Below are 144,179 nucleotides of genomic sequence, written 5' to 3' on the forward strand. Positions count from 1 at the left end.
TTTCTGGAATATTTCCATTTGCTTATCCTCATTGATTCTTTAAACTTCTACCCTGTTCTGTGCCCTAGGAGCTGACCTTCACTGACTGTGCCAACAAGCTCCCTTGTCCTCTTCTGGCTGGGTTTTGTCATAGACTGCATGGGCAGTGAATGAGAAGGTGGAAGGGAGGAAGTTTGGTGCATTTATCCACCTGGCTCCCTCGCTATGAATTACCATAGCTAAGATGCCTCTCTTTACACAAGGCCACAGATCCTGTTGGTTGGCCTCCAGAGCTATAGCTATCTTTCAGGATTCCATTAATTGCTCCTTCTCCTAGGACTGATGTTGGTTCCCCACAGTTACTAGTCCTATAGTGTTTCACCACCCTCTCATTGGTTTCCCTTAACCCAGTAAATAGTCCTTAACCATTGGAAATACCCCAATACTAAAGTTTTCTGTGGAGAGTGCCATTTATTTCCTCCAGAACTCTGACTGATGCAGTAACTATCTGACTAACCAACTGACTAACAGCAAGCAGTTGATATTTAACAGCCAGGTATAAGGCTGCAGACAGACTTAATCTCTTTCATAAGCTACAAATACTTGCAAAATTACTTATGACCATTACAAAAAGTATCATGTCTTTAGTATTCTTTTGAAGATCTCTCCATGTACACAATGCCAATTTACAATTCAATTCCTTCTTGTAAACAATGTTGTAATTAATAGGGGTACTACTACCACAATGAATTGAAATCTCCAGTCCAATAACCAGTGCCCAAAGTCCTCCCAATGAAACTTCTGAATACTGTTGGTTGAGTGCCTGAAATTTTGAGATCTTGAAATCGAACACTTACATAGCTACCCTAACATGCCCTGCCTGACTGAACCATCAATGTCAGTTTAGCTCTCCTTAAGATTTTCTTTTCTCCTTAAGATTTTCTTCCAGCGCTACTTACACTACATAATACACAGGATGTATGAGTTTCTAAAAATCATTTTGCATTGTTAATACATATTAACATATAGTGATTCAGTGCTCATATTGCAAAATTTAAAAAAATGGGTGAAATGCCTGCTCCCCCACTTACTAACTGTCTTAAAAAGTCACTCTCTCTAAGCCTTGATTTTTTGAAATTAAAGAGAATGGGAATAGTACCTACCTCACAGGATGCTGTGAGACACAAATGAATTTATATATCTGTGTTTAGCACAGTAACTGATAGAAAGTACTAAATGAATGTTAGTTAACACCTATGCTAGTATTTGTTTCTTTTTCCATCTGTAATAAATTGTTATGTAGCAATGTTCCCAAATTGAAAATTTTCTTTTGTGGCCTTCAGCCTCCAGGCTGCAATGTCTGTTCCCACATAATCACTCTATTTATTTATGCTAGTGGCATTCCATCTGGGAGGGTCCCAGAAATTTCCAATAGGAAGGGACTTTGGACCTGATGTGTTCCCACCTGCTCATCTCAATAAGCAGAATACAAGGACCCAGAGGAGCGAAGTGACCTATCAGCTCGCTGATGTTCAGTGGTCAAGCAGAGGCTAGAAGCAGTGCTGCCATCTCCGCTGCAGGTATCCTGTCCACCACACTATCGAGACACTTACTGAAGTGGTTTCTAAGGTCATAACTCCTGCTCTGAGTCCCTAATCTCTCTCTGTATCACTGCCAGTTTCCACCATGGCCTAGGAAAGGCTTTAGTCCTATTCTCACCACCACTAACTCAACTGGACTTCATCACATTTTAGTACAGGTGCTGAAAGCTTTGCTTCCAACTCTCCAAGATGTGACCTCAATCTGAGCTCCTAACTCAGGCTTAAACTCACTGGATGACATTTAAAAATAAATCATTTCTCCTGCCTTCAGGGCTAAGGAATCAGATGCATGGAAGGTGAAGATCCTGGTCAAAATTGCGAAACATAAATGGTCACATATTGTATGATTCCCCTTATATGAAGCATCCAGAATAGGTAAATCCACAGAGGCAGAAAGCAGATTAGTGGTTGTTAGGGGCTCAAGAGAGGGCAAATGGGGAGTAACTGCATAATGGATATAGGGTTTCCTTTCAGGATGATGAAAATGTTGTAGAACTAACAGAGGTGATGGTTGCACAATATGTGAATGTACTAACTGTCATTGAATGGCGCATTTTAAAATTAATTTTATGTTATATACATTTTATTTCAATTTTTTAAAAAATTACATGAAATCAAGTATATTATTGTTTGCAAATGATATGGGTATAATTCCAAGAAAGCAAACAATCACCTAGTCTGACCACTCTTACACTGTGTTTGCTTTTGGGTTCTTTTCTAGTCCTTGTCCATATACCAAGATTTATTTTTACCATGCTGTGCTCAAAGCTCTATGCAGATTTTCTGAAAGTGCCTTCAAGGAGTCAACAGTTTCTATATGCAAATAATTCCTTTAAGGCATCAAGTGTTTCATTCAACTAATATATTTAAGAGAGCTGTTAGCCCTTAATTTTCCTGTAATATCCTTGTCTGGTTTACTTATCAGGATTATGCTGGTTCCATAAAATGACATGATAATCCCTCTTTCTCTTTTTCTAAAAGAGTTTGTGTAGATTTATATTATTTCTTTCTTAGATATTTCATAAAATTTCACCAGTGAAGCAATTTGGGCCTGAAGTTTTCTTTGTTGGAAGATTTTTAGTTATGAATTCAATCTTTTTAGTAAATATAGGCTTTCTGTTAAACAGATCAAGATTTTCTTTTACTTCTTTTGTCAAATTTACTAACATGTAACTTTGTTTTAATTCCTATTCATTTTGAAAAATTTTAATAATTTCCTTATACTTTCTTCTTGATTATTTTTAAATGTGTCTTAATTTCTAAATATTCTGAGATTTTTTTCAGATTTTTTGTTATCGATTTCTATTTTAACTTTTATGTGGCCAAAGAACACATTTGTATTATTTCAATCTTTTATGAGGAGGAAACAACCATCGAAACCAGGAAAATAATATTTATGTATTACTACCATTGAATACTCAGGCCCAATTTCCAATTGTTCCAGTAATGTCTTTTCAGAATGAGATTCAGTGCAGAAATAGTCCTTACATTTTTTGGTCACGTTTCTTCAATTTCCTTCATTCTAGACAAGGTCCTCAACAGTTCCTTGAATTTTATTACCTTGATGTTTGGAAGTTTACAGGCCGTTTGCTTTGTAGAATGCCTCATGATTTGGAGTCGTCTGATGTTTCCTGATGATTACATTTGGGTGATGCATCTTTGGTGGGAATATCACCAAAGTGATGCCACGTTCTCATTGCTTTCCATCAGATGGTGCACAATATCAATTTTTTCTCTCTTATCATGTGCACTTTGATCACTTGATTAGAGTCCTGTCTGCCATGAAATTATTAGTCTCATTTATAACCATTTCCTGAGAAGCTACTTTGAAACTTTGTAAATATCCCATTCTTCATCAAAAAAAATTTTTTTATAAAGATTAGCATCTGAGCTAACATCTGTTGCCAATCTTCTTTTTTTAAATTCTTCTTCTCCCCAAAACCCCCAGTAGATAGTTGTATATTCTAGTTGTAGGTCCTTCTGGTTCTGCTATGTAGGATATCACCTCAGCATGGCTTGATGAGCAGTACTAGGTCCACGCCCAGGATCCAAACTGGGAAAACCCTGGGCCGCCAAAGTAGAATGTGCAAACTTAACCTCTAGGCCACAGGGCTGGCCCCCTTCATCAAATTTTTAATGTACTCATTCATTTATTCATACCTTTGTGGTGTCAAGATTTCTTATTTTATTCAATGAGTTAAAATTTGTTACTATAGATATTTATTTTCATGCTCAAATTATCCTTGCTTTGGCCTGTAAGAGATTTTGCGCTCTTTAACAGATCTCAACATTCCTTGAGCATTTTCTTACTTTTTGGTGTAATGAGATACCCTGGGCTTGTCTTCTACTTTCCTTGACTCAGCCCTGCAATTAGCCATTTCTCCAAGAGCAATAGTTCTTTTTAGAGGAAAGTGGTATTTGGAAGCTAAGTCTTGGGCTCTAGTTCTGCTGATTGCTATTGGGATGTTACTGCACTCAAGACCTTTCAGGAAATAGTGCTAAGAAATACATGTGAGTGTACATGCACATACTTATATCTGCATTTATTTCTTTATCTTTATTTATTATAAACCATGAATTCACATTAATCCCTCAATTCTAACCCAACACTTCAGAATTCATTCTAGTTTTTTCCCTTTCTGAACTGCAATCTCTGCCACATCAGCTCAGTGAGATCTCCATGTTCTGCTTGGACTCCATATTCTGCACCTGGGTCCAAAAAGTGCTTCCAGGCAGACAGTTAGGATGATTATCCAGCTCACTTATGTGTTCCTCCTTTTTTAGGGATCATGATCCTGTGCTGCCTGTTGTCTAATATCTGAAAAGTTTGCTTCATATATTTTGTCCAGCTCTATTGTTGTTTACAGTGGGAGGATGAGTCTGATATCAGCTACTCCCTCATTGCTGGATGGGAAAATGTATTGCATTAACTCTTCATCTCAATTGTGTTTATATAGCAAACACCACTCACACAGGCTCTTATAACAAATCCATATAATCTACAAAAGCATCTGATAGAGGAAAGAATAAGGGCTTTGGACACAAACTCTTTGTTCTACTGTGTGACCTTACTCAATAGACAGCTTATCTTAGCCTCATTTTCATCATCCCTAAGTGGGGAGTTTGGAGAAAGGTTAAAGGATATAATGTGTGTGAAGTGTCCGCTGGAGATCACAACACAGAAGTCTTCAATAGGTGGATGTTTATTCTTCAAATACATCTATAAAATTTATTAGAATTTATTTTGAGAGTATAAAGTTTATCCAATGAGAGATGCTGAAATTCTCCACAAACATTTTCTCATGATTTTTATAACCTCAAATTTTAATAGTTTTAATTATTTTTTAAATTGAACATCAGCATTTATCATATCAACCACAGCCGAAAATGCAGAGTCTCTGTGGTAGAATATGTAAATTTTAAACAGATGCAGCTTGGTTCAACTTTGAATAGGAAGTAAAAATACTTCGGTCACCTGAGTCTATAAGATACATTCAAAATTCAGGCAGGATGTGAGCAGTAAACATTCACTGTACTTGTTAACTCTTGTACTTGAGCTTGTTGCAACTGGCTACTCACAACTATTTATCATGGATGAAACTTGAAAAGATGTGGAACGATTTCAACTTTGGAAATTGTTTTCTCACCTTTATGGAAATGGAAAAAGTCCTTTATGTAACAATTAATGATATGTAATTATATGTAACATTTTCTCTCTCTCTCTCTGCCCACCTCCCTCCCTCCCTTTTTCTCTGTCCCTCCTTCCCTGTTTTCCTTTGTCCATTGCCCTCTTTCTCTCCTTTCTTCTTTGCTTTCTTTCTTCTTTGCTTCCTCCACAAATATTCATCAAGCACCTATTTTGTGCCAAGGATATTGGGCACTAGATATACATAATACATAAGGCATCATTCATGAGCCCAAAAGGTTCACAGTATATTAGGGACAATGATAAAAATACATGAGATTAGAGCACAGACCAAGGCCAGTCAGCTCAGTTTGTGGAATCAGGCAAGCTTCTCTGCAATAAGTAAGTCCTGAGGTGAAGCCTTGCCTTGCTCCTATCCATTTTTCTTCAATTCTGGAATACATTTAGCCTTTATAACTTTGAACATTGCCTGTATCCCTTCCTCTTTATATTCACCTTTGGAAATCTTCCTACTAATGCTTACGTTGAAGTTTTTAATAACTTTCTCTGTGTCTTATACTTTTATATTTTCCATTTCTTTTTCCCACTATGTTTCATTCTGAGTGATTGCCTCAGATCTAATTTATAATTCACAAATACTTCCTTCAGCTGGATCTAGGCTACTGATTAATTTATTAATTATTTTAAATTTCAATTATCATATTTTCTATTTCTAGAGTTACTATTTTGTTCATAATAAATCCAATTGTCCTTTTCCCCAAAGCCTTAAATTTATTTTATAGATTCCATTCACTCTTTTATCTCTTTAATTATTTTAAATATTCATGTAATTCCACAATGTATAGATGCTGCCTGTGAATTGTCAACAGTTGTTTTGTGTTCTGAACCTCTGCTGATGAGTTTTCTTGTGTGTTTTACAACATTTGACTGAGCTCATTTCTGGTGGAAGTTGTGGAAATGCTTTCTGTGCTTTGGATTGTGGGTGCGGAGGGGAGTTGCTGTCCAGGGCAGTTTGGGATTTGCCTCTACCAAAATCTTGAGTTTCATTGGTTCCATACAAGTTTTAACATTAGCATCTCATCTAGATTTTTGCCCTGTGAAGGTAGTGCGTGTTCACATGCTACCTATAGGCTTGGTGTTCATATTTCTTGTGGGTGCCTATGTCTTATAGCCAGTACAGTGATTGGGCATCCAAATGTGCCCAAGTACTGCTGCCAATGGACAGAGCGAATCTACTCATAACTCATAGACTGGAAAACTTCTTCATGGTTTCATTGTTCAGGGAGTCCAACACCAAATTCCTACCACCTTGTAAGTGTTGGAAGAACAGCAGATAGCACATGATGCCAAGCATCACATGGCTCCAACTCTCTGTTCATCCTAATGATTTTATTTTCTCATTGTATCAGACTTCTAATTAGCTCCTGTTCTTTCTTTTCAATTTATCTAAGGTATAATATTTGTAATAAATACTTTATCCAGCATTTCTTTCTTTATTTCTTTATGTGTAAACCTGGGAAGGGGAGAGGAGTCGGGTGATGCTATCCACATCTGCTCTGTCCACCATGTTTTCTCCATAATTATCAGGCAGAGTTCTAAAGGTTGAGAAGAATGTGCAGTTGCTGTGCTAGCTCCATGTCCATGCCAACTATATTAGTTTTACCCCTTATCTGAATTATCTTGTACTGTGTCAGTTTTTGTTCCCTTCATCACAAACTTCCCTGAATTTACGTATTTTTACTTATCCATATCCTACATTCTCCCAATCTTTGGTTTTACCTCAAGACATAGTGACTGGATACAGGAAACTAGGGCCCTATACCTTGATTGAAGTATGATCTGAGTGTGGAGGGGCATACTTAGGAATCCAACGACTGGCAACCTGCAGCACCTCCACTGTGCAGGTCTGGCAAGAGAATGATGTGACAGTGAGGGTTGCATGAGTTGCAAGGGCATTCTTGGCAAGGGTGCCTGACACCTCTCTCACCTTCTCTACTAGCTTCCTCTCATTTATTTATTTAGTAATCATTGACTAAGCACCTAATATGTGCATCTAATATATACACTGTGCATGGGACTGTATTTTATTTATCTATATACTGTGCTAAGGGGTGAAGTGTCTAATAACCTATAGCACAGGGAGGTTAGAGGTTGTAGGATGCAGGTGGCCCATCCATAAGGTGATGGCACAGCAGATATGTGGCTGGGACCACATATGCCTAAGTACAACTTTGGATCTTAGATTATGTGTCAAAAACTTGTGAAAAGCTAGACCTTACAGGTGTAATTCCCCATTACCCAGAATATAGTCCACTTTCAATTCAGGATATATTCTAATAATGATAAGCTACTAAATATTGTCTAATTTGATCCTTACCACAACCCCATTAGATAAAAATTATTATTGATGTTATAGGTGTCATTCATTCATTCATTCAACAAACACTACTTGCCTTCCTTCTGTGTGCCAGGCTCTGTTCTAGGCACAAGGCTTTGGAGTGGAGCCAGGCGGGAAGATTGAGAAAATTGGCCAAGGGCCACACTGCCACCAGGCTCCAGAGTCTGAATTTAAATCCAGATCTATTTAACTACAAAACTGTTAGCCACTACCCAGTACTTCCTCCCAAATATTGCAAACGAACCTTTATAACTGTGGTATAGTGACCTTTTTGTTTTTTATTATTGCCTCTATTTTCTATTTGTCTTCCTTCTAGTCATTTCCTTTCCTGGGGCTGCTTTCTCTTCGTGAAGAGCTTTTTATTCAGGTACTGGCTCAAATTTTCAACAGAAATTTAAAATGATGCAATAAAAATAAATCCAGTCAAATCTCAAGTATGACATTATATATTTTAGAAAATAAATTTTAAACAAAATAAAAATTCAGAATCTTTATAGCTTAATATTATTTTGATGGCTTTTTTCCCTAAAGACTTTTCTAACTTCCTCTTCTTTCTTTTCTTCCTTTCACTTCTTTTCACAATGTCCAGATTTGCACTTTATTCCACATCTAAAAAGGAAAAGCTTTAATGTTCAACTTCTTTGTTCTTATCTTTTCTAGTTGTTCACATCTATTTTTTGCTTTGCTTTAAGTTAAATCTTCACATTTCTTCCACTATTAGTCTTTTCTCATCCTTAAAACATGGTTTCTTTATACTTCTTCAGTTTTTAAAATTCTTTCCTCACAGACAGCTTGCCTTTTTTCTAAAATTTTTTGAAGATTTTCCTATGGTAAGAGAACCAAGATATAAGAGAAAGCTTTAAAACTTATGTTCCAGTAGTTTACAAAAGCTTCCTGCTATACTGAAAAGGAAAATAAAAAACATCAAAGAGATTTTGTTTCTGCTTCCAGCTTATGTTGACACGTAGTTCTAAGAGGAAAACAGAACATTTTTGCTCACCAATGTTTTGCTGTAAGAACCCTAACATTCAGTGTGTACTGCTGGAAGGTTTTATGCAGTAACAGAGGCCGTGCCAGCATGCCCTCAGCCCAAATATCCCTCTTTCCATCACTTGACATTGGGTAGGGCACTAACTCCTGGTTTACCTTTCAGAATGAAGCAGTAATGCTTTTAGTTGATTAATTTGCTCTCAGCTGCCTTGGAGTGAATATGTTTACCAGATGGGTCTTTTGGTGGGGGGGGAGGCGGGGGTAGTTCAAAAAGAGGATATGACAAGAATGGGAGGAGATGGACAACGCATGTTGAGGGAGTAAAGAGTGAGGTGATGGGTGCAAGGAAAAGCTGTACATTTAGGTAATCTGGAGGCCCCATAAGGCCCTGGTACCTGGAGTGTGGAGAGGGGAAGAAGTGAAAGGCCAATGCTGAAAGGAGAGTGCTGGCCTGAATAGAAACCTCCAAACTAGAGTGCAAGGATTAGGAGAAAGCACAGGATGGTGATCTTCGGAGCACTGAGTTTGCGTAATAAGGGGGATTGCTGGTGCTGAAGATTCTGAACCACATTGCCCCATTAGTGCGTCATAGCCTCTGGGGCAATCACTCAGGGAAATTACCACCAAAGAGTGAAATTTCCCTTGGTTGCTAAAAGAAAAGCACATGCATTACCTCAACTCTATACACAAAGCCCCCTCTGGTACCCAGGATATTTTTACAGGGTTTCATATCTCCCTGAGTTTACTAACTCGTTGGGGGAAAGAAGTGCATTCCACCTACTTTGCTGAGACTTTAGGATTTAATGTGCAATGAACTGTAAGATCTCTGAGGAAAAAATAAATTGTCCATGTACACTTTTTTTTTTTAATTTAAAAATTTTTTTTTTTATTAATGTTATGATAGATTACAACCTTGTGAGATTTCAGTTGTACATTTTTGTTAGTCATGTTGTGGGTACACCACTTCCCCCTCTGTGCCCTCCCCCCACCCCCCCTTTTCCCTGGTAACCACCGATCAGATCTCCTTATCAATATACTAACTTCCACCTATGAGTGGAGTCATATAGAGTTCGTCTTTCTCTGACTGGCTTATTTCGCTTAACATAATACCCTCGAGGTCCATCCACGTTGTTGTGAATGGGCCAATTTTGTCTTTTTTTATGGCTGAGTAGTATTCCATTGTGTATATATACCACATCTTCTTTATCCAATCATCAGTTTCTGGGCATGTAGGCTGGTTCCACATCTTGGCTATTGTAAATAATGCTGCGATGAACATAGGGGTGCAAGGGACTCTTGAGATTTCTGATATCAGGTTCTTAGGATAGATACCCAGTAAGGGGATGGCTGGGTCATAGGGTATTTCTATTTTTAACTTTTTGAGAAATCTCCATACTGTTTTCCATAGTGGCTGTACCAGTTTGCATTCCCACCAACAGTGTATGAGGGTTCCTTTTTCTCCACAACCTCTCCAACATTTGTCACTCTTGGTTTTGGATGTTTTTGCCAATCTAACGGGTGTAAGGTGATATCTTAGTGTAGTTTTGATTTGCATTTCCCTGATGATTAGCGATGATGAACATCTTTTCATGTGTCTATTGGCCATATTCATATCTTCTTTTGAGAAATGTCTGTTCATGTCCTCTGCCCATTTTTTGATCGGGTTGTTTGTTTTTTTGTTGTTAAGCAGTGTGAGTTCTTTGTATATTATGGAGATTAACCCTTTGTCGGATAAGTGGCTTGTAAATATTTTTTCCCAATTAGTGAGCTGTTTTTTTGTTTCAATCCTGTTTTCCCTTGCCTTGAAGAAGCTCTTTAGTCTGATGAAGTCCCATTTGTTTATTCTTTCTATTGTTTCCCTCAACTGAGGAGTTACAGTGTCCGAAAAGATTCTTTTGAAACTGATGTCAAAGAGTGTACTGCCTATATTCTCTTCCAAAAGACTTATTGTCTCAGGCCTAATCTTTAGGTCTTTGATCCATTTTGAGTTTATTTTGGTGTGTGGTGAAAAAGACTGGTCAATTTTCAATCTTTTGCATGTGGCTGTCCAGTTTTCCCAGCACCATTTGTTGAAGAGACTTTTTCTCCATTGTAGGCCCTCTGCTCCTTTGTCAAAGATTAGCTGTCCATAGATGTGTGGTTTTATCTCTGGGCTTTCAATTCTGTTCCATTGATCTGTGGACCTGTTTTTGTACCAGTACCATGCTGTTTTGATCACTGTAGCTTTGTAGTATGTTTTGAAATCGGGGATTGTGATTCCGCCGGCTTTGTTTTTCTTGCTCAGGATTGCTTTAGCAATTCGCGGTCTTTTGTTGCCCCATATGAATTTTAGGATTGTTTGTTCAATTTCTGTGAAGAATGTTCTTGGGATTCTGATTGGGATAGCATTGAATCTGTATATTGCTTTAGGTAGTATGGACATTTTAACTATGTTTATTCTTCCAATCCATGTGCAAGGAATGTCTTTCCATGTCCATGTACACTTTTAAAACAAACTTTTCAAATTGTGCTTCAAATTCATTCATGTCAAAAAAGCTCCGCTGAGCTTCTTCTGGGCAAGGTTGGCAAATGCATAAACATTCTCTCTCCCCTCTTTCCAAGCAGACACTGCCAGTGGTCCCCCTCTTTCCCACACATATGGCTAAACTCTTGAAACTCTTTATTTCTTTCATATTGTGTTCCAGGAAGCCACGAAAACTTACTTGGAATTGGTACCCCAGATGAAGCCCATATGAACCTGGTGACTTAATCCGTGTCATGTACTGGTAGGATCCAGTGTGGTTAAGTCAGGAAGTGGTGTAAGTTTGTCTTCTCTTTCCTGGTCACTGGCAATTTTACCTCCCACCCGACGTGTCACACACCTCTAGATATTCAGGGCTTTCCTTTGCTCTAAGGTCACACTCTTCGACCAAATAAGAAAGAATTCATGTTTTCTGTTGATTAGGTGACAAACTATAGGTACCTATAGGTAGTTTTTAGAAGGGTCAGTGGTGATATTGCCATCTTTTCCTTCCTCCCAAAGGTCCCTTTGATTTCCCTGGGGAAGAACTAGCTACACCTTCCTGTCTTGACAGGAAACCTAGGTGTGTTTCTCCTCAAAGTAAATCTTCCACGTACAGTGAGTCGTGGCATTGCAGGCTGCTAGTCCCTGTCCATACATGATCCTGTTAGAGAAGGGTGGCAGTGTCAGATTAAGCCTGGGATAAATTCCTTGATTACTTATTTAACTTTCTTACTTAGATTTCCTCTCTGTATCATTTTCACCTAGTATTTGGTTGGCAAGTGTATTCTCTTGTTGAGATCCCAAGTCAAGCTAATTTAGAGAAGAACATTTTGGGCCTGAACATTTTGAAAGAGTCAGAAATTCTCCAGGATCTGATCCTGGTGTCTTCTGTTTCTCTTTAAGGACTAGAAAGCATACTTGCTTTTATTTATTCTAGTTGAATGCCTCAGATTCCCAAATGAGAATTCTGAGAATTCTATACAACTTTAGGATGCTGTCTGGGAGACCTAGCAAAGCTAGAAGAACCCTTGTCCCTGTGCGATGCTTGCAGGGTTACTTGACAACAAAAGTTGGCTCTACTGCTCAAAATACCCTACACTTTTCTGACTCAGCCTGTGATTCACACTATTCACTCCCAACACACATACTCTTGGGAACTTTCTTTTCCTGTTCTCTGCTAACAAAATTCTCCCATCCCCCCAGACTTAAAGTTTCCACACCAACCAGAAATGCTCTGTGTCCTCTGATCCCCAAGCTGTATGCTCATCCTGTCTTATACGGTTACTTTTCATTTGGTATAAAGCACATGACTCCCCAATCTCCTTTCTGAAATCTGGTACAAATTTCCAGCTTCCTGCCGGTGCTCCCACTCTCATGACCTACAGGCACTCCATCACACAGAGCTTTAGGAGGACAGGGGCTGCCCTCCTGAAGCCAAAGGGAAGGATGAAGTTCATGCAGCAAGCATCTTTATTCTGATCTTGAAAATATTGACCACAGTGGAGATCAAATGCTTCCTGCCAAGGCTGCTGCAGAATCAGTGATACATGAAGCTTTACCAGAGAATTTAAATTTTTCCTCTAGTGTGTAATTCATTCAACAGCACTTATTGAGCACCTAAATGTTCCAGGCACTCTAACAGATGCTGAGGATTCAGCAGTGACAAGAGCAAACAAAATCTCCACGAGCTGGAGACCTTGGTAAGCACCTATAGTACTTGATTGGTAAAAGGATTCACTTGTTGAGATTTCAAGGCAGATAGTGAGCTAGTGAACAAATAAATAAGTTATCACCTAGTAATACATGCCCTGGCGGAAAAATAAGCATGGGAAGAAGACAGGGACTGTTGCGGTAGGTGAGAGTGGTGATTTTAAATACAGTGCTCAGGGAAGGCCTCACTGGAGCGAAATGTTTGGGCAAGAACTTGAAGGAGGTAAGGGAATGAGGATATCTTGGGGAACAATTATTTCCCAGAGACCCTAGGTAATGCAAAGGCCCTGAGGCAGACCTGAGTCTTTTGAATTCAGGAATGGCAGGAAGGCCTAGGTGGCCGGAGTGAATTACCAGGAGGAGATGAGGACATAGAAATAAAGGGGACCAAGTCTCATAGGAAGTTGCAAGGATTTTGGCTTTTTATCTGAAATTGAAAGCCAATGGAAATTTTTGAGCAGAGAATTGACATAATTTGGCTTAGGTCTCAAAGTCTCACTCTGTCTGGTGTGTTGAAAATAGAGTGAAAGGACCAAAGGCAGAATTGGGAGGATCAATCAAGAGATTATTGCAGTAATTTAAGTGAGAGGTGGTGGTTCCAACCAGGATTTAGTAGTGGAGGTGCCAACAGAATTTGCTGATAGATGGAATGTGGAGTGTGAAACAAAGAGAGGAGTCGAGGGTGCACCTCTCTATCATGAGGCATTTACAAGGGCAGGGTGTCCGCAGGGTCCTCTGAGAAGAGAAATAGAATAGACAGGATGAAAGCAGAAGCACATAGCTTTTTCTTTCGTTTCTCCTTCCTCTTCTGCTATGTGGCTCACTCCTCCTCCAAGGAAGAGTGACCCTGGGCAGGCCCATCACCTTGAGGTCTTATCAAAACAATGGACCATGAGTTTGAACAACTGATTTTCATTTCCCAGAGATACTTGTTTCCCCAATGAAAAGCCTGCTGACCCACCATAATCTTCTAATGGAGGGATGTGCCTGGGAGAGATGTTTGAATGGAGTTGGCAGAGTAGGTAATGGGCAATGGGGACTGCCTAGTTCTCTAGGTCTTGGAAGTAAAGTGCTGTATCAGTAAAAGGAAGTAATCAGTCTCATCCAATACTAACTGGTTGCAAACCATTTATTAAAAAAATATCTGGGAGACATCTAAGTTCCAGTTACTATATTGGGCCCTGGGGACATAATGGTGAACAAAACGGATATGGTCTTGGCGTCATGGATCTTACAATTAAGTAAGGGGACAGAAGGACACACAGTTAAATATATTGGTCTATCATACGGAAAGTGACTGAAGGAACAAGTGCAGGGTGTCTAAGAGTAAGCAACAGGTAGATACACTCACTCCTCCCCCACTTTTGTAGAATAGCTCCATATCCAAGGACAGCCACAAAAATACTCAAAAGTAAAGGGAAAGGATCAGGAAATATAAAGGCTTTTAATATTTTCAAATCATTGCATCATACATAACATCAGTCATGTGATGGGGGTAAGAGAATGAAATTTACTCCATAGTTCAAAAATCGAAGACAAATATAAGGAAGAGCATTGCATTTTTAAAGAGCAATGTCTTAAAAATGTGAAATAAACATTTCCAGAAGTTTGTTTTCCCCTTTAGACACTAGCTTTCTTTTTAAAATGAATAGATGAGTGAAATACATGTTCTCTTTGGGTACATAAAAAGACATAACCAGAAAACTTCAGATTCACTACATGTGACAAAAACTTTCAACACTCAACACACGTATTATAATACATACATGACAATATCAAATCATATATTTACTCTGCATAACTACATAAATATAAATAACGTACACTAAATGTAAAAATATAAAACCTGTTAACGAATTTTTGAAAGATTTCATTTATTCACACGAACTTAATGAGCTTCTTTCTCTTTTTTTGGTCTCTGCTTGGTTGTTTTGGGTACTATTTCCAGGAAGAATTATAAAAGTCATACTACTTTTTCACTTTCCTGACTTAAAAGCCTACAAATAAAGAAATTAGACTTGTGTTAGCTTACATGTCTTTCAGAGAGAAAACAAATTATTTCAATAATTAAAAACTGGCGTTTATTTATTTGTTTAAAGATCACTAAATAGAAGAAATCAAATTTAAAATAAAACTTCAAAGTTCACTTTAGAAAAATTCAATGACAAAAAGAAAGTTTTATAATGTTACCATGTCCACATAATTTAGGTTTTCACACTCTACTATTTTATCCAAATATTTTTCTAAACTGAGCTTTCTCTTTTCAAGTATTTAATCATAATTAGTGACTATTTAATAATTAATTAGTGCTAAGCATAAAAACTAAGAAAACTCTAACCCAATGTAAAAGAGATAGTCACAGACATTGATTCACACTTAATTCTAGTTTTACCCAGGATTTTCTAATGTCCTGTTTAAACTCAAGCTTATCTAAGCTTTTTCATCCTGAGCTTTGGAAAGTCCAGTTGAGATACTTATTTCTGACATCCAAATGTCTCACTTTCTGAGTCTCAATCAATTCAGTAGCATAGAATTAGCCATATTTTTTCTGTACATCTTTTGGAAATGAAAATAGTGCAAATTTCACTCTCTTCCTTAGGGAAGCACTAAAATTTAGGGGCAATAAACAGGTTTCTTGCTCCTTCTACTTTACCTGATAAATGGAGCTATATCCTCCACTAATTGACTGACACACAAATGACTCACAATAAGTCAGCCTTTAGGATTTTAGGAAAAGAATCTATTTGGTCTAGAAATGCATAAATCTTTTATAAATTATCATTAGCTATCTTGACTGTTAAGAATGTATTTCCTCAAATAAACAATTTGATTGACATTACACTTATCCATTTATCGTATATGTAGAAGTAAAATTGTATATACACATACATGTATATGTCTGATACTCATATATGTGTATCTGATATTCATATATGTGTATCTATCTATCTGTCTATCTATCTATCGAGAGAGAAAGTTAGTCTTTTAAACACTCCGCCATCCAATGGCATCGTCCCGAAAAAGATTGTGAAGACAGTTTCCAAAGATAAAGCAAGGTTTAGTGAAACACTGACTCATGAGTGTTGGCATCCTGCCATCCTGTGGTTATGTGCAGTACTACAGCTTCATCTTATTTGGAATTTCCAAATGTGTATCCCAAAGTACTATCAGAAATGTGGTTAGGACCAAGAATGAAGTAATTTTAAAAAGAAATAAGAACACAGGAAGCCTCCTAAAGGATCTACAAATTCATTTCATCCTAAAATGGAAACTTCCCATTGAGTTAGTTCCCTGAAAACACAATGTTGTCTTTAGACAGAAGATGTGTTTTAATTTTAAATTTGGTGGATACTTCTGCAGTCAATAGAATCTAAGAAAGACAAGGTGAGGGGCTGGCCCCTCAGTGTAGTGGTTAAGTTCACATGCCCCACTTCAGTGGCCCAGGGTTTGCAGGCCAGGATCTGGGGCACAGACCTACACAATGCTGCTCATCAAGCCATGCTGTGGCAGTGTCCCACATACAAAATAGAGGAAGATTGCCACAGACATTAGCTCAGGGACAATCTTCCTCACAAAAAAAGAAAGAAAGAAAGAAAGAAAGACAAGGTGAGATCTTAATTAGATTAATATTTTCTATTTTAATAAATAGAAAATGTCTTGTCAGACCAGATAGAAAGAAATCTGAGTTTAATATTCTAAGCATTGCACTAACCTTTAACTGAAAATGGGTAAGAATCTGGAAGACTTTGGGAATAGCTCTTGGGCTCAAGGAGGAGTAGAACCTCTTATCACCTCAGTCCTCCATTCTCTGCCTCAGCCTTAGTCCAAATGCAATTAACAAATTTCAAGCTAGGATCTCACATTTCATCAGACCTATCAAATAAAATGTCTATAAAAGACTGAAGGGCCAGAATGGTTACTCTAAATTTTATTTACTACTACTTCCCTCCCCACACCTTCTCCAAATATAGCAACAAGCTGCCTTCAATGCCAAGCAATTAGAATGGCCCGCTGTAATTACCACCAATAAACATTACAAAAACCAGAGCACCCATCTATGATGATCTTTATACTCCCACTCACACTGTTAGAGAAGTAACGACTCTGGAAAATCCTGGCACTTTGTTTCAACAACTATCAAATATTGGATGTTTGGGAATATTTTAAGAGCTTACTGCAGTTTATTCTCACTCAGCTTTAAGCAAGCCATAGCATACAATATGTGCATTTATAAGAGTGGCTGGTGAACTTAATTGGCAAATAAATGGCTACTTAAAATTTATATCAAGTTATAGTTCACTTCAAATTTAAATAAAGATTGCTTTTGTGATTTCATTATGCGCATGGTTACTCTTATTCTGGCTTTTGTGTTTATTTTGTGGCTGTCTCCTTCCCTCTGTTGTAGCTTTATTTTCCACTTTCCATTGGAGCTTTTCTTCCCAGGCGCGTCTTAGGGCATTGCTCACTTCGACTCTATCCCAACTTGACCTATGTCTTCTATGACATACTCAATAAAAATAGAAGATCCCAATGTGAGGTGTGGGTCAGTTTGCCACAGGTTGGCAGAGATCAGCTCAGGTCTCCAAGCTGTTTCCCTCAATATTTGCTCTCTGGTAGGAATGGGCTGGTTGTATCAATCTGAATTTTTGAAGCTAAATTGTCAGACTGGTTTACTGAGGGCAAGGGCCTTGGGAAGAATCACGTCCAGGGATTAGAAGCAATGCTGGTAAAGCCAGATATTTAATGTCTTCAACTCAGAAAGGCTGCAAACATTTTCATTTAAGAGTTGGAGAAAGAAGATTCTTAAAAGCAAGAATGAAAGAAGGGAGAGAGGGAGGCCAGGAGGCAGGGGATAGAGAGAAGGAGAGAGAAAGATTTACACCTCGGTCCTTCTAGTGATGCTCAGTGTTAAGGAGACTCTGATTTTCATATAACAATGTGAATATTTATTGACATTCTGGGCATTTTACATATGGCCTTTTAATCTTCACAATGACCCTGTGAGCTGAGTACTAATTTACAAATGAAAAATCTGAGATACTGAGAAACGTGAAACAACTTGCTACAAAGCTGGGGTGTGAAACCCTCATCTCTCACATGAGACCCCCTCTTCCTGGTCACAAGAAAACAAACTCAGGATATTAAATAACATACCCCAGGCAGACACTTTGAAGAGAGGGGCTAAATTTGAATGCAGACCTCCCTGTTGTTCCAACAGCACGCCCGTGCTATACATGCACTGCCCAAAGGCATATAGCCTCTGTTTCCCTTTCTGCCCATACACCCCTCCTCTTGGTCCTCTGTGGCCTCTTTTCTTAGGAGAAGCAATTTAGTCCTCAGTCCATCTTTCTTCCTGTCACATCATCTTTCTCTTCTCTTCTTCTGTTTCTAGATGACTTTTCTGTATCTGTCACAATATCCTACTTCCCTTTTTCTTTCACCTAAAGAGAATGAAAAGTAGGAACACTCAGTGAAGTGCAGTGGTTAAGTGCATACGGGCCTGATTTAACCCTTGCTTTGCTCTTCAACTGTGTGACTTTGAGCAAGAATTTAATCCTAAATCTCAGGTTCCTCATCTGGAGATTAAGACAATAGGACAAACCTGATGAGGTTAATCTGAAGATTTAAAATCACGACTCCTGTAAGTAGTCTTTTATAGTAGCTGGCTTCTAGCAAGAATGCAGTCAATGTTAGCTGATCCTTCTTGTCATCTTCATCATCACCATCATCATAAATAAATGTTATTCATTTAAAAATCTCTTTTGAGTATAAATGTTGAAATGCCTTTCCTGTTTAAACTTTCCTTTTCTCTGTTAGACGGCAAATCGCTCCAGGGAGGTGACCTCTCTTTTTGAATGCTGGAGATTAACAGAAGTTAAATAGTTGCTATTATAACCCAATCCCTGGTCTCCAGTGTAAAGTTGGGGAAGTCTAAATTTAGAGTAAATTGTTACATTAAAGGTCAATTCCTCAGTGAGAACAAGGGTTATATTGCTTTTTGCTTTAAACTGGAGCATGAGCTAAAGAAGGATTGATTTAAGAGGCATCCTGCAGCCACAGTTCTTGGTACTTATTGATGACATCAAGCTTCAGGAGAGGGTGAGCGCCGATCTGAGAGAGCTGAGTTTTGTATCTCTCATCCCTGACTTTCAGTTACCCATTGCCTTTCAATCAACTGTTGGTTTTCCTAAAACACTCCCCCACTTGGACCTCTCCAAAAGGAACAGAGGAAATTGAGGGCCACATGAATTCACCTTTTGAAAAAGCATTTGCTACTCAGCCAAGGTTCAAGTGAAGAGAGTTTAGGAATAAAGAAAAGTAACAGTAATTGCTCACAACGAGGCTCCCTCAACTAGTGAAGACAATTCTCTCTGCGTTTTTGAAAAACAAAAACATTATGTTCTTGACTTGACTTATTAAGAAATATCAACATGAGTTTAAATATTAAATTCCACTTATGCCTGGATTAATAGACTTAAAAGCGAATTCTGATTTCTAATTTCCAGGCCATGTTATCCTAGTGATTTCTAAATTGCTTCTCCTAAGCAAATTGAATTTGTCCAGTGTTATAAAACCCTTTTGATTTTCCAGTCTGTTCCCAGCATATCCCTCTTAGTGCTATTTTCACACTGCCTGTCTCCTTACACCCCTTCTCTCCATTTAGTGATTAAAAAAATAGCATAAGTAGATTTGTGAAAGTTATCTTGATTCTTAGAACACAGTTCACACACCAAAATGTTTAATGAATGTTGCACACTCCTGTGGAGGATATTAATCTCAGCAACTGCACTAATGGCATACACAAGAATCTGTCTCATTCTTTGGAATTCATGAGGAGAAAGTCATTCTGATAAAATCTACAAACTCCCTGTTAAGACATCCTCAGACTTGCCATGTAGATGTCTAATGGAAAGGACAGTGGGGCCCCCAGATTTTATTGTTGTGGTACTTTATGAATTCAACACCTATGTTGCTTGTGACATTTCCGCATTACTGCTTTTGAATGACTAAATAATTTTCGGATTTTTACCTACTTGACATTCAAAATGCAATCAAGGATCATTTACATGTCTTAGCCTTACTTATGCTTTCAGTATTTTCCATTAAAAGCTAGTCCATTTGCCTTAAGCAAAATGATACAATCTCAAAAATTCTTTTGATCAGGAAACTGATTTGCATGGAGTGAAGTACTCCTGGTCAACACAGATGCACACTTGTCAGGCGAGTCGATTCTGTATTAGGTTAACAATTAACTCATCTAATCTGAACATCAGTAACATTTCAATCAGCCTCCACTGTTTGGACAAAACATATCAAAAGAATCTGGAAATTTTAGTCCCAAGACAAAGAACCACGGTTGCTCCTTGTTCTTAAAGAAATCTGTTGAGCTCACGAAGACAAGGCCTTCTAATCAGCGTTCACCTCTTCCTTTGCTGGGCTTATGTCATTTCAGAGGGACATTTTTTAACAAAATCATTCAACACATAGACACAGTGGCCTCTCTGGGGTCAGGAATGAGGATAGGATTAGCCAACCAGAGCTACTATGGCTGTTTTTAATCTGTAGCTGCTATTCCTGATGAGTTGAACTGAGGAAGGGAATGCAGGTAAGGATGGAGCCACCCTGGCTGATTCTCACCTGTCTGACACACAGCTCCTAAAGGCATCTTACAGCACTCCAAGTGCATCTTTGACTTTCCTAAGTTGTGAGGATTTTACTGTGATCTTCCAGTGCTGCTAATTGAAAAGCTTGCTCTTAATGTTAACATGGGAAAAGTCTTTTAAAGTAGTAAAAGAGTCTGAGCACAGACAACATAGAACTCAATGATGTATAACTGTTGGAAACAGAAACTCTGATAGGTCCCCAAATCTTTGCCATACTATATGCATGTTACTAAGGACAAGCAGAAAGATACAATCTGCTATAGTTTGTTCTTTTCCTCCAAATAGGTGTCATGAAGAAAAACTGAACTACTTAGGATTAAACCACTGTAGTTTACTCCCGCTACTTGGAGGTCTAATACTGATTTGACGTTTTATATGGGCCTTAAAGGATTTTGTTAAATCTAAGCCATGGCTTTGGTGTCAAACAATTAATAAGTAAGAGTGCCTCCCTTTGCTGTCTTTCCACATTGCCTAGGCCCTGCCCCCTGCTGACACTGTCTTTGCCTTCATCAAGACCCCCAATCCCTTGGGGCCAGCCCAGTGGCACAGCGGTTAAGTTTGCATGTTCCGCTTCTTGGCACTTGGGATCCCAGGTGCAGACACGGGACCGCTTGGCACACCATGCTGAGGTAGGCGTCCCACATATAAAGTAGAGGAAGATGGGCACCATGTTAGCTCAGGGCCAGGCTTCCTCAGCAAAAAGAGGAGGACTGGCAGTAGTTAGCTCAGGGCTAATCTTCCTCAAAAAAAAAAAAAAGACCCCAATCCCTCCACTGCCTCTTGGTCTTATAAACCATCAGAGTCTTTCTGAGCACACTCAGCTCACTTGTTACTGATCAGCTGTGTGTCTTAGGTAAACTGTTTACCACTCCGAGGTTCAGGCTCCAAATCTCTAAAACAGGGATAATATGACATAGTTAGAGGGATTGTGAGAATCACTTCAGCCTGTGCAGTAAAAGGCCACCTACAGGGCCTTGCGCAGCACCTTAGAATCCTTCACCTCATTGGCCAACAGCCCTAACAATCTCAGGGAGAAACCCACCCTCTGCTTTCTCTGTTCCTGCTCCCGTTGTCTACGCTTTTGGGTAGAGCAGCACCGTAGCATCTCAAACTTTTTCATAGACATTCCTCCAAGGGCAGAAGAAAATGAACAGACACATGCTGTAGTCCAGGGAGTATTGGGGGTCATAGTCAAGAGCAACTTACCACAAGCAATAATTTATTTGAAGTTCCTCATTTACCTTAAAAAGTTTGCCCTACTACGAGGCCAACATCACCCTGATCCCAAAACCAGACAAGGACAACACAAAGAAGGAAAACTATAGGCCAATATCACTGATGAACATGGGTGCAAAAATCCTCAACAAAATATTGGCAAACCAAATACAGCAATACATTTAAAAGATCACACATCATGATCAAGTGGGATTTATACCAGAGACACAGGGATGGTTCAACATCCACAAGCCAATCAACATGATACACCACATCAACAAAATGAGGAACAAAAACAACATGATCATCTCAATAGACGCAGAGAAAGCATTTGACAAGATCCAACATTCATTTATGATAAAAACTCTCAATAAAATGGGTATAGAAGGAAAGTACCTCAACATAATAAAGGTCATATTTGACAAACCCATGGCCAACATCATACTCAATGGGGAAAAACTGAAAGCCATCCCTCTGAGAACAGGAACAAGACAAGGGTGCCCACTTTCACCACTCTTATTCAACGTAGTACTGGAGGTTTTGGCCAGAGCAATTAGGCAGGAAAAAGAAATAACAGGAATCCAAATAGGCAATGAAGAAGTGAAACACTCACTGTTTGCAGACAACATGATCTTATATATAAAAACCCCTAAAAAGTCCATCAGAAAGCAACTAGAAGAAGTAGTCAACAATTGCAGCCAAGTTGCAGAGTACAAAATCAACTTACATAAATCGGCAGCATTTCTATACTCCAATATTAAACAAAATAACAGAAAAAGAACTCAATCCCGTTCACAATTGCAACAAAAAGAATAAAATATCTTGGAATAAATTTAACCAAGGAAGTGAAAGACCTATACAATGAAAACTACAAAACTTTCCTGAAAGAAATTGATGACAACATAAAGAGATGGAAAGACATTCCTTGCACAGGGATTGGAAAAATAAACATAGTTAAAATGTCCATAGTACCTAAAGCAATCTACAGATTCAACCCAATCCCAATCAGAATCCCAATGACATTCTTCACAGAAATAGAACAAAGAATCCTAAAATTCATATAGGGCAGCAAGAGACCCTGAATTGCTAAAGCAATCCTGAGAAAAAAGAACAAAGCTGGAGGTATCACAATCCCTGACTTCACAATATACTACAAAGCTACAGTAATCAAAACAGCATGGTACTGGTACAAAAACAGGTATACAGATCAATGGAACAGAATTGAAAGCCCAGGAATAAAACCACACATCTGTGGACAGCATATCTTCGACAGAGGAGCTGAGAACATACAACGGAGAAAAGAAAGTCTCTTCAAGAAATGGTGTTGGGAAAACTGGACAGCCATATGTAAAAGAATGAAAATCTACCATTCTTTTACACCATTCACAAAAATAAGCTCGAAATGGATCAAAGACTTAAAGATAAGACCTGAAACCATAAGATTTCTAGAGGAAAATATAAGGAGTACACTCTTTGACATCAGTCTTAAAAGGATATTTTTGGACACCATGTCTTCTCAGACAACAGAAACAATAGAAAGAATAAACAAATGGGACTTCATCAGACTAAAGAGCTTCTACAAAGCAAGGGAAAACAGGATTGAAACAAAAACACAACCCACCAGGGGGCTGGCCCCGTGGCCGAGTAGTTAAGTTCGTGCCCTCCGCTACAGGCAGCCCAGTGTTTCATTGGTTCGAATCCTGGGCGTGGATATGGCACTGCTCATCAAGCCATGCTGAGGCAGTGTCCCACATGCCACAACTAGAAGGACCCACAATGAAGAATATACAACTACGTACAGGGGGAGAAAGGGAAAAAAAATCTTTAAAAAAAAAAACACAACCCACCAATTGGGAAAAAAATATTTGCAAATCATATATTTGACAAAAGGTTAATCTCCATAATATATAAAAACTCACACAACTCAACAATGAAAAATCAAGCAACCCAATCGAAAACTGGACAGGGGAGATGAACAGACATTTCTCCAAAGAAGATATACAGATGGCCAATAGGCACAGGAAAAGACACTCATCATCACTGACCATCAGGGAAATGCAAATCAAAACTACACTAAGATATCACCTTACATCTGTTAGAATGGCTAAAATAACCAAAACAAAAAATAACAAATGTTGGAGAGGTTGTGGAGAAAAAGGAACCCTCATACACTGCTGGTGGGAATGTAAACTGGTGCAGCCACTATGGAAAACAGAATGCAGATTTCTCAAAACATTAAAAATAGAAATACCATATGACCCAGCCATCCCACTACTGGGTATTTATCCAAAGAACATGAAATCAGCAATTCAAAGAGACTTAAGCACCCCTATGTTCATTGCAGCTTTATTCACAATAGCCAAGACGTGGAAGCAACCTAGGTGCCCATCGACTGATGATTGGATAAAGAAGATATGGTGTATATATATGCGATGGAATACTATTCAGCCATGAAAAAGGATAAAATCATTCTATTCACAACATGGATGGACCTTGAGAGAATTATGTAAGCAGAATAAACTAGATAAAGAACGACAAGCTCTGTATGATTCAACTCATATGTGGAAGATAAATAAACACATGGGCAAAGAGGACAGATTAGTGGTTACCAGAGGAAAGGGGGTTGGGGGGTGGGCACAAACAGTGAAGTGGTACACCTACAATATGACTGACAAATAATAATGTAAAACTGAAATTTCACAAGGTTGTAAACTATCATAACCTCAATAAAAAATAAAATAGAAAAAAAATGTGCCCTAATTTTTATTCCATCTATATTAAAATATTTTTTAAATATTTTATTTCATTCCAAATGTTTCAAGTAAATTAACCCTAGAGGAAGACATACTCTCTTCCTATGCTGTTGTGTATCCTAGGCACACTGCTGATAAACCCAAGGGTGCAGACACCTGAATTTAGAAAGCACAGCCCAGCTGATTGTTCTGAAACAGATGTGATATGCAATCTCACCCCAGCCCTCATTCACCTCAACAATTTTTTTCACTCATCTTTAGTTGACTTTCCATCACATTGTTCACATATATCATCCTGCACATTTCCCCTCTTCAAACTCTAGTCTCACTTGCATCTTACTGAAACAGTAGATGCCATCTGACATCCCTCAACTTCCCTCGCAAAACTGAACAAATCAATACTGATTCTCACCTTTCCCCTTTCTTTTCTAGTTCCACGAACGTATCCCTCCTCTAGTACAAGTTTAACCTCCCTTGAGCCCTCTTGCCTCTTCCAACCTTGTGCTTCTGTCCCCCTTTTTTCTTTTATATTTTCAGTTTCTTCTCTGAATTGCACCCCTCCTTCTAGCCCGCAAGCATTTACCCCCTGTAACCTAAGTTTGCCCAAATGCTCTGTCCACTAGCCAAGCCTCTTGTCTTCCTTTTACTCTGTAGTAGTTCTAGATTTCCACTGAGATTTTAAGTGCATACAATGAATTATGAAACGGCTCACCACCAGCTCAGGACATGCAACTTCCTCTCTGAAGTCAGTAATTGTTTTTCAATTTGCACAATAAAAACAATGCCCAAGCGTCTAAGAACTATAAAGCAGTAATCTTTAACTGATAGTTTCAAACATGACCAAAATTCCGTTTGACTCCAATGTTCCTATTAGGAAGTTTTAGATAACAACAAATCTTCACCTAATCATTATTGAGAAAAAACCTTTAAAGGATTTTCAATCGTTAATTTCTGAATTACAATAAGCAATTCCTGGTCAAAATTGGAAGACTGTCTGGAGTCTTTAACAATAGCTTTACAAAATATAAAGGATTATTTAAACAGAACATTTTTCGTATCAACACTCTGAAGACATAGAGAAATATATTTAATACTTAATATTTAATTAAGATTGAAGATCTTTCTGTGAAGGACCATGTACTAGTTTCCTAAGGCTGCCGTAACAAACTACCACAACCTTAGGTTGCTCAAACAACAGAAATTTATTGTCAGAAGTCTAAGATCAAGATGTTGGCAGAACTGGTTCCTTCTGAAGGCTGTGAGGGATAATCTGCTCCATCCTGCTCCGCTAGCTTCTGGTGGTTTGCTAACAATCTAGAATTTCTTGGTTTTAGAGGTGACACATCACTTCCGTCTCTGTCTTCATGTTCACCTGGTGTTCTCCCACTGTGCGTGTCTGTGTGTCCAAATTTCTCCTTTTTATAACACAAGTCATGTTTGATTATGCCTTCCTGCAACATGACCTCATCTTAACTAATTACATCTGTAATCCTCTGTTTCAAAATAAGTTCACATGCTGAGGTTACTGGAGGTTAGAACTTCAACACATGAATTTGTAGGGACACAATTCAACCCATAAAAGGCCGGGATGATGTGGATAAATTTTTTAGTTGCTAATGAGCTATCCCAACACAGATTCAGACATTGGTTATCTTGTTGAATAGACTGTAGCATTGTCCAACATCTTAAGCAAGCTTTTGCCAAATCCTGGATCATAATTAATTTCTGACAAAGCTCTCTATCATCTACTTGTGTGCAGAAAGTCTTTGCTGTTGAAAACCTAATGAATGAGATTCTAAGTATGAGGGACACTCTGAAGTCTTTTTCCAGTAGTGAAGATTGTGAGGGTACATCTGTACTCTTTCTACTAAAGCTATAGCTCAACACTCCAAGATCATTTACAAGCTTCTCTAACCTATTGAATCTTCCCAGATGTCCCAAGAATATATGTCACCAGGGCAAGTGAAAGAATAGGACTACACCTAAGTGTAGTCACCACCACTAGCAGGAAAAGTAACTCCATTTTGTGACCTACTGACACTGTCTTCATATAGAAGACAGGATTATTACTGTGGGGGAAGAAAGACATCCAGTCCCTCCAGGGATTCTAGGATTTGGAGAAGACCACATATTTCCTCTCCAAATGTGAGAAGTTGAAAAAAAAAAAAAAGTAATATCTGATTCTGGGACACTTCTAAAACTAGAAAACAAGTAATCAGGTAATAAATAATAAATAACCAGGTAATAAATAATTAAGTAATGGGTAGATAGACAAAACAAGAAAAAAAATTCTTCTGGTGAACTACTCAGAGTCCTGGGAAATACTGCAGTGTAGTGATTAAAAGCAGGGTTGTTGCCAGATTCTAACATTATTATTTTCACATTACTGCCACTATCTTAGTCATAACAACTATCATATCAACATAGTATTCTAATTTTCATATTAAAAAGATACATCTTTTGAAGAACATGTTCATGGGAAGCCAAATATTCCCTCTGCTCCTCTGTAGCTATATGTCTGGCTAAATCTTCAGGCTCTAAATTTAAATAGACCTGGACTGAATCCTGTCCCCACCACTTAGTTTTGTGACCTTGCACAACTACAGGTTTCTTAGCTGCCCATTTCTCTGTGCTATTAGGTTTTTAGTATAGTTCCTGCTACATAGTAAATGCCAATATATTTCAGGAATAATTATTCTGACCAACTTCTTCTTTTCAACCATAAAGAAAAACCCTGTAATTAAATGTTAATTGATACAGAGGCTGCTTGCCATATTTCATTGGTGGAGAAATATAGGGAGTATGTGTTCAAATCAAAATTAATGTTTAAAACCTTTTATGGTACATTTCCAACATCACTCACACTCAAGCAACCTGAAGCATCCTTGGTAAGATTAATTATACGCAAAAAGTGATACTAAGAAACCAAACCTTTGGAGAATTCTCTACTGGTAACAAGGGAATATGCCATTCTGACTCTTTATGGTAATATCTTACTTTTTAACCAAGTAAACAGCAAACAACTCACAGAAATAAGTGAGACTACTACACAGATGCTAGAATATTACATAGAAAGACTTGTGATTGGCCCTGAGCTAACATGTTGCCAATCTTCCTCTTTTTGCTTGAGGAAGACTGTCACTGAGCCAACATCTGTGCCAATCTTCCCCTACTTTGTATGTGGGATGCCACCACAGCATGGCTTGATGAGTGATGTATAGGTCCACACCTAGGACCTGAACCAGTGAACCCTGGCTGCCAAAGTGGAGCACATGAACTTAACCACTATGCTAATGGGCCAGCCCCTATACTCAGAATATTTTAATCTTAAGAATTTGGAAGAAAAGATTGATTCCTTTGACTCAGCCATCAATAGAACATCCACTGGAATTCCTTGAAAATAAAAATAGACTATTATAGATACACTTAATCCATTAATATTCTGCCATCTTTTATCCTAGCCCCTTTCCACCAGGGAAGAGGATATTTGGGAGAAGAAAAATAATATTGAAGAAGTTCTACAGCATCACAATTGTTTAAAAAGTGATAGTTATGGAAAGTTCAGAAATGCTTTTAAAAATATTCTAGATTCTGAAACTCACAAAAATGTCAAATCCTTATGAACATCAAATAGTCATACCAATGAGAAGGTAGAGAGCTCATTGAATTTAGGATTGTAAAAACTGAAAATTTTCTTTTGGAATTATGTTGCAATTGATTATAGTATAGGACACAATTGCTGGGCATAAAGTCAATGGATATCAACAATAAACCAAATACATTGGAGGAATTTAGTGAAATCTTTCATTGGCCATGGCAGAAAAGCAATATTCAGACTTGCATGGTGAAGCATTTTGGTATGCCCATGCAATGTTAGTGTTTGATAGGGGTGCACAACCATGCCGTCAAAGATTAAAGACAAGACAGTCAGGATATTTCCTATCTCATTTTATAATATGCTGGATGTTTTGGGAGGCAGCAGTAAGGATTCCAATGCAAATTTGCATAAGCCTCAGCGGAATTGCATCTACTTAAGAGTTTACCATTTAAGAGTTATATGTATTTGGACAACTCATTTAACTTCATTAAACTTCAGCTTCTTCACTGGGAAAGCAAAGATAACATAGAGCCTCATTTTCCATCTCACAGGATCTTTATGAGGATTAAATGACCTCACATATATAAAAGAGCAATATAAACTATAACGCTCTGTAAAATTTTAATGGTTACTGCTGCTACAGGAAATATTTGTTGGAGTTTACATATAAAAGGTCTTGATATTTTTCACCTTTTAATGTAATCCCATTGCTATATGTTTATTGATTCAAGTTGGTCGTCAATCAATTTTTTAAAATTCCACCTCAATAAAGTGCTGAATCATTGTGCAAACATTTCAAACCAATGCCTTCTGAAACAATCATTCATAATAGCTTTCTTCAGAACTTTAAATTGAGTGCTGCTGTCCCTTTGAGAATGCATGCCAACATCCTAATTTATTTTTAATTAGTAGTTAATTTGCTTTATAATTTATGTTATCAACACTACCTAGTCCTGAGAGTTTCCAGAGTATTGGGAGCCCACCTCATTTCCCTTTTGTGGAGCATTAATAGGTCACATAAAACTATAGCCTACTCTGAGCGAGCGAACTTTCAGAGAGAACCACGAGGCTGCCAAACCTCAGCGTCCTTCTGTGGCAACTGAACTCACTGATCATTTTCTTCTCAACATCCTATAAGACAAAGAACTGAAATCACCAGCTTAGAAATAATTATGTTAGATAAGATAGTCCGCCAAAAGATTCTATAAATAACAATAGCTCTCCTATATGACAACCGTATCTAAGCAATAAAATGTTATAAAAAATATCTCACTCACCTGCAACTCCAATTATAAAATACCTTGGAATCAACTCTAAAACTTTTTCAAATAACATTGTAGAAATCCTGGATTAATAGTAATACATAATATATTACTGAATCAGAAAACTCACTATGTCAAATTAATTTAAAATGTAGCTAGGGAGTAAATACTCCAGCATAGTCAAGAAATATTTTTAAAAGAATAATGAAAAAGGAGCTCCCTACTGGATATAAAAGTGCAGTAGAATACTACAGACCTTTACAGATCTGGTACTGCTAACTAGAATAGATAAATATATCAATGGCGCAGCATAGAGAGGCCAAAAATAAACTCGGATATGTATGGGAAATCGTATACAACAAAGGTGACACTTCAAAACATTTGAGGGAAAACTGTTAGATCTCCACCCCAATCATTTAGAAAAGTTAATTTCATATGAATTAAATATCTAAAGTCAATATAGTAGTATATAATATATGTATATATAAACATATATACCAGAAAAATATAGGTGAATAATTTTATAATCTTGAAGAGAAAATGGCCTTTCCAAGCATGACCTAGACTCAGAAGCCACATAGGAAATATTTGGTGATTTGCTGATTTGATTATATAAAAAATTAAAATTTCCATACAGTGAAAAACAACCCAAAGATAAACTACATAAACTATAGCCTAAAGCAAACAGGATGGGAGAAAATATTAAACTCCTACAATCAGTAACCAAGACAAACAACCTAGTGGGCAAATGAGCAAAAGCCGTGAGCAAGCAATTTATTGAAGAATACAAATGGCCCATTAGCATTGGGAAAGATGCTCAACCTCACCAATAAAAAATAATCAAATACAACTTTTTTACTCAGACTAAGAAAATTGTTTAAGATTATACTCGGTATTTACAAGAGTCGAGAAAGCTACCGCTCTCTTACAATCTAAGTATCTTGGGAGTACTATTCAGAAGTATCTATTAAAACTTCAAATGCTCATACATGCCTTTGGACCCATCTGGTAACATCACATCATAAAATCTATGTTAGCAGAAGAGTATGAAGATATGTCCGTAAGGGTGTCCATTTATTGGCAATTGTAATGAAAAACGGAAATAATCTGTTTCTCTTAAGAGGAGATAAATAGGTAATTTAATCATGTAAGCCTAACAATGAAAAACTCTGAGGGGAGGAAGAAGAAGGAAGAGATGGAGGAGAGAGCATCTACATATGCTGGCATATAAAATGTCCTCAATCTATTGTTAACTTCAAAAAAGCAATTTATAGGGGGTGGCCTAGTGGCCTGGTGGTTAAAGTTCAGCACACTCCAGGTGAGGACCTACACCACTTGTTAGCATGGGGCCATGTTGTTGGTGACCCACATACAAAGTAGAGGAAGACTGGCAACACAGGTTAGCTCAGGGATAGTCTTCCTCAGGCGAAAAAAAGGAACATTGGTGACAGATGTTAGCTCAGGGCAAATCTTCCTCTGAAAAAAAGAAAAAGTAATTTATAGAATAAGAGACTTGACATGTTTCTCGAGACATACATCAAATTGTTAGCCATGCATATCTTTAGGGAATGAGGCTAAAGGGCAGAAAGACTTTGACCTCTTTACTGCATATCAGAGACTACAAACTGGTGACCTACAGGCTAGATTCAACCAGCTGATATATTCTGTACGCAACAGAGAGAGAATGAGAAAGAGAGAATTAGAGAATTAATGTTTTCAAAGTCAAAAGAATTCCTGAGAAAACCTGTATTTCCTGCTGTCTTTAAAAAAATGAGAATATTTGGAAACCAAGGGCCTGTATTCTTGCTTGGCAACAACTGGCTGGAGCTGGGAAATGCTGTCCCTTTTAAAAAGTATGTGACCTGCTCAGTGTCAAACTTGGCTCATGATATTAACTGCCAGGTTTCCAGGGGCCTTGGAATTTGATTCACTTATTCTGTATGCATTTATATTCTGTGAATTTGTTACAAGTACATATTACTTTTGTAAATAAAAGGTAAGGATTAATATTAACGATGGCATACTCTAAAATTTGGAATAAATTACAAAAGAATCAAAATGACAACATATCAAAAGTATTGTAATACAGTTCAATTCCAAGTAGTTATAAATCTAATATTTTCAACTAGCTGCAACAAAGTTGGCTCCAGCTTACCCAGAAACATCTTGAATAGTGAAATCAGATACTAAAAAGTGCAGGCACTCGGGCCTGTGCACTTTCTTCAGCATATAGCTCTTGGCCTGTCATTTAGAACCTCTTGAATGCATATATATAGAACACCTACCATGTACAAAGCAAAATGATAGATGCTGCATAGGGTACAAAAAAAGGAGTAAGAGCTCATTCCTTTTCTTTCTGAGTCATCTATCAGGTTGATTAATACCTAGCTGTTGCCTTACATTGATACTATTTTTTCATAGTTTTTCTCACATCACTTATTTTCCACTCTCTTATTATTACACTCACTTATTTTACATTCCTGCTTATAACACTATAAAAGAGCTTTACTACTATTTCAATAATCTTTTTACTATTTTTCCATCCTTCCTAACCAATCAATTCTGTATTCCACTATCAAATTACTCGCTAAAGCATTGTTTCAATCCTGACAGTTCTCTTTTATTGCAGATTAGATCAATTCCTTAATTTAGGAAAGCAAAGCATGCCACAGTTTGACCCCAAAATGTCTTTCCAGCCTTAACCTACATAGATTATGTTTCCTATACTCTATTTTTCAGTCAAAACTGGACTGCTGGTGGTTTTCTGAACAATACAATTTCATATCTTCTTACATTTACTTGAATATTTCTTCTGTCTGAAATGCCAACCCTCCTTCTTCTAATTGTGGTGCAAAAATCTAGCCAGCTTTCAAATCTTAGCTGCCACCTCCATAGACACCGCTTCCTCCATGAAGTTTTCTACCATTCCAGTCAGAGGTCTTTTCTTCTGAACATCTATTGCAGTTTGCTTGGACTCCTATACAGCATACAAGTAACTGATTTGTATCATGGTAATTTAGGCATATGTGTTTTTTTCCCTAAATATAAGTTCATTAAGGGCAAGGATCATTGACTGCAAGCATAGAGCTTTAACATGTTGTTAAAGTTCAAAAATTTCATTTGAAAAGTCAAGGCATCCAAACTGATGTTAGGCAGAAATGAGGAAGCAGACGGAACTGTTATGGGGAAGATAACAAAGCAGACCTGGTAAAGACATCTTATAGGAACTTGGGCTGCATTAGGGTGCCTGTGCGGATAATGAGAAGAGTCATCATTGCATGGAGTGTAACACGTCCATCTCCTACTTCCTTGAGAGGATGACAGTAATGGAACTTCTTTTCAATAAAAACAGGGGTTCCAGCTGATGTCAACTAAGGCTTTGGGGCTAGCTGGTCTGGTACAGCCTATGTTGGGAGCTTCGAAATTCTCAAGTGGAGAATTGCTTGAGGAACATTAAGGAACAATATTCCTAGGAAAATCAGTTAAAACTTTTAGGACAGAGCATCAGCCTGGCTGTTGGAGGACTTCTGATAGTTTTCTGTTATTTAAAGAGCTATTGGTGGTTTGGAAATTAATCATGTTAAAGTAATCAACCTTAACTGTCATGAGTCCTCAAGAGGAAGTGACACCAAGCCTTGATAAAACTTAATAGTCATCAGAACTTCTTATGGCTGTGACAGATGCCATGTAAATCAGGTAGCTAAAGATCTAAAAGGAAACTAGGTCAAACCCACCCACTGAGGCCACTAACTATGCAGTTTATATCAGCCAGGACTAGATTTTCATAATAAGCCAGTACACATGGCATGTGGCGAAGAATGGGTACCTGATTACCAAAGCTAAGAAGGGTACTTAAAAGCAAAAGAAAAAAATGTTCAAATAGGCATCACTAGAAAAGTTTGGAGGATGAATGCTTGGCGGAAGAAGGGTGAACAGGCTGAAAAGCAGCCAGGAATCACTTCATTCATTACCCTTTTCCCACAGGGAAAAATCTGTATTTTGAGATTAAGGCACATGGGAATAAAGCCTGGCTTTGGAATTCTCTTAAATAAATCAGAGCAATTAGAACACGTGCCTCTAAAACTCTGCAGATGGATAAGGCCGCTGAGAGTTTCTGTCACAGCCTAGCAAAGTAGTATCCAGTTTCTACAGTGAACCGGAGCTAGACACATTAAGGATGAGGGTTGCAAAAAACATAGGGCAGTTCCAAAAATAATTGAACAGGAAGGAAGTTCAATCTTTGTTTCTAGAGGCAGGATGTCATTTAGCAGCTCAAGCTGTATCTGGGAGGTCATTAAGAAATGCCTGGAGCTGATCGGGGAGGTAACAAAAGTTGTAGCTGAGAGCAATGCATTGTGAATCAGATAAACAGCCAGAAGAAAGCAGAAAGTGGGAAACTCTCAGGGCAATTTTCTTTTTCTTCTTTCTTTTCTCTTTCCTCTTCTTCTCCTCTCCTTTTCCTCCTCCTCCTCTTCTTCCTTCTCCTCCTCCTCCTTCCACTTCTCCTTCTCCCTCCCCTCATCCCCTGCCCCAGTCCTTCTTTTTCCTCTCTCTCTCCCTCTCCTCTCTCCCTCTGTTTCTTCTCCCTCCTCTCTCTCTCTATTCTCTCTCTCTCTTTTCCTTCTCCTGTCTCCCTCTATCTCTTTCTTCTCCCTCGCCTCTCTTTCTCTCCCTCTCCTCAAAGTCCTCCTTAATGAGATATCCCAGTGCATGCCAGCTCATGTCCAATTGCTCCTTAAAGGGACCACTGGATACCTAACTAGAACTTGAAAACCACCAGTTGGAATCCGCTATGGATGTAAACATCTCCTTATATCTCATTAGGCCCTTAGTAATTCATTGCATAATTAATACTGATAGAAATCTTGAATCACTAAGGTTAAATCATGTTTGCTTTTTCTGTAAATAGATAAAATTAGTCATCTTCAAAGGCTTATGAGTGTATTTTTCACATTATATTCAGTCGTATTTTTATAATTCCACTTTTGATAGCTAACATATACACATGGTTCAAAATGGGCATTCCTGTCCTCAGCCACAGAGCAACCAATGATACCAATTTCTTGTATATGATTCCAGAAATTGTTTATGCACACACAAACAATTACATTTACAGGCATCTCACATGCCTATATAATTAATATTAACACCTGTAATGTATTATTAACATTAATAATGCAGTCCTGAAAATCTGCAGGAAAATGCTAAGCAGGTGCCTATTTTTCATCATTCTAATGCAGAAGTTATAATGCGTCATGTCAACCTCCAATTCCCCAAGTTCATAAATCATATATAAACCACAGCAGAATGCCTACATATATGTAGAAAGCTATCATATAAGGATATAAATTGCTTAAAACATTGCTTCATAATCATTAATTAATAGAATTATTTAAAAACTTTTACTTTTTATAAATGAATAAGGCATCTTCAGGTACCAACCTCAAGGAAGCAGATGACCTTTGTTGACACAAGTGATCTTCCCAAAACATGTACATTTGATTCTTAACTATCGATTGTGCCCATACTATAATGTGAGGCTTTCCCAAGCATTGTTTTGTTAAAATTGTTGTATTAAGTTTGCTGGGTGTAAATATATATTTCTTTCTGTATTAAAAACTGACCATGAAGTGTTGACTTGAGATATGTATTTTTTTCCATAAGATTTCTGTATTAAAAATCAGGAAGTGTTCTATCAAAAAACAAAAACAACCACCACAACCTAAGGAGACTTTGTCTTTTTCTATCATTTTCCACAAATAGGTATTCAATGCACACTATTTGTACACTATTATTTTCACTTAGTTTTATACACATACAAAAAGTATGACAAAAATGATTAATATTAAAATATTAACAGTAGTTGTCTCTGGATAATTAGATTATGGGTGATTATGTTCTTTTCGTTTATCTGTATTTTCTAGATTCTCTACATCTTGCTCTACATACACATGATCTTCCAATCAATCATTTGTACTTTTCATTGGACTGTATCATTGACAATTACTATGATAATGTAGGGGAGGAAGACATTTCCTCTACCCTCTCTGGGTTCTTCTGGCTGGAGAATGAATTAAATTCACATGAGACAGAATAACAGGAGAAAATTAAACAAAGCTTTATAACATGTATACATGGGAGAGGCTCAGGCTGAGCAACTCTCCAAAATGGCTGAAGCCACCACCTTAAATATCATATCCAGCTAAAGACAAAGGAGGATGTTGGGGGTGGGGAGAGTCAGTTACAGGAGGTTACCAAACAAGCACAATAAACAAATGCAGATTTAAGTCCTTGCCTTCCCCATTGATTAAGAGCTTCTAGAGATAAGGTCATTCCCCCCTTCTTCTTGGTACAGAGAGTGAGACATCTTTACAGATGGAGATTTCCTTTACAATGTAAATGTCTCTTACAAAAGGTAAGTAAATTCTACTTTTCAGTTGCTTTCCTGTCTGCAAAGTAACCAGCCCCAAATAATCATCATGTCAAAGAGACATATCTTGGGGTGGCCAATTCCAGGCCCCCACAATAACTCTAATAAATGTGAAACTTAGAATGTTTACTTCACCATATATTCAACCATTAAAAGACAAATAATGACTTTAAATAAGAATTTCACCCTTTAACTTCTGGCTAGTTAAAATAATTTTCCCTGTTTGTTAAAGATATAAAGAAAACTTTGGACACTAAGAAATTGACAAATTAAGTAAATTAATTTGCTGTGCTTTGCAAGGCACAATCTTGAGAAGATATTAAAGCCAACAATACCACTAGAGGCAATAGAAAATTATTGTAAAAATAACTCTTGAGAATGGTGCCTATTTTAAGATCATCTGTCTGTTGGGTTTAAGTTAGCTCTGGGAGAGAGGGTAGAGCAAATCTGCAATTCAGATTCACAAAAGAAATATTCAACACAATGGAAACTTAAATAAAACACTTTTCAAATCAACTAACAGGAGAATAACATAAATCTGAATTCATGATCCAGAAAAATGGCTGAGGAGTGGTTATAATATACCATCTATTGCAATTAAATAAAGTCAAGGTCATATTTGAATTAGGACATAAACAAAATAGAATTTCAAATGATTCTGCAATGCTTTTGCCTTTATAATCAAATACAACTTTGCTGACAGCATAATTTCTAACATCCTTGCCCAAGAGTCAAGTGGAAATAAAGATAGAGAAAATGCATTTCTTGATTAAAAATAAAACATTAGGAATTGAGAAAGAAGAGTCTAATTCTTTTCCCCAAATTAGGGAAAATTTACATTAAAAGACTAATTGTGGGTCAAGGGTCAAATATCCTACTAAATCTTGTCTCATCTGAAATCAGCTTGATCCTTTCCATGCTGTAGTGCATTCTCTTGCCTTCTGCTCAGCAGCATTTCTCAGCTGGCCATTCTCTGGATCAGTGCATAAGTTTTTCCCAACACTACCTAGAAGACCAATGTTAATTTCCCATAGACTGTAGGTATATGGAGAAAAACTAGAAATATTAGCAGGGCTAACATGTCAGTCTAACAAACAGAAGAAAGAAGAGAAGACAAGAAGGAGAAAAGCAAAAGAAAAAAAAGAGTGGGGAAGTAATTGATTTAAGTGAAGATATCAAAGCCGCTAATAATCAGTCCCCAAAGTACAAACCAGCTGATGAGGGTACGTGTGCAGTGTCATTTAAGGTCCAGAGAAACTTCTGCCTCACCCAAGTAGGAAGGCTTCAGTCACGCCCCATTATTTCTCCATCCAGACCTGGGTCCAGGGAATTGTGATCGGATAGTCCAATATGCCAGAAATGTGAGGTGAGTATTACAAATTTAGGGTTGCAAGACAGATATCTAAATATGCAATGTCATAAATGTTAAAGGATAGAAGAGTACAGGATGCCTCGGAGCACACAGCAGAAGCAACTAATATGAACTTTGGAGAAGGAAAAATATTCTAGCTGAGACTGAAAGGGTGGGAAGAGGTCAGCCAGGCAAAAGACAGGGAAGGGATTTTCTCTCATGAAAAGGAAAAGGATCCTGCAAATGTCCAAAGGCAGGAAAATTGTTAAGAGAAGTGAACGTAGCACAGACTTGGAGGAGAGTTGGGGAGAGCGATGAGGTAGGATTGGATACCATCAGAATACTAGAAAATCTTGTAGGTCACATCAGGACAAATGGAGCCACTGAAAGTGTAGGCAACCAACTTGAAAAAGAATAATTTACCAATAACTGGCACTATATATTATCTTACTTTTAGACAAGAGGCAATTAAGACAGTTTAGGCTAGAGGATAAAAATTTTGCAAAGCCCCAAGGATGCTATTATGGCTTTTAATCGTCATATACATTAATGTAGATGAACCTGGTATATCCTACAAGTGGGCTTTTAACTTTATCATCTGATATATTTATTTATGGTTTAGCTCTTTCTTATGGAAATACTGTATCTTTCAAAAATTTCTGGTTGTTTGGATTACAAAAAAAAAAAGCTTATTTTATTTTAGAAAGCTTGAAGTTTAAGTCTCAAATTCACGAGAATTCCTAATATTTTATAATTCAAGAGATCTCTCAGCCATGCTCTCCAGGCTTTTTATGATCATTCATTTCATTCAATAAAATGTTTTGAACATGTACTTCTTATTTATGTGTGTGTGAGTGTATATATATATATATATATATAACATATTATAATGGACATAGAACATGATTTCAAATATAAATTATGTTATGTATATTTTAAAACATTTATATACATTATAAAGTATATAAAAAATAAAAATTAAAAAATAATGAACTAAAAAACATAGAAGTCAAAATTCCAATAGAAGAAATAGAACCTTCCCAAGACACTCCCTTGTGGACCCACTCTGGTGACAGCTGCTATCACCCACATGAAATCTGATCAGTGATTGCTGATTTTTTTTCATATAGACAATAAATTCTACAAATGGACTCTATATTTCTTACTTAAAGAAATAAAATATTGTGCATATTTGGGCATTCATAATTCTTAATTTACAGGCACAGCTTCACAGAAAATTAATCAAATATTCTTACTATTTTGATTATAAAAGAAAAATTCCAACCACAGGAATCACTGAGCTCGCCATTTACCCTTGAAGGGATTCAGCCTGTTGTGCTGCCACGCCCTTGACGGGGAATTTCTGACATGTGCGGTGTGCGGCCCTCTCGAAGCCTTATGTTTCTCACTGCAAGCAACAGAGAACAGATGGATTTTAGTATTAAAAAAGTTAAACCTGAGGACCTCAATAAAAGAAAAACAAAGAGGACAAGAGGGGAACAAAAAGTGCAGTAAAAAGGACAAGCATTTCAAGCCCTCCAGAGGCTTCCCGATTTGGGGGGTACGCAGTACTGTCTTTCCCGTACCGAGGAACTGCATTTGAACACACCACTGAACACCCCGGCATGGCGGCCAGACTGGGTTCTCAGGCAGGCCTGTTTTTCATTCAGTTCTGTCAGTCATTGTGTGAAGTTAGGCAAATTACTTACCCCTTCTAGGCCTTGGTTTCCTTACCTATAAAATAGGTATGAGTGGCACCTATCTCCTAGTATTGCTGGGTAGATTAATTGAAATAATATATGCGAGATGCTTAGCACCAGGGCCTGGGCTGTAGCAAGCACTCAAAAAATACTAGCATAATTGTTTAAAGAAATAGAAGTATATGCTGAACGTAACATCACCTTTTCTGACAAAAAGCCCAGGGTTAATGTAAAATATAAACACTTTTTTCGCTTTTGTTTCAGCAGAATCTTTGCCTCTCTTGGTTATCACAGTGTCCTTTCAAATGTCTGTCTGAGTCAATGTCATTTCATTTAATGCTTAAAAGCTAGAGATAGGAGGCTATCAAACTTGCTCTGCAAAGCAGCAGGCAGAGTCCTGAGGGCCAAGAGTCTGGATGAGATGAAGATAATTAAATCCCTAGAGCAGTGATTCCCAGCCTGCAGTCTTAGGTTTTGCTAGGCAGAGGCCTTGCTAGCAGAAGGGCAAATGACGTGGAAATTTCAGGTCCCAAATACTGGAGCAAGACTCTGTGATGGTTGTTGGGAGAGAAATGAAAAATAGTCTCAAGGAGAAAAAGGACTGGAAAACTACAACATATCCTCCCATGTGGCTTTCCTACATCTAATACGTACCTATGGGCCTTACTATATGCTACACACTGTGCTGGGCATTTTCACAAGCTGTCTAAATCTGCCTGTTTTACAGATGAAACAGCCCAGGTTCAGAGATAATTGCTTGCCCAAGATTGTAGAAAGAAAGCAGAAGAAGTGGCATATACACTAGCAATTACTGTAATCTGGGTCATGGACTGCAGAAAGATAGGGTGCAAAGGAGCTGAGCTGAAGAGAAACAGTCTGCTCCCAGATTTTCAAGCAGCAGTTTTAGGACGTTCCATTTGATGGATGCAGCCACATTTGCATTGAAAAGAGTTGCATTGTAGTAAAGAGGTAAAAACCATAAGAGATTTTGTGTGGGTGATTTGTTGCTACAGAAACAACTTGCTTGGTACTTGTTACACACTTAACCATTCTTGCTTTTTATCCAGGAATTGGCATTATTATGCAGAACTGAAGGAATGTAGACTTGCCAGGCAGGGCAGTAGCTCATTGAGCTCACATACATGATAAAAAGAAATAGGTTGCATAATTGCCACAAATCTGTGAGAGAACTTTTTAAAAATAGAACTTTTTCTGAATAATTAATCTTACCTCTTGATTTAGGCCTTCGTCATTTTTTAATAATAAATATTTATGGCTTGTTTCCGTCTATTTTGCTGACTGTATAACTTACTTTGGGAGAGGAGTCGTGAGGCTGATCACTAAGGAGCTGCGATTCTCAAGCTGAAAACTGTTGACGCAAATAATCCATAATCACTCTATAAATGAAAATTTAGGTGAGTTTATTCTGAGCCAAAATGTGAGGACCATAGCGTGGGGCCTTCCTTCCCCAAAGAAAGAAGGGCACCAAAGCAGTGAGGTGTACAGAGTGGTTATATACCCTCAAAGAGGATGTTTCACATATGATTGAAATGTCCCTTTTACAATAGTCACGAGACTGCTCTGTCGGCACAGCTATTGATGGACACAGCAGGTAGTAGGTCTGCTGTCTCAGTGGACATGCAGGGTGGCTGATCTTTTGTCTAGAGCCAGGTGGTCACAGGTGAGCACAGCAATCAGTTCCTAGCCTAAGGAGAGATGCTTATCCTTAAGGAAATGCCAATGTCGGGGGAAGTTGCATCTTTATCCTAAGTGCATTTGTTCTTGCCATAGGACATGCTTAATGCAGATATACAATGCCTGCTCAATGCCATGTCAGGCCCTTTTGGAAAAACCAAGTCTGGCTGAATTAGGTTTACACCAAATGGCTTCCTCATATACTCCAATATATCCTATTGCTCACCATTTCTATTTGTCAAAACTGTATCCTCATACACCATGAAAGCACCGAAGTATTTAAGGGCTACCTTTCAGAAATATTTTCAGATTTTATAGTCCCTAAGAAAAATTTTGCTTCTGTGATGCTCGTGGACACAAATTGGACATCTACAGCATGCACAGTGGAGACTATTTTTCTCCAAGTGAGATTGTACCTGTAATTAGTAGATACTAGCAAGAAGATGATGGAATTTAGGGATATTTATTAGGGCCCATGTAATACAGGAACCTCAGGAATCAATGACTAAAACATATGGATTTAGCTTTTGTAACTAAAAAAAATTTTTTAATAAGCCAGACACGAAAGGACAAATGTATAATTCCATTTACATGAGGTACCTAGAATAGGCAAACTCATGGAGACAGAAAGTAGGACGGTGGTTATCAGGGTATTGGAGGAAGAGAGAAATGGGGAGATAGTGTTTAATGGGTACAGTTTCAGTTTGGGAAGATGAAAATGTTTTGGAGATGGATGGTGGTGATAGTTGCACAACAATGTGAATGTACTTACTGCCACTTAAAGGCACACCTTACAACGGTTAAAATGGTAAGTTTCATGTTATGTATATTTTACCATAATAAAACAATTCTTAAACCACAACAATAATGCCAATAATACCTACCAGTATTGACTGTTGCACTGGACAATGTTCCAAATGCTTTTCCTTTAACCCCTAAGGTAAGTACCTGAGAGAATGAGACACAAAAGCTTAAGTCATCTGTCTCAGCTTCACGCAGATTGCAAATGGTAGAGCAGGCTTTGAACCTGGATCTATTTACAAAGCCCATGCTGTACTGATATCATTTTATATATGACATTAGAGAACTTTATGAAGTTTGCATAAAGTTTTCATATATTTTATTTTCATATCAAACCAAAAGCAAGGTTTGAAAAGATGAAAATACTGAGGCTAAATATTCTAATGCTGACAAGTGGGTTTATTGACAGCTGATGATTTTTCAACTCTCCTTCATCTATGGAACCTCAAACAGACAACAGAGACAATCCTGGGACCCAGAATCCTTCCTCCTGACAGCAGATTGTAATTTTGACAGTAAGATGGAGAAGAGGCAGATTGAATTTACTCCTTTTCTCCTTCTGCTCCTTACTATTATTTCAGGTCGCTATGCCACTTGATGGCTTCTTTTATGATTTCTAGAATGGACTTGTTACTTTTTGGTTTTGCCCCCATATCATTCTCTGCTTTCAAAACTGTCCCCATCTCTCTCCTGGGTAGTCCCATAAGAGGCCTCTCCTCCCCTAGTTTCACAGAGGTAGGCAAGTGACCTCAGCAGAGACAGAATCATTTTTGTGGAGTGAATGTTGACTTTGCTGCCATTTAGAGAAAGCCTGCCTGAAGATGAAGCCAGTACTTAGAAAATCTGAGCCCAAAATGGAGAGAGTCCTGTTGACATTGTTTAAAAATGTCTGGTCTTTGTTCCAGGAAGGCCTGACACACAATGGGCATCCTTGAAATAAGATGTCATCTGACCAATTTATGAGAACTCCAAGATGTTGATTTCTGAAATGTGATGCTGAGCACAATCTCTTTTCATTCCACTTCTGCCATTCATTCGTTCAATGAATATGTATTGTGTAGCAGGTCAGACAAGAACCTAAACAGGTAAGTGTCATACTCTATGGTGAATGTAGCATCAGAAACATAGAGTATAATGGGAGCACAAAGGACACCTCTAACTCTGTGGGAAGAACATTCCAGAGTGAAGATGGAAGGTACAAGCCCTGAGGGGGCTATGTTTGGTGGGTTCAGGAACATCAAGGAGGTCAGGATGGCTATCTTCTTTGTTGCCCAGCTTTCTCCTCCTGTGATGGTAGTTATCCTGGTAATGTGATCAGGCCTTTTAGTTTATCTTTCTTTTTTCCTTGGAGAGATGGTCTTTCTCACCCCTACGGCTGTGAGTAGATGACTTCCAATTTAAAACCTCCAGTTCTAATCTCTCCACATGACTCCAGGCAAGTATTTCCAAATACATTCATGAAATCTCCACTTGGATCTCCTAGCTCCTTTAGAGCTACATGTTCCCCAAAGAATTCATCATCCTTACCACTCCAATCAGCTCCTCTTCGAGGAAATACTTTCAGTGACAATGGCCCATTATTATTGAGTCAGTGAAGCTTACAACATCAGAGTCACCTTTGCTGTCCCCTCCCTGGTATTTCTTGTGTAATCACATATTCAGACCAGTCAACAGATAGTCAAAGCTCCAAAAATGGTGCCACCAAAGTACTAAAACAGATCGAACAAGTGGGCAATCATTCTCTGACTGTTGCAATCAAGAGGAAATGAATTTCTTCCTCTTTGGCTTATCTGTAACATGTTTATCTCTAGCTGAAAACTTCTATTGAGGTAAAATATGGAAAACCACAAACCACACTTCCAGATGAGCATCCATGATTAATGCACTGTGAAAATTCATTTTAAACTCAATGAAAACATTTGAGTGCAAGTGTTTATGCGTGACTACTGTTTTATTTAAACCAGTTGAGATTATCAATTGGGTTCCCCTGAGCTGTTCTAAGGTTCCCAGGGATTCTAAACTATTTTGTCTTTCTTTCATTCTGGCACTGAAGTGATGTGAAGTCTCCAAAGTCATTTCAGCGCTGCGCAAGCTCTCCTTAACAACCCACAGCTTTCCTCATCAACAAGCATACCTATTCCATCATGTTTTTTAAACTTGCAAGCATTACTTCTTCCAAAAGCGTTCCCTTATTAACCTTGTGCACCCCCCATGTGCTTTGTACTACCTCAGCATTCAAACCTAAACATTTTCCAATTCTGATTAACTAATAAGTAGGCAGTTTACATAAACAGTAAAAATGATTTATCAAGAATAATTAAATAAATTCAGTTTTAATGATGTAAAGACTTCATGATAACTCTAGCTAGGGTAAATGTTGCCTAATGTAAAGTTATGAACATTAATATGAATCATAACAAAATATCAATAAGAAATTATTACCCTTTGCTCTCAAACCTTTCGTCATATGTAATACTTGGACAAGAAGCAACGTAAAGTAGAATTAAATAAGGTACACAAATTATCCCTTGCCAGAGCATTGCTGAATCTGAAAATTTATTTGTCAGTTGCAAATTAGGAAACACAGCTAGTATATTTATCTCTAAATATTTTCTTTGCTCTAGGGCAGTGTGCTTGTTGAACTTTTTCACATCATGGCACATGTAGAAAACAATCATCTTTGTGTAGCACACTGGCAGAAATGGATAAAGCTGCTCACAGCATTAGGAACAGACTGGATGTGCTGGGCTCCCGGTCCTGCCCAGCATCTCCAAAGGCTGAGGGGACCCATATCTGAGCACACTTGTAACCCATTCATGATTGAGGAGCTCTAGTCTAGAAAATGAGAAGGCAGCATTGCATAGAGGTCCTAAGCTCAGCTCTGGAATCAAACTGTGTTCTCAAGTACTTCCCAGCAACGGGAGCTCTCTGCTCTTCAGTTTCCTCATCTGGAAATGGGGTTAATACATTCTACTTTATAGAGTTAGATTATCCCTGTAAAGTGCCTGGAATTATACCTGACATGCAGTAGGAGGTCCAAAAAGTTAGCTGTTACATTGTACTCAAGCCCTGGGACGTTCCAACATAAGTAAGCCAGAACATACAGAATAGAGAGGTACAAAAATTTCCCAGGAGATAAGTGGGTGGGTCACTAGAGAAAAATGCTACATTGTTGCTATGAAAATCTCCCTGCTCTGCTCATAAAAGCAGTGTCACAGCTAAACCAGATTGTGGCATACATTTTTCCAAAGAGTAATTCAGATATACAATAGAATTCAATAGGCAAACAGGTTCTAATTTACGGGATTTACAGCACAGATCTCTATTTCAGAAATGAACCTATTTTCTACATTAAAGAAAATATCACTTAAATTATTTATTTTGACTATACCACTAGTTCCTCACTAAGAATCTAAGATAATATGGGCTTTGCAATGCAATAACTTAATGTGAAAATTTTATAAATTTGAATGTGAATTTCATGAAGTCAAGAAGAAATTTTACTTACCTTGAAAAGAGCTATAATATATGAATTAAACAGAATACTTGTTAATATCAAAGGAGTGATACTTAAATATTAAATAGAATTTAATTCCCAAAGTTTCTATCTCTACCTTATTCATGTAATTAACATCACATGCAGTCAATTACATGTAGAACCATATTTCTGTGGCAGAAGGGCCAATTTAATTAATACTTCAATTCCCACTAGATAAAATCAGAACACATAATCCATATCTGAAATCTGTTAGAACTATTTTGAGTTGTCTATATTTTTACCTATGGAGAATTTGCTACAAAAGAATCTCTTTACAAAAGTTACATAATAATTCTACTCTTGGATAATATAAATTTCAAGCATAAAAAGAGAATAAAATCCAAGACGAACAAATATTCAACATTAATATTAAAAGCACTTGGGTCAAAATACCAGAAGGATACATTTATTGTCACTATTTCTAGTGACAGAAATAAGCCCATTTATCTGAAGCAAGAGATATCACATAACATGTTAAATAGGATTTGTCCAAATGTGCTCTGAGTCACAAACATTTCAGTGACTTTTTTGGGAGGTATGTGTGTTAATATTAGCTAGACTGTCAGTATACCTTCCCAGTTACATGTTTAATGATGACAATAATTTTCAGTTCATATATGCAACATTTTTTACCTGGAAACATAAATGCCTTTGTTGTAATTTTTATCACAACTTAAAGACAACAAGCCATAGTAAACATGAAATAGTATTTTTAAGTTTAGTAACAAAGAATTTATTTTTAACTGAGTAATGTTAAGCCAATCACATAATTTGCTTCCTCCTTGGATTAATATATATATCACAAAGTTTTAAAACTGGAAAAGAAATAAGAACACTATTAGAACAGAGCAAATAAACTATAATGACAAAAGCTCAATGAAAAAGAGATACTTTTTGCCTTTTGCTAAATTATTTCTATCATTAGAGGAAAAATTAGCAAATAAAATAGCTTTTATTTTATTACAAAGGTAGACACAATATTTAAATTGTTAACATAATCTATATAAATTATTAGTAGGTGCCATTTACACACTTAGAAATCATGAACATAACACTTTTGATTGTTTGGAACCCATTTAGTTAATGTGGATTTCTAGTTCCATAAAAAATGCTTGAAACACTTTGGGGGATGATATTTTCAGGGTGGTTCACTTATTGTATCCTCATTTCTAAAAATCTGTGTCTATACATCAATAATAATCCCTTTTTAAAAATAAGCCATATAAACTTAGTTTTATTGTAGATGCCCCATATATTTTAGAATTTGAGAAATACACTAAGATGTTAATACATTTTACTTTATAGTACATTTTATTACATTAAATATTAATAGTCATGATTTCAGAGGTTTTGGAAACAACCAAAAAGGAAAAATATTTTTAAAATTATAGATAATATACAAATTACTTATTTAAAATTTGTAGTAGTGATAGTAATACTAATTTTTATTGGTTGCTATGGCACTGTAGGATATAGGAGATGACGTGGAGCATTGAAATAACTATGATGCTAGAATATTTACTTGCTACCTTAAGAGAGCACCATTTTAACTGTGTACAAATCAATTTTTGATGCTACAAATAATGCATACCTGTTATTAAAAAAAATTAGCTAGGAGGGGCTGGCCTGGTGGCATAGCGGTCAAGTCAGCATGCTCCGCTTCAGCAGCCCAGGGTTCACCAGTTTGGATCCTGGGTGCGGACCTATGCACCACTTATCAAGCCATGCTGTGGCAGGCATCCCACATATAAAGTAGAGGAAGATAGGCATGGATGTTAGCCCAGGGCCAGTCTTCCTCAGCAAAAAGAGGAGGATTTGTGGCAGATTTTAGCTCAGGGCTGATCTCCCTAAAAAAAAAAAAAAAAAAAATTAGCTAGAAAATAAATGTTTGAGTCTTGGCTCTGCCATTTACTAGTTCCATGACCTTGGGAAATTACTTTAACCTCGCCATGCTTGGTTTGCTCATCTATAAAATGGAGATAATAATGACATTACTTCACAGGCTTGTTGTGAGGATTAGATAACTTAATATAGGTAAAATGCTTAGAACTTTGCCTGGCATGTAAATAGGCAATCAATATTGACCATTATTGTTGTTTTTATGAAAGTGTACATTTCCCTATAATGTTACATTTGTTGTATGTTATCCTTTTTCTGTGTTAGTTTAAGCTTTGGTAGTTTAACAAAATAGTATCATCATCATCTTCATTTACATTTCCTTAATTACTAGTAAGATTGAATTCTTTTCAAATTATTTACAATCTGGATGAATCTCCAGAGAATTATGCTGAGTGAAAAAAACCAATTCCTAAAAGATTACATATTGTATATTTCCATTTATACATTTTCAAAATGACAAAATTATAGTAATGGAGACCAGATTAATGGTTGCCAGGGTTAAGCAGGGAGTAGGGGCAAGAGAGAAGTGTTGTTGTTATAAAAGGGCAGAATGAGGGATCCTTGTGGTCATAGAACTATTCTATGCATTAACTGTATCAATATTAGTACCCTGGTTGTGAAACTATACTATAGTTATGCAAGATGCTACCACTGTGAGAAACTGGGTAAAAAGCACATGGAATCTCTGTTATTTCTTACAGCTACATGAGAATCTACAATTATGTCAAAATAAAAAGCTTAATTAAAACCTTTTAGATATCTATAAAACTCTAATAAAATTAAAACAAATCATGAAAAATACTTATTCAAATATCAAAGGGTTAGGATATTGCAATTGCATATGAATGAGAAAAAGATAAGCACCATATTAGAAAACCTGAGCAAAGGACACAAATGGTGCATTCACTCATTTTCTTATGCACACACACACATACACAAATACAATTAATCAATAAATTACCTCATTTTTATGAAAGTTTATAACATAAAAGTAGATTTTAAAAATATAAACATTTGAACTATTGAAAGTAAAGTAATAAAACTAATTTCTAAACTTTAATAACCATATTCATTACACTGAGCTATCTGATATCTCTTAATGAACTCATAAAAATATTCAGGAAGTTTCTAATAAATTCATAAGAAATCAAATGTTCTTGTTTTCAGTGATTCAGAAACAGAAAGTTCCTTTGGTATAACATAATTATGTTAAATTATATTCCCTGGCATTTATATCACACATAAGAAGTGAAAAATGATTTGAAGTCAGTATTTTGATTATTTATTAAATTCACTAAAGTAAGCCAGTCACATTCAACAAATATTTATAATGTATCTATTAGGTGCTAAGCACTGTTCTAGGTGCTGGCAACACCATGATGAACAAGACAGAGAAAAAGATAAATGCATCTGAGAGAGCAAGGGTGTTGAAGTCAGAGAATGAAATGTACGTTAGCAGGAATCTATGACTGTGAAACATTTTATTTCCATATATCTGCTTCAGCCGAGCCCTCATCTGGGTCCCCATTCTACTCTGGGAAAGAGAAGAAAAGCAATGGGGAACAGGCTAGAGACAAGGAAGAGAGACTCTCCAGTTGGCCCCTTTTGCACTCTGTGACATGGTGAATACCATTCAAGCAACTCAATACTCTACAACTACTAATTTCACTCTTAGCATTTCGGAGGGTTAGGAGCCAAGAATGCTAGCTATGCTCATAAAATGTGAGCAAAGAGAAGGAGAATCTAGGGAAAAGTCAAGGCCAAAGTCCATTCAGTGAAGCCTCTCCCAGTGAATGACAAAGCTGAGATATAACTCTTTCTGTTAAACAGACATCAAGTAAGATTCTTCAAGTCTTTCAGCATCAGCTTTCTCAAGAGCGACGGTACAAGACAATCTTGAGTAGGGATATACAAAGTACATGATCTACGGGACACTGGAATAGATTCCTTGGAGTCACCATAAATATTTGTGACATCTAGAAATCTCCCCGCTGAAATGTCATCAAGATCACCCATTTTTTCTGATCCCAGGAAGAATTGTTCTTATGTCCATTTAGTTTTGTTTTTGCTTTCTGACTCACCTGCTACTGGGGTACCCAAAAGGGCCTGCCTTTTCTCTTTATCTCTCTTTGTCTACAGAAAGTTAGCTATTTTTATTGAACTGTGTAACAGCAAACATGTAAAATATATAAAATCAATTCATGTAAGTTTTGTATCTTTCAGAGATAGATCAGAGCTAAAAATCTTAAAAATGTTTTGTGAAAGAATAATTAAGCAGCCTCAAACTAAATGTATTTCTTAAGAAAACTCTCATCCACAATTCCCTTTGATGATTACACTCATAGTGAACTGAAAATGAGAGTAGTCTTCTCCCTCTTATGTATGCAGTGGAAATGGTTGCTTACCTGTTTGTTAACTCTAGGAAGCTTCTAATGAGCCCCAGGAGAAACAGAGTAATTCCCAAAGTTTTATAAGGAGTGAGTCTATTGCATGTGCAAATTTAAAAGCAGATGTAGAGCTCATCATATCTTAAGCCGCTATGACTAGGGAGGATGATGCTGAAAGGGAGGAATAGTCAGCTCACATAGCCTGAGGGAAAATTAGAGTATAAACACTACCTGAGAGAGGAGCTGACAAACAGCACTCTGGCTTGCCTTGCTCTTGGAGAAACACGCAGAATCTTACCTACAATCCATTTTAGAAGTCTGAGATAGATGAGTAATTATTTAAATTTGTTCCATCAGAATTGGTCTCCTTAGCTGCTCTTCCTCTTCTCATTGATGTGTAAATGTAATACTAGGCTTCTCAGTTACAACATGCCTAAAACAGAAGTCTTGAATTTCTTTCCAAAGTTATTATCCCCTCAGTCTTCCTTGCTACATTGAACGGTTAGCCTCCACTCAGTTGCTAAAGCCAGAAACAAAAAATCCTTTAATAACCCCTTTTCTTATCTCCCATATCCAATTCATTAGTGAGTCCTATTAATTCTATGACTTAAATTTACCTTGAATCTATCTTTGCTTGCCAAACCTGCTGGCCCACTCTTTCCTATTTGGACACCTGCTATAGCCTTCCAACTTGTCTACAGACTTTTCTTCTTGGCCTCTTCCAATCCATTCTCCGTATTCCATCAGGTTTATTTTTTGAAAAGTAAGAATTTCAAATTTACAGGAAAATTGCAGGAATGGTGCAAAGAACTTTATCTTTCTGAACCCAGTTTCGGACAGGATGATTCATTCATTATCCCTGAATTCTTCAATGAGTATTTTCTCTCCTGCCATCACGACTGTTATTACCATCTAATACAAAGAATCAGTTCAAGTTCTCCAACTATCTTAATAATGTCCTTTGTGACCAAAAGATTCAATCCAGGATGACAGACTGCATTTAGTTGTCTTGTCCCTTTAGACTCCTTCAACCTGGAACAGTTTTTCAGTTTTTATTATCATAATCTTGATACTTTTGAAGACTACAGGGCAGTTGTTTTGTATGAGGTGCCTCGGTTTGGGTTTGTCTGGTGTTTCCCCATGAAGAGATTCAGATTACACATTTTTGGCAGAAGTATCACAGAAGCGATGCTTTTTTTTTTTCCTCATTGCATCATATCAGATTGTGCCGGTTCAGGTCTTCCAAGATACAGATGCCAAGTTGGATTAAACAACAAAAGACATTTATTGGGAGAAACGCCTGTGAAGAATAAAGGGGAAGAAGCAGGACTTGGCAGAGAGAGCCTTTAGACCTGTCAAAGGAGAGAATGAAGGAAGAACCTCAGACTGCAGTGTCATTCTGAGAAACCTCAGACAGACTGATAGGGTGCCCCCAATAAAATGTTTCCTGTAAAAGAATACCATATCAAGCAGGAATTACAGGCACAAGTACCCTCACCATGCTCAGTTATTGGTTAAGAGCAGCCTAGGAGAAGTGTGACCTCAGCATTCTTGGGGACAGCATCTGGAAGTGTCAGCCAAGCATGGTCTCCACAGCACGTTCTCTCCAAGGAGATCTCAGCAGGGGACCGCCATGGCCACCACACAGGTGGAATACAATTTTGATGGTACCATTTCTGGTGACGTGCACTTGATTAAAGGTGGTGCCAGCCAGATTTCTCCACTATAAGTATGGCAGTTGCTGAATAGTGATTTTCTATTTCCATCATTTCTTCTAGATTTATTAGTTGGCGCTACGCTATAAAGTAGAGCTTTCTCTTTTTCCATTTATTTACTAATTTTTTTTTCAGGATGGACTCATATATTCCTATTTTATCGATGGGTTATGACATTATCATCATTACGTTGGTGCTCAAATTGTCCCACATTTGGCCAGCAAGAGTCCCTTCAAGGTGGCTTCTGGTTTTAGTTTAGTGTTGTTTTTTTTAAGGTGTTCTATCAGTCTTTGAGCACCTTCTTTCCTTTAATACAAAAAACCCAGGCTCAGCTTGTATTTTCCTTGCCCCAGCTTTACAATTAGCCATTTCTCCAAGGAGCACTGGTTCCTTTTAGCAGAGAATGGCATTTTGAAACCAAGATTTGAGCACTAGATGTTTGCATTATTATTGAGTGTCATTACTCCCAAGCCCTCTCAGTGAACAGAGACACACACAAAAATCTACATGCATATACAACATATGTGTACACACACACACGTGTGTATATATATTTATATAAATATATATTTTCGTATTTATATCTCTATCTAGAAAAATCAAGAAACCAAAATTCTAATCCAGTGTCAAAGGATTCATTCTAGCTTTCTTGCTTTCCATATTTGCAACTCCTTTCTATTGCAGTGAGAAACATGGCTTCCATGATACACAACGGGTTTGTTTATTTCTAGTCTTCATGTACAAAACCAAACTCATGACTTCATTAGGTCACCACTAGACTTTGTGCTCCTTCCTTGGCCTTCCTCTGGGACACTGTTGCACTCCATCTTAAAATACTTTAGAAACACCAAGGTCTTTGAAACAAGTTATCATCATCATTGGAATACATAGTCCAATCTATCAAAATGAATTTAACAAAATAGTATATAAACCTAAGGGAGAAATATAAAATACAGGGGAAAATAACAGAGAAGGAAAATGCCGGATAATCTGGGAAACGTGAAAGATATTCATTTATTTAATCATTTAGCAAGCAATCATACAGCACCTACCATGTGCCAGGTGTTGTTCTAGGAGCAGGATATGCAGCAATGAAAAGAAAAGATATAGACATAAACCTATGAATAACAGAAGTGCTAAAAAATTCATAAAAAATAGAAAGATGCCTTTCAATATATTAGGGAATATGATTGGAGTTGAAAACTCATCCTGTCAGGGAGAAAATAAAGAAGAAAATCAACAAGCAGAAACCAAGATAAAAACATGTCTTGGGAAATAATTAGATGTCAAGGATGAATCACTGACTTTAACCATAAAACTATAAAACTTTTAGGGAAAAAACACAGAAGAAACTTGATATATCCAACATTCTGGATGTATCTCTAGAGAAGTACACTGAGTGAAAAAAGCCAATCTCCAAAGGTTACATCTTGTGTGATACATTTTCATAACACTCTTGAAAGGACAAAAATGAAGAACAGATTAGTGGTTACCAGGGGTAAAGGAGGAGGTGAGAGCAGGAGGGAAGTGAGTGTAGCTACAAAAGGACAACATGAGGGGTCCTTCCTTGAGGTATGGAAATGTTCCGTATCTCAACTGTGTCAGTGTCTACATCCTGGCTGTGATACTGTGCTTTAGTTTTGCAAGATATTACCGTTGGGAGAAACTAGTAAAGAGTACACGAGATCTCTCTGTATTATTTCTTACAACTACATGTGAATGTTCAATTATTTCAAAATAAAAAGGTGAATTAAAAAAGAAAAGTATGTAGTCAAAGATTACTTTGTTTAATCTAGCTATCAGGTGTGCATAAAAGTACAGAAAAAACATTTTTAGATCTGCAATATTTAGTACCCAAGTATAAGCTTTCCTAAAGATCTCCAGAAGACTCAAGAGAACTCTGTGGACAGGGATAAATAGAGGTGGTTCAGTATTTTGGATAAGTATTGTGAAGTTGAATAATGAATAAAAACTTCATGATTACTAGAAATTTATATAATTACTGATAGAACAGTAGTAATTATGAATACTCTAGAAAGACAAGGATACTACTAATTATTATGAGTACTAAAACAGTTAAAATAAAATAAAACAAACAAAGACAAAAAAAAGACTTTCTGATTTAACTAATGATGAAGAATGAGGGAACAGAAAACATGACCAAACAGCATAAAACTATTTTTCTTGCCTTAACAGGAAACAAAACTACAGGATGTTTGATTAGATGGTCATAAACTGAATCTTGCGGTATTCTGAGTGTTTGTGAATTGCCTTAACTCATTTATAAACAATGTTATAAATAGGATATTTACCTTCAAACTTTATTAAAATATTATTGAAAACATAATGCATATCATACAAGTGACACCATAACAGAAAAAGGAGAGAAGTATAAAATTTTAAATTACAAGGCAAAATTATAACAATACTTGCAAATGGCATAAATTAAGCAATCAAAGTAAGTAGAATCTCAGGTAAAAATAAAAATATGCAACAGTATATTCTTTAAAAAAATAACGTAAAATAGAAAGGTTTTTAAATGCAGCCGAGAAATTAATTTACTAAAAATGATTTCTTTACAATTTGACTTCCTAATAAAAAATTGTAGCAGGCCTTTTGTTTGAATTTCACAATAAGACAATGTGATTCTAAAGGTCATTTTCTTTCCAAAATACATTGTGTACAGAAAAATAAATTAGGAAGAATCATAGTATATAGAGAATGTCTGCATTTTTGTCTGTGAGGCAAATACAAACAAACACATATTTAGATACATATTTGTAAATAAAGGGAAAAAACTCCAAAAGGCTTTACACTAAACTGTTAGCAGTGAATTGTGTATACCTGCAAAAAAGATGTGTTAAAATAACCATTAAAATTATAACTAGAAATACTACATAGGCCTAAGAAAGATCATAACAATATTAAACAAAATGGAACATAAAATATAATGAACACACATTTCTTTATTAAACAATATGTATAGGATAATAGTTGAATAAAAAGTATTTCAGGGAGATGGAACTAAGGCTTGGGTTATTTTTGAAGTTAAAAATTTTAAATTTATCCTTCATTCTTGGGGGAGCCACCTTGTAATTCAATTTTTGCACTTGAAATCTTTAATTCACCTTTAACTTTTCAAAAGATAGCTTGTTTTCCCATTGCTATTTAGTGATATCACCTTCTTTACACAATATATTCTTATGCACACATGGGTCTGATTGTACACTTTGTCTTCTGTTCCATTAATCTCTTTCTTCTGATTTCAATGACTTTACCCATTAAATTTTGGTACAGAAAGTCCTCCTTTATTACATTTTTTTTCCAAAACTTTCATGGACATTTTCACAAATTTCCAATTGCAGATAATCTTTGCATCATTTTGTTAAATTAAAAAACAAGAACAATACTTTGGAATAATTATTGTAAGGAGATGAAATTGATAGGATAATTTGAGAGAATTCGATGTGCGATTTGACAGTGGGACGAACTGCCTCTTTCATCTTACGAGAAGGGTACAGTCCTGCTCACTCCTTCCCTGCTGAAGTTAGAACAGGTGAAAGGATAAATGCATTACTATTTCTGTAAGAAAAACAGTAGAACATTCTTTTTTTTATTTTGAACGGTAACATGAAACAGAGTATGTCATAATGAGAAAGGTGTTTCTCATTTGATTACAAAATGACAAAGTTTTATCAATCCTGAGGTTAAACTTTCACTTCGACTTAAATCAACATGGACAGTTTTCAGCTCATCTGTCTGAAGTATCGAGCCAAGAAATTCAGTGTACTCATGTGGTATTAAGTGGAAACAGCTGCATCTAAATAGGCTAATTCTTAACTTATAAGCCAAGAGTAACTCTGACACCCGACAGAGACATACTGTAATTTTAAATTATTTGGCCTCTCATACCTCAGTGAGAATATCTGGGCCTCCCTTTTTCCCCTGGACCCTCCATACAGTGTGGCCTGCAGAAATGGTAATTAAATCTGTCACTGAAAGAAAGGCGAACAATGAGGGAAGGAATTCACATCTTGTGTCTATTATGGGTTACGTGCTTTGCATATATCCCCATTTATCATAACTTTTTCGGGGGATAAAGTACAAAAATTGAATCAGAAGTCAACTAAGCTTCACTCTCCTTCCTTCACAGTCAACTCATTAAACACATAATTCAGAATTTCAGGTTAAATGACTTGCAAAGTAGTTTCTATAAACATTTCAATTTTTCTATAACTAAAATTGTTCTTCTTGACCATTTTCAATAAATCCTATTTGGCTCTAATTTTGTCTATCAAATTAGTAAGTACAAAAGTTCCACAGGCTAAGTCTGAAATGTTCAGTTGACAATATCTGCTCCTAACGGTTTACTGCGTATATTAAACCATAAAAGCGTTTTATGAACATATGCATCTCTAGACTTTCATTCTCATTTCTTAAGCTTGAGACTAATGCTGGAGCAGAAATTATCTTATACCTGACCTAATGCCCTACACACAGACAGGAGGAGATATGACAATGCTTGCAACTGCTACTTAGGAATAATTTTCCTCTTTCCTTCAATTATTTTTCACACGTGTCTCTGTATTTCTAAAGATTTTGATTCTTTTGCTGGGTTGAAACTATATCTACTTTGACACGTAACAAACTTTCTTCTGAGTGTCCCTATCTAAACTAAATACCCTAAAATTCATTCTTCTTGATCTCAATGGCCAAGATTTGAAACTAAGGGATTGGGAGATACATATTTCCTATAAGCTTCAATCTATCTATTTATTTATCATTATATATGCAATTTTCTATGCTTTGATATTTTCAAAGTTAGTTTAAAATTCAGTCTTAATCAAATTCTGTCAAGTTTTGGTGGATGTGGAGTCAAACTTTCACTGACTCAGGGTGATGGTTCCCAGACCTCGTGTTCTGAGGCCTCCCGTATCACGAAGGCAAGCTGGATGCTTTTGTGGCACAATTTATGTAGGCCTCCCATCTGCCATAGAGTTGGCTAGTATAGAAGGCACAGGATGGGGAAGTAAGATGTTCTGCTGCTAACTTTCTCCGATTCTAAGGAAATGCCCTCCTCTTTCAACATGGTGAGGCTGAATTAGATGGTTCTTCATTCCTTCTAGCTTTAAAACATGTTTTTCCAAAATTGAACAAACTAATTTTAAAATCTGGAGTATAAATATCGAGGATAGAGGATAACACAGTATGAGTCTCTTCTAAGCACTGCAGTTCTCTAAGAATGTGCTTCATCCTGGGAACCTTTTGATATTCTTATTTCAGAGATGGAAGAAAAAAAAGTTAAGGAATCATCCTAAGATTAGTTAGGGTTGAAATTATATTTAACTGCAGGTACAAATTAGATATTTATTCTAGAGAGCCATGATTCTGCTCAAGAAGGAGATGAAAACATACGAAATTGAGACTGAAATAGTCCTTAGGGAAAGGATCACAGTCCTCATACTTACACATGTGGAAACTCTTCGACTTGCACAAAATTGTATAGCTAATTGGCAACATTCAGAAATAAAATGCATTAGGTCTCAACTCCCAGGCTAGTCATTTATTTACTTTTATAATATCAGTATCTTCGGATACAAGCTAAGCCTATCTCATATCAATAAGTTATACTAAATATAAATTATAGCTGGCTCATTTTCCCCAGTATTTAAGTAGGCTTCAGACACATGCATCTTTCCTCAGTTTTCAACCCTCTGTGAGCATCAGAATTACCTGGAGCTCTTACATAAATGTCAGTGCCTAGGCCCAACCTGCAGAGATTATGATTAGGTGGTAAGGTTGCCCAGGTGACTTTAATGTGAGAGAACCACAGTCCTACCTCCTCCTTTACTTTTGCCCATTCACTCCCCAGCTCCTGCATTCTCCTCTTTAATTCATAGCCTGACTTTTTAAAAATGTTAAATAACAATTAATGTAAAAAACTATAAAAGTGATGCAAAATTTAAAGTAAAGGGTAAAGAAATGTGAATCTCTTTGAAAAGCAGGTCCTTTTCTAACTATTTTCAATGGTTATTTTAATCTTCCATGCTCCCACTGCCAAGTTTTCTTCTTTTTTTTTTTTTTGAGGAAGAGTAACCCTGAGCTAACACCTGCTGCCAATTCTGCAGTGTTTGCTGAGGAAGACTGGCCCTGAGCTAACATCTGTGCCCATCCTCCTCTACTTTATATGTGGGATGCCCGCCACAGCATGGCTTGACAAGTGGTGCAAGGTCCACATCGGGGATCCGAACCGGCGAACCCAGGCCGCCAAAGCGGAACGAGCAAACAGCCGCTGCACCACCAGGATGGCCCCCAACTGCCTAGGTTTTTTGAGGGTGGTCTTCATTTCAGTCTCTATTTCCTAGTCTCTCATTCACCTCTCAATACACTCCCATAAGGCTTGCATGCCCCCTACTTGCTTGTAATTACTGCCACCAAGCTACCAATGATAGCCTAATTGACAAACTCAATGAACACTTTTAAGTCTTGAACCTGTTTGGCTTCTCCGTAGTATTTAACAGCATCCCATTTCTCGAAACTTTCCCCTTCCACTGCTTATAACTCTCCCTCTCCTAGATGCTCTTCTCTCTGGCTGCTTTTGATCAGTCTCCTCTGAAGGATCCTCTTCTCGTACCTGTCCTATTCTTAGCCACCATCTACTCACTTGGTACCAAATCCACACCAAAAGCTTCAAATACCACCTATGTAGGTTGATAATTTACAAACCTCTATCCTCAGCCCATAATTCTTCTTGAGTTTCAGATCCATATATCCACTTGAGCAGTGTCTTCTGATCTCCATGCCTCATAGACATTTAAAACTCAGTATCATCTGCTCTGCCTCCAAACTGTTCATTCTTACGTCACCACCACCACCAGAACCTGAGGGGCCACCACAGCCTCTTCCCTCTTTTTGACATCCTCATCCTATGCTCACCAAACTTGTTTTCTGTGTCTCTCAAAGATAACCCTTTCCCACTTTTATTTTTATATCTTATTAATGGCCTTCATTATTTCACCCCACATCAGTCTTCGAACTGGTAGTCTTGACTCTTCAACTCCTCCAAACTGGTATGAACGTCATGTAAAATGCAGACTTAACTACCACTTCAATATCTCCTCATTCACAAATATAAAATCCCAATTTCTTAATATTCTATAGAAATCTATTCATGTGATATATATGCGGGTATAACAACACACACACACACCTATATGTAAATCTCCAGCCTTAATTCAATATTCCCCACTTGCTCTTTACGTTCTAGCTGCACTGAACTATTTGCCATGCTCTCTTGTGCTTCTGTCTTTGGAATGCCCTTCTTTCTCCGCCTCCTTTGGACAATTTGCATTTATCCTTTCAAACTCAATTCAGTTATCAGTAACTGGAATACTTTCCCACCTTGGTTCATCTCTCCCACCCCCTAGTCCTCTCTGTCCCTGACCCAACTCCTAACCTATCCCTCTGCTTCTATAACCTTTACCATGGACCTGATCACATTTTATTGCCATTGTTCCTTCACTTTTCTCCCTTTCCCACTAGATGAGTTCTTCTAGTATTATTCCTGTCTCTGTAACTTCAAAGCCTAGCAAAGTCTGATATCTAGTTACATTTCTTTAAATATTTCCTGAAAAAATGACTGACTGAACGGAAATTCAGAAAATTCAAATCTTACTTTCTAACTAATATAAGGGATGAATTATTTTGGCATCACAAACCACAATGCAATAAACTTAAAATCAATTGTTCATGAAGGAAATAACTTGGATAATTCATAAGATATGAATTCAAAAATAACAAGTCTAAGTTATGTGTTGGCTTAAAAAATTAAAAGAGCCACTGGTGGAGGAAGTAGTCAACTGGGGGAAAATTTACTAGACTGCAGAATCCTTCGTGTTTCAAAAGAAAGCCCCTCAAATAGTATAAAGTAGGATAAGTTACAGCATTTCTTGGATAAATTTGCTTTCCCAGCATTTAGAAGGCCACAAGGTTCATAGATATGAACAGAGTATATGAGATGTGGAGTAGAGGCACAAATCTACCAATGCACCAATTCAAATGACATAAGGAAAGGGATAAGGTTCCTATTTGCTTGCACAGCTTTCATCTTTTATCTCAATGTTTCTTAGTCTTTTTCAGTCAGAGACCCCTTTGAGTACCATGCACTTTAGAGTCCCTACCTGCAAAACACAAGTTAAAAATGTATCTTCTTCAGAAAACTTCCCCAACCTCCACCCAAATTCAAGGATCTAAGTACTCCTTTCACTACTCAGTTTGTGCTATAGTAATTTTTACATTGGGATTTTACCCTGTACATATTGTGTAGTTGTCATTTTGTATATATGTTGCCTCTCCAACTTCACGGTGTACTCTGTAAAGATAGGAGTTGGGTAAGAATTTTAATACTCTGTCCTACCCTGGACCATAAATGATCGACTCAATGTAGTCTGCCAAATACCCATTCAAATACTGAAAGTGTTTCTCAACTCCTAAGAGGTTGGTTTCTGGTAATAATAGCTAATGTTGATTGTGTACTTACTACCTACCAGGTATTACTCTCAGCACTTAACATGTATTAACTTCTTTAATTCTCGCAATTACCCGACAAGGTAGGCTATTATCCAGGTGAGGAAACTGAAGCACAGAAAGAAGTAACTCCTCGAGATCATGTATCCCAGAAGCGGTGGCAATAGGATTTGAATGCTGGCAGTTGGCCTTAAGAGATGGCACTCTTCAACACTGCACTATATTACTTCAAGTCTTGAGCAGAATGACTATCAACTGGGATGTTTTAAGAAGAGGATGACTTCTACCATGCCAAACAATGGAACATAGGTCCCTTTCACCTTTTTTTAAAAAAAAAGAGTCCATATTTTCCCTTTCCTTGTTGGCTTTAATACCTTCAATCTCTCTCTCTCCCTTTCATTCCATCTCCATTAGTCTCCTACCCCAGCTTTCCACCACCACCAAAGTAATCCACCTTAAACTAGTAGGTTTCCTTCCACATTTTTCTCCCTATTTATTTAATCCTACATGGGGGGATGCATGTATTCACATGAACACAAACTCACATATAGAAACTCACTTAAACTCATGCGTAGAAAAGAGAGAGAGGATGTTTTTTCAAAAATGCAGTATTTGTACTTAGTTTTACGCGTCTCGTTTTCTTCACAAAATACTTCCTGGAAATCCCTCTAATTTACTGGATACATCTAATTTACTGGATACATCTACTTCTCCCTTTCTGATGGCTACTCATCCTCCCATGTTATAGATGTACCATAATTTATTCAGCCACTCCCTATGAACTGTGCTCACTTCGTTTCCAGTTGACACTAAGAACAATGCTACATTTAATACAAGATATCACAAATGCCAGTGGTGGAATGTGAAGCAGACAGACTGTGAATTCCTTGGAGGAAGGTTGGGGAAAACTTCTCTGTATATGGTCTTCTTGAATTCCGACCTCCTCAGGCTGCAGGGAACACTCAGACCAGTCAGCTCCTTTCAGCCTCTTGGAGGTGAGGGAGAAATGACGTATTTTGGTGGGGCCAATAGCAAACTTCCGTTGAGAAGCCCACAGATTTCAAAGTTAAAGTCTCCCCAAATCTGCAGCTCTCTAGCGTTTCCTCCCAGCATTTGCTAGTCCATGTAGGAGAAACCCCTGCTCTGGTATTCTCTGCCAAGACCCCCACTAGAAAGCAAGGCCTCGTCTGCACCCAGCAGTCTGTAGATCCCAGCAGCCAAGTAGAGGGCAGGAAAGTGCTCTCAGGTTTGACATTCCCAGACTCTGTTCCAAGTCCATCTAACAACTTAATACCAAGCAAAGTTGTTCTACTGTATATTTAAAGTAGAAATGTGATGACACAAAAACAGTTAATTAACTTAAAATCAGAGTAATGAACTGAAAAACCTTAGTGAAAAACTCTTCAGTTCCCTGTCCTGCCTGCTGAGCTCAACTTAGTGCAGGACTGTAAGAGATGATGAGTATGAGACAGGGCATGCTTCAAAACATTTCTACTGAAAACGGCTTTAAAACTAACAAAGACAGAATCAAAGAAGGCCCTCTTGGCTTCTGTTACTTTAAAGCAGTCAAGAATTTTATACACCCTAGGATATGCATACTTACATTAAAACATACCACTGTAATTGTATACCTACTCTAAGAATTTTGCAATTTTCAAATTATCCTTTTTGGATTCAATACATATTCTACTCTCTCTTGTCTATTCAACTTCTCTGCATATTTTCTGAGTTTTAAGCCTTTCATCTAGAGGTTTCCCTACAGAATATCAGTCACAAAAAAGACAGTAATATCAGTAATTAGTCAATTTGGACAATCAACTTTGTTGAAACATGGCAAAAAGATTAAATTTGCCACAACACATACCTTAACACCACCATGCTACTCCTAAAAACGCTACTCCTAAAAATGTTCAATATTTAATTAAAACATTATACTATTAAAATATGTTTCCCCCTACACCAGATTGCCAACAGGCACCCTCATCTAAGCAGGGCAAGCATGCAGAAATTACTATGCAATCTTGGGTAATGAGTACACCGCACCGCCAACACCCTTATCCAGTGAGTGCACCACTGCACCACCCTAGCTGAAAGCAGTCTGCAACATGCGTTTGCCCCCTTTGGCCTATTTCATGTTCTGGCAAACAATTTTGACCCAAAATGGCTAAAAAAGGTATACACATGACAGTATTGGATCTTCTATAAATAAACAAGGACAAACATTATTCTAGGTGTTAAAATGAAATTTTATGGCAGCTGGAATGTGCTCTCAAGGAAACAGAGTAGAGACCAACAGGAAATTAGAATGGTTAAGTCTTTTGACATTATGAACGGCATCATACACATTACTGCAGCTTGGGACAAATGACCAACAATTGTTTGAGTGGTAATTCATGACTTAGGGGTATTAGGAAAAAACAAAAAAAAAAACTGAAGAGTAACTGCCAACATAAGACAGAATCACTTTCCCATAGGGCCTCTGCTATAACCATAACCACCCCCTTCTAGGGTCAATTACCAGCATTCCCATTTTTAGGAGCATGTCCTCCCTTCTTCCAGAATCACTTCCTCCCATGGAACATGTCTCTCTATCCAGTACATTATAGAAAGAAAGAAAGAGAAGGGAAATAAAACATTACCTTTTATTTTCTCAGGCACACAAGTGATCTAGGATACCAATTATCAAGAGATTTTACTGATTCACCTTTAGAATTATCTATTTTTAATCTGCAGTTACCTTAGAAAATAGTTAGCAGCAATCACTTTGCAATTCAGAATTACCAAATCGTAATTTAGTTGTGGAGTAAGTTAACAGTTTTCTGTTCAGTATGTGAGGTTACTGGAAGTCTGGAGTTTTAAATATCCTGTGGTGATTCCTCTCCCTTCTTTAAAGGCCGTTCAGCTTAAAGAGATGACCTTTAAGAAAATTATATGTTAAATAGTTTATTATAACAGAAATCAGCAATGTAAAATCTAAAGACCAGATAGTGTCATTCTGACCATCATTATGATTCAGTGAGTGGCCTCTGTCTGAAATAAAATTCCATCACCGAGGTCATCAACCTAGGTCAGTATCGTTCTTCCTGAGGTCCACATAAACCTCTCTTTTTCTCTGCAAATGTCGCTCGTTTTGAATGGCATAGATTTATCATGCATCTAAGGATTTACCTGCATCAACCTGGCACATACCTAGTGACTTTCTAAAGAAATACCTAGTGACTCTAAAGAAAGTCCCACAGCCAACAAATATTGACATATGTAAGCCATAGCACCTTTCCCAAGAATACTCCAAATCAGCACTGCATATTAAAAACGCAGAAATGCTGGGATATGCTTGTAGCTAAACCACGTAGCTCAGTTACAGCAAAGGTAAATAACAGTAACTACTGAACTTAATAATAGCTTCTCAAGGAGGAAATGTTTTCTAGTCATATACTTGACCCTATCAGGGAAAAGCCATTTTAGAAAGGTTTGCCGCTGGTTACAAAGTGATAACATGAAAGTACGGCTGACTCTGAACAAACCCACACGGTCAATTCTGAACATAAACTCAAATCACACATTCTAATAACAGAGATGTTGTTCTACTATTTTCACAAACCAAAGAGTACAGATTTCAAGTTATTTCACAAATCAGATGATCAAATAAGAACAGAGATGAAAACACTTACTAAATTATTATGTATATGTTTTTAAAAAGATGTTTAAAATAATTTACATGACAAAATTTGGCAAAGAGTAAACAAAATCAATCACAATAAACCACAAACTGTGGAAAACTTAGGGAAAGGCCCAAAGAATTAAAAATAGAACATATTTTTCCTCATATTTGGAAATTAGGTATATTGTATGCCTTTTAAACTGTGCATAAAGCTACTTTACATTGCACCTAAACAGTCTGAGAAATCCAAAACATCTATTTTATAAATATATACTTTATGACTGGAGGCAATATCTGGGCAACATGAAAGGATTCTGTAGAAATGTATTGCTGCCATAAATCTGGGATACAGGGTTGAAGATGAAGTGAACAAGGCATGGCAATGCTTTATACAATTTACAGTTAGCACATCTAAAGACCCAGCAACTCAACTGAGCTATCAAATAGCACGGATTGTTGTTTACTTGGAGGCTGGAAATGATGAAGAAAAGGAAAACTGCAGCTTCAGTATCTTAGAAATAGTAAATCCATACTATTTTAAGTAAAAATGGATGATTTTATTATATAAAATTATGATTGGCAGAATACAGAAAAATTATTTCTCTTTTAGCTTTACATATTTATTTTAAGTACCAAGCAAAATGCAACAATTGGAAGAACTCATTACAAACTACCAAAAGGTATTCATTTGGTGAAATTATTCAAGTTATAAAATGCTAAGTAAATAAATGCACTTCAAAATACATGAAGTATAACACAAGTATGAAAGTAGCGATCTTAAATTAATGACTCCTTTAACAAAAACTAACCAACAAACAAGAAGCGCAAGAAAAATATTGTCAACTTAGACAGAAAAGAATAAATCAAACGTATTATTCATTGGGATTATGAAACGAAAATCATTCTAAAAAAACAGCTAAACAAGTAATCAGGATTCAAAAAAGAACAAGAACATTCCAATACTATATTTTTTCCTACCAATAACAGGAAGGATTTGGAGGCCAATTAAGTGCTATAAACCCAGGTACCTCTCATCATTTGCACTGAGGTCTTCTTGGTATGGACATATAAATGAACTTCACTGTTACTCAAAGGTAAGAAAACTTATGTATTATGAAAGAAAGGAAAACAATTATACCTCCAACAGGGCAAAAAAGTATCCATTAAAATGATCAAATGCATCTCCAGCATAAGACTAGAATAATCTGCTTCCAAAGAATTCTTTCACACTTTATGAAATCAGGGCTAAGGTTTTACCCTAATGAAAAGGCAAATGGAAGGTCTCTGATAAGGTGGGATCTTCATAGCCAAAAAAGATATACCTACCAGAAAATCTGCATTCCTATCTATAATCTAAATTGTAAAAAAACTAATCACTAAGTACAATTAAACTATTTTAAAATTATAAGGTGATAAATGAATAATACCTATGTCATATGAATCATATGCCGAATTACTGTATGCTATACTCATAAGTGCTATTTATAAATACACTCAATTCATGCCATGAGAGAGAGAGTTGAGAGACTTAATTTCACATTTCAGAATTCCTGAGTCTTATCAGAGAAAAACAAGTACGGAAAAACAAACAAAATAAATCTACTCTATAGTAGGGCAAATAATACAGATTTGGGTATTAAGTTAACATTATATTTATAGTCTTAAAGCTGAAGACTATGGGGACAAATACATATATACTTCAATGGAATTATAAACATGATTTTAAAGCTCGGATTTTTAAAAAGGCTTTTTGATCAAGCAAGGCCACCTGAGTGACATCTTCAATGATGGTAAACCCATCATTTTAAAGTAACAGCATCTTTATTTCAAAGCCTAATTATAAATATAAAAGGAAAAAATTTTATTTCAATAAAATATTTTAGTAAGACTGCAATGCGACAGCCCTTTGATGAAAGATCTAACGAGGATAAAGCTAATGTAATGGAATTAGAACAGAAGTTCTAATTTGAGCCACTACTCATTAATTTCCCTTTTGCATATTACACAGTGAAAATAAAAAGGTATCTTAAGAGCACTTCAGTCCCACAATGTAGGATTTAAGCTTGTGTGAACAGGTGTAAATGGCCCTGCAACAATGTGATGCTTACAAAAATACATTCAACCAAAAGTTAACGTCTATTTTCTAACTAGTAAGGAAAAGGGAAGCAAAGTGGTCCCACTTAAAACAATAAAACAAAACAAAACACACTGTTTATCCTTTCTGGAAAGACTACCAAAGCAAAGAACATAGAGTAATATTATACATTTCAGATTGCATACTTTTACCCATCTTTCTAAGTAGGAAAAATGCAACTATCCATAGACTTTATAAATAAAGACACTAAGCAGAAAAATATTTAGGTTATTTCTCTGTTCATAAGTACCCAGAAAGAAAACAAAGAAAAAACACTAAAGTGCAAACCTATAGGCCATTATGGGCATAATAAATGATAAAGAGGTGCAGCCAAAATTGCATCTACATTTGCACTTACATACCCAGAAAATGATTCTTGCTTTAAAAAAACTGTGCAATTTAAAAACTAGTCAGTTTTGTTTGTGCCGTAATACAATTAAAACTTGTCTCTGTCCCCTAGTGAGGTGACCACTAGACCTCGGACAGCACACTTGGCTCTTGACAGTCACACATTTTGTTAGAATCATACAATATTGATTCCACCTCCAGAAAACGTTAGGGTCCTCTTGTTGTAGAACGAAGAGCCACTCGTATTTGGTTGATTGCCTTTAACCAGAGAGGTTTTCAGTTCCATTTCACAAGCTACAATAGCTGCATTCAATTCCACTTGAGCTCGATGAACTACATAAAACATGAGGCCTATACTTACAATAATCTGTGAATAAAAGTAAAACATTACAGTTAACAATAGTTTACAAAGAGAAAAGGGAGAAATAAATTCAACAAATACTTGGCTCAGAAATTTTTCAAATAGGATGCTTCTCAAATACAGTCAGGTCAGATTTTTAAATGATTTACACACAGTTGTCATTTATTCTTCCTTGGCTGCTTCTACTGGGAGTGGAGAGTCAAATCTGTAGGTAACCATTATATGATATCAGGTTAACACAAGGCCAGCATACATCCCTTTTAGTCCATATAAATGATGTTAGTTTGAGATAAGTCAAACTTGTCTCTTTTACCAAAAAGCTTCGTTCAAGGAATAAAAAATGTTTACCATAGAGGTAACAGCTAGCTAAATTTTAACATAATTAAACATTAATGTAATTAATGTAGCATTTTATCTTTGCATGACTATAAATGTCCACAGGTATTTCTAAGCCCACTTAGGGAAAAGTACTACCATTTGCAAATGAACTACCTGATGCAGCCAAAATTAAAAATATTAAGAACCACTTTAAAAAAATGAAATGCCAATAAACTTCCAAAGAAATCAACAAGGTTATGAACATGAAATTGTCTGTACTTAGGGAAAAACAAAGGAAACTATGATGATGAGGGAAAAAGTGCCAGTCAAAGGGATATTAGAAAAAGCACCAAACTGAAAGTCAGGTTCCAGTCTCGGTTTAGCCACTCACTAGTGATGGGATTTCAGTTAAGTCCCTTAAACCATGTGGGCTTCTCCCACTGTCCAACGGGAAGCTGTAGTCCTCTGTGCTTTAACATGCTACATATAATTCAAAAGAATGTCTAAGCAGTCCACATCTTTTAAATGGTATTTATTCCAAGGTTCATTTGTAAATCAGTTCTTTCGAGTTTGGAGCAAATATTCTCAGCAAAACAAGGTTAGAGCAGGTGTTCAATGTACCAGCAAGTTTCAAACGCTGCTCTAACCAGAGCTATCCTAAAACATACCATTGTTTCAATTAAGCCTATTCATAATTTCAACAGTTTTATGGGAAATATATTCTAAATCCAAGTGTTGAGGTGGTGGGGAAAGGGCAGAGGCAGAGCATCCTAGGGGTGAGTGTAGACAGGGAACTCTGAACTTGTGCAAGGGGGCACCATTAAGTGAGTACCCATTACTCAACACAATTCTAAGCAAATTAGGTATTTTAAACGGGGCTCTTTAAATCTTGTGTTTGTTCTCTGACATGTCAGCTCTTAAAAAAAAACAAAACTAACTTATTGAAAACCCTAAGTTTGATACTTAATCAGTGGATGGTGACACCATGTAAAGAGACGGGAAAAGTTAGAGAACTAACTGGAGAGGATGTGGATGAGACACTAAGTTGTTTAAGAAATGGTGAATTTGAGGTGCCTGTTAAGTATCCAAAGCTGTTCAGTGAATGTGTCTAACGCTATGGAAATAAGGCTGAGCTGAAGATGTGTTTAGGGGTCCTTACATAAATAAGCATAATAGCAGCCAACACAGTAACTGAATTTGCTAAGAAGAAAAATTCTGAGTGAGACTAGAAAGCTTAGGCTAGAATCTTAAGGACCACCAATTTGGAGATGAAAAGATGAGGAGGGGCTGATAATAAATGAGCAGCCAAGAACAAAAAAACATTCAAGATAGTGGCATCAAGGAAGCTAAGGGAAGAAAATGTTTTAAAAAGGCATGGTCAACAGAATCTTAGGTTGCTAAGAGGTCAAGCTAGATGAGAAACGGAAAGTGCATCTGATTCTAGACAAGGTTAGTGATGACGGTTTGAGGGAAGGATGCAGCAAGGCAACAGAAAGTAAGGTTAGACCAGTGAAAAACTCTTTCAGGCTCCCAGCAAGAGCGAACTGGCTACATCTTTACATGGGCTCTTCCCCAGATGCCCTTGTGGACCCCAGGGCCTGGCAATTTGTATTAACTCTTCCCAACACGCCCTCCTTCTCAGCCCAGTGAAGCATTAAAAAAAAAAGAAGAAGAAGAAAAAAAAGACAACTGTTTAAAAAAGTTTCCTTATTAAAATGAAAGAATCAAACACAAGTAGAAGGACAAGCCTTATACAGAAAGGCATCTCTTCCACTGTTAGCTGTCAAGCAGGATGAGAGTATGAGCAGAACAAAAGAGGGTTAGCAGATTTCTTACATGGAAATTGAGGGGTTTCCCATTTGAAGAGTTCTGTTAAGCAAGAGAGATAATCTGTTGAGAATGAAGAGGGAAGTAGGGAAAGGAGTGGAAATTGCAAGGAGAGTGAAGATAAGTTTGAAGGAGTCACTGAGGAAAATGGGGGAGTGGGAAAACAAAAGAAAGAGTTATAATATGTGGCAGTGTTGAGAAACCAGCTGGAAGTTTGTAACCATGAATTAAATATTACCAATCTTTGGCTGTATGACTTCCCCAAAAGAACAGGTGCAACGCAGATCAAAACTGGGATTTACCAGGATTGGGGTTCTGGCTGGTGGGTACACAGAAAAATATAGGGAATGGAAAAGAGTAACTGAATTCACAGACACAGAATCTAAGTTGGATTTCCATACAAGAAATAGTTGTGGCTTCCTCTGAACATCTATTTTGTATTATTTTAATTTTACAGACACTGTGGATTCTCTTTAGGTGGCTATAAAGCTGAAAGGCAAATCTGTGCCTCATTTCTAGCAAAAATGATGAACCTCATGAATACACTTACTATACTAACTTTAACCTAAGCTGCATCCTTTTTTCCTATGCTAATTTTCCCCTTCAAGATAACTTCCTTTCTCTCTCTTTTTATTCTCCCACATATCTTTTGTGAACTGCATTAAATCTTTTCTGAAATAAACTAAACTTTAAGTAACATCAATAAATCAAACTGAGGCATAAATATGCCTTCACTTTTTTTTGTTGTGGTTGTTACTGTTTTCATAAATGCCTGGGCTAAGAAATATCTGCCTTTTTCCCTTGTCTTGTATCCTAAGCTTAAATTTGTCAGCTCAAACAAAAGGCTAAGAAATTATTGGAAAAAAAGAAGACTCTATATTTTTAAAAGCACCACTGATAAATACATCAATTATCTTGTTCTACTGTAACTCCCCTGATTATAGTTGAGTAATTTACTAGGATGTATAGAAATATAAAGTATCAAATAGAGAAAATCCTGTGAAAGCTACTAATATGACAAATTCTAATTACTCAAACATAACATAAGGAAACAAAGATGTTTCAAATGGATTACTCATTTGAAGGAAACTGGAAAAACATAAAATATATACTAAGAAAACTCTATCTGAGAATGCATGGTATGTCAGAATCTTATAGTACTTAGGGATTATTATAAACATAAATTATTACATAGATATAACAGAAAGCTTAATGTGTGATTAGTATACTACATTAGTAACAATAAGCCAACTATTATAATAAAAACTCTAAACCTAGATTCAGGTTATCTAAAAAAATATAGCTCTGAAGATAAAATAGTGAAGAAAAATAAAAATTGACTCCCAAATATCAAAAATATTCCAAATTTTTCTTAAAGCAAGCCATTTTATTGACGAGCTTTATTTATAATCCAATGTAAATATTCCTGGCCTTAGTTTGTTTACTAAACTTGTACTGCATAAACACAAAGAAAATTAACTCTGGCTTTATTTACCATAGTATTTTTAATACAATATAGTACTTCAAAACTCAAGAATAATGCCACTAACAGTAAATTTGAAATATGATACCATATATTCAATAACAGTATAAATTAAAACTAGCAAGTTAAGGGACCAATAAGTTAAATCAGCTATCTCAGTATTATCTGCTCAGTCGACTACAGTCTATTGGTTATGAGCATGGTTTCTAGAGCTGACTGCCCTGGTTCAAATCCTTGTTCTATGCCTTTCAGCTGTGACTTAGACAAATTACTATCCACTGGTGTGGTGATAAACTAGCTCTTAGAGATCAGAGGTGGGAGCCCTGATTTGGAGCTCTTGCTATTTTCCATGGTCTAAATACTCCCCACACCAGGATCAATTTCAAGCTACCAATGTTGACATCTCTGGACACAGAACTGGAAAGATATGTACACAATTGGCTTGAGATAATAAAAGTATGTACCTCCTAGGGTTTCGGTAGTGATTAAATGAGCTTAAATTATCTACATAAAGCACTTAATAAAGGTTAGCTATCATCATTGTCATCATCTTACTAAATCATCAAAAATTACAGTGATTTTATATTTTGGTAAATCTCAGGAATGAAATATATCATAACTAAAGAAATGAATTTTTAACTCTTCCTGTACACAATTGAAAGACACTGAATAAATCTGCCTATGTAGCAAGGTTTTCCTCTTTTATCAATCTCCAATATGGAACGTACTCCAAACTATATTACAATTTGCATGGTATTAATAATCCATTACACAAATCTTATTTGGATTTATAATGGAATAGACACTTTTTATACAACACTTTCTTTTTTTTTTTTTTTTTTTTTTTTTTTAAAGATTTTATTTTTTCCTTTTTCTCCCCAAAGCCCCCCAGTACATAGTTGTGTATTCTTCGTTGTGGGTTCTTCTAGTTGTGGCATGTGGGACGCTGCCTCAGCGTGGTCTGATGAGCAGTGCCATGTCCGCGCCCAGGATTCGAACCGACGAAACACTGGGCCGCCTGCAGCGGAGCGCGCGAACTTAACCACTCGGCCACGGGGCCAGCCCCTATACAACACTTTCTAAACAAAGTATTTTGTTCTACACCAAATGATCCTAGAAAAAAATTTACATTCCCAGTATAATACCCTTAAAAAATATCAATAGAAGAGTTCAATAATTTGAAGACACAGTAACTAAGATGAAAACCCAATCCCACAAAATCTTATTAAAATTATCTTCAGAAACATTTTTAACAACATGTCACATTAACTCAAAATAGAGTATTTGATTTAGTGATGACTTTGAAAATAATCAATGCAAAAAGAACTCTATTTATGTCATTCCCTTGTTTGTTTAAAGAGAATTTTCAGTAAGTGTCAATTCAGTTCTATAGACTTCTATTCACCTCTCTAATCACACAATTAAAAATGTAAATATTGTCAAAATATCAAGTATAATTGAAATAACAGGAAAAATCTTCTTATATTATTTTCAGTGAAATCTGTTAGGTTTAAATGAGCAATGCCATACAAAAAGAAAATTAAAAAAAAAGACAACCCTTGGTCTTAAACTCACCTGTAAACAAAAAACAAAATATCCACTAACACTCTGTTCTGCAATGACATCTTCCATTGTCCGCAGGGTGGTACCCAAGTAAGAATTCAGAAGCTGGGTAGGAAGCAGTCCAACTGATGATGCCATCAGATAGTTGGGTAAAGAGAGATCAGTAATCTAGAAGAGCAGATTAAAGGGAATGAATCATTACCAAGTAAAATTTCAGTTTCACATACAACTGTGCACAAGTCTTGCCAGTGATTTTTCCTCAGAAGTAGAGAGAGCTGAAATACTTTATAAAGCATACTGATTTTTAAAAAATGATTATAAAGGGAATACATGGAAAATGTAGAAGATTTAGAATGAAATAAAAGTTTTTAAAAAATTAATATTTTATTATTCTACCACTGAAAAACAACACTTGTGACTTTTTTCCCCTAGACGTAAATAAAATGTGCACACACATGGATCACTTTGTAAAGACAGTTTTGTAGCATTCCTCATGTCATTAAATATTCTTCATAAGCACACTTAAATGGCAGTGTGGTCATAGTGCTTTGAAGCCAGATAACCCTATAAAGACATTCCAGTGCTGAGAATTCAATGAGCTACTCTGTCTCTGGCATCTGTTTTTCTCATCTGTAAAATGAGGATCACCACCACCACCTTACATAGTTGTTGTCAGGGTCAGAAATATTTATACACTATCTAGCAAAGGCCTAGCAAATGACTGACACTCAAAAAAGGTGGAAATTATCATTATTATGCAATTATACTACCACTATGTGGATGTAGCACAATTTAAAAACAACTTCTGCTGTGGAACATTTAAATTGCTTCTTTGTTTCTTTGTGTATATGTGATTATCCATTTTTTTCTATTATAAATTAAAAAAAAAACTATGACAAAAACCTTTGTATATTAACCTGTGTGGGAGGCAGTGTCTAAAATATTCTAAAAAACCTCATCTGATATTCATGCCCTTGTGTGATCCTTTCCCCTGGAATGTGGGCTGGACCCAGTGCTTACTTCTGGCAAACAGACTACAGCAGAAGTGAGGAGATGTTACTTTCAAGATTAGGTTACAAAAAGAATAGAACTTCAGCTCTCTCAAACAGGCAAGCTGCCATGTTTGAAGTAGCTCTGTGGAGAGGGTCACGTGGTGAGGAACTGATGTCTTCAGCCTACAGCTAGCAAATACCTGAGGCCTGCCAACAGCCACATGAGTGTTCCTGGAAGTGGATTCTCTCCCAGTCAAGCCTTAAGATGAGTGCAGCCCTGGCCAACATCTGGATTACTGGGCTGTGAAAAAACCTGAGTCAGAGGCACCCAGCTATGCTGCACTGGAACTCCTGACCCACAGAAACTGATAGATAATAAATGTTTACTGTTTAAGTCACTCAGTTTTGAAGTGGTTTGGTACACAGCAAGAAACGACTAATACATTACGTATCTCCATTATTTTAGGATAGATCACCAGGAGTGGAATTACTGTATCAAACAGTAAAAATGTCTGCTTCCTCAAAAAGTTCACACTGATTTACATACCTATCAATAAGTAACACATAAGTGTGTCCATTGTATCATACACTTACCAACTTTAAGTAAGCAATAAATTTCAATCTTTCTTAGTTTGATAAAGGTAAAAATGATGTTTCATCATGGTTTAACCTATACTATTTTAATTTATATTGATATTAGTTTTAAATATTCATTTTCTTATTTGTATTTCTTTATGGCTTTCTTTGTTCACATTTGCCCATTAATTTATTGGAATGTTAAGTACTTATTTTATTCCTATGGGCTCTTTATATACTAAGAGTAACCTTTTGCTTATTATATTTGGCAAATATTTTCCTCTAAAGTGTCCCTTATCTTTTAATTTTATGTTTTGATATACAAATGTTTCTAAATTTTTACATAATCAAATATTATCAATCTTTTCCTCTGATTTTTCCATTTCTTTTAGCTTTACAAAGGCTTTTTACATCCCATTATTAGTTTTACCTGTATTTCTTTTCTGATGATATTTACCACTTATTCTTTCTGGAATTTACTAGGATTAAAGGTGAGGATATAGCCTTGCTTCTCCCCTTCACCAGGAGCCAATTTTCCTAGCATTACTTATTGAACAATCAATAATTTCTCCAGTGACTTGTGATGCTTACTTTATAATAGATGAAGTAATTATATATAAAAGCTCTATTTGGGGTTCTAATACTGTCCCCAACAATATCTTAAATCTTGTACTGAAACCAAATTGCTGTAAGACTATCAGTTAGTATCTGATAAAGAACTTCTCATCCTTCAAACCTCTTAATTCTTCTTCTTTTTAAAACTGCCATAACTATTCTTACCTATCCATTTTTACAGATGAATTTTAGTATCATTCAGTTATTCAAAAAAAGAATCTTAGATTTTATATTAGGATTAAGGTAAATTTAGAAATTAATCTGGATAGAGCTGAAATCTGCACAATATTCAGTATTCTTATCCAGTAATGTTTCTATAATTACTCAAAATCTTTTACATCTCATACTAAAGTTTGGTAGTCTTATTCATCTATACCATGCATTTCTTATTCATTTATTTCTGAGCATTGTGTTATTGCTGCTACTGCTATTAATTGTGAGAATAACTTTTCTATATCTCCATCAAGGTATTAATAGTATGTAAGAAAGCCACTGGCCACTTTACTAAACTATTTTTCACTAATTTTAAAATCTGGTATTTTAATAGAGCAACCTATAGTTACTCTTTAACTACAATCTAATAGTTATGTAAATCATATTTTCAATAAAGTTACATTCATCTCTACTCATAGACAATTAACTGGAGCGGCATCACTGCTGGTGTGGAAAGAATACTGCAGTGCTGGTTAACAATTCACCTCAACAATTACTAACTCAGTGACTGCCCCAAGCAAGACGATCTTGTAGGTGCCTGCAAGAGACAGAAAGACACAACTCCTACCTCAAAAGATTTCACACTGACAAGAACACACCGACCACCTCAGAAACAGGCAGAAAGGGAGCCCTGAGAAGGACTATGTGCAGAGCATTAAAGAGTAAACAGGGATTAAAATTAGCTGGAGGAATGGGGACCAAAGGGTAACCTTGTGCCTTCAAAAGAGGTATCCGAAATTGACTCTGAAAGCTACATATGGGTTTGGCAGGCAGAGACAGGCGGAAAGAGGAAGGTAAGTTGTTCTGGGAAGAGCATGAATGAGGACAATGGGGCAGGGGAAGTATAGCATGTATTAGTGGGGCTGGCAGTCCTGTTCAGATTGTTTATAGGACACATGCATGGAAATCCTGTAAAATAAAATGAGGACAAGTACTTGGAGGTGATACTTGTTAGGGGCCTTGAGTGAAAGGGGAACGAGTCTGTACTCAGTAGAAAAGCACTGAGGCATCGGCCTGGTGGCATAGCAGTTAAGTTCACGCTCTAGGCTTCAGAGGCCCAGGGTTCGCCAGTTCGGATCCCAGGTGCAGACTTACACACTGCTTATCAAGCCATGCTGTGGCAGGTGTCCCACATATAAAGTAGAGGAAGATGGGTAAGGATGTTAGCTCAGGGCCAATCATCCTCAGCAAAACAAGGAGGACTGGTGGTGGATGTAAGCTCAGGGCTTATCTTCCTTAAAAAGAAAAGAAAAGAAATAAGAAAAGAGAAGAAAAGCACTGGGGACTCTAGTCAAGGAATGATCGGAATGGGGCTAAGTTTTAGGAAGGTTCCCCTGCCAGTTTGGAACACTTACAGAAATGGAGAACTTTCTTTAGAATAAACATGTCAAAGGTATAAAATAAGTAAATAAGACAAAAATGAATCTTATAAAAATTACTATATTGCAGTTGTTAATAAATCATTACACATTACAGAAGTTTTCTTTTAAATAAATATTTAAGTTCCAAAATGTGAGAATGCAAAGCTTATGTCCATAGTCTTTAAATGTAATGAAGTTTCTCTAAACAGAACACATAATTGACATTCACGGATGACATCGATTATATCCATCTTCCCATGCGTTTAAAACTCTAGAACCACCATGAAAGTACATACATTTTTATTCCAAGCGGTACTGTGATTTACGTGGAGATGTAATTCACTTGCCTGGGCCACGAAGGGTTAATGTAGAGTATTACTTTACCACATACCAAATAGATCCTAAAAACAAAGAAGTGCCCATCTGAAAAAAACCTTAGTTCTGAAGGTGAAGCTGATTCACCTCTGAACATGGTATTTTGGGAGCTGACAATAGGAGAACTTCTGTCTTTAGATGGATCACTCAGATGCTCACTGAACCTGGAGCCTACTGTCCTCTCAGGCATAGCACAAAGCACAGCTCCCCAGTAACCCTGCCTCCAGCTCCTCCACTTTCTCAGTTACAGCTGTTTACAGGAAAGCGTTACTGGCTTTAACCGGCTAAGGAACTTTATTGTTTTTGCGTAGATTAACCTGACAAGGATCAAATGAAGACTATAACGGCGACCTATCTGTTAAGCAGATGTGTTTCTTGGTTTATATAATAGGGATGCTGTTTATTGATGAAGTTACTACTAAATTCCAATAAAAAATATATTTAGAAATATTATACAGAAAAAATCATTAACCTCTACAATAATTTTTAAGAAAGGAATGGTCAAAAAAATTAAAAGACTAATGTTTTCATCTAATTATTATTTATTGATAAATTACATATTTTATTATATATATCCTCAAAATAATTACTATCAGTATTTCAGAAACAGCTAGAGAGGATGGAGAAAGAGTTAACAGATGGCAACTAGTTTTCACTTCCAGAAATACGAAATTTTTAAAACAGGTTTAAGGAAAAACATTAACCGCCCATTCCCTTCCCTTCCCTCCTCAAAATACCTTTGTGTTCCCAATCTCAGTTACCTTAGCTAGATAGCTCAGAAGTCAGTCGCATAGCTCAATTCTCACTCATTCCCACATCCAATCATCTACCCTGTCTTGTTGATTCCAATTTCTAAATATCTAAGAAATCTACCCACTGTCTGTTCCTATTCCTATTCCATCTTCCCCATCTAGTCTTGACACCCACTCACCACCTATGCTAAAACCTGCAGAAATCTTTTAAAAATGCAAATCTAATCCTGCTTCAACTCTTTCCTATTGCCATCAAAATGAGGTTCACATTCTTCAGTATGCAGAGCGCTTCACGACCTGGCCTCTGATTGCCTCACGCTTCACATCACACACTGTTCCAGCCACATCAAAATTCTCTTGTTCTTAGAACACTTCTTGCTCTCTTTTCCTTCTGGGCCTTTGTACCTTGTTCCTTCTGGCAAGGACACTCACACCCTTCCTCCCACTCCTTTTACTTGGGCAAAAGTCCTAAACTGTCTTTCCCTATTCAGTCATCAATTTCTCCAGAAGACCTTCCCCGATTCCCAAGTTTGCATAAACAACTGCTTTCAAGTTCTCTGACAGAAAACCACCTGCCCGTCACCATACCTGTCCGTCCTCTTCACGCTAGAGAGCAACTGAAGCTTTCATCAATCTTTCTGCCTTTCACCTCCTCCCCAGACTATAAATTCTGTGAAGGAAGGGACCTATCCGTCTTTTCTTCATGTGTCTCTAGTCTTTAGCACAATGCCTACTATATATTAGGTGCTAAATATATGTTGATTGGATATTGAATCCATCAACATTAAAACTGTTTCGTTTATAAATGTGGAGACTTATAACATTCACCCGTTTATAAACAGGGTAGGAAGCAAAGTCCATTTGTAATAGACTGTTCAGAAATTGAGAACACCTTCCCGCTCCCCGTCCCACACAGAGGAATGTTCTAAGTATTAGAAATTACTTCATTATCAGTAAAATACACACCTTGATATATCTAGAATGCTATTTCTCCACCAGACCGCAAGCATCTTGAGGGGTCTAGGATGGACTTTGCTTTATTCACTGCTATATCTCTGGCATCTAGAACAGCAGTGGGCACAGAGTAGGTACCTACCAGTTACTTGTTGAGTGATTATTAAATGAATATTAAAAGCATTTCCAGTAACTTCTGAAGTCAACCTGATGTCAAAGCTAAGACCCTCTGGTCAGGCAGCAACCCTGAAAGTACTGGGAAAAGTCTTGCTACTGGGAAAAAAAAGCAAGGCAGGGGCGCTGAGAAACCTCACTCTAACAGCTGGAGAGGGCTTCACTGTAAAGCTTCTACGGACAGAGATGGTTAGATCAGTAAGTTTGTCTACAATATAGAAGCCATCTTCATATATACTGACTTCTTCATTTGTTCGATGTCCCTAAATTAGGAACTTCTTTTAGTGGTTCCTAAGTATTTTGGGAGTCACTGATCCATTGAAAATCTGATTAATACACACACGCACTGAAACTTATCCCCAGAAAAAATATATACCTTATTACATGTAATTTCTGGAACATAAGTTAAAAAGATCTTCTTTACAGAGTTATGACAAACCACAGGTTTATAATTTTTATTCATTCAACAAAAATTGACCAAATGCCTCTATACATAAGGTTCAGCTCTACAGAAGGATAACGATGACTGTGTGGTTGTTTTAAGTCCCTTTGTAGTATACTTAATGACAAAAATGCTCACTGCATTCAGTGAAAGTTCACGAAAATCATTTATAACATTTACTCACAATGTTATATAGGAAAAGTACATGCATTAATAAATGCAAAGACTAGAAAAAGTAACACTAAAATGTTAATTTTTTCTTTTAGTTGCTATACTTTTCAAAGTTTTTATAATAAATACTTATTCTGTAGACAGAAAAATTACTGTTAAAATAAGTTTAATAAGACCTTTCTGACTTTAAAGAAGTTTTTTTTATCCAGGAAGGGGTAAAGGACACACTGTATGTGTTATTATGACACAATAGGCTAGAGACACAGATTTGTGAATTGTAAGCTCATACATAACACACAAAAACCACAGAAGCTGATGAGATAATTGAAGAGGCACAAACAGCGGAAACAGTGTCCAGGAGTAACAGCCAGCACACAAAAACCACAGAAGCTGATGAGATATTTGAAGAGGCACAAACAGCGGAAACAGTGTCCAGGAGTAACAGCCAGCCATCCTCTGTGGTACTGTGAGGTCTAAGGGTATGGCTGAGGTGGAATCACATTTGCCAACCTTGGCGACCATATCTGACCCTTCAGAATTAGAGTCCAAACTCCTTCAAAACAGAGTGCGTCTCCGTCTTTATTCCATCTGAACTGTACCACTGATGGCAAATCAGTATACTTTATTGTTAGAAGAAATAATCATTAGATACACTGGTACAGTGACAAGTATTACCACCCATCATCTATATCTGAATTTATGGCTATATCTATAGCACACAATAAGAATTTAAGAAGATGAGAAAACAAATATTTTCAATAAAACATACTCTCACTAGACTGTTACAAAATAAAAGGTAACATTAAATTGTTGCTTAGAACATGTCTTTTTTTTCTTTTAAAGATTTTATTTTTCCTTCTTCTCCCCAAAGCCCCCTGGTACACAGTTGTACATATTTTTAGTTGTGGGTCCTTCTAGTTGTGGCATGTGGGACGCTCCCTCAGCATGGCTCGATGAGTGGTGCTAGGTCCATGCCCAGGATCCAAACCTGTGACATCCTGGGCTGCCAAAGCAGAGCACGCGAACACAACCACTCGGCCACAGGGCTGGCCCCAGAACATTTGTCTTCTTAAGAGCAAACTCTGAGACTTTGTCTAACCTCTCTCATTTTACAAATAAGAAAATTGTAGGCCAGATCATTAAATAACTTCACCAAAGTCACACAGGAGCTGAGACAGACTGAAAGTCCCCAAAGAGTACATGAGGCTAAGACTTTACCCTATTTGTGGTGACTAGCCAGTCAAAAACTTCTATTTAATAAATTTCAGTTTGTGAACTAAATTACCAAAAGTAACTTGCAAACGCTAGGAAAATTCATTATAGTTATATTTGCTTCTAGTTCATCTTTAATCATCTTTCACTATCATTATTTTAGTCTGTAAACCAGTTTCACAGGTCCCTGCGCCTCCCAAAACAAAACAAAAAAATCTTTTTGTTGCTGCTTCTAACCTACCGTGGGCTCATAAAAATAGCCAAAGTAATTAACAGTTTAACATATAATTCTTTAAAGTGGTTCCCCTGAGAAGTGAGCCAGGGTGATAGGTAAGGCCTTAGGCTTTTTTTTTTTTAAGATTGGCACCTGAGCTAACCACTGTTGCCAATCTTCTTATTTATTTTTTCTTCTTCTCCCCAAAGCCCCCCAGTACATAGTTATATTCTAGTTGTGAGTGCCTCTGGTTGTGCTATGTGGGACGCCACCTCAGCATGGCCTGATGAGCGGTGCCACGTCCGTGTCCGGGATCACAACCAGCGAAACCCTGGGCCACCGAAGCAGAGCACACGAACTTAACCACTTGGCTAAGGGGCCAGCCTGGCCTTGGGCTTTTAAATTTACTCATTTCTATTTTGTTTGCATTGTACTCACAGTACTCATATATTGCTTTTGTTTAGAAAAGCAAAATAATTTTGTTAAATATAAAGGTAAATAAGATACACGTGAGAGTGTAGGGCCTCTTCTTACAGTTGCAGGGCTCTGGCTTCGTAGTTATTTTATTACAGTGACTGCTATAGCTCTAATGCAAACTTCTTCTGTCAAGTGCCAAATAAGAAATATTTTAGGCTTTGCAGGCAGTAGGGTCTCTGCCACAACTAGTCAACTCTGCCGTTTTACCTTAAAAAGGAACCACAAGCAATAAATACATGAATGAGCATTAACACTATTTACAGACACTGAAATCTGAATTCAGGTAATTCTCACATGCATGAAATACTCTTTTGGTACTTTTTCCAATCATTCAAAAATGGAAAAACAATTTTTAGTTTATGTGCTGTACAAATCAGACAGTGGGCCTGGCCCAAAGGCCATGGCTTGCTGACTCCTGCTCTGATGTCCTAGGATGATGTCTAATTCAGTAGTGCAGAACCCTGCCCAGTGCCTGACGCACGGGAGATCCTCCCTAACATTTGCTATGCCATGCGCTGTAGGGCAAGTGCTCTGCAACTGGAACAAGAAGAGTTCTGAGAAACCCAGCTCTTCTCGGACCAACAACAGAACCTGAGGTAAGTTCATGACTCTACCATTTATTTACTAACTGTGTGCTCTTGGGCTAGTTACTTCACCACTCTGTGCCTCAACTGCCTTACCTCTAAGATGGGGATTAGGATTGGGGCATTAAATAAGCAATGTGTGCATGTTATAAAAACAGTGCCTGGGGGCCGGCCCGGTGGTACAGCTGTTAAGTTCGCATGTTCTGCTTCAGCAGCCTGGGGTTCACTGGTTCGGATCCCGGATGTGGACATGGCACTGCTTGTCAAGCCATGCTTTGGCAGGCGTCCCACATATAAAGTAGAGGAAGATGGGCACGGATGTTAGCTCATCCCTCAGTCTTCCTCAGAAAAAAGAGGACTGGCAGATGTTAGCTCAGGCTAATCTTCCTTGAAAAAGAAAAAAAAAAAAACCAGTGCCTGGCACTTCAAATATTTGTTAAATTACAAAAAGAAATCTGAATTTCACTGTCCTCATTTTGGAATGCAGAGGAAGAACATAAGGAAATAGTAAATAAACTATTTTATCATAGCTATGCAGCAGGTATTATTAAACATGTTTTATAACAAAAAGTATGGCTCACACTAGCTCAAGATGTCACAGCAAATGTTAGAACCAACTCTGATTTCAAGTGTGTGACATGTGTCCTCAAGATAACTGCCTCTTAGTCACTGATACCTCCTCAAAGGACTGTGCTGATTAAGGGATATCATGTATGTAAATTTGCTCTGCAGGCTGTAAAATGGTATACAACATGAATAAGAGGATCTTTCATGCTATGCTTTATGTTTTTACTTTAGGTTTCAAATATTTAATGATGGTAACAAAATTTCCCATTTGGAATTGTTTAAGAGAAGAAACCTACAAACTGACTTTTTAAGTTTTTCTATGACCAAAGTGAAAAGAGACAGAATGATTTTTAGGATCTCCTGTAGAACAGCAACAACTTCATCAAACCCCTTTGGAAGTTGCAAGCACCAACATCAATACTGTTATCCATAACAACCATCACGTAATATTTTTTGGATTAATGTTGACATTTCACAGAAAGTAACTTCGAACTGTAAAAGTCCAGATGTTCCTACGGGGCATCTTACAGCAGAACTTATAAGAATATTTTAACAATTACTAAAAACAGAATGGGATGTTATTCTTGCAAACGTCAGTTTTCAACCTTATTAACAAGTTTCTTCCAGATGGCTTTACTCTTAGGAGTGCATCCTGTTCTACACCTACAGCAACAGGCCTTTCTTACAGAACCAGTTTCCTTTTCCAGCAATTGATAAAAAAGTTAAGCCAGAAGTTTCAAGGCTACAGACAAGATTTGCTATGTTTGAATCACAAATATATCTACCTCTTAGAGAGCTGAAGATTATATAAATTAACACATCAAAGGGCATTTAGTAATTGTGGAATGGCAAGAGAGAGGGTATAGAGGTAAGTTATGAGGTTTTCGAATTTATCCTAAGGGGAAAAGAAAACCCAGTTGAGGGTTTCCTGCAGGAGAGTACCAAGATCAGATTGGCATTTTAGAAAGATCTTTCTGGACATTGAAAAGCTTTGGCCCAGCGGCAAGGAGGCCAGCTGGGAGGCTGAGATGCCTGAACCAGGGTAGTGGCACTACGCCAGACTGAAACATTCAGTAGGCAGAATCCATAGGACTTAGCCAGTGATTAGACGTGGGGAGAGGAGGTAGTCAAGTGCCAGAGTCATGAAGATGCTACCAAACAAACACTCCATTTCTTTTCCCTTTGTGGTACACGCATTGCCCCTTTGAAGTTAGCTGTGGTCATGTAACTTGTTCAGACCAATAAAAAGTGAGATTACTTCTAGGTGGAATCTTTAAAAGCCAGTTTGCAATTCACCATGTCACAGTAACCAAGTGCAAGAGGGTGGCTCTGTCAGCCTGGATCCCAAAGTAAAAATGACATAAGGTAGAGATTCTCTGCTCCTTCTTCAAACCAAAGTGAACCTGGACCAGAGTCAACTGGATAAACAAACCTTTGCTTTTTACTCCACTGAGATCCAGGGGTTGTTACTGCAGCATAATTTAGTCTATCCTGACTGATACAGTGAGAAAGCAACAATGGTCATCCTGGATATATGTGTCCGAATAAGAACAGTACTTAGAAATACACACAAATTACATATTTAGAAATCTGTCTTAAAGGGCAGTAATAGCCACAGACACAAGATTACATTAAAAACATTTAAAAAAAAAAAAAACCTTGACTATGTCCCAGCAGAAACGATGGCTGCATTTTTAAAAGAGGAAAAAATTTCAATATGTACTTAAGAAATTACATTTCTTATGATCTAAGAATCGATACTATAAAGCGTTATATACTTATTTTCTATTTCAAGAGTTTGAAAAGTGGAGTGTCAGTGTGCTTATCCCAAGAATAGATAAGAAGCAAGGGAAAGCCCCTTTCCTTCTTCCATATATTCACCTTTCACAATCAGCTCCTGCCTCCAAATTGTAAGTACCACTACCTCCACCACTAATAATAATAATAACTAACAATTATTGAAAACTATGTGCCAGGCAAAACAGTTAAGGCCCTTACTGCATTAACTCATTTAACCTTCATAACTTGACTCCCCTTTACAGATGAGAAAACCTGGAGAAGGCCAAACAGCATGCCACTAGTCAAGGATTGTCTATTTCCAAAGCTTGCGCCTCTCATGAACGATACACCTCAGTTCCTCTTTGAGGTAAGCCCAGAAAATTTCTTTAATCATGGGCACTGAGAAAATGACTTTTAACTGGAATAGGCGGGAAAAAGACAACATAATTTAAAAGGTAGGAAGGGAAGAAGACAAGAAGAGAAATATGCCTCGAAAGGGGATAGCTGTGGGTAGCCAGAGAGGTATGGGGGTGATGAGAGCAGAGGAAGAATGAAGTTCTAGAAAGCAGAAGGGAAAGTCAGAACAAAACCAACGTCAGCCTAAACTAAGCTTTCTTTTCACTCACTCACCCTGGATAAATTCAGTAAACTGTTTTGGTTGAAAAGGCTACTTCTATAAGCAAATAATTCAGAATAATAGAAATGAACTAGCTGTATACAACAGACTATATTCAATGGCTTCCCAACCCAACCGGCTTACGGCTACAAGTAAGAATTTTACAGAACGATGCACCATACCCACGGATCCTGGGTTCAAACCTCAGCTCTGCCACTTGGTAGGCAGGTGACCCTGAAACAAGTTTCTGAACAGTTGAGCCTCCGTTTCCTCCTCAGTAAAACTGTGCCAATAATGCCTATTTCAAGAGGCTATTTTTCTTTTTTTCTGGTTTTTACTCTTGACTGCACAACGCCAAACTGAGAGCTGCCCTGTCAAGTTCGGTTTCAACTACATAATTACCTTAAATTATTTCCAAGTACAAAGTATAACTTCTTACTCACATATTTAACCTGTTAAAAAAGGCATTATCAAAAGAAAAGCCTTATTTTTAATTAATAAATACATAATGAGTCCTTGTTATACATCCAGGACTCTACTAGGTGCTAAATCTACACTGAAGAAATAGAGCCATGGATTGAGACTCTATTGTCAGATCATAATGCAAAGTTTGACTCCACCATTTATTTACGACCTAGGTGACCTCGGGAAATAACAGTAATGGCAACAAAAGCCAATACATGAGTGTCTGTTAAATCAGGCTCTGTTGCATGTATTTTCTTATGTAATCGTCTCAATAATCCTATGATGTAGGTACTGCTACTCTCCCTATTTTACAAGTATGAAACTGAACCACAGAGAGAATAAGCACTTGACCAAGGTTAACAGATTCTAAAAGAGACAGCAGGACTCCAGAGCACGAGCCCTGTGCTTTCAACTATTAGACAACAGTCTATAGTGTATGCATAATCATCTTCTGCAGGGCTGGGTGAAACATTAGAAATAGGATGTGGAAAGAAACAGTATGTGGATAGTAGGCACATAGTAGGTCGACGAGGGAGAAGACTACAAGCTATCCTAGAGGACAAAGCATGAATGAATGAATGAAACTATTCAGGTTCCTTAGTCCCAACCCTCTTTCAAAGTCTTAGGACACTTGATCAATTATTACGCAAGGTTGGGTAAAAGTTCATGTTTATGTTTCATACTACAGGAGGCTGTAAAAAGGGAAAAATTTAAGGTTGTGACCATACCAAATTACCATAAACACCAAACTTTACCTCTACAGAAAACCCCTTATTTATTTCTATGCCTCCACCAAACATCATTCTACAGTCACTGTTGCTGTTGGTTAGAATCAACACGAGATTTGCAAAAGGCATTTTAAAAGAAAAGATGAAAAAAGAAAACTATCTTAATTTCTTCACAAAGAAGTAAGGGTGGTTAGAATTATTCTTAATACAAAGTAAAATGAGAAAGTTTCTAGAGACTAACAATAATTTACTTTTTAAACAAAACACAATATGTCAGAATCACTAACATAATACAAAATGCATCAATTCCTATGGTTTTGAATACTATATTCCTTTATTTCCATACACAGATTTCTTTACGTCTAACTGAGGCTAGCTGAGTTCTGGGAATCTCTATATGAACTCTGTAGTTTAGAAACATGGAATTTGGGGAACCCAGTCATCTAGTACAACCCCTTCATCCTAGAAAAAAGGAAAGCAAGGCTAGATAAGGTTAATAATTTGTTCCAAAATCACTAAGTTTCTAAAGATCCATTCCTTTCTTCCAATAGGATGGTCTCCCTGCCAGCAGTGTTTCTATTCCTATATCAGTCGCATGAAGATGGATACTAGGTAGAGAAACCTAAGTTGGATAAGCAGCACATAAGAATACAACGGCAGAAAAGAGTCTAGGTGTGTATAAAGAAAGGTACATGCTCACTGGGCAAAAGGCTATCTGTCCTATTTTGTTTTATTCACTACCTAGTAATTTCAAAATGAAGTTCCTCCAAAGAAAGATAAACAGGAGGATTTGCCTCTTTACAATGCATTAAAGCTAATTACTTGAAGAAGAGAAGGTCTATTACAAATTTTAGGGACCTCCAAAGTAGTCTATAGCTACCCCCTCCATTGTTTACCCAAACTCTTCTTTTAGTCCCATGTTGTTAAAAACTTAAGTCAAAACCCTGGCTGCTTCTACGCAGGCAAGAGAAAAAGCCAGAAATGTGACGCCGTTACTCCGTTGCCAAAGCTGCTACAGATATAAGATGAAAAATGCTTAAAATGGACACTTCCATTCATCTCCTCTCATAATGAAAAGGATTCTTCATTTTTAGTCAAACTCACATGCCAAATAAGGCGTTCTTTCTCTGTCAGATCTCCTATTGAGGGCCCGACTTAGATGTGCTTTATTTGTATGAGATCTCTCAGGGTGCGATATAAAGTAACTGTAACTCCTGTTGTCAATGTCACTTCTCTGCTGGCATTTATCTGATGGACAGCCCTTTCAGGGCCGTCACAAGACCGCTCAAAAACAGACTTGGAGAGGGATGGGCCAGCGGGACAGCACTTACCGAGAACACTGCATTCTGAAGCCCAAAAGGTATGGGGGTCAGTCTGGCCAGCGCCACCACTTTCAGGCCGCTTCCACCCTCCACGACGCGAATAACGGCGCTCAGCTTCTCGCTGCTCTGGATCCTGGCGGCCACCCAGGCGGTGAGCAGCCGCTTGCAGACCACATGGGCGATGAAGGTGCCGATGAGGATGCCCACCACCATCAGTCCCATGCCCAGCACGAAGCCGTACAGGTAGCCAGCGGCCACGTTGAGCACGATGTAGCCCCAGCCGCAGGGGAACGAGACCACGATGAAGCCCACTATGAAAAGCAGGACCCCCAGCAGCGAGTCGAGACTCTCTACCCAGAGCAGGAGGTGCTGCAGATAGCGGCGGACCAGGGCCAGGGAAGCGAAGCACAGCGCGGCCAGCAAGCAGACCAGCACGAGGCTCCGGCACCAACAGGTGCTGCCAAGGCAGCAGCAGCGCCAGTTTCTCACCTCCGCCACGCCGACCACCACCCCGCCGCCGCTGCCGCTCCCGGGGCCGCCCGCCAAGGCCCCGCCCAGCGCCGGCAGCTCCGAGGCCGCAGGCGGACCGTGGCGCTCCAGACAGGCGCCGAGCAGGGCGCCCGAGGCCGCCGCCGCCGCCGCCGCCGCGCTCGCCCCGCCCCCGCGGGAAGGGCGATCCGCCCGGTCGTCCCCGTCCGCCGCCCTCGGCAGGGCCCAGCGGGCCGGCAGCTCGGCACAGCCCGGGAGGGCGGCGTGCTGCAGGAGCCGGGGGAGCGCCTGGAGCAGGCTCCCACCGGGGCTCCACATGCCTTGGCCCGACTCGGGCCCTCAGCCGGCCAACCCTTCCGCCGCGGCGCCCGTCAGGCAGCGGCCCTTCATGGCGCTGCGCACGCCCGACCTCGACTCTCTGCGTCCGCTCAGCGGGTAGGAGACGGCCGGAGGAAAGGGCGAAGACTCGGCAGCGGAGGAACGGCCCCGCGGAGAGTGCGAAAACTCCGGGCGCCGCACCGGCCGAGCCCGCCCCCTTTCGGCCAGCGGGGCGGGGCCTCAGGCGCGCTGGGGCGGGGCCTGGAGCGAGCGGTATCCTGGCCACGCCCCCGTGACGTACAATTCTCCCCTTCCCCCACCCCTCCCCGGCTGCGAGGGAGCTGTGCGGGAGGGGGGTGGCGGCAGCCGCGTCGAAGGCCGGGGCTGTGGGCTGCTGAATGGAGCGGCTAGGAGGGGAGAAGAAGCCGAGGGAATGGGGGCGCCGGAGAGAAAGGGGCACCAGAGTCGATGACGGGCGGGGCGCCCGGCGCCCTCCCTGCCTTCCCAAACGGGCGCGCGCTCTTCCCCTCGGACTCGGTCCCAGTCCGCAAGCTGCTTGGACCCTAGCCCAATACCAATTTGTCGTTTCTGTAGTAACCTCTAATCAGAGCGGGCAGCTGTCGGGGTCGCTCACATCCACAGCTTCTTTGGGACACTGGAGGAAGAAGAGTTCTTTATCTGCTTTGAGGAGGATTTGCTAATTATTTACCTCCCCAGGTAGTGAAGTCTCCATGCCGGTTTTAGGTCATCACTAGGTTCTTAAGGAGCTGGAGAAATTACGTACAAAGGTCCACTCCTGACAGAACTCCTCTGACCCCAGAGGCCCTTTAGAGAGTGCTAGACACTTGGACTAGGGACTTCTCAAAAAGATTCACAAAAGGACGTTTCTTAAGGATTCGCGCTATCATATGGCTCCTTCGCAAACTCTTTTGCTGGTTTCTTTTCCTCTTTTTGCTCCTTTGAGGTTAGTGTTCCCCAGGTCGTCTTTTCTTCCTTTTTAGAGTTCACCGAGCCATCTCATGCAAGCTCATAGCTTTGACCCCACTGTGTCCCCCATATGCTGATGTCCCCCAAGTCTGTGTCTTTTTGCCGCTTCTTCCCTTTCGCTCCAGCCTGTGGACACACCCAGGTGGAGTTCCTGTGGCCCCTTAAACTCAGCGCTCAGCATAGCTTGGTGGATAGATATTAACCAGGGCTCTAGTGCAAAACAAATTTAGTAACTGTGTGGCTGGCACATCATTAATCCCTAAATCCACCTTTGTTTTTAAATTGCAAAGTGAAGATACTAGTACAACTTAACCTCGTAAAATTGTTGTGAAGATTATTAAATAAGACAATAAAGTAAGATGCTGGAATCAATGTTCAACTGTGTGAAGGTATCCATAATTAAAAGAATCATTTCCCATAGACCTGCTCTTCCTTTTGAGTTTCTTACCTCAGTGCATGAACTTCCACCCACTTACCTACCAAATAACTGGCCACGATGCTTTGGGTCCTTACTGATCAGGTGCCTGCTTGCTTATTCGTGTCTTTCTTTTCAATTCACCCTGGTTTGGCTGAGTCAGGAAAAATCCTTCAAAGGTGCCAGGCACATGCTGCTTTCTTCACCTTTTCCAATTCCTGTGGTTCACATAAGGGAGCAGCTCTTACTAGCCCCTCAATTAGGTGCAGTCTTACTTCCTCTCTAGAAGCTTCCAATACTACCTTCCTATCATCACCACTCCCAATTTAATGTTTCCTTTCCATTCTCACTCTCCTTTCTACGTAGCTATTATCACGTTTGTCCATTCTGTTGAAATTTTTTGTTTACATCACTATCTCCCTCTTTAGACGGAATTTCTTCAAGGTGGGTCCATTACTTATTTAATTTAAAAAACAGTAAGCACTCTTTAAATGTTTGTTGAATGAATAAATGATCACAATTTATAGGGGAAGATATGAAGGCAGAAAAAACAGGAGGCTAACAAAATTGTCTGGGCAAGAATCTATGAGGGGCTGAAGTAGGGTAATGATCATGGAGTTAGTAGGGTGGGGATAAATTAGAAAGAAGCATCTATAGGCTTGGTGACTGATTGGGTATTGGAAGAGAGGGAGAAGGAGGCAAAGATAACCCCTGGGTTTCTTATTTGAAGTAGTAGATAGATAAAGGGGCCACTAACCAAGACAAAGAATACAGAAAACTTGTGGAAAAGATGAAGCGTTCAGTCTTGGTACGTGAGACTTGAAGTGTCTATGTTAAGATCCAACTGTAGCATTCTAGTAAATGGTTGAAAATATGGATAAGGAGTGAAAATGGAGCATCTCACCTAGAAATTTTGACATTGGTGTATAGGCAGCAGTTAAAACCATGGTTATGGATGAGTGAATGCTGGTGGGTGTGCCAAATACTCCCTGTTCCCTTTCAGGTACGTGGTGGGCTGGCATGCCCTGGCCTCTTTGTGGTTGAGATGAGCTACATGACGCATTCTGCCAATGAATTGTGAGCATAGCATTTAATTGCTGATGCAAGATCTTCCAGAATTCTTTTTCTCTTTGCTATGGCAATCAACAATGTTCCACAGAATATATGCTCTATCAGTCTCGGTCTTGGAGAGAAGATGATGCCGAATAGTGTCCCATCCACCTCATGATGGATATTTAAAGTGAGAAGTAAACCTTCATTGTTTTAAGTAACTGAGATTTGAGGGTTTTATTTGTTACCAGAGCTGATCTTTGTCTCTTCTGACTGATGTGAATGAGAAGAGAATAAGAATGAAAGCTTGGGGACACCAGTATACTCATTATACTATTTTGCACCCAAGAAAGAGAGACCCAGAGACCACCTAACTAAAAAGGTGAAAGCAGGAGTATTTATATGGGTATATCAGAAGTTGCTAGGAAGCAAGTCATCTCTAGAGAGAAGTTACTCTCTTTTCTTTTCCATTTTATCTCTCTTCTTCTCTACCTCTTCGATCTGTTCTCATATTGCCAACTGCTAATTAATCCTCTTCTTATCCCATAATCCACATTTCGGAGGAGTACAATCCAGTTGCAAGCGCCTTTAGCTTTAGGCCACTTTATGAGCTGCCAGGCAGCCCGTCGTCAGGCCATTCTTGTGTCTGGTGCCCATCCTAATCCAAACGGTGCCCCCCCTCTGCAAAACAGCAACCACAACACTCTCCTGAGCATGGGGGCTTTGGTCAGGGCAATGCAAACTATAATAGGACATTTCCATTCTTGTCCCACTACAATTTATTTTTCACAGAATTGTGAAAGTTATATTTTAGTTATGTCTTAACCTACAAGCACTGCAACCTCCAACCCCCAGGCTAAAATCTTTCTGTTGCCTAAGCAAAAACACCCAACTCCTTGCCTGGCCTACAAAGTCCTTTATGATCTAGCCTCTGTCTACCATTCCTACCTCATCTCCTGCCACCCTCTCTCCAGCCACACTGGCCTCCTGTCTCTCCCTCGGATAAGCCAAACTGGTTTCCATCTCAAGATGTTTGCACTCTGCCGTTTCTGATCTCTCTTCTTTGAATACTCTTCCCATAGTGCTTAGAACACCAGCCCTGGTGGCCTAGTGGTTAAGATTTGGCACCCTCACTGCCATGGCCCAGCTTCTTTTGCTGGTCAGGGAACCGCACCATCTCTCTGTCAGTGATCATACTGTAGTGGCAGCTACATGTTGTGATGATGCCAAAAGCTTTGCCACTGGTATTTCAAATACCAGCAAGGTCACCTATGGTGGTTTCAGCAGAGCTTCCAGACCGAAACAGACTAGGAAGAAGGACCTGGCCACCTATTTCCAAAAAAATTGGCCATGAAAATCCTATGAATAGCAGTGGAGCATTGTCTGATATAGCGCTAGAAGTGGGGAGGATGGTGCAAAAAGACTGGGCAGGATTCTGCTCTTCTGTACACAGGTTGGCTAGGAGTCAGAAACCACTTAAGGGCCAGCCCCAGTGGCCTAGTAGTTAAATTTGGTGCTCTCCACTTTGGCAGCCCAGGTTTGGTTCCCAGGTGTGGACCTACACTGCTCTGTTAGTGGCCATGCTGTGCTAGTGGCCCACATACTGAAAATAAAAGTAGAGGAAGATTGGCATGGATGTTAGCTCAGGACAAATCTTCCTCAGCAAAAAAAAAAAGAAAAGAGAAAAGAATCCACTAGACAGCACTAAAAAAAATCCCTTAGAAAACTTTCTTATTGTTTCTCATTATTATTTCTTTTAAGCTCTACTATCATCTCAAAGAGGACTGCTCTGATTACCCTCATCTAAAGGACTGACCTCCCTGTGTTGGAGTCATGTACTCTTTTTCTTCGTTGCACCTACCATCTGAAGTTGTCCTGTATTGTTATTGTCTTCTCTAAGGAGAATGAAAGCACCATGAAAATGATCATCTTTTCTGTCTTGTGATCCCCTATATTCTCTAGAATAGTCCCTGGCACACTAAATGCTTTTTAAGTGACTGAAGGAAATGGGAGGTAGTGTGCTCATGTGCTGGCTGTTCTCTTCTGGTCCTCCCTCTGGGTTCATTCCATACTCTTCCCAGCATTGCTGTGCATATCACCAGGTTGACCTCTAGAGTTTGCATCACCCAGCCTCCATTGTGCTTGGGGTTTCCAGTTAAGTTTGACCAATGAGATGCACCAGAAGACTGAAGGATAGTAGGAGTTAGTGGTCAGGGTATTTATTTATTCCCAACCCAGCTTCAATATGTTTTTGTCGGTGACTTAATTCTTCCATGAATAAAAGTTCCTGTTGAGTGTCCCCTTTGCCAAGTTTTTAGCTCTTTCTCGGCTCTGGTAATGGTTTCCTGATGTTTCACCATCCTTTACAATACTCCCTTCACTAGACTCTCTCTACTATGGCTTCTGTTGCCTGCTGGTACCCTGACCAACACAGCTGGACAGGTCAGAGGCTAATGAGTTCAGTGAAACTAACATTTGAGTTTCACATAACTCAGGTTCACATAACTTACCCAAGGCCCCACAAAGAAAGTGATGAAACCAGATTTCAACTTCAAAGCAAGTTCAGGAATTATGAGGAGATCAGGAGAAGCTGTTATACTAGAAGTCCAAGGAAGACAGAATGTTAAGAAGGAAGGGTCAGTCAACAGTGCCCAATGTAGCAAAGGGTTCAAGGTGAGAGAAGGACCGATAAGGGTCCCTTCGAAATCTATTTTTTTTTAAAAGATTGGCACCTGTGCTAACATCTGTTGCCAATCTTTTGTTTTTCTTCTCCCCAAAGTCCCCCCTGACCCCAGTACATAGATGTATATTTTAGCTGTGGGTTCTTCTAGTTGTAGCATGTGGGATGCCACCTCAACATGACCTGACGAGCAGTGCCATATCCACGCCCAGGATCCGCACAGGTGAAACCCTGGGCTGCTAAAGCGGAGCACACAAACTTAACCACTTGGTCACGAGGTCAGCCCCTCAAAATCTATTTTAAAAGTAGCCGCTAGGGCCTTAGGGAAAATACTTTCAGTGAAAAGTAAATTGCAGAAGTTTGAGAGCAGGGGCCGGCCCCATGGTTGAGTTCCCGCGCTGCGCTGCCGCGGCCCAGGGTTTGGATCCTGGGCGCGGACATGGCACCGCTCATTGGGCCACGTTGAGGTGGCGTCCCACATCCCACAACTAGAAGGACCTGCAACTAAGATATACAACTATGTACGGGGGGCTGGGGGTTGGGGAGATAAAAAGCAGGAAAAAAAAAAAGATTGGCAACAGTTGTTAGCTCAGATGCCAATCTTTAAAAAAAAAGAGAACTTTGAGAGCAAATGAAAAGTGAGTGTAAAAGAGTGAGTTTTAATGGCTTTTTTGATGATCCTGAACAGAAAGGAAGGAAAGAGAGGGTGAGAGCTAGAAGGTAATGCAGGGTGAAGAAGATGGGAATACTATAAGTGAGATGTCACAGTGTGTATATAAGTCGAGACAAAGAAGCCTAGGGAGAGAAAAGGGTTAAGGAACAGAAGGAGAAAAAAAATTGAAGCCAGGTTCTGAGAGGGGATGGGATTAAGATCTGGGGAAAGGATTAGAGGCAGAGAAGATGATGCTTTCTCTGAGGTTCACAGGAAAGACATGGAAATGAATGCAAATTTTCCAGTGCTTATTTCTAATTGTAATGGAGTCTGTCATTTGAGGGTTTATTTGAATATGTTTGGGGTGAGACAGATAGTTTTTGTCTCCCCTTTGATAGCCTGGGGCATGATTTCCATGCGATTCTCTGATCAAATATAAGGACTGACTTACCTTCTCAGCTCTTAGTCCTACAATGGGGAGATTTTTCCAGGCTCCTTGTTATAGACTTTCCACTGTGCCTGTCATTTGGATACCTTACTTTGTTAGTATCTGTGAGGACTGGGGATGGGATAGAAGAGGGAATCCAGTCAAACATTATTAACTAATCATATTTAAATGCAAAATGGGAATATGCTATTAAAAACTAATTCAATGGTAAATTACTCTGCAAATTCCAGATTATCTATTTTATAGCTATGGATTTCCATGTACTGTATAATATTATCTTCCACTTAAATTTAAGCACATCCATAATGATAGATACATTTTGGTATGTGGATATTGAAGCTAACAGTTGAAATTAGTTTGCTGTGATTTATTGTGATTCATGCAAATTGTTTCTCATGCACAATTAGGAGTCTCTTTTTCTTCTGGGTTTGGTGGCCTGTGGTGTCTTTGCCTTTCTTTGACTCCTATTTACGCCTTTGATTGGTGTGTTTTGGGGCGATTTTAGAGGGCTGGGATCAAAATTAGAATCTGACTTTTTTCGATAATAGTGTTCCAGAAGCCTTGAATTCTTCATGAAACTCTGTGCCAAATAAACACACATGCCAGGCATCCTTCAAAAACTACTCCTGCAGCTGAAGGACATGGAAGTGTGAGTACTGCATCTGCATCAGACGGCGGCACCAGGACCGCAGTGCTGTTCTTCAACAGGCCCTCCAGCTAGCAAGGCCAATACTTTGAAAAACCTTTTGGAGCCCTTCACAGAAGACAAATATCTTCTCTTTTCAGACTTGCTTAAGATATACAATTTAAATGAATATATCTGGCCCCTGAATGAAGTTGCTATTTCAGTGTTAGCAACTAATTCTTTCTGAATGATGTATATTTAACTTATTTGTTCAACAAAAGTATGTTGAGGATAATACTTTGTTAGACTCCCTTGAGAAGATAAAGATGAATTAAAGGCATTTCCTGACTTCAGGAAATACAGTGTAATTGTGAAGAAAGAACAATACTCTATTAGAAAGCATGTGTGAAGGGTACATCACAGTAGTACCAAGAGGTTTGGGATGGCACGGGCAAAGGAAATGATTCCTGATGGGGTGGGCATTTCCAAGTAATGCTCTTAGTTCTGTTCCTGGGTTGTATTTAACCAGACACTTTGAACCGAAGGCTTCCTTAATACCCTGAGCTAATTGTGACTATAACCAATCTTCTACAACTCCCTCTGTCCAGCATTACTGTTGTGATGGGAAATGCTGTAATCTCCTCCAGCCTTGACCTACCATCATCATGCTTACACGCATGTCCATCTTTTACCAAGTACACATCTTCCTGAGGAATCTCTCCAGCCTTCCTCTCCTTTTTCACTGCTCTTCTCTACATATCTGACCCCGAAGAAGTGGGTCTTGATGGAGATGGCAGGAAAAGATTAGTGGAAAAAGGGGAAGCACCCACTCACATCACCTAAGTAATTGTTTAGTTAATTAGTACTCACAGTAAGAAAATGAAAACTTATAGGTGGACTCTACAGATATAACTGCCAGTTCAGGATAGTCAGAAGATTTGTATTTCTAATTTCAAATAGTTTCAATTCTGTGGAAAATAGTATCTCAGGGTTCAATTAGAAAACTGTTGTACATTCATGGTAGTGGATGAAAATGCCAAACCTTGCTGTTATTATAATTCTGTTACTATACAAGTTGATGTACACAAAGTGGTGCTCAAGTTAGCCACTATATCAATTACCACTATGTAGGATATTAGGGAGAAAAATGAGTATAAAAAATCCCCTTTAAATTGTTGTTTAGAAGGTAAGAAAAAGGAAAATTCGGAATATCCTACCGCCAATGAGCCCTATTTCCCCCAGTATAGAAAATATCATCAGAGTCTGATATTGATTATTTCCACAGAACAAATCCATTACTTTTTAGCCATACATACCCAGAAGTATATATTTCCCAACATTTATTCAGTACTTATAGCTTTTCAACTGTTCTCATAAACCAACTGAAAGAAAATCTGTGATTAGGGAACATTTAAAAAATGTGAATTTGGATTGATATCAAGAGTATTTGTTTTATTTATTAGGTGTGAGTTAGGGAGGAAAGGCATAATCTGCTATCTCCAGGCATAAAGTGACCCATCTGCTCAATACTCTTTAATCTCATCTCTTCATGTCATTTACTCTAATTTTGTGCTCTCAGTTGAAGAAGAAGAGGAGGGGAATCTTCCCAGAAAGAAAAGTCATCTTCAGTTAAAAGAAAAGAGTTTAAAAAGAAAAAAAAGCACATCAGGAGTAGACCAGCTTGCTTGTTAAACTGCCAAATTAGCTCTTACTCAGTAATTACTTATTGGGAACATCTATGATCCCAGCATTTTAAAGGGCGCATTGAGAGTGAGACTTTGCCCACAAGTATCCACCTTCCAGTGTGAGAGGCATAAACAATTGTAGCATGGTGTGTTACACACAATGACAGCACAGGGGAAGGAATGACTAAATCTGTTTGGGAGTCAGAGAAAGTTTTGCAGCAAAGGTGATATTTGAGCTTTGTATTGAAGGATGTGTACATACTTATTTATATCCTGCTCATTCCAAAAGGATTTAAGGTGCTTTGTAGCAGTTGACTAGGTGGTGGAGGCATAGAGTAGCATTTTGGACACAGAAAATGACAAAGCATAGAAGTGTGAAAGGGCAGGATATACTTGGGAAGTGGTGACAAACTCTGAGGGCAAATGCATAGAGTACACATGTGAGCCTGGGGGAAGCTAGGCAGGTATCATAACCATGTGCCATTCTCTAGCAGTGAGTTTCAAACTTGAGCATGCCTCAGAATCCTCTGGAAGGCTCAAATCACAGATTGCTGGGCCCATGCAAAAATTTGCTTTTCTACTAAATTCCATAGTGATGCTGATGTGGCTGATCTTGGGACCACACTTTCAGAACCACTTCTCTAGAGCTAGATTTTATCCTACAGTCAATTGAGAGTACCTGGAACTTTTATAACTTGAGAAAGGGAGACTCAGATCTGGATTTAGAAAGTTTACCGTGAGCTATGAAGAGAATTGGGGAAAGAGGAAACCACTTGGTAGATTATTTCACATGTCCAAGAGACAAAGTAAATGGGCCTCAATCCATTTATGGAAAGATGAAATAGACTTGAGAATGTCTAGAGGCATAGTCAAGATTACTTGGAATGATAGTATACAGAGAGTGAGGGAGAAAGAAGGAATCTTAGGATGTTAAAATTTTGTTCCATAATATAAATGAAATACTATAATATTTATGTATTCAAAGAATTTTACGCTACCAAAATCTTACAAATAGGTTCCAACAAATCACACAAAGTTTCACTTCACTTTCTTGCCAGTGTTGTGGGTTGGGCTTTTGCAGCTAAAGAAAGAGATGTCGACGAAAATAATCCATAACCAATCTATAAATGAAAATTTGGGTGAGTTTATTCTGAGCTGAAATCTGAGGACCATGGCCCAGGGCCTTTCTTCCTGAAGGAAGAAAGGGCACCAAGGAAGTGGGGTGCACAGAGTGGTTATATACCCCCAAACAGGATGTTTCACATAGGATTGAAATGGCCCCTTTACAATAGTCGCGAGACTGCTCTGTCGGCACAGTGACCGATGGAAATAGCAGGTAGGTCTGCTGTCTAGGTGAACACAGCAGGATGGCAGGTCTGTTGTCTCCGGCTGAGTGGTCACAGGTGAGCGCCACAATCAGTTCCTAGCCTAAGGGAAGATGCTTAATCTTTAAGGAAATGCCAACTTTGGGAGGGGGAGGTAAGTTGCACCTTTATCTCAAGGGCCTTTGTTCTTGCCATAGGAAATGTATATACAATGCATGCTCAAGGGCCACAGTCAGGCCCTTTTGGAAAAAACAAAGTCAGGCCAAATTAGGTTTATACCAAATGTCTTCCTCATATACTCCAATATATCCTATTGCTTTCCATTTTTATTTGTCAGAGAGATGACGTGGTCATGGTCTTTCAGCAGTCACACCTTAAAAATGTGTGACATGAAGCCCACTCATGTAGTATTAAGACTTCCTAAGGAAGCACCATCTAGGGGTGCTGTTTACCCACTGTGCCCACGCTGAGTATGGGAACCTTGCCTGCAAGTATCATCTGTGGTCTTTCCAGCCTCAGTATACTCTCTAATAACTATAGGAGGTCCTCCAATACATAGGACTTTATAGTTACAACATTAAGGACGAATTGAGACTCACTGAAACCACAAAATGGAAAGAAAAGTATATATGAGTAACTTGATCCTAATTATATTGAACCCATAATGGCATACAGTGAAGTTTTGATTTTAACTTCCAGTTTCTCCTTCTAACAACTGAGTCCTTAGCCAAGTGTGACTAAGGACCCATCTCTGTTCTGTTCTCTCTTTCTTTCAGAGTTGTTTTTCTTAAGGAGTACAGTTTCCGCTGACTCGCATGTTTTGTGCTGTTCTTTCCTCTTGCAGGGCTGTTGAAATGATCAGCAACTTGTACAAACCTTTTTTAAAATCTTTTTGCAATTTTTGAATTTTTCCATCATGATAATCTCTGTCAATAGCATTTCTAAGGAGGCACTTTCTTCAATCCTCATTGCTAAATACTTATAACTCATTAACTTCTCTTTGTTTTTGCAGCCCATTAAACCTCTGTGTTTCTTGCACTGGACTACAGACTCTGTGTCTGCCCCTTGGTGTGATAGGGTGGGGTGGAGAAGGTGGAAAGTATGGAGTGCAGTGGAGGCAAGGTAGGTCTCATATTTTTCTCTTTTGACTAGAAGAGTAACTTTCAGATTGGGTCTAAATTGAAAACAAATTTCTCCCTTGTTAGCCTTTTTTAAACAACATTAAACATGGTCTTTGGCTGTAATCTTTCAGGAACTTTTCTGATTCACTATTTTATCCTCACAAATCATGTGGGAAACAAAAGCTTCATAATACATTTAGTCACTATTGGGGTTAGAAGGGCTTAATAAATTACTCCTCCTTACCACCTAAGTTCTGAACTCATTGAGACAAACACATGAGTCAGGGAAACAAAGATCAAAACTTCAACTCTGTCACTGACAGAGTTGATGGAGAATGTCTTGGAGTGAGAGCCAGGTGATAACAACCTGCTGCCAGTCTAATCCTTTGAATAGCCTGCCAGAGGGAAAGTTTGAATCTGTAGGATAGACACATTTACCTAAGCCATTGGCTGTCACTCACCTCCCAGGTAATTCATTCCGCCACCATGTGGAGGAGTAAAGTGATGTAGGGCTAGAAGTCAATATAAACACTTCTTCATAGAAATCAGAGGATGAATTACTCAAGACAGATGTGTTTTATATGTTTTATAATAGAGTTTTAAAGATAGTTATAAGAAAATAACAACTAATCATAACAGTGTCTAACAATGACTTCTGAACTGTAGAAAAATAATTTCTTCCTTTAAGGTAATTAATGTCAAGCACAGCTAGGAATTTAAAGTATCAGGAAAGTTATTATTTATTTTCCAGGCTATGAATGAAGTTGATGAATGCAGTAATTAGATATATAGCTTGTGTTGATTCTACCAATGATCTATTAAATTTAAAAAATATGTAATTAGGAAAGTTAAAGTTTTAAAAAGTTGTTATGTCCTGTTAGTTCTGACTCATTCCATTCCTCCATCTTCCATAGTACTAGAATTATAGCTTGTTACACAGCTACCAGCCCAGTCTCACTTGTAACTAGAGGTAGCCACATGGATAAGTTTTCACCAATTGATTGGCGGTGTAGAAGTGATGTATGCAACTCTAACCTCACTTGCTTAAAAAGAAATGCCTTGCTCTCCACTTTTCTTTCCCTTCCTGGACTGAAATGCTGACACGGCAGAGACAAGTGATGCCTAGCACCCTTAATAACCTAATGGAGCAGGGCTATTCTACCAGCCTAGACTGGCCATACAGTAAGATGAAAGAGAAATCTCTACCTTATTTAGGCCACTGTGTTTTTTGGTTATCTGTTTTATGTCAGCTTAATATTTATACTAACTAGTACAAGTATTTATGCCTATCTTCAAGGATATTTGATAAAATAGTTAATAGAAATAAATCTGCACAATTAGCTATTGCAGTGGGTTGAATAGAGGCACCACAAGGTATATCTACCCAAAATCTGTGAATGTGTGCTTATTTGGAAAAAAAGGTCTTTGGAGATGTAATTAAGTTAAGGATCTTGAGGTGAGATCATTCTGGATTAACTGAATGAGCCCTAAATCAAATGACATGTGTTCTTATATGAGACAGAAGAGGGAAATACAGAGAGAGGAGAAGGAGGCCATGTGAAGTCAGAGGCAGAGATTCAAATGATGTATCTATAAACCAAGGAACTCCAGAGCCGTCAGATGCTGGAAGAGGCAAGGAAGGATTCTCTGCTAAGAGTTTTCAGAAGGAGCATGGCCCAGCCTACACCTTAAGTTCAGACTCCTGGTCTCCAAAAATGTGCGAGAATAAATTTCTGTTGTCTTTCAGCCACCCAGTTTGTGGTAACTTGTTACAGCGGCTCTAGGAAACTAATACAGCTATCTAAGAAAATTTGATAATGAAGATGAAGAAGTTGGACATAGAGAAATAAAAAGAATCATTTCTTCTTTTGTTATGAAATACTAACAGGAGCATAGAGCACTTACATAAAACTGGCTCATTTATTCATTTGTAAGACATTTTCTGAGTGCCTGAAATGTGTCAGTCACTGAAAAGTACAGAAAATGTGAAAATGAGAGAGACAGAGTCCTAACATACAAGAGGTTCATAGTCTCCTTGGAGAGGATATGTGTACATAAACAGCACTGTTTGTTTTATTTAAAAAAGAAACTAATAGGAAAGAAACTGCATGTCAGAATTATAGGCTACTTGGCAATGAGAAACCTATCCATTGAGGTATTGGACAGGTAAGTTTGCGCATCTAAGAAAATCAGATATACAGTTTGTCCCATAGTGATTATTCTGGCTGGAGAATGTGATAAAAACTGTTATTTAAAAAACTTCCTTTTATTTATAAAGCAATTTACATTATTAAATAATTTCTTTAAGTAAAATATTGACTGATTTAAATATTTGTTAATAATTGATGACTTGAGAAATATGCCAGAAAGAAAAGAATTTGAAAGCTTTATTCTTAGGAAATGTTACCACTTGATCAATGAAAATGGGACGATATTTTAATATGTTGAAGAAAATGACTTAAAGGGGCATTTGATGTACATTTTAGTAATATCTATTAAATTGAGTTAAGTACCAAGAAATTATATGAATATTTTTAATGTGATATTTGTTAATTCCTCTGTCTTCTTGGAAAAACTGTCCTATAAGAAATTGGTAAAATAAAGGGGAATATCGTGTGAATTAGTTAATAAATATCAATAATTACAGGAACTAATACTGCTATGTATAACAAAACTAATATTTAAAAAGAATTACTATGGTTAAATAATTTTTTCTTGATTTGCACAAAAAAATCTGACCAATCTCTTTACAAATTTTATATATGTGAATAGAAGTTAAGATTATTATGGACCTTGACTCCTGTTTTGGTATTGTGGGGGACTGGAATTGGCCACCCCAAGATATGTCTCTTTGGCATGAGGATTATTTGGGGCTGGTTACTTTTAAAAACTTCAGACAGGAAAGAAACTCTGAAAAGTAGAATTTACTTACCCTTTGTTAAGATAAATTTACATTGTAAAGGAAATCTCCACCTCTAAAGGTGTCTCCCTCTCTGTACCAGGAAGAAGGGGGGATGACCTTATCTCTAGAAACTCTTATCAGTGCAGAAGGCAAGGACTCAAGTCTGCATAATAACCTGACTCTTGTTTACTGTACTTGTGTGGTAATCTCCCATGATCGGCTCCCCCCAACCTTCAACATCCTCCTTTGTCTTTTAGCCATTTTGGTGAGTTGCTCAGTTTGCCTGAACCTCTCCCATGTATACATGTTATAAAACTTTGTTTAATTTTCTCCTGTTATTCTGTCTCATGTGAATTTAATTTGTTCTCCAGCCAGAAGAACCCAGAGCTGGTAGAGGAAATGTCTTCCTGCCCTACAGTATCTTTATTACCTTACAAGTAAGTTGAAGAAATATCATTCCCTTCTAACCAGTAAAGATCTCCGATTTAGAATAAGTTTTTAAAATCTATTTAATAAAGAGAATTTTTCTGGAGTTGTTCATAATTCCTCCTCACATCCCCAGTTTATAAAATAACTTTTTTATATTTGGCAAACCATAAATAAGGGATCTATTTCAAAATTGCATTTTTATTGGAGCCATTCTTCAGGTTAAAACAACAACAACAACAAAAATTGGTCCTGTGATTACACAGAAAGATTGCATTGAGCATCCTTGCACTGCATTTAGACTTTGGTATGAGTAATCCAAGATTCTCCCCTATATTAGTTTCATGTTATTACAACAGGCTACAGAGTGCCCTCAAGAGTGATTTCCTTCCTGGTATTACAGGTGAACTACTAAGAAATTACCAGCTTCTTTTATTGGGAGGGACATCTTCCATAATTACTCCCACTGTCTTCAGCATGATATAGGTCATGTAAACATCTTTTGAGTTCATCACCTCCCCACTTCAGTATTTTAGTCTATTTCATATTATTTTTCATTTTGGCTCACTTCTAGTTTTTCACTCGATACTGAACTTATATGATATTCCCATTTGTGCTAGGCATTCTTGACAAAAAATGAAGACTTACTGTGTCAGAAATATATACTGAAAATAAGTATGCATAAAAAACATCCCGCAACTAGAAGGACCTGCAACTAAGATACACAACTGTGTCCAGGGGGAGTTTGGGGAGATAAAGCAGAAAAAAAAAGTATGCATAAAAATACTGTAAAAAATACACCAAATGTTTTCCTTTGGGTGTTGGATTTATGAGTGATTTCACAAAATCTCCTTAGTACTTTCTATCCTTTTCAACTTTCTTACATAAAAATTTAATTGGTTTTGATGTTTGTTTACTTTCAATTTAAGGTATCAGCTTTATTCTGCAAATGTAAATAGATGGAAGGAGATTAAGTGGGGTCTCTGCTGCTCATCCTCATGTGAAGACAGCTGGGCCTGCAGTTATCTTCCCTAGGGTCAGATGGAGCGGATGGAGTATCTCTTCTAAGGAATCCCTTCTAAGGAATCTCTACCTAGACATGCTTACAGGGCAAAAGTAGTGCTGAAGAGTTCTCATTCTTCTTACCAATCCATGAGGCATGCAAGTAGAAAGAAACCAATGTTCTAAACAATTTAATCAATCAAAATTCATTTTAAGTAAGAAATATTTACAGTGACATTGAGAAACTATGATCCTAATGGAAAAAAACATCAAATGGTATCACTGACATACTCAATTTTAGCATAAGTTTAAAAAAAGGTCATGAAATTACATTTTTATTTAAGTGCCTAGGTGTTTACTATGACCTTAGAGTGCCATATGGTGGTTACTAATTTATTAGATAGAGACTTGGAATATATTTGTATAAATTTGTGGATGCATGGCATTTTAATAAATTTTCTTCTTTTGTAACTAAATTCTATATACAGCTTATCTCAGTGGTATAGCTTTTTGGTGATACAATGTTTGATAAATTGACAACCTCTTCGGAAAGGGTAACATGAAATCCATTGTTCTATGAAATTAAAGCAGCCAGGAGCACTTTTGGTTTTAAACACTATCCAGGTAATAGAAAATGACAACATCAGTTTTGTGTTGCCATTGCTGTTTTTTCACTCTGTCTCAGTAAGATTTTTGTTGGGCTAACAGCCATTTTGCTTCTTGAAGTGAATCCTCTTTCATATTTTTTCAACCAAGTTTTCGTATGGACGTTATCAAATAAAATATATAAGTGGAAGAATATGAAACCAGTAATATTCCTTTTCAAATGTTCAGTTTCAACCTCAAAACACAAAAAAGAAAAAATCGAATGAGACAAAGAATAAAGTGTCTCTGTGTTTTTAAGACTTAAAACATTTACCTATAAAAATACATATTCTCAGACAAATAGAAAAATGTTCCCCCTGGTGAAATAATGTTTGCTATTATATAGTTCAATCAAATGAGAAATAAGGGCAAGCTTAGACAAATACTAAATAAAAACTTCATTATGCAAATATTCTCAGAAATAACCTTGGAAAACATAACTCCCAAGTGTAAATATTTCTGCTGAGTTTATGCAAACGTATTGTCTATTGAAGTCAGCAGGAATCATGCATTTATACATATGTAGCTAGAATAAGGATTTTAATGATTGCTAAAGCCTCATAGAAAGGTTTATATGATTCTTGTCTTAATTATTTTAAGCAGGAGTTCCTTCTTTCCATGTTCAGCTTTTCTGCTGATTAATTTTTTTTTTACTTTTTTTTAATTGAGGTTATGGTGGTTTATAACATTGTGAAATTTCAGTTGTACATTACCATTTGTCAGTCATCTTATAGGTGTGCCCCTTCACCCTTTGTACCCACCCTTCACCCTCCTTCCCCCTGGTGGCCACTAATCTGTTCTCTTTGTCCATGTGTTTTTTTATCTTCCACATATGGGTGACATAATACAGAGTTTGTCTTTCTCTATCTGGCTTATTTCACTTAACATGATACCCTCAAGGTCCATCCATGTTTCTGTGAATGGGATGATTTTGTTCTTTTTTATGGCTGAGTAGTATTCCATTGTGTGTGTATATGTATATCTTCTTTATCCATATTTTCTTTATCCAGTCATCAGTCGATGGGCACTTAGGTTGCTTCCATGTCTTGGCTATTGTGAATAATGCTGCGGTGAACATAGGGGTGCTTAAGTCTCTTTGAATTGCTGACTTCAAGTTCTTTGGATAGATACCCAATATCGAGATGGCTAGGTCATGTGGTATTTCTATTTTTAATGTTTTGAGAAATCTCCATACTGTTTTCCATAGTGGCTGCACCAGTTTGCATTCCCACCAGCGGTATATGAGTGTTCCTTTTTCTTCACAACCTCTCCAACATTTGTTATTTTTTATCTTGGTTATTATAGCCATTCTAACGGGTGTAAGGTGATAATCTTAGTGTAGTTTTGATTTGTGTTTCCCTGATAATCAGTGATGAAGAGCATCTTTTCATGTGCCTATTGGCCATCCGTATATCTTTTTTGGAGAAATGTCTGTTCCTATCCTTGGCCAATTTTTTGATTGGGTTGTTTGATTTTTTGTTGATGATTAATTTTTCGAAACTTCAATTTCATAAAAATGGGGGATGATCATTATTTCAGTTGTAAACCATCAGTTACCCTATTTGCTTTGGAAAGCCTGGTTTGCAATTATTTTTTGAGCGTTTACTTGTCAGAATAATGCCAGATACCCTCATGTCATGTTTTGGTAATATCTAGATAGACCTTTCGTTTTCTGTTGTAGACCAACACTAGTAAATTGTGCTTATTTGGAGTCTTTTGTTTTTAGCCTATGGTTTGTTTATCTAACTGATTTTGGAGGTCTTTTGAAGGACAAAAATAATTTGGAATAAAAAACAATCCGTATTACTTGTCATAAATAGAGAAAACGTTATAAAGAATAGTGGTTTTAGCACCTCAGATTTGATAAAGGCCATCTGCTTTGCTCCTTGCATGTCTTCTTTAGCCTACTTATCTGCAGATGCTGCCCAAGAATCTCAGCTTGCAAGATCAGCCCCATTCATGCTTTAAGACAATGTGAATCAAGCTGGCATTTTTTTCCTGAGTTACTCAGCAAGCAAATGAATATACTAGTGAGAAGATAGAAGAGAAATCCAGCCTGGAGATGTAAAATTTAGAAGGCACCAGTATTTTAATGGTTAGTAAAACTATGGCAGTTGATGAGATCATCTAGGAAAAAGGAGTAGAGCAATTTTTATGAGCTGTCTCAAATCCATGCCCTTTTGGAATAAACACAGTGACTTCCCCTTATCCTCTCTGAGAATCATAGCCTCAATATCCACATTGTTCCATCTTTATTTTTTGTGGTCTATGTTGACAAATAGAAATGGCAAGCAATAGGATATATGAGGAAGCCATTTGGTGTAAACCTAATTTCGGCCCGACTTTGTTTTTCCAAAAGGGCCTGACATGACCATGCATTATATATCTGCTTTAAACATTTCCTAAGGCAAGAACAAATGCCTTTAAGATAGAGGCACAACTTCCCCCAACATTGGCATTTCCTTAAGGATAAGCATCTTTCCTCAGGCTGGGAACTGATTACTGTGCTCACCTTTGACCACCCAGCTCACCTCTGATCACCTAGCTCAAGACAACAGATCTACCACCCTGCTGTGTCCACTGAGACAGCAGACCTACCTGCTGTGTCCATCAATCACTGTGCTGAGAGAGCAGTGTCGCAACTATTGTAAAAGGGACATTTCAATCATATGTGAAACATCCTGTTTGGGGATATATAACCACTCTGTACACCCCACTTCTTTGGCGCCCTTTCTTCCTTTGGGAAGAAAAGCCCCAGGCCATGGTCCTCACAATTTAGCTCAGAATAAACTCTCCCAAATTTTCATTTATAGATTGGTTATGGATTATTTTCGTCGACAATGTTATAAAATTGATATTTTTGCTTCATTTTCAGATTACTATAAAATTTAATATGCATTTCCAGACCATATATGCAAACCCCCTGAAGAAGAAGAAGAGCAGCCAGCTGAGCATAGTAATTTGATTAAGGGAACAGTCATGGCGTCCCACCCACCTCACAGGGTTGCTAGTAACAACTAATGAAACTATATGGGTGGAGATCCTCAAGACTCAGTATGAAAAAGTCGGAATTTACACAATGCTCTTGCTACCAACATACCTATTTGTAAACATGGTACAATGAGAAATCTTTAGCATTTGCGTTTGGAAACCCTAGCATGGTATATTACTGCAATTAGTAGTTCTATTCATTGCACAATTTCAGCCACATGGCTGCATTGTGACTGAGGATAGAGATATTTTATTAACAGTATTCAAATCATTTGCATCTCAATGTTTAATAGTTCTCTAATTCCAAACTTAGCAAGACAGATGGAGTGGCTCATGAACAGATGTGGTAGTAGCATGCATATCCTTTGTTCAGTTTGAGCAGCCCTGAGTTCACTGTCAAGATTTTGTTGAACTCCATGGGCTGACTTGTAAGAACCTAATTGCTCTGTATACTCTGCTGTCAAGGCTTTTACTGACACCACTATCAGTAAAATATATTCTGCAAACAAATAGTATTTTTACCTTTAAATCAATGTTTTATTCTTACACTGTTAAATTTGAGTGGGATTGGAGTACTATTTAAAGGCGTTTTGCTAAAGAGTACCAATGATATCCCTGAACTTGCCTCAACAAATTTTCTCCTCCCCAATACTTCCCAGAGGTATATTCTCATAAAACAAAATTCAAGGTCAAATAACCAAACAACAACAGTAAAAAATTTTATTAGTTGGGAATTTGGCTTCAAGCCCAAGTACAAACCTCTAGTAATCTGGGCTGAATACATGAAAGGCTTCTTTTTCTTGAACTTGTTAGACCTAAATAGCCTCAGGCTAAACCAGTCTCCTAGGATTGCTCTCTCTGGTTTTTAGTGCTCCAAAGGCATCCCTAAGACTCCAGTGGGCACTAAGAGAAATGGAGAGAAAGCCAGCATGTGGCCTAGGCCGTGCTCCAAACTTAGGGAGAGGGAGAAGGGGGAGAAGGCAGCCCCTCTGTGCCCCCGCCCCAACCCTGCGTTGCCCTGACCTGCCAGTGAGCTGATTGGAAGCAAGAGAGAGGAGAGAGGCCTGTAGTGACCTGCAGCCCCTTGGAAAACTTTGACCCTAGAAAAAAAGCAAGTTAATCAATATCCTATGATCTTTACCAATACAACCCTCCTCCCTAAAGTGGCAAAAAGGATGTGAATGTCGAGTGGAGTTCTACACCTAAAGAGCAACAAAAATATTTCAAGTATTTGAGTACATTTCCTAGAGAAAGCAATATATTGTTGTCTTATTTTTTTCTATTAGATAAAAAGAGGCTTTGTTGGGACCCCCCAAGTCCCTGAAAAGTAAATCAGCCATCTTCTGATTCCTTGGGGATCAGTGGAAAAGTCTAAGCAAACAAGTACATTCTTTATAATAAGTCTCTGGCACTAAACCAGAGCCCTAGTGAGCAAGGCTGAGTCAGGGAATTCTACAAGTACTCCTTTTGTGCCACTGGCCTAAAGCCTAGATGAAAAGAAAGCAAAGAGCTCTCTTTGACTCCTCTGCCCTAGGCCTACATCCTAATTTTTGCTTTCGGTGTCTTGTTACTTCAATAGTAAGAAGGGAGAAAAGACAAGTTTGATAAAAGTCTTTCTTCTTTATTCTTAGAACTGATCTTACCTGAGTTACCAAGTTGTAGGCATTACACTCAACCTTGGGATGTGTGTGCATGCATTGGGGGGGCATTTTAATACAAAAATCACATGGAAATGATGCAGGCTCAGTGAACCGAGGAGTTGAAAGAAAGATTTCTTGGACTCTCAAGGTCTGGCAATAGTGCTCTTCTATTCAGAGAATAGTATGGAATAGCATGGGGCTAGGACCCATGGGCAGTGAAGAGCTGCAATGTGTTGAGAGTTGGGGCTAAATTTATAAGGCATGAGTATGTGACTTATTTTTACTAGACTAAGGAAAGATGATGTAAAAAGTCATTAAATGGTTTCAGTGCAGATGGGGTCTGGTTATTTTGTGGTCATATAAGTTTAGATATGAATCAGGTCATATAGATCAGCATGTAGGCCAGGATGCCCTGGGCTTCTCTCCCTGGGGCAGCCCTAATCCACACCATAAAATCCATTGGGTCATATAGATCAGCATGTAGGCCAGGACACCTTGGGCTTCTCTACCTGGGGCAGCCTTGATCCACATAACAAGGACACACTCTGTATGAGACAAAGAGCAGCAAAATTGAGATCCTCACAGAACTCTAAAGATGCCAAAGTCAGAGCTGTTTATTTATCTTCAAATCTCTTGGAAATCTTCAGCCATTGGCTGACTGGCTTAGTTTCTTCCTTATATCTTTCCTCAGCTTCCCCTCTTGAGACACTCATCACGTTTTGTTATTCTTCAGCAGTCATCTTCTTCCCGGACTGGAAGCTTCCCCAGGGCCGAGACTTGTTTGTCTTATTCTCTAGCCCTTAGTAGGCACTCGATAGTATTTTTTCCTGTTGAATGACATTTAGTTGTGACCTTGACTATAACCTTTATTCAGAACACCATCAGGGAGGGTGTGTGGGGGAGGGCTTCTTCACCTCCTCTAAAGCATATAGTATTTAGCCAACATTAACTCTAGAAATATTATCCTTTTAATAACATGATGTTAGGAAAATTAAACCTCAAACATAAATGAATTTTTAATTGTTAACCTATCAGACTAGGTTTTATTTGTCCATAGCCCCATGGACATCCTCCTTTCACGCACTCACTTGTAATTTCTTCATAAAAATCTACATATCTCCTAGACTATAAACTTTTGGAGTGCAGGAGACTGTGTCTGTCTGGTTCCCTCACCCCTGGATTCCTAGCTCCCATCACCTGGCCTAGCATATATTAGATGTTTAGCAAGCATTCGTTAAATGAATGAATGAAACATTCAGTAATCTCTTTTCATAAACACTGATCATTAAATATAAAACACTTTGCTTATTTGATCACTTCCACGTTTTCAGCGAAACACCTTTAGAAGATTAATGTAAAAAGAAAAAGAAGACTAATGTGTATACCACCTACTAGAGTTACTGCAGCCAGCCATGTTCAAGATTGTTTTAGGATTATGCTTCAACAATTCTTAAATTTTGTTAGAAAGGCAAAAGAAAAAGAAATGTTATATTACTATACTTGAAAAAAATTTTAGGAGACATCTGAAACTCTAAAACACATACCTCTAATTCTTGATATTATAAAGTAGTGCACAGATCTGTATAAACCTGGCAATATAATATAGTTTATTTTGCATAAAAATTTGTATGTACATTTTTATATAACCAAATTTTTTAACAAGAAGTAAAATCCAATTTTGTATTCATGTGAGGCCACAGCAACTCTTGGTTCACAATGGTATTTCTATTTTAGATAATCCTCACAGTTCCACTTATTTAAGACTCCTTATTTTTTTTTTTTTTTTTTTTTTATTAATGTTATGATAGATTACAACCTTGTGAGATTTCAGTTGTACATTTTTGTTAGTCATGTTGTGGGTACACCACTTCCCCCTCCGTACCCTCCCCCCACCCCCCCTTTTCCCTGGTAACCACCGATCAGATCTCCTTCTCAATATGCTAATTTCCACCTATGAGTGGAGTCATATAGAGTTCATTAAGACTCCTTATTTAAAGCACTATTTAGTATTTAACCTAAACATAAGCACCACAAATGACTCTTAATTTCTTGAATTACTGAATTTCCAGCAGATTATACCTTGTGTTTATCAAAAAAGATAAGTAGAATTTGAAAAGTCAATTATAAAGCCAATTGCTACCTCACACAAAGTTTTCTATTTTTTTAAGGTGAAAAATGGAGAGAGCAGAAGACAGTGGTAACATCTTATTTATAAACTATATGCTTTTTGAAAAAAATTTACTTACCATATTTTATGTTAGGTGCCTTTTAATTAACATTGCCAAATTAATAACGCCCTCAGAAGTCAAAGAAATCCAGAAAGATTTTTGTTCTGAGAAAAAGTTGTTAATGTAAATACACTATTAATATTTAGTCCAGGAAAACTCAAGTTTATTCAATAAACATTTAAACATAATTTATTTCCATAATAGGAACAGCTGTGTAGGGGAGGAATGACAAGCAGAAGGAAGGAAAAGGAAAATACAAACCAAAATATAGTAAATTTCACACAGAAGCAAAGGAATAGAAAGTGAATAACTGAGGTATGAGTATAAAGTACCCTTGTCCCACCTTGTTAGTCATTTAGACTGTAAGATTCAGCATGTGACACAATTTCCCATGCCTTTTGAAGTACTAATTACATGACTAAGTACTTTTACCCTTCATCCTGGAAGGTTTATGAGCTTTCATTTATTATTCATTAGTGGGGCTCAGACTGTTCTGCTCTAGAAATACAGAGATGACTGCCTTCGAGGGAAGTACAGTCAATTAGAGGAGACAGACAAGTATTGAGGAGATGCTAATAGAACTTTATATGTATTATAATCCTGGAAATGCTATTTTGTGTGTGTGTGTGTGGCAAAAAAAAAAAAAAAATGCTAGGGAAATGGTCCAGAAGCTCTTTCTCAGATTTTTATATGTCAGATCCTAAATGGCATTTTAGAGCCATTTTTTTTAAACTAGTCTTATTTGTGCTTATAATAAAATATGAGTTCTATAGCAATGATAGTTAATATTATTTTATCTCCCCATATAATAAAATTAATACTGTTTTAGTCAGATTTCATTTCAAGTCAGTGTACAACTTTTTTATTCTTCTAGAACTAACATGGAACATGGGACCAGCCTCCTTCATATTTGACATCTCAGAGTAAATTCAGAAGAAAACTGGGAGGCAATGAATTTAGTATTTAATACTTTGCTTTAGAATATAGTTTTAGTCAGACTGTAGTTAAATAGTAACTCCTTTGAAGTTGTCACCAGCTTTTTCTGAGTCTGGGGTGTTGGGTATGTATGTAATTCCATGGGGGATGGAGCAGTGTTGTGGGAGGAAACAATATGTAGCACTGAACAACATTTTGGCACCTTTGTTTATGTGATAGACCACGATAATCACTTTTGATCTAAAAGTAGGTCAAGTTCTAGATACTTCAAAAATGTCACTCCATTATCTAAATTTGACTAAGCAAGGAGTCTATGCAAAGGCTACTCCAAGTAGTTTCGTGTGAAGGATCCAGTTTGGTAGGTTACAGATGGGGAATACTCAGGGATAGCCAGAAATAGAGGCAGGAGCAAAATCATGAAGGACCTTCTATGTCACGTGAAGGAGCTCAATCTTTATTGTGATGATAAATTGTTCTCTGTACTGATGATATTTCACAATCTCTCAGAGATTTATACAGAGGTCTTGCTGCCTAATTTATCTCATCAAGTATATATTAACATTAACTACTTTAAAACAAAAATCTCAGTTCTGACATCCTCTTTCTTCTTCTGAAGGAGGCCATATTACCTGCCAAGAGTGAAGTGAGAGATGGTTATGTCAGGATTCTAAAGAAGGTGTTAAAGATTCCCAGTGGATGTTATGAGGAAAATGTGAGGAGGGAACAGAGAACAAACACTGAGCTGAAGCCATGAATTTGTAAGGAAGTCAATCCATACATTATATGATTTTTCTCCAGGAGTCCTCAGCAACATAGGAGGAAAGAAGGCAAACTCTCAAAAGGTTGGGATTTTGCTACAAAATGCAGCTAGAGGGACTAGAGACAAAAGTTATTGGAAAGAGCAGTTAATTTGTGATTTTTGATTAATATATAGGATTTAAGTCATACTTTAGAGCAATCACTCTGGCAGTGGTATGAAAAATCCTTATCCCTGCCAGAGTAGAAAGACTAGAGGCCAAAGCGATAGTAGAGGTGGCCATGTAAGAGGTCTGGACCTACATGGTAATAATGGCAGAGATAAAGAAGAGATTGATTTGGATGTGAGTTTTATATAGAATTGACTAAGAGATTTGAAGAAGTGGAAAAAATGGGAGATGGTTCTGAAGTTCTTGACCAGGGTGAGTAGGGGATGTTAATGTTCAGGTTTGAGGAGGAGGTAGGTGAATTCAGCTTTGGACATGCTGAATTTGAGGGGCACTCATGAGAAGATATCTAGTTGATAGTTGGATATATAGGTATGGTACTCAGGAGAAAGATCTAGGTTAGAGTTGTAATTTGGAAATCATAGTAATTGGTATTGGTAATTTAGTATGTTGGTGATTTATATTTAGATGTTTATCCAAGGACACTGTGTATAATGGGGAAAAAGAGGATCAAGGATGAATTCCAGAGGAATACCACTATTTATAAAGTAGAGAAGATGAAGACAATTTTTAAGGAAATAAAAAGAAACAGAGAAGGTGGTCATGGAAAACTCAAGGAGGAAAGACTTTCAAAAAATATACAGTTGTCAAGAATATTCATCACTGTGAAGGGTCAAGTGAGATAAAGACTGACTAATGTCCACTGATTTTGGTAATTAGTAAAAACAGTTTCAGTTAGTGGTGGTGGCAGAAGTCAGATTTCAGTGGACCGAGAATAAACAGAGAATGAAGTGAATTCAGATGATTCTTTCAAGAGGCTTGTTTATGAAGATAAGAGCAGAAATTATACTCTAGCTAAAAGAGGATTCAGGGCCAAAGGAAATTTTTCTTAAAGATGGGAAAGATATGAGTACATGTACTTGTGGAGGGAGATCAGTGGAGGAAAAGAATCTCAAAGATAAGCAAGAGGGCAAAATTTATGCCACAGAAATTAGTATGAGCAGAGATACAGCATGGGGGATTGGTGGAGGGATTAGGTTTAGATTGAAGGCAGGGGCAGGGTGGATAATTGGGGATTTTAGAAATGCATTGATATCCAGTTTGGTTTGATTGCAGTCAGATGTGTGATTTCCTCATTCTTACTCTTAGCAGGGAATGCATGCCAGGCTGTCTCCACTCCACTCACACCACCTCAGGAGAGGTGGAGCTACTGCTGTATTTAGTAAATTTTATTAGAATAACTGGGCATTAGAATCCTTGGCTGAACTGTAGACATCCTTCCTTTGGGGAGCAATCTGCCAGCAGAGAGCGTACGTTCTCCTGCTCCTCCCATGGCACACTCCTCCCCACCACACAGGAAGACTTGCCCTGGTCCATGCTGCCTTGAACTTGGTTGTGTCTGCCTCATTCTGAGATTCAGCATTAACAAGCTCCCGGGGCCTCAATAAGTAATAAAGATGATATTTTGCTCTCTGTTACTCCTTTCTTGCGTTTCTCAATTATATCAGTATTGGGTGGGAAAGAAGAGTGTTATCTTGTGTGCCAATTAATCATTTACTCATCAAGTGGAGCACTGACTACATGAGTATGGCAGACTGCTAGTCACCTCTGCAATCTGCTCTTCGGTTCTTGGTTGGACATGGAAGCCCACCCAGAGACTTTATTTCCCAGCCCCCTTGCAGGTAGGTGTGGCCATAAGAGTTAATACCACTATGGAAAGTGATCCGAAATAATGAATGTAACTTCTAACTCACTTATTTAAAAGGAATTTACTTTCCATTTCTTCTGTCTGTGAACTAGACCTTAGATATGGCTATGAGCTAGTTTGACTATCTAGAGGAGGGAGGAATAAGCCCTAGGGATCAGCAGAGCATCAATAGGGAGGGAATCTGAGTTGCTGAATTTCCTTGTAAAGCAGAGTTGGCTCACTAGGCTACCTTGGACTATTACAGAACAGAGAAGTAAACACTTATCTCATTTAAGCCATTGTGTATTTGGGGCTCTTTCTTACACCCACTTAGCCTTTACCTTAAAAGCCAGGATCAAGTTGTTTGGGCCTTAAATGATCAATATTATAAGATCCAGAGAGGTGGATGGAATTTGACTTACTAAAGTCTTCAGCTACGAACTAGATCTCTGGGGTATGGGTACTATTGTTTCTTAGAGAAATGAATGGCAACCATGGGTATGTTATTCATATGTTCTAAGAGAGGTAGATGAGACAGGAAGCTCTGTGCTTGTGTTTAGATCTACCAGAAAGGTGGCTAAATAAACATAGGCTTGCTTTAATTCTGTTTATTTCCACCAATTAGATTTCAGTAACATTAGGGAAGTTTAATTGAGGAAAGTCTTCTGGGTATTCCAGACAGAGAGGACATCAAGCATAAAAGTCCTAAGCCAGGAATGAACCCTGCTTGTTTGGGGTCAGTAAGAGCTCTGTGCCTGGCATGCAGTGGGTGAAGAAGAATTGTAGGAAATAAGCTTGAGCAGATTGGTAGGTCCTAGTAAATCAGGATAAGGAATTTGGATTTTACTTTAGGCATGGTGGAAGCCATTAGAAAACTTTAAGCAGCTGAATAGCTTCAATAGATCTGCCTTTTGAAAATACTAGTTTGTAGAAAACAGATGGAAGGAAAGTAGCAGGGAATCTGTTTAGGAGATATTGCAGTACCCTAGGCAAGTGACCACTGAACAATGGTTCAATCTTTTGGACAATTTTGGGTTTTTGAACACAACGAACCCCTTTTATCAGCAGCAAAGAAATAAATGAATTAGTTGAAACTAAAAAACTCAACAAAATATCAAAGACTTTTGTTTGTCTGATACTCATTAGCCAGAACATTCCTTCACTCCCAAACTCTAGTACTACTACTGGCTGCTCCTGATATGCCTATGTTGTCAGGTAGTGAACGTCTTGGCTCAGGTCAACAACCACGAACGTGAGCCCTGCACCATAGCTGCTTGCTTCTTGGAAAATGGTCAACAATTTTGGAAGTCTAGATTTCAGTTAATCAAATGAAACACCAGCTAGAACTTTTGGTTTAGTTCTTCCAAAGTAAGTTACTACCAAGTCCAGTCAACACTGTGAGCTGTTTAAGAAGCTTCTGCAGCTGCTTGGCCCTGGTGAGACTTCTAATGGTAAAGCTATAGACAGCCCACAGGTGGGAGAGCTTTCAATATTAGTTAATCCAATGTGCTGAAAGAAAAAAAATAAAACTGGCAAGAGATGAGTGCTTTCTGATTGGCACAGAGATGAGGTACAGGCAATTGGAGCAGATAAATATGACCTAAAAAGGCATCCTAAAATGGATAGTAGATTGTTTCCTTTTCCTTTCAGAGCTAGTCCTTCCTGTCTAATCTTTACATTTGTTGCAAAATGGAAAAGCTTGGAAAAGCTGCTATGAATAATTGGAGAGAAAGTCAACTGAGATATGTGAAAGAATTGCTGGGAGGCCCAGAGTGCCCAAGTGAGGTGAGAAGACACAAAAATGTAGAGGCATAATCTGTACTATTGTATGATTTTTTTCCAATAGCACTCTGCAGTCTTGCAATAAAGAAAGAGAAAGCAGATATAGATACCATGGGTGGAGTTTTCCAGGATAGTGGGGCAGAAAGATCAGAGTTCAGGGTGTTGACTGGTGGCCATGTGTTTGGAGCAATGGAGAAGGCAGCCTAAGCTGAACAGGAATGGAAATGAAATCAGGGAACAAACAGGCATTACACAATTTCTCTCATGGAGTCCATGGAAGCAAAGAGCAAGTGAAGGGAGAATGAGAGGGAAGGAGGTCAGAAGAATAACAGTAGCTCTATGACAAGGATGCATTATCATTCACTCAAGCAACATTATCTAGCGTCTAACCTCTAAAAGGATAATTCTCCTCCTCTTGGTTAGTTGAATAATCAGAAAGTTGGTATCCTGCCACCACCACCCTATGTGTCTTAGTCAGTTTGGGCTTCTATAACAGGATACAATAGATTGGATGGCTTATAAACAACAGAAATTTATTTCTCACAGTTCTTAAGGCTAGGAAGTCCAAGATCAAGGTGCTGGCAGATGTGGTATCTGGTGAGAGTCGACTTGCTTTGTCCTCACACGGTAGAAGAGGGCCTAGAAAACTCTCTGATGTTCCTTTCATAAGGGCACTAATCCCATTCATAAGGGATCCACCCATATGATCTAATTACCTCACAAAGACCCCACCTTCTAATACTATCATATTGGGGCTTATGGTTTTAACATATGAATTTGGGGGGGACACAAACATTCAATCCATACCACCATGCCAACATTTACTGAAAGCTTGCCATTTGACAGTGACCACGCTAAGAGCATTTATAAGCATTCCCTCATTTACTCTTAACAACAAATCAATGGTGTGGGTTTTGTGAATGGGACTTTTCATATCTTGGCAAAGTCACACATAAACTGAGTGACAGAACTGGGATTCATACCTTGGAAGAACACTGGCAGAATCCTTCTTCTCCATGCTTAATTACTACACAAAACCACCACCTTATTATGGGATGGAACTATTGAACATTGTTAACAAAAATTATGTGGTTTAAAAATTATTATTGAACATAGAATCATTCATAGATAATTTATGAACTTGAGAATAATACATGAATTACATTAGTTGATTCATTTTTATTCTTAACAACCTCGTGTTAAGTACCTGTGATATGTCAAGCAGCACATAGCCCACACCCTGACATAATATAAATTGTGAATTAGTGTTACCATCATCACAGGAAACACTATGTATTCAACAGTGAGAAAAACAATTTATTAGAGTGTTGCATATAAATTTTTTAGAATATTCTATGTAATTCTAGACTTTACAATTGAGTTATGAAATTTTGAGTAGTTATTCAGGAAGAGTCAAAGAAGTATGTAACTTATTGACACACAGACATTAAAATAAAACTCAAAAATGATGTTCTGAATTTGAGAAGAGAACAATGATATTGATAGGAAACCAAATAGTAGTCTCCATGTAGTTTGAAGAATCATTTTTTCTCATGGTTAGCAAGCAGCCTGCTGCAGTATACCCCAACAAATTCTCAAAGAAGAAATGAGCACTTATCTAGATCCACTAACGGCATATTGAGAGGGCATAATCGTGCATGGCAAGGGGAGAAATTTAGGATAGATGCAAAGTATTTCTTGCCTATGGAAATTGTCAGAAACTAGAATGTCCTAGAGGGTTTATGTGAACCATGGTCACAACTTTCTTTGTATAATAGGTGTTTTAATTGTATGAAAAATTTATTTTTAAAAATCAATTCATACTATAAAAATGGATGCTCTGAATTAGCCTAGAAGACATAGTGGAAAAGAGCTTAGCAAAAATCCTTTCTAACTCATCAAACAGATATATATAGGCAGGGGGTCTTATGGATAAAAAAGAAAAGAGGAAAGTTCTGCCCAAGTCTTCACTCTCACTCTTCTACTGGTCTCAAGGAAGGGCATTGCCACAGATAGGTATTTTCTGTTGGGACACCATGAGGGGCAATGGTAACCATCATAATGATGGCTTTTAAATGCTGGTAGGTCCCTTGAATTTCTGCTTCACGCCTGAGGAGTTGAGTTGGTTCTGAACATATTGCTGTTGAAAGGAAACTCTGATAACAGAGCCTTCTGATAACTATGGTGGGACCCTCTCAAGTATTGTAGAGCTGCCTTATCCTATCCTGATCCCAGTCCCTAGGCATGGAGTTCTTTCTCTGAGAATGGGGCTGCTTTTACGAAGCATATGCTTCTATTACATCAGAAGTGGGGGCATATTTCTCTTTGGCTTAATTACTTCTAAGACTCAATCAGAGAAGCAGGTGGGGCCCAATTGGTTGCCCTTACTTTGAAAGATAAAGTTAATCCTGAGCATAAAAATTAAAATAATATTGTGTCCAGCTCATGCTGACCAATGTAATGTCATCTCTATATCATGAAAAATAGCTGACATGGGCCAGTCACTGAGCTGAAGCATTTTACAATAGATTTCACATAGATTACATTTTACATAGATTATTTTATTTAATCCTCACAACAACCCTTGGGGACTACTATCATTATTCCCATTTTACAGATGAAGAAACTGAGGCATAGAACGTTAAATAATTTTCCAGAATCAGCCACATATTTAATGAATGGCAGAGTTAGGATTCAAACCCAAGCCCATGGTTTTAATAATATTGCTATAAATTTTTGTCCCTAGTTTTTGGGGTATAATAAGGTCAATAAGTATTTCATTAATCAGTGAGTGAATGAATAAAACATTTCCCAGGTGTTGAATCCTTGAGTGGGGGATGTCTTACATGAGTCGAGCTTAGGAATTACATAGTTTATTCTAATCATTACCTCAGCTAAGTTACTCATGATAGCCTTCCTGAAGAAACACAAATATATTTTTGTGCAATTTTGAGTTTTGAATAGGAATAGAAAGACTGACTTTAAAAGATATGAAAGAGGAAATGATTCTGTGTATAAAGAATTTCATGAAAAATTCATGGTGTAGGAAATAAGAAGAAAAATAGAGCTAACCATTTTTTTGATTGAATTGTGTCACATGGGAATGGAAAGAGATTGAATACCTATTATCTAGGTAGGTTATTTGAATATGTGCAAACAACAATAAGGAATTTTCTAAACTCAGTGAGATGGGATGATGTCACTGTCGAATGTTTTTATTATTTGGCCACAGCCTTTTGTACTGATCAGGATGTAGAGAGAGACCAAAGGCAGGACGTGGGGAACAGAGGAGGCTTCATTATCCGCAGCCTGGATCAATGATTGACCGTGGATGCAATGCAGAAGGAAGCATTTGTGCAGCTATTCCAGGGAGAGAAGAAGACATCCTCATCTTAGAAAGTCATTTTGAATATGAAAAGAATAGTAGCATAATTCGTCTCTCTTCCTGACTTCTAAGATTCTCCTTTTTATTTTACTTTTCTTCCTTTCTTTATAAGTTAGAATTCGATATTAATTTTTTCCCAATAAGCATGAGGCCTAAAAACTTTTAAATGTGAATGTTGTTGAGTCTCAATTATTTATGTCATCTGGGACACGTAACACAGTAGGACTAAAACCATGCTTTTTTAACTTCAAAATTGCATTCAATGCTTTGGAATACAAAAGGGCAGATAATTCTTTCCAATTTTGTTTTGCTAAGATTAATAGTGAAGTAGGTTTACATTCTCACAAAACACAAAACAAGCAATCAAGAAATAGTATGAAGAGGAGATTCAGAAATACTGGTTTTTCAGGGAAAGACCAAGTGGAAATTTAAAATTTTCCCTGAAAAATAAACCTAAGAATTAAGTATCTAATAATAATATGCATGTAAAAGAACTTTAAAAAATATGTAGCAACCTATTCCATTGATAGTTACTTTCTAAATATGAATTCTACTTGGTAACTTTGACTCCAGAAAATTAGGCACAAAAGATGTAAAACGACAAAGGCTAAGATTGTGCAGTATTAGGTGATAATTGTAAAGTCATTGTAGCAAGTATGGAGGTAGAAACGACTAAAGAGAGGAATGATAAATACATAGAAAAAAGTCTAGGTGACCTAACACTAAATTTCTAACATAGGTTACCAGTTACCCTTGGGGAACTTTTACCTGTACATATATTTATCAAATTTTGGCAATAGACATGCATTATTTAGAAAAAAATTTAAAATCAATAAAATCATGAATACTAAGCTGTTGCTTGATAATATGTCCTTAAATTAAGGTGGCTTATCTGAGCTATATAAATATTAAATGGCTATTTAAGGAATTGGCTTGAACACCATAAAGTACTGTATGATTTTTTTGTTAAGTTCCCAGGTGTCTTTACACTGAATAAAAATTATATTGAAAAATTAGATGGAAGAATGACCTGATCCCTTTTTCCAGCAATATCATTCTCAAGCTGTTTATAAGGCTCTTTCTCAGTCAACACTGATCTTGTAGTTTACTTCTCCCACACATACAAATACAATCTAAAATTGTCAGTGGGGAATGTCGACAGAGAGTTCAATCACATTGCACACAGCAAAACTTCTTTAAAATCCTTTTTTAATATCTCTTTCTCCAGTATTCCACTCTTTATGGAAGCTATCATGTTATCTCTTCTGTCTTCCAGAAAAATCCTTTCAACTTTGCCAGTGAAATGCCTCCCGCTCTCTTCCCCAACTTTCCTGTACAGAGTTCCAAATGTGCTTACACACCATAATTAGCTAGACAAAACCAAAACAAAACAGCACCAAGACGAATCCACAGCCATCTATTATCCCTCTAAGCATGTCACTGAGGAAGATCAATTTATCGCATCATATAATATATAAATAATAAACTTGCTGAAAGTAAGGTTCTTTTTCAAATGCAAGAGGCAAAATAAAGCATTCCTCTTCTTTATCCTATTCCTGTGCTATAGCTGCTATTACTTTCCTGGTGATATTCATTTCACTCTCATGGTTTACCCTTCATGGATATGCAGAAGGTGACATACCAGTCCATCTGCAACATTTTTTTAATATGGAAAATATTAAGCCACCAGCTGAGTCATTTAACAAAGAAGCATTTTTAACAGGTGCTGTGGAAGAATGACGCCCTAAATTTCTGGATCAGAGTTCTAAGAACTAGTTTAACTAAGAGATAATGAGTGCACATGCCAGCCTTTTTCTCAATTATTATTATTTTAAATGTTTACTCGGCTGACGTTAAGAAGATACTTCAGCAGCAGCTGTTAACAGAGTCAAAGAGCCTGCCTTGGAGAAAGCGGTGGCAAGCAGAGTTTTTAAAAATGAGAGGAAAGGAAGCCATCTAGTTTCACGGTGGGGCCAGCTGATCTGATACCCCAGGCACCATTACAATATTGTGCACAGTCCATAAACCCAGAAGTAGAGAGAGAGAGAGCGTGTGTGTGTGTGAGTGTGTAAAGAGAGGATTCAGGTGCTTCAGACATCTTCCTTTCTGCTATTCCACAGAGCATCGGCTTGCTTAGGCGATGAACCCCTGAGGTATAACAAAAACATCATTGAATCATATCAGATGTAAAACAGAGAATTCAACTATGACTAGTGGATATCTTAAGATGGGAATTCTTTTTACTTCTATGTAGACAAATGAATTTGTGAAATCATATAATGTATTTTACTTAAAAGTTATTATAGATGCTTTCTTGCTCTGACGGTTTAAGATTTGGTTTCTATAATGAGACCAATCCCCACTAGACCGTAAGCACAATGAGGACAAGAACTAACTTGCCATGTTTACCTCAGTGTCTCCAGTGCCTGGCATGCAACAGGCACCTTAATAAATATCTATTGAATAAATAATAAGGGTACATCATAGATCCAGATCATCTCTGATCCGAAGGACCTTGTAATGACAGGGTGATGATGATGATGATGATGATCAATAATAGCTATGATTTATTGAATTCCTTTTTTGTGCCAGGGATTGCATGACAAATTTACACATAGCATTTCACATTTCATTTAATCCTAGGGAGTATGTATTATTATCACCATTTTACAAATGAGAAAACTGAATTACAGAGTTACGACTAAACCCCATCCAGATCAGTCTGACATCAGGGCCTGATCTTTTCACTGCATATCTTTAGACAAACACCTTCTATACACATTATGAACACAGAACTAAGTTAAGGACAATGGACTGAAGGCAAAATAAATATATACTCTTGGCTCTTAAGGAGACAGTTAAAGGTAGATAGGAACCCTGCAGATATTGTAAGGCCAATTTGCCAGATAATTGGTACAGAAAGTCACTACTACAATTTCCAAGGGGGAAGAATGTGCTGTGTCCCAAATAACTCAGAAAAGGCTTCATGGAGGGAGGAAGCTTGAACTGCACATTGAAGCATGAATAGAATTTAAATAGGGAGAAAGTGAGGGGAAGGATATGGAACCAAGTTGAGAAGCAGGAATGCAGATGTGTTTAGTAAACAATGAGAAGACCAATGTCTCTGGAGCAGGTTTCAGGGACAATGCTCATTTAGAGAAGTGTTTGCAGAAACAATTGTTGGGACACCAGTGGTAGCTAGCTTGAATGCCCAGCTAAGAAGTTTCAAATTTATCCCATAACAACCCAAATGTTTCAGATAGTATCTCACGGAAAACAATTATTTTATTTTCCATTTTAAAATGTTCTATCTCTGTTAACATATTGTTCATCTTTCTTCCAGTCTTACTTCCATGGATGTATCTTATAAGTGGGAATCATTTACTATGAGCAGTTTGAAATGGAAGACATCAAAGTTAAAATCGAGTCTACATCTTAGCCGCAGAAGTGTCTCTTGCTGTTGCACCAAGGTACGGGGGCCAGACGCTGGTGCTGGCAGAGCACGGGCTCACAAGCTAAACTACCCACGTGGCTCGAAGTTGTGTGCTTCCGTGAAGGCTCTATAATCATTGTTTTCATGAGTGTGTTCTCAGAAAATACTGGGCTCCTAAGCTGTGTCGCTTGGACTGCTGGAGATAAGAGGTGGGACTGGTCAGGGAGGCTCAGAGCCTGCCCTTCTTCAACCTCTGCAATTTCTCTACATGTTGACTAAATTGGAGTTATGCTTACATTTTTATTTGGAAAATAAATTCTGCTGATAAAATACATTTGAAAGTTTCTGCTCCTAAACAAGCACAGATCCAGTACAATCACTGCAGTCTGTAGGGCAGGAGCTCTTTAGAGATAAACGATACCATATTTCTGGTAAATACTTTCAGTTTATTTGCCTTATAGCTTGCTTATGCTTTTTTGACATCTTATATTTTTAAAATATTATGTGGTCAACTCTTATTTTTCCTTTGTGATTTCTTTCATAATTTTTATTTGTAGGAAATTCTCTTATCATCCAGGAGAAAAGCTGCCTATCCTTCTCCTGAGTTTTATGTGTTTTCTTTTTTTTTTACTTCTAATTTTAACTCTTTAATCCATCTGGAAAATTTTTGGAATATGATGATGTGAGGATTTATTTAGCTAGTTCTTTTACAAACAACCATTTTACCAATTCTATTTATTGAATGATTTATTCCATCCCCATTAATGTGAGTAATTTGTATAAAGCCTTTTTTATATAGTGCCAATTTTGTTTTATTAATCTCCTTCTCATTGTTTATTTTGTTTGGGGGCAAGTGTCCGCAGTGTCTGGCCCTATGCCTGACTCATGGAAAATAGCTAACTGTGCCAATTTATCTTTTTCTTCCAAGATGCATTTGAGTCATTTTTAAGTTTCTCAACCATTATCTTCACCACCCTCACACACACACATCCCCCAAATTGTGTTTTAGAGTGATGATGAGTAGCTTTGACAATTCCATATAGGTCAGATCATTGTGAGGAAATTCTAGAGCAGTGTTTCTCAAAGGGTTTTCCGTGGGCCACTTTTTCTGAATTACTACATCAGTACCTCTGAGAGTGGCACCCAGGAATCTGCATTTCAAGCAAGCTTTCCAGGGTTGAGAGCATCTTGTGTGGAGATACAGGTACACATGAAGAGGACCTGCACAGACTAGGCATGAAGCCATAGGGTCTAAATAAAGGTGGTGGTCGTGATATAAAAATGGACAGGTGTAATCTATTTCAAGGCGGGAGTTGAGCACCCTATTTTGAGCATTTGATTCTGTTGAGTTCAAGTTTGGGTAATTGTTAAAAGGATATGCCACTGATAGAAATAGTGAACTGAGGAAAGATTTCTTTCTTCTGAAAAAAACATTTCCTTCAGAAAAACAATCCATTGTAGATATGTCAAATTTGACATGATGTCAAGATTTCTAATCATTAAATATGTAAAAAAAGTAGATAGACACATGTAATTTGGCACAGACAAGAGAGGGTTCTGAGCAAAAGATGCACAGGGGTTAAAGCATGGGCTTTGGGAGTGATGCATCCAGTTTTGCCACTTAAGGCTAGGTGACCTTGAGCAGATAACCTTATTTCTCTAAGACTCAATTTTTATACATACCCATAAATGGGAAGTGGATGCAATGATTATCTATGGAGAGAAAATGATTGTGAAGCTCTCAGACTGGAATACTTCTCCAATGGAGAGGGGATTAGAATGCGAAGGAGAGAATGAAGGACCAAGTCCTAAGGAGCTACCACATTTAAAGGATAGTAGAAAAAAGAACTAGCACACTAGCATAGGAGTTGGAAAAAGTACAGTTAAGAGAGAAAAAATTCTGGCTCTCTAGTCTCCTCATATTTCACAGTCCCCTGTCAGACTCACTTGAACAGTGATTTCCACTCTGTTTTTGTTGGCAGCAGGACTCTTAAATGGAATCTGTGAACAAAGCCTGGCGTGTAAAAGAGGCCAAGGGAGATGCTCTGGCTGAAGTGTGGATGGTGGCAGGAGGCATTCATCTCCTCTCTCAGCCTCTGCAAGCTGAGTCCCAAGACATCTTCCTAGAAGCTTAGGCTGAAAAGCCAGTGTGCAGATGGTTGTAGCCAGAGGATCACACTCCCTCTGTCTATGGAGTAGCAAGCTGAACTCTACTATGCCTGAAAGTAGAGGAGAAACCTGATCTTTGGTGTATAAAAACATTGGCTGAGTACTGACCTGCCTTGAAGAGGTGCTAGCTTTGTGTATACATGAAAGTGTCGCTGTCATCTACACCCACTTTACTGTAATCTCCCAGAAGTCCAAAAATGAGTTCTACTTAGGACATTTATATCTTTCTTGTTCTAACCCATTGTGGATATTTGTGTTATTTAATTTAAAATATTTACTATTCTAAGTTTACCCTACAGTTGATAATAAAGGCCCTGGAGAGAAATACAAGGAGAGCAGGTGATTATAGAGAGGCATGCAGGATGTTCATGGGTGTTTATCTTTTATGACCTATTATGTCTTGTTCCCTTTATCTACTGCCTTGCAAATAAATTCAGAATTTGCTTAATGTATATTTTAAATATCTATCAACATGATTCCTATATCTATTATAAACATTAACCTTGATTGCTACTTTGCCTTTGTATGGCTATTAGTGTTCTATTCCACTTAATATGCACTTTGCCCTTTGTTGAGAAAGATAATGCAACCAATTAATTTTCTTTTTAAGAGACTGATTCTGCTTTTGTATTCTGGTCTTTTGGGAACAAAACTTAAACCACAAATCACTTTAATGAAGAACACAAAATTCTGCTAGGCAATACCAACTTCCTGAATTTTCTAAGATTTAGAGATCACATTGCACTGTTGATAGAGAAGTTCAAAGCTTTTCCTGGAAAAGTGGATCCATTTTGAACTTGTAACACTTGGGGAGTAATTTGGCTAAATCAATGAGTTGTGGTTCTCAAATATTTGTGCGGATAGCAGCCACTCAGGCTACAAATTAAAACCCAAATTCCCAGATTCTACCATCTGATGTTTCAATTTCAGTAGGTCTGGGGTAGGACCAGGGCTCTGTCTTTTAAAGAACCACTCTACGTGATTATGATACAAGGTGGTCCATAGGTCATACTTTGAGAAATGCTGGAGTACAGAGTAGGTTGACATCAAGGCAATCTTTTTGAGGGGAGCACTTAATAGATTTCCCTACAGTGGCTAACCCATGGAGAATTTTCTCTTTGCCCATTGACAGTGTGCGTATAACAGTGCGGAGCTGCCAGGTGGTAACTGAGGGTAGGTAATCCCATTTGAACCTGGAGATGAGGAAGTAAATAATCAGCAATACTGCATTCCTACTGTAGTTGTTCAGGCTGTGCTGTTGTTTATGTTTTGGAAATTCCACAGGCTCCTCTGATGATATCTTAAGTAACTTTCAGAAGACGCACTTGCTGGTCCTTGAGTTCTATAAACCTTTTTAACAAAATATGAATAACAAGTTTTGCAAATCCAACGATTCAGAAATTACCTTGACAACCATGTTTCATATTTTAATTATAGAAGTGTCTTTTCATTATCTGTTCTTCCCTAAATATATCATCACATATTAGAATTTCCCTTACAAAGAGGCTGAACAAAACATAATCAAGTTTTTTAAATTTGAAGCAGTTTTCTGAATTATAAGAGTTGCCCTTGTAATACACACATAAATACAGGCTTATTCATGGAAAAGTTTGTTTTAAAGGAAATTGTGTAAAGAGAAGTATTATTGTCTCATCGGTCTCAACAATAACAGTGAGAAGGAAGGGTTACCTTCACTTCTGCTGATCTTCCACTGCTAGTGGCTCTACACACTAGCTGTTTAGACAAGCGGTAAAGTATTGCTGGAAGAATATCAGACGGTGTTAGATGGTGCAGACTTGAGATCTGGCTTCAGCACTTTCCAACCATGAGAGCTTAATAATTAAAGTTTACCTCTTTTCTTCCTTATTTATATATATTATCTCATCTTCGTTCATTTTTTCAGTCATTTGATACATTTTATTTTACACCTACTATATGCTATATTCAGTGTTATTTGTTGGACACGTACTGTTAGTATTTCGGAAGGGTGATGATGGTGGTGAAGATGGGGAGAAGTAAATGAACTTAAGTTTTAAATAAGATAATGCAAGTAAACACTATGTCAAGATATAAAATGCTACACAAATGAAAATTATTACTATTTTGGTTTTCATTCCCTATCCCTGTCTACCCGCGTAATTTAAGGTATCTATTTGAAGAGCCTTGTGAATATAGTTCTTCACTGAATACTGTATGTAATATTTAAAGATTACAAATAACCGAAATATCTATCAAAGGGGCACTGATTAAATAAATTGTGGTACTTCTATACACAGGAATGCATAATAATAAATAATAACAATAAATAATCTTTTTGAGCACTTACTGGGTGCCAGGGATGACTCTAAATGCTTTGTTTATACATTAAATTGCTTAATTATTATAACACTCCCATGAAGAAACTGAAGAACATAGAGGCTAAGTAGTTTGCCCAAAGTTTCAGAGGTAATAAGTAATGGAATTGGCATTTGATCCCAGGTGGTTTGGTCCTTAGTCTCCACGCTTAATGCTAGTCTTTTCAACAGTCAGAATGAAAAAAGCAGCTCTCTGTATAGTAGGAAGGACAGCTCTCCAAGATATATTATGAAGTGCAGAATGGTATTGTTTCCAAAAAGAAAGAAGGAAGAAGGGAAGGAAGAAAAGGAAATCAAAATAGAAAACTTGCATGCAAGTGCGTAGAATATCTCTGAAGGATACACAAGAAATTGATACCTGTGGTTGCTTTCTGGGAGGGGCTCTGGATAGCTGGAGAACAAGGACAGAAGACTCAGTCTTCACTAAAAACCTCCCTTGTGTCTTTTGATTTTTGTGCCATGTGTATACATTGCCAATCTAAAAAGTAAATAAATTTAAAAAAATCGTAAAACTCTCATGATGAATTCCTCTAAAGCAAATAATAACCTTGTAATGTACATTTTATCTCCCAGTCAATGTAGTCTGCAATCACAGGTCAAATCTGGGGTGCCTAGGAGAGCTCACTGCAGGATAATGACTTCAGGTTATTTCTCCATGCCGTGCTCTGTGATCTGCATCAGCATGCAGCTGGGAAGCGAGCAACATTCAAAGAATTAGCCTCAGTCACCGGCTGACTGACAGACTTTCCCCCAGCAGCCCACCCCAGACTACCCAGAAGGTCCCCTCTCTGGGGCCTCTCAGCCCAGGTCAGCACGCTCAGGCTTAGGAAGCCGGAAAGGGCAAAGAGTAAGGGATTACACAGTAACAGGCACACAGGAGTTGTCCAATAAATATTTTTTGAATGAATAAGCCAAAAAAGAACAAAAAGGGAAGAAAGAAAAAAAAGCAGTTGTACAAATTTACATGCTCCATATCTATACAATGATGAGATTGCTTTCCCTGCATCTGATAAACTGACTCTAAATCCACTCTGAAACAAGTTCCTAGAGTGATTTGAGCAGAGAACAATTAGTTTAAAAGTCATCAATGATACGAAAAGTTCTATTTACCTTATCTGTTCCCCCAGTGGTGGGTAGGTGGATGTGGGTATGAAAACAGGATTTTAGCTTTGCTATCACAACTTGTACCATTTATCCAGTCCATAAAAATCTTTGAAAATTAGAAAAGCAAACATGATGTTCTACTTATAATTTTAAATTAAATTTTTTATAATGGAGGACCTGAAATGGAGACAGAGAAATTTTTGAGTTTGTGGTTTCAGGCTCTGTTTGGCTAGCAGGCAAGACAACGTTCTAAGGCCCTTTAACGCATCAGAGGATGGCAAATACAGCACATGTCCAGATTGGATTCATGCATCTAAAGGTGTCAGAGCCCAAATTATGATCCTGGCTCTGATGAGATGAGAATTTAAGAAATCAGAAAAACATTCCACTTTTAAACATGTAAAGAATATACCATAAATTAAAAATATTATTGTTTCCAGTTTTTCTCTGTCCTCCCTGTGAGAAGATTATAATCTTGTGCATTGTCATGGAACTTAAAGTAGGCCTTCTCTGTGGGAGGATATACTTCCCCATTTCATTTATATCATGCTTGAACATGTAACTGGTTTTGGTGAGTGGAAGAAACCCATGGGATATCTTAGCAGAAGTTTTAAGAAACCTCCATTTTTCCCTCCGTCCTTAGAATGGCATGTACCAAAGAGACACTGCTCCTTCAGCCTGGATTCTGGAATAAAGAATTAATTTGGAGCAGACTCAGACAATTCCTAACTGTTTTGTAACATAGGCAAGAAAATTTTTATTGTTGTAAGCACTAAAATTTGGGAGTTGTTACTGTAGTAGAACCTAAGGAAAACTGACTGATACAGAGTGATAACTTGAATAGCCATGCTTGCTGCAGGAAATTTTTAAATGAGAAAAGCGAAGGTACTAAAACATAAACTACCATGCCAGCATCCATCCTGAATGATGGGCCTGGCAGTGGGGTCAGCTCCTCGTGTGGCATGCACAGGTCAGTGATGAGTGGATTGGTGACCTGGGCATCTAAGCTCCAGGTCGGACCACTCTCTGCCATTGGCCTCTGGCCTTGTATAGATGAACATTTGAAACTCAGAGAATGTGTTTGGTCGTCCATGGGACAGTCACCAAAGCTGCTATGAGAAAATATTTGATCCCATGAACCCTGTGTAGGGGAAATAAATGCTTTAAAATAGAAAGTTGATGGTCTTGGTGGGCCTCACAGGCACTTGGCAATCTTCTTAGTATCACCTGGGGATTGCCCACTCTTGTGAAAGTGGTGAGACTTCAGATTTGAGGAACCAGTAGGATTTTTACATACATCAAAGAACGTGTGCAAAGGGCTAGATAGTAAATAGTTTAGCCTTTGCAAGCCATACCATCTCTGTTGTCACTACTCAATGCTACCATTGTTCTGTGAAAGCAGTCATACACAATATGTAATGAGTAATTGTGGCTGTGTTCCAATGAAACTTTGTTTACAAAAATAGGTGACTGGTCAGATTTGGCCTGTAGGCCATAATTTGCTGATCCTTGATCTAGGAAAAAAAGAAAATGGAACATTGTTCCACCAACATCGCATTCAGAAATTTGATGTCACTTAAAGAGAGGTGGTTGTACATACCTCATCCAGAGAAACTTGAAGTGATCTTGGACACTTAAGAAGCCATCAAAACCACGAAGGGTCTTACTCTGGGAAACTATTGTAAAGTTTAATGATAAACACGATATCATCAAATACAATGAAAGATCCAGCTGCCTTGGCATGGGTGATCCACAGACTAACTGCAGAGTTTAAAGACCGAGAAGCAGCAACCCAACAGAGAGCATGAAACATATGGCGGCAACCATGAATACAGGTTCTGAGAGCATAGAAAATACAGAAGTTGAGAAGCAAGTATCAACAGGAATTCATTATTCCACCTTGTACCATTGTGAAATGTGCATACTCATTCTACATTTGGTTTGTCAGAAATAACATTGGCTCTTAGTATATGTCAGGAGAGTAATTATGGGTTGATTTAGGAAAGGAACACTAGAACAGGGAGTGATTTGCTGTATCTTGGCCTTTTTTTGTTACTTTTCTTGGGAGAAGAAATATTTTATGTTCCAAGAAAGAATTTTTTTTGTTTGCTAAACAAGAAGTAAATTTAAATATTTGATATCTTTTCTTCAAAGTCCAAAACATTGAAATATAAGTTTCTTGGGAATTTTGACCATTAAGTTTGTTGGAATCATGAACTGAACATTCTCCTTGGCTTCTTCAGAAGAAATGCTATTCTCAGAGGATCAGGGCAGTGTTATTAAACTTAAGAGAACTAAGGATAACCTGAGGAGTTTTTAACTTTTGAAAATTGCAGATTTATGGGCTCCAGAGATTCTGTTAGTTCTGGGTTGTGGTTTCTTACTATGCACTTTAACCAATAGTGCAGGCAGTCATTTGCTCATGTGATGAGAAACATGGGAACACCGATTCCTTTTGACTGAATCCTAGGTACGGGTAGGTCCCCTTTCCTGTGTTGCTGCTGCACCTCTAGGACAAAATCCTACCTTCTGAGGCTGAAGTTCAGGTTCTACAAATGCCACGACCACGATCATGTACCCCAAGTTTATTTACTGGATTTTATTATCTCCCACTGACCAGAGGCCTTACATTTATTTTAAGAGATATGTTTTTAATTATATGTATATAACAAGTAACAACATACAGCTATGTCATTTTAGTTTCTGAATATAAAATAGGATATATTTTTCATAATTTATGTTGTAACCAAACCAAACATTTTTGTTATTTCAGAGGAAATGCAAGTACCTCAGGAGAAAAAAGTTATTTGCTAATGTTATGTTTTTGCCTGAGGTTTTATTTTATGGTAAAAATAACTTTGCCAGAAGAATAGAAATAAAATCTGAATTGCTGCCTTTCTTATGCTCTTAATCTTTTTTTTTTTTTTTGAGGAAGATTAGCCCTGAGCTAACATCCGTGCCCATCTTCCTCTACTTTAGATGTGGGACACAGCATGGCTTGATAAGAGGTGCTAGGTCTGTGCCTGGGATCCAAACTGGTGAACCCCGGGCCACGGAAGTGGAGTGTGCAAACTTAACTGCTATGCCACCAGGCCAGCCCCAAATTCTTAAGTTTTAGTCTTATGTCTTTGTTAGTATAGCCTTTGAATAGAGGAAAAATAAAGACTTTGTATAATGGGATAGAATACTATAAATTTGAATATATTAAGAAAAGATGTGACCTGGGTTGTATATAATTCAAGTAAAATTATGTTTAAATTAACAGTGAGTTCTATATAAATGAGAACTTTATATGATATACTATACTATCTAATTTATAGTTAATTAGTGATACTTGGGGCTATTTATATCAATTTGTATGTCTTGTTCAGAAATGTAAAATTAAATTTTAACAGTGTTCCAAGGAGAAAATCAGTTACATGTGGAGGCATTAGTGAAAGGATCTGGAGGCTTGGAACCCAACAGATATGGGTCTGCTTGTTGGTTTTGCCATTCACCATCAATGTGACTTTTCTAAGATTAATTGACCTCTCTGAGCTTCATTCTCCTCCTCTGTAAAGTGGGAAGAAAAATATCCACCACGCAAAGTTGTTATAAGAATTAAATAAGGCAATGTTTATAAAATATTGCACTCACAGTGAACACTGAGAAAATGTCAATTCCAATGCCTTTATATATTTTGACTGATAGCATTCCTGAACCCTGAACAGAAATGTGATTTTTATTTTCCTATAAGGATTTAAGTATTCTCTATTCCTTTTTACATCACTTCCCTCTACATCATGCATCTGTTTTGGATATAATCCTTTTATAGAATTAAAAAATGTATGAACAGAGAAGAAAAGTCATATTCATTAAATAAAATTTCATTTCTAATTCAAATCCTAACATTGTAATCCGAATGAGCATTGCATTAGGCTCACCAAATATTTAACCCAAATTAGTCCATGTTTTTACATTATCTTTAAAGGTTAAATTTTCTTTTCTTTTCTTTTTCTGTTGGTGAGGAAGATTCACTGCGAACTAACATCCATTGCCAATCTTCTTCGTTTTTTTGCTTGAGGAAGATTAGTGCTGAGCTAACATTTATGCCAGTCTTCCTCTGTTTTGCTTGCGAGATGCCTCCACATCATGGCTGATGAGCTGAGTAGGTCTGCATCTTGGATCCAAGCCCGTGAACCAGGCCACTAAAGCGGAGCATGCAGAACTTTAACCACTTGGCCATGGGGCTGGCTTCCGAAAGGTTAATTTTTAATATTGCTTTGCTTTATGAATCCTGGAAACAGAAAGTGTTATCTCATCTTGAATCCTGCAGCATAACCCAATCCAAGCACATTGTTGGTTTTTTTTTAACTTTGATCATTTGTTTATTATATATGTGTTCATTGTAGAAGGATTAGAAAATACAGATTAAAAAAGAAAAAAGATGCCCACAAATCTATGAATCAGAGATAACCACTGACTACATGTTAGTGTAGATTCTTTGAGACATTTTTTATTCATATTTATACATATATATAATATAATATTATAACCAGTCTGTCAATCTAAAATACATGATGACCTTCTCTCTTAGTCAAATATACTTCTATAATAAAATTATTTTGCTGCATCATGTTTAATTATTTGCATATATTTTAATTTATGTAACAAATATCTGTTTTTGAATATTTAGATTATTCAATTACTTTTATTAGTATAAAAACGCTGCCATTAATATCCGTCTTTATACAACTATTTCCTTAGTTTGAATGCCTATGTGTAGGATTATTGCCTGAATCCAGACACACTTAAAATTCATCACAAATTTTCCTATGGAGTCTCATGTCCAATTTCTCCATTAGAGGCTTGTTTCATTCTCTACTCCTAACAAGTCATCCACAGAGACATTAATTCACTGTAGCTAGCATTGCAGACGTGCAGTTCATAAACTTTTTCCTGCTGTTAATGCTTCATAACACCCAGCCTCCAATTAATTCTGTCAAAGTTCTTTTTTTAAAACACTCGTAATTGTCCCAAAATGGTTTTTTCTATCATTCATTTATTTAGTTATTCAAACAGTAGTTGAGGTTCTAATTAGAGCAAGACATTGAAAATAAAGAGGAACTTAGGCATTGTCCAACCTCAGTCGTGAATTCTATGATTAGAACATGATGATAACATTGGTGTATGGGAGGGTGCTTGTGAAGGTGTGTTTGCTCCTTTGAATATCACTCTAGCCTCTGAGCTAAATCTTCAGCATGGTATTGGTTCTGGATACTTCTCTGCCTGCACTGTGTTGGGCATCATGTTTTCACCACCCAAAGCCTTTGCCCAGTTATTGATTGCAGCAGTCTTCATACCTGGCAGCTCCCAGACATGCCCCTACCTTAAGTGGCACTCTTGCTGGCTTGGTCCCATCCTGGGCCAGCTTTCATTCCTTAATACAGGCCATTGATTCATATTGAGAGATCTCCCAGATTTTTATATACATATTTCTGGACCACTTCTTTCTTGGAACTTACTTTTTACATTGTTATGCTAAGAATTGAAGTCCCATACTCCATTGCACATGCACTCCCTCATTTAATCTTTCAATACATACTCACTGGATACCTACACTGTGCTAGGTGCTGGGTGAACAGCGGAGAGAGTAATGCACACGGCTTCTGCCTCCATGGAGCATACAGCCTTGAAGGGAGAGGAGTCCTGTTTCTATCCCTCCAGCACATCCCCCCAAGCATTTGTCAACACAGAGATACATATACGTCTACTGTACAATGTCAAATGCTGTGAGGGGTATAAGCATACATAACCAACAAAGTAAAAGAATTCAGAAGAGAAGTCTCTTCTTAATTGGGGCCATTGAAGGAGAATCTGATAGTGAGTAACATTTGAAGTTGACCTGGAATAGGTGGAAATTTTTTTTTAATTAAGGTAACATTGGTTTGTAACATTATATAAATTTCAGGTGTACATCATTGTATTTCTATTTCTGCATAGACTACGTCATGTTCACTACCCAAAAACTAATTACCACCCCTCACCACACACATGTGCCCTGTCACTTCTTTTGTCCTCCTGCCTCCCTACTTCCTCTCTGGTAATCACCAATTTAATCTCTGAATAGAGAATTTTTATAGGAACAGGTAGAGTTTTTATAGGTAGAGTAGGAAAGAAAGTTCTCATTATCTCTCTGATGGGTAATAGTGAGGAAAACAGAATGAGAACATAGGTTCTACTTCTACCTCTCGCACTCACTAGCCATAGCTCCTTTTTGGCCTAGTTTGGTCATCTGTAAGTTGGGTGAGTAATATTGCCCTGACATTTCACAGGAGAGTTATGAGGTCAAACTGAGCTAATGTAATTGGGAATATTTTAAAACTGTACAGCAATATCTGAGCATAAGGAACATTTCAATACTCAATGTTAGCATTTTAGGGGTCAGAATATCAATCCACAATTTATAATTCTACCTGAAATGCAGCTAAAGAAAATTGATGATGGGAAAAATATAAAATAATTTCAATATAAGTTCAGCTATTATTTTGAAAACAAGTGACTTTCAAGTTACAGTTTTTGGAGTTTTATAAAGTTATTTCATATATTACATCTTTAACTGCAATAATTGTTATTAATGTATTGAGTACTGTGTTAAGTACCTTACATATGTGTTCTGTTCCTGGGTCTTAATTTATAAAGGTGACTGAGTGATGACATGGAGAGATCAGTGCCATTGACAGAAAAGCTCAATGTCATTCACAGTTTCACCAGGAACAACAAGCATAGCTCACCATTCAGGCCCACAGGAGGAACACCAGGTTTTGGTGAGGAAGCAGAAGCAGGAGGAAGTGATACATTTAGGCCAGAGCCTTTATTGGGGTTTCTGCAGAAAAGGCAAGACAGGGCAGGAAAAACAGTTTAGGATTGGGTAGTTTGAATAATTTTGGCCAGCTCTAAGCTACAGGGGTGGTCCCTAGTTGTCTGGTATCTGGTCCTGAGGTGATTAAGGCAAAGGAATATTGCCTCCTGAAGCACATGGGCCAGAGAGAGGAGGTATGGCTCTGGATTAGTGAGTTTGCCTATCAGAGGCAAGCTCCTGGATATCTTTTGCTATTTCTAAGAATTGGCAAGCCCAGAGAGGGGCAGTCACTCCGCAGCCAGAATTACTTTTTAAGATGTCAAAACATGGTATGATATAATGCATTATCTCACTTAGCTGAAATTTTATGTCCATTGATTAGTGACTCCCCATTTCCAATAAACTCTAGAGATCTGCTGTACAATATTGTACCTACAGTCAACAATAATGTATTGTACCCTTAAAAATTTGTTAAGGTGACATAGTGGTTAAGCTCATGCACTCTGCTTTGGCAGCCCAGGGTTCATGGATTTGGATCCCAGGCACGGACCTACACATCACTCATCAAGCCATGCTGTGGCAGCTTCCCACATACAAAATAGAGGAAGTTTGGCACAGATATTAGCTCAGCCACAATCTTCCTCAAGCAAAAAGAGGAAGATTGGCAACAGATGTTAGCTCAGGACTGATCTTCCTCACCAAAAAAAAAAAAAAAAAAGAATTTGTTAAGAGAGTCAATCTCATGTTAAAGGTTCTTATCGCAAAAAAAGTTAAAAAAAATCCTCATCACAACCCACTAAGCAGACATCATATTTTCCCAATTTCACTTGCAAGTATAATGAGTCAGAGAGATTAAGTGATTTGCCCAATGTCACACAATTGATAAATGTCAGAATAAGGATTTAAACACAAAATTCTAAACCCCAGCAACTTATGACCACAAAAGTACATTTACAAATAGTGCTCTAATAATTTATTTTCTATCTTTTAAGAGCTAAGGTAATGATAATGTTGGTGATGATTGTAAAGTTAGAAGTAGTATTGACTTGGTACAGTGTTGAGGCTCAGAAGAGTTAAACAGATCACACATCTATTGGTAACCTATTGCTGCGTAACAAACTAGCTGTAAACTTTATGACTTGAAACAATAGTTTTATTTTGCTAACAACTTTTGAGGTCAGGAATTCAGGAAGAGCCTGGTTGGATGTTTTGTCTCTGATTTATGTGGCATCAGCTGGGGCAGCTGGGACTGAAGGATCCCTTCTCAAGATGGGTTCTTCATACATATGTGGCACCTTAGTCTCCTTGACTTCCCTCATTCTCCACATGGTCCCTTATCTTACATGGCCTGTTCATGGCTTAGTCTTCTCAAAGCATGGTGGTCTCAGAGTATTTACACTCCTTAAACGGCAGCTGGCTTCCATATGGCAGGAAGCAGGGATGTCAGGCTAATTAAGGGAAATGCCTGCAGCTGGCAGAACATCACTTCCACCATATTTTATTGGTAAAAGCAGTTACAGGACCCACCCAGATTCAGAAGCTGGAGAAGTGGACTCTGCCTTTTGATAGGGTTGTGATATACTATTACAGCTACCTTTGAGAAATACCATCTACAGTTTATATTTAATCAGTGGCTGAGCTCAGGTATCTAATACTAAAGATTGAAGTTTTAGTTTTTGTATTCTACTGAAACTCAGATAGCCTAGCACAACAATGATCAATTGACCTCTTTTGAAAACTTCAGAGTGACATGACACATGCCATTGAAAATAAATTGACATCCACGACTCTGTTATCTTCCTGAAGAGGACAACAAAGTTCCTGATCCATTGAGTAGACCAAATTTCCATTACTTCTTACCTGAAGTCCTTACCCACATTTTATGACTCCACCCTCACCAAGGAGCATAAGCCTAGTGGCTGCAGGACTTCAGCAGACAGGACAGGTACGTCTCAGGGGTCTGAGGCTGCCTGGAAATGGCACTGCTTTTCAATCCTTAGGATATAGTCCATTCTACAGCATTCTGAGGTTTAATCATTCTCAAAACCTGCTTCTGAAAGTGGGGTTTTCTATACACAAGCAAACTTTCTGCCATCTGATCAAAATTAGACAGTGAACAGCGTTGGAAAATATAATGGAAACAAATTCTACAGCTTCTCTTCTTTATGTATGCTAAACTATTTCAAATTATACTTCAAGAACATAAACATTCATATTGAGAATTCACATTTTGTAAAAGACTGAAAACTAAAGCTACATCTGCTTGTATCTTTGAAAGTATTAAAATAGCATAACTATCAGTTTTTTAATAATTTATTAATTCTTGAAACTTTGCCTCTCACAGTATCTAATTTACATCATGTGAAACCAGAATTCTGTCATTCATAAACTGTTTCCCGGGTGCCTTTTTCCCCACCCTAATTAATCTCTGTTTTTTAATTGAAGTATCTAGTTCATTTACGTTTATTTTAAAAATTTTTTTATTGCAGTAACATTGGATTATAACATTATATAACTTTCAGATGTACATCGTAATATATTTCGAATTCTGTGCAGATTACATCATATTCACCACCCAAAGGCGAATTACAAGCCTTCACCACACGTGGGTCTAATCATCCCTTTCACCCTCCCCCCACCCCCTTCCCCTCTGGTAACCACCAGTCCAATCTCTGTTGCTATGTGTTTGTCGTTGCTTTTATCTTCTACTTATGAGTGAGATCATATAGTATTTGACTTTCTCCCTCTGACTTATTTCACTCAGCATAATACCCTCAAGATCCATCCATGTTGTCACAAATGGCCAGATTTCGTCATTTCTTATGGCTGAGCAGTAGTCCACCATGTATAAATACCACATCTTCTTTATCCATTCGTCCCTTGGTGGGCACCTAGGTTGCTTCCATGTCTTGGCTATTGTGTATAATGCCGCAATGAACATAGGGGTGCAAGTATCTTTATGCCTTTGTGTTTTCAAGTTCTTTGGATAAATACCCAGCAGTGGAATAGCTGGATCATATGGTAGATCTATGCTTAATTTTCTGAGGAAATTCCATACTGTTTTCCATAGTGGAGGCTCCAGTTTGCACTCCCACCAGTAGTGTACAAGGGTTCCCTTCTCTTCACATTCTCTCCAACACTTGTTGTTTCCTGTCTTGTTAATTATAGCCATTCTGACGGGAGGTGATATCTCACTGTAGTTTTGATTTGCATTTCCCCAATAGTTGATGATGTTGAACATGTTTACATGTGCCCATAGGCCATCCAAATATCTTCTTTCGAGAAATCTCTGTTCAGATCTTTTGCCCCTTTTATAATTGGGTTGTTGGTTTTTTTGTGGTTGAGAGTATGAGTTCCTTGTATATTTTGGATATTAACCACTTATCCGATATGTGGTTTGCAAATATCTTCTCCCAATTGTTAGGTTGTCTTTTCATTTTGTTGCTGGTTTCCTTTGCTGTGTAGAAGATTTTTAGTTTGATATAGTCCCATTTGTTTATTTTTTCTTTTGTTTCCCTTGCCTAGTCAGATGTGGTACTTGAAAATATGCTGCTAAGACTGATGTCAAAGAGCATGCTGCCTATGTTTTCTTCTAGAAGTTTCATGGTTTCAGGTCTTATATTCAAGTCTTTAATCCATTTTGAGTTGATTTTTGTGCATGGTCTACTTTCATTATTTTACATGTGGCTGTCCTGTTTTCCCAACACCATTTATTGAAGAGACTCTCCTTTCTCCATTGTATGCTCTTGGCTCCCTTGTCGAAAATTAGCTGTCCATATATGTGTGGGTTTATTTCTGGGCTCTCAATGCTGTTCCATTGATCTGTGTGTCTGTTTTTGTGCCAGTACCATGCTGTTCTGGTTACTATAGCTTTGTAGTATATTTTGAAATCAAGGAGTGTGATACCTCCAGCTTTGTTCTTTTTCCTCAAGATTCCTTTGGCTCTTCAGGGTCATTTGTTATTCCGTATAAATTTTAGGATTCTTTATTCTATTTCTGTGAAAAGTGTTGTTGGAACTTTGATTGGGAATGCATTGAATCTATAGATTGCTTTAGGAGGTATGGACATTTTAACGATGTTAATTCTTCCAATCCAAGAGCATGGAATGTATTTTCATTTCTTTATGTCTTCTTCAATTTCTTTCAACAACGTTTTACAGTTTTCAATGTACAGATCTTTCACCTCTTTGGTTAAGGTTATTCATGGGTATTTTATTCTTTTTGTTGCAATTGTAAATAGGATTGTATTCTTAATTTCTCTTTCTGCTACTTTCTTGTTAGTGTATAGAAACAACTGATTTTTATATGTTGATTTTGTATCCTGTGACTTGACTGTATTCATTTATTATTTCTAAAAGTTTTTTAGTGGATTCTTTAGGGTTTTCCATATATACAGTCATGTCATCTGCAAATAGTGACAGTTTCACTGCTTCTTTTCCAATTTGGATCCCTTTTATTTCTTTATCTTGCCTGATTGCTCTGGCTAGGACTTCCAATGCTATGTTAAATAAGAGTGGTGACAGTGGGCATCCTTGTCTGGTTCCTGTTCTTAGAGGGATGGCTTTCAGTTTTTCTCCATTGTGAATGATATTAACTATGGGTTTTTCATATATGGCCTTTATTATGTTGAGGTATTTTCCTTCAATACCCATTTTATCCATCATAAATGGATCTTCTCAAATGCTTTCTCTGCATCTACTGAGATGATCGTGTGATTTTTATTCTTCATTTTGTTAATGTGGTGTATCATGTTGATTGATTTGTGGATGTTGAACTATCCTTGCATCCCTGGAATAAAACCCATTTGATCATGATGTATGATCTTTTTAATGTATCGTTGTATTCGATTTGCTAGTATTTTGTTGAGGATTTCTCCATCGATGTTCATCAGTGATATTGGCCTGTAATTGTCTTTTTTTGTGTTATCCTTGTCTGGTTTTGGTATCAGGATAATGGTGACTTCATAGAATGAGTTAGGAAGCCTCCTCTCCCCTTCAATTTTTTGGGAGAGTTTGAGAAGGATAGGTATTAAATCTTCTTTGAATGTTTGGTAGAAATCACCAGGGAAGCCATCTGGTCCGGGACTTTTATTTTTGGGGAGGTTTTTGATTGCTGTTTTGACCTCCTTACTGGTGATTGGTCTATTCAAATTCTCTACTTCTTCTTAATCCAGTTTTGGAAGGTTGTATGATTCTAAGAATTTATCAATTTCTTCCAGAATATCCAATTTGTTGGCATATAAGTTTTCATAGTATTCTTTTATAATCTTTTGTATTTCTGAGCTGTGTGTTGCAATTTCTCCTCTTTCTTTTCTGGTTTGGTTTATCTGAGGCTTCTCTCTTTTTTTCTTGGTGAGTGTCACTAAAGTTTTGTGAATTTTGCTTATCTTTTCAAGGAACCAGCTCTTGGTTTCTTTGTTTTTTCCTATTTTTTTTTAGTCTCTATTTCATTTATTTCTGCTCTGATTTTTATTATTTCCTTCCTTTTGCTGCTTTTGGCCTTTGTTCTTCTTTTTCTAGTTCCTTTAAGTGCACTGTTGGATTGTTTATTTGGGATTTTTCTTGTTTGTTGAGGTAGACCTGAATTCCTATAAACTTCCCTCTTAGAACTGCTTTTCCTGGATCCCATATATTTTGGCATGTCGTATTTTCATTTTCATTTGTCTCCAGGTTTTTTTTAAATTTCTCCTTTGATTTCTTCATTGACCCAATCATTTTTCAGTAGCATTTTCTTTAATCTCCACATTTTTGTGGCTTTTCTGATTTTCTTCCTGTAGTTGATTTCTAGTTTCATACCTTTGTGGTCAGAAAAGATGATAGGTATTATTTCAATCTTCTTGAATTTATTGAGACTTGTTTTGTGGCCTGATATGTGATCAGTCCTAGAGAATGTCCCATGTACATTTGAAAAGAAGGTGTATTCTGCAGTTTTTGGATGGAATGTGCTACATACACCTATTAAGTCCATCTGATCTAATGTGTTGTTCAAGGCCAGTGTTTCCTTATTTATCTTCTGTTTGGATTATCTATCCATTCGTGTAAGTAGAGTGTTAAAGTCCCCTGCTATTATTGTGTTACTGTATTTCTCCTTTTATGTCTGTTAATAATTACTTTATATATTTAGGTGCTCCTATTTTGGGTGCATAGATATTTACAAGTGTTATATCCTCTTGTTGGATTGTTCCATTTTCGTTATATAGTGCCCCTATTTGTCTGTTGTTACAGTTTTTGTTTTAAAGTCTATTTTGTCCGATATAAGTATTGCTACTCCCACTTTCTTTTCTTTGTCATTTGCATGGAATATCTTTTTCCATCCTTTCACTTTCAGTTTGTGAGTGTTTTTAGGTCCGAAGTGTGTCTCATGTATGCAGCATATATATGAGTCTTGTTTTCTTATCCAGTTGGCCATCCTGTGTCTTTTGATTGAAGCATTTAGTCAATTGACATTTAAAGTAGCTATTGATAAAATGTATTTATTGCCATTTTGTTACTTTTTTTCTGAGTGTTTTAGTAGTTCTTCTCTATACCTATCTTCTTCTCTTGCTCTCTTCGCTTGTGGTTTGATGGTTTTCTTTAGTAACATGTTTGATTTCTTTCCTCTTACTTATTTGTTTACTTATTATAAGTTTCTGGTTTGTGATTACCATGAGGTTCCTATATAATATTCTACATATCTAGCAATCTATATTGAGTTGATGGTCTCTGTAGCTGGACTTCTTTCTAAAAGCTCTACACCTTACTCCCCTCCTCCCAGATTATATGTTTTTTGAAATCATATCTAATCTCTTATTTTGTGTGTGTCTATCCATTACCCTCTTATCATTGAAATAGATAATTTTAGTATTTTTGTCTTTTAACCTACATATTATCTTCATAGGTTGTTAATCTGTTACCTTTACTCTAGTTTTGCCTTTACCAGTGATTTTATTGTCTGTTCTTTTTTTTTTTTTGATAATTTTCTTATCCCTATTTGTGGTCTTTTCTTTCCCACTTAAATAAGTCCCTTCAGCATTTCTTGTAAAACTGGTTTCTTGGTGATAAACTCCTTTAATTTTTGCTTGTCTGGGAAGCTCTTTATCTCTCCTTCCATTTTGAATGATAACCTTGCTGGATTCAGTATTCTTGGCTGTAGGTTATTTCCTTTCAGCACTTTAAATATGTTATGCCAGTCTCTTCTAGCCTGTAGGGTCTCAACTGAGAATTCCACTGATAGCCTCATGTGCTTTCCTTTGTATGTCACTTGTTGCCTTCCTCTTGCCACTTTTAGGATTCTCTCTTTGTCTTTAATTTTGGACATTTTAATTATAATGTGTCTCGATGTGGGCCTCTTGGTGTTCATCTTGTTAAGCGCTCTCTAAGTTTCTTGTAGTTGGACATCTGTTTCCTTCCTTAGGTTAGGAAAGTTTTCAGCTATTATTTCTTCAAATAGATTCTCTGTCCCTTTGTCTCTCCTTCGCCTTCCAGGACACCTATAATACGAATGTTAGTGTGCTTGATATTGTCCCAGAGTTCCCTTAGGCTGTTCTCATTCTGTCTTGTTCTTTTTTCTTTTATCTGTTCAGCTTGGGTGATTTCTTCTAGTCTTTCTTCCAGCTTGCTGATCTGTTCTTCTGTCTCATCTACTCTGCTATTGAGTCTCTCTAGTGAATTTTTCATATCCAGTATTGTATTCTTCATTTCTGATTGGTTCTTTTTTATATTTTCCAATTCTTTGTTGATGTTCTCACTGTGTTCATCCAGTCTTCTCCCAATACCAGTGAACATCCATATGAGTTTTTGTGTGAACTCTTCAGCAGGTAGATTGCTTATTTCTGTTTCATTTATTTCTTTTTCTGGGGTTTTTTCCTGTTCCCTTCTTTGGAATGTATTCCTTTGTCTCCTCATTATGCCTCTTTCTCTTTGCTTATATCTATGTATTTGGTGAGTCAGCTATGTCTCCTGATCTTGGGGAAGTGGCCTCATGTAAGAGATGCCTTTTGAAGCCCAGTAGTGTGCTTCCCTCTCATTACCAGTCTGCATGATCCAAGAGTGACCCCTGTGTGGGCTACTTGTGTCCTTCTGCTGTGGCAGGGTTGCTCTTACTGTAGGAATCAATGGAGTCTAGCCTTTCCCTCCCTGGCCGGCTGTTTGTAAATCAGGTTTGGGGAGCCCCAGTGCCATTGGCTGCAAGGTCTAATAGTGCACTTCTGTTACAGTTTCCCTGTTAATTGGGTAGGTACCCAGTGTAGCTGGTTGCTAGGCTCAGGTGCTTACAGTTGCTGTACTCCTCAGGCATTTAAGGCTGTTGTCAGCTCTCTTAGGATTGCAGCCAAGTGGGGCTGGCCCTAGGCACAGGAGTACCCAATTGTTTCAGGCTTTGGAAGGTGGGGCCAATACTCTTTGTGGCTGTTTCTGAAGCACTGGTCTTCTGCCATTGATAAGCTTCACCCCCTCCAAAAAGGTCCACACACATGGTCAACACAGTCCTGGTCTGTGCACACTTCCCAACCCCCTCAAGCGTACCCATTCACCCCACTGCAGAGGCCCCCACCTCTCCACCAATGCCCTCAACAGTTCTCCTTGTCCTCACACAGGCCCTGCTCCACAGAGGCAGACACACTCGCCTGCCTGTAGAGGATCAAGGCACCCTGTCTTGGCAGGCTGAGAAGTAATCTGAGGGTTTTCTGTTGGGTGGGGCCAATCTCTAGGTCAAGCTGCCTGTCCTGGCTGAATTGGATAAAATCTGCACTGTAGTGGGTGTGGCAGACTCCTGGGCTATCAGGACAGGGGAAGAACTTCAATGGGGTCTGCCAGAATCTGTGTCAGCACACCTGTACTAGGTCACAACAATGGCCACCACCAATGTCTTGGTCTCTGGAGAGGTGTCACCTCTCACTGAGATGCACCCAGAGCCTACCAGGTGAGTCTGTTTTCCCCAAAGGACTGTGAAATTTTCTGTTTGGAGATTTTAGGTTGCTCTTTCAGATGGGTAAATTTGTGCATGGGCCCTTTAAGAGCTGGGTTTTCTTTGCTTTTGTCCTATAGCTTTTCTGGGGGTATTTCCCCCTGCAGTTTATAGCCAGTGATGCCAAATAGCAGGGCACTTGTCTCAGTTGAGCTGAGTCTGAAGGATTCTTATAGTGGTAATGGGCCCCCACTAAGGTCCCCACTTCTCCAGGGAGGGCCGCGTACCTTAGGGTGGCTCCTGCCTGGACGGCTGTGAAGGTCCGCGGCTCACAAAGGTGGCTTTTTTCACTCCAGAATTAATTTCTGTCTTTTCTGCCTCAGTCAGGACTTTCCCTTATTGTGGGGGTTCTTTTTATCCAGTTTTCACTTTTCTCTCCAGGGTAATTTTTCCCAGAATAGTTGTAACCTGGCTGTGTTTGTGGGAGGAATCGAGTTCAGAGTCTGCCTATGCCACCATCTTGATGAGATCTCCTCATTTGCCTTTAATATGATGATTGTTAATATGATTGGGTTTAAGAAAATCATCTTGCTTATTGTTTTCTATTTGTCCTGTTTTGAGACTCTATTATTCCCTTCTTATCTTCTTTTCAACAAATAAATTTTGTTTAATATTCCATTTTTCTCCTCCTTTGAATTTTTATTGTTGCTCTTTAATTTTTAGTAGTTATTCCAGTCATTACAGTATGCGTCTTTAATTTATGACAGTCTGTTTTAAATTAATATTATAGTATTTCCTTATAATATAAGGACTTTCTAAATAATACTTTGATGTATACCCTTCCTGTACTTTGTGCTATTATTATCATATATTTTACTTTTACATATGACATATGCCCCATAATACATTGTTATTATTTGTACTTTAAACATTCTGTGTCTTTTTCTGAAATTTTACATTCTGGATGATCTGTGCATTTGTTATATTGTCTATTGTTCTCCTTGGTTTCAATAACATAGTTTTATCTCTGTGTACCTGGTCTTTTAAATTCAGTGCCAGTTGTATTTGAAAAATTATAGAAGTAATTTGATGTCTAAGATAATCATTTTCATCCCAAATAATATTTACATTAGTGTGACAGACAGCTTGGGACAAAAGCAATGCCAAATAACCTTAATCCAATCAGGAATTGAGATAATTCAAGCTGAGCTTCAGTCCTTGTGAGGGCTGGGATAGTTCCATTCATCCTTATTCCTGAGGTGTAGCCCTTGGGGGTACCAAGCTAAAACCTGGGAATTTGGCAGGACTCCCCATTCACTGGTGGGCTCTACCTTTCAATTTTTGTCCTATTAAGCTCACAAAGCTGTTGAAAGCCCAGTTTAGCATCTCAGCCTCTGGACTATCTCTT

At 37.7% G+C, this 144,179-nt stretch overlaps 1 protein-coding gene and 2 long non-coding RNA genes across 3 annotated transcripts; 1 reads left to right on the forward strand and 2 right to left on the reverse strand.

The window, feature by feature from the left end:
- Nucleotides 1–38,356: 38,356 nt before the first annotated feature.
- On the reverse strand, nt 38,357–43,564 carry LOC111774969 (uncharacterized). The gene is made up of 3 exons (XR_002810362.2): nt 41,380–43,564; nt 40,113–40,197; nt 38,357–38,508 (listed from the first exon to the last, which is right to left on the reverse strand). It is a non-coding gene; the product is annotated as an uncharacterized lncRNA (long non-coding RNA).
- Nucleotides 43,565–61,989: 18,425 nt separating this feature from the next.
- TMEM64 (transmembrane protein 64) lies at nt 61,990–90,585 on the reverse strand. Its single transcript, XM_014728037.3, has 3 exons — nt 85,655–90,585; nt 71,069–71,224; nt 61,990–65,871 (listed from the first exon to the last, which is right to left on the reverse strand). The coding sequence occupies exons 1-3, from the start codon at nt 86,450–86,452 to the stop codon at nt 65,680–65,682; spliced, it is 1,146 nt and encodes a 381-aa protein (XP_014583523.2). The 5' UTR covers nt 86,453–90,585; the 3' UTR covers nt 61,990–65,679.
- Nucleotides 90,586–97,301: 6,716 nt separating this feature from the next.
- LOC138915547 (uncharacterized) lies at nt 97,302–104,225 on the forward strand. The gene is made up of 3 exons (XR_011421601.1): nt 97,302–97,441; nt 100,714–100,779; nt 101,698–104,225. It is a non-coding gene; the product is annotated as an uncharacterized lncRNA (long non-coding RNA).
- Nucleotides 104,226–144,179: the final 39,954 nt, after the last annotated feature.

This window comes from Equus caballus, chromosome 9, assembly GCF_041296265.1.
Source record: "Equus caballus isolate H_3958 breed thoroughbred chromosome 9, TB-T2T, whole genome shotgun sequence".
NCBI lineage: Eukaryota > Metazoa > Chordata > Mammalia > Perissodactyla > Equidae > Equus > Equus caballus.

Bases quoted from the DNA above. Each gene is read 5' to 3' on its own strand.
- TMEM64 (XM_014728037.3), bottom strand. From the start codon at position 86,452: ATGTGGAGCCCCGGTGGGAGCCTGCTCCAGGCGCTCCCCCGGCTCCTG. The intron at 71,225-85,654 runs GTAAGTGCTGTC...CTGCTCTTCTAG, and splicing joins TTCAGAATGCAGTGTTCTCG to ATTACTGATCTCTCTTTACC. The intron at 65,872-71,068 runs GTGAGTTTAAGA...TTTTATTCACAG, and splicing joins ATTTTGTTTTTTGTTTACAG to ATTATTGTAAGTATAGGCCT.